The 144,179-nt window shown below is 37.1% G+C and overlaps 1 protein-coding gene across 2 annotated transcripts; it reads left to right on the top strand.

Moving 5' to 3' along the window:
• The first annotated feature begins 30,066 nt into the window (after positions 1–30,066).
• Positions 30,067–100,175, top strand: LOC128638482 (pleckstrin homology domain-containing family N member 1). Of its 2 annotated transcripts, none has more exons than XM_053690458.1 (16): positions 30,067–30,221; positions 33,656–33,755; positions 55,962–56,111; positions 66,050–66,130; positions 69,529–69,622; positions 70,794–70,918; positions 79,857–80,003; positions 80,625–80,705; positions 85,015–85,090; positions 86,360–86,514; positions 88,557–88,754; positions 90,928–91,188; positions 93,966–94,103; positions 95,210–95,428; positions 96,687–96,735; positions 98,690–100,175. In XM_053690458.1, exons 1-16 carry the CDS (start codon positions 30,139–30,141, stop codon positions 98,911–98,913), a joined length of 2,181 nt encoding a protein of 726 aa, XP_053546433.1. In that variant the 5' UTR covers positions 30,067–30,138; the 3' UTR covers positions 98,914–100,175. The 2 variants fall into 2 exon arrangements, with proteins under 2 accessions (XP_053546433.1, XP_053546434.1); XM_053690459.1 differs by having other exon boundaries at positions 88,560–88,754.
• Positions 100,176–144,179: the final 44,004 nt, after the last annotated feature.

The raw sequence follows: 144,179 nt of genomic DNA on the forward strand, positions 1-144,179 counted from the left end.
CACATCCTCCCACTAGTGACTACCGTGGTGTATGAAGGCTGAAACAGCGGATTAAAAAGAGGTATTCCTCTAACCTTACAGTAGTTGGCGGCAATACCAAGTTTCCTCTCAATGGGATGGAGAGAAATACTTCAATATGCTGGAGGAGCCAAACCTGCTTTCGATCCTCTTACCACGGTCGTCCTCAACAACTTAAAAAAATTCTGGTTAAAGTCAATTTAGAGATGACCTTTGTCGGCAGAGTTGAAGTGGTTTAAATACAGTTATGGCTAAGGTGGACTTCTGCCTTTCACCAACCTTGGCAGTTCTTTCCACCATGCGTTCTAGTTGCAGCGGACATGACAGGTTAAACTGATTTTGAACACGGCAAACTAGATCCTTACGTTTATGTCCTGAGTCGGACCTACCTAATAACATCTCTATCCACAGAACACCTGATGCCATATGAGACAGTTGTTTTCTGATGAGGGAGCCCTATACAGAAACTCTAAAAAAAATTCTCCACAATGCATGCAAAAATTTTTGTGTTTAGGGTTGCTTACCAGATGATTATAAGAGAGTTAGTATCCTCAAACACAGTTTAAGACATTATGCTTGTCACTATTAATTACTGTGCTGCATTAGATGCTTCACAAGTCATGCAAAATTGTTTAGGGTTGCTAATCTATCTTACATTAGTACTTCCAGTTATTTATTTATTTTATCTAAACAGATGATAAGTATTGTTGGCTATAATGCTTGTAGACCCAGTATCTCCAGTTGTGTAAGCAAATGGTGCCTTCAACATAATTTAGGAGAAATACAGGACTCTCCTTGGCAAATATGACATTTATGTGCCGATCCAGAGCCATAGATGACAATACAGTACGATGCATTGGTTTGTTTGATAAGCTTGCTGTATGCAGTTAAGAAATGGTGGCTAGTTAATGACGATCTAGGGATCTGAAATATATTCACCCAAATTAGTTGGCTGCAATATAGCTTACAGTTAATAGTGGAAGCATCTTTATAGACCAATATTGTAATTGCTTTGGGACACACTCATTGATTACTAAAATAAGTGTGTTTAGTTACATTTGGGGGATGCCTAATCTTCAGAGGTTGCTAATACTATGCTCTACATTTCTGTATATATGTATTATAACGATGTGGGACATGGCATAAATAGTCATATTCTTTATATTTGATTGATGGCTTTGCTGCTAGTTTCTACATGTCCCAGGTAGCTTTTTGTTTATTCTATTGATGTATGCTTTACACATAGTACAGTATTGTATTAATTTTATATACATCACCACTGCATGTATATGTTTATACTGCAAATTCTATATGGATGGAGTATGATATTTACTATTAGTTGTAGCAGTAGTACGTATACATGTGTTATATATGTTTCACAGATAAGCCCCTATAAGCATATATTATACCTCTGTTTACTGTAATTTAGTTAATGCTGTTAAGGGCTGTCAATATTCTGTCTTATTATACAACACCCTTTTGCGATCTACTCATATCCTGCAACCTCTAAAACATCTAAGTTACGCTGGAATTGGGTTCGTATAGTTGGCTAATAAGTGAGACACAGCATAGGCACCCTATTAGCTACTTGCTTTACTTTTACATAGGCTATTTTCATGTGGGCAGAGTTCCACTTTTGTATACAGAAGCAGAAACCTAAAGTCAAACTTCATAGTGTTACCTCGCAAGAATTATTGTGAAATTAAAGGGACATGAAACCCAAAAAAATGATTTCATGATTCAGATAGAGAATACAATTTTAAACAACTTTCTAATTTACTTCTATTATCTAATCTGTTTTATTCTCTTGGTATCATTTGCTGAAGGAGCAGCATTGCACTACTGGTTTCTAACTGAACACATGGGTGAGCCAGTTTATATATATGCAGCCACCAATCAACAACTAGAACCTAGGTTCTCTGCTGCACATTACCTTTCCTAGATAAACATTTCAGCAAAGGATAACAAGAGAAAGAAGCAAATTAAATAATAGAAGTAAATTGCAAAGATGTTTCAAATTGTATTCTCTATCTGAATCAATTTTTTGGGTTTCATGTCCCTTTAAAGCCCCAACCCCATAGAATAGCAAACTCTAGAATATCAGCCATAGACTCTTGTGCACAATATTGATAATAAAGGTGGTGTATATTGTTTTAAGAAAGCTCTAACCATTATATATTGTTTCAAGTAATATATAACTATATTTACCAAAAGTAGGCTGGTGTATTTGCTCATTATATACTACTGGTGTGCTATCCACGGCCGGTATACCGGTAGAAGATCAATATTACTATATATAGGAAACCACTAATTGTTAGGAGCATATATCACATAGGGTTCTTTCATACGCTAAAGGCTGTGACAAACTGCAAGCGATGTGGCGTGAGGCAAAGCAGCTGCTTCGCTCCGCGTCGCATCGCTTCTGAAGTTCAAATATTTCATCTTTGAGCGCTTAGCTACGCGACCTGACGCAGCAGAGTGCTCAGAGATGAAAAGGCAGGACACACTGAGCGCACACAGCTGCATGTACACGCTGTGCGCAGCTCCGCTTGCAGTGTGTCACAGCCTTTATCCTTAAGAGTTTGAATTTATAGCTCGGGATTAATATAAACAATATATAAAACTAGGCTTCATGTCCAAATAGGAACAGGACTTAAACATGGAATTTACCCATCTTCAATGGACGAAAATACTATACCTAGGTACCTCATTTAGTTATAGCTCCCAATTAAAATAAAACTGCTTAAAAAAACGCATTTACTTGGTATTAGACCCTCCTTACATTTTCCCCCTCTATATACCCTCTATATACCCCAGTTAGACTGAATTGCTACAGAGGTTGCCAAGTCACAGGTTCATACTTCCACATGTGGTGGACTTGCGAACATGTAAAACATATTTGGAATAAAACCTCTGAACTACTAGCCAAAATTCTTGATGTAGAGTTTCAACTCTCTCCAGAAACAGCACTATTACATCATACAATCAAATCCCTACCCAAACACACAAATAAGCTCATCTTTAATATTTGCACTGCTTCCAGACTGTGTATTGCGAGATTTTGGAAGACCAACCTACAAGATTTTAAAATAGTGAAACTTAAAATAGAACAATTACCAAATGTCTAACACAGCAGCAGACTTATTAGATTCCAAAGACCAATTGTTTATCATATGGGAGCCTTGGATAACTTACTCTGAGGCTCAGTCCAGGCATCCCCAACCTACCTAATTCTTATTTCTCACTTTAAGGGTTATAGACAGCGGGGGAGAGCTGACTGCCCATGCCGACCAACAGAATTCTCTACAGATATGCCTTTGTAGTTTGTATCTGCTTAGTCTAAAGAATGTGATGACCAATGATTGTTTGATTGAGCAAACCATGTAACTCTCTTTTTTTTCTATTTTTATTTTATGCATGATGTCTCCTTATGTTTGCTTTTTTCAAAAATGGAAAAATAATAAAAAATTATTGAATTTAATATAAACAATATATCTTAATAAAAGAGAAAACAGAGGTGCCACAATGGCCTAATATCACCAAAACAAGTGACTATAAAGCTAAGCCAAATGGTTACTCACAAACAAGAAGCACCCAATTGTGCTAATGGGACAGGCTGGAACTTCACAGTAGTCCAGCTCACTGGATGGAAACTGGCTGTAATCCAGAACAGGAAAATTCCAATAGACTCCCCATCAAAACCTATATAGGAATATAAAGCGAACCACCATAGGCCAGTACAGTATGGTAAGGGAAGTTGTAAGGTATGATTGCACTTACATGATAGAGGACACCTCCAGGTGCAATACAGACAGGCTGGGACTTCTCAGCCGCCCATCAGACTGAACTCCAGGCCCCAAGATGTAGGGTGATAAAATCCAAACAGCAAATGTATAATAAAAACAATTTCTTTATTTAAAAACAACGCATTTCTCAACCTCTATAGAGCTGTTTCCTCAGGCTATTATATAATAGCCTGAGGAAACAGCCCTATACCGGTTTCCATCCAGTTAGCTGGACTACTGTGAAGTTCCACTCTCCCTGCTCTTACATTTTTGGAATTTCCTCTTAAATTATAGATCATTAACTAGCTGTCAGCGCCAATACTTATCTTTTCCTTTCAGTTCTACACCCAAGGGATTTTTTTTGAGAGGGTCCCTACATGTATTTGGCATTAGGTTATAATTAGCGCTGATTCTTTCCCATACTCCAAAACTGTTCTACTCTCTTTTTTGAATCTAGCAGCTTTTTATAAGGATCACTGGTATAACTACAACTATTTTTTAAACATTGTTATGGATCTATTTAGTACAAGAAATAGTATCTTACTTGAATTAGACAACGCAGATATAAACACAGAGATAGAGTCTACACATGATACAAATATTAGTACAAGGTAACTAATGTGTGGTATACCTTTAACTATAACCCCTCCTATTTGGTCTCCACCCTATATAAGGACTACCTGTAACACTCATTTACTGCCTGATTATTGAAGTCTTAGCTACTCTGGTGTAGCTTTCCTTATCTCAGGTCTCCTATTGCTTGTATCCTGTGCAAGGTGGTTTACTTTGTTTACTCTAGCTGCGTCTTGAATCTCTTATGCTCAAATCGTTACTTTGTCATTACCGACTTTGGATCATTCAACGGCCGGATCTACTTTTTCACCGCTACCCGGAAGTAAGCCGCATTCACACACGCTGCCTCTCCAAACACGGATCTTCCAATGCGGTAACAGAAATATCACGGTCCTCAAGGTGGTAACGTATACGAACAATGCTAAAGCCTTTAAACTTCTTACCTGCTTGTTTTTGTTACCATACTGAATTATTGGGCATCTCCTATTACCTGCAACATCCAATATGAACAAACATTGTATGTCTGTGGAATGTCTGAACTTGTAAATATTTTAGGCTGTGTGTGATTGCGTGAAGTAAGAAGAATCATTTGTTTCTACCAATTCAGATTCTGAGCTTGTCAGTATTTCTTTTTCATCTGTGGCCTCCGGTTATATATATATATCTTGAACATAAGATATATATTATATTAAATATTCCTTATATTTATTAACACTTAAGTCAGTAGTTAATATACAAATTCATCATATATTAAATGTCTCATATTGTTTAATCAGGCTACATAGAAGTTGTTTTCTGATTACTACAAAAAAGAGCAACAAGCTCTAATTTTAGAGCTAACCTTTATAACCAATGTGCAAATACTTGTTTACTTAAATACGAAGCTCAGAATACCACATAATAATCAGGCCTAAAAAACCGAATTTTGAATTAATTAAACATTATGGATCCTAATGAAATAAAAAAGGAGTTTAATAATGTTTACCTTAAACTTGATTATTTAGCAAGAGCTGTGACAGAAGTACAGACTGAAAATGCTGCACTGAAAACTATAGTTAAAGATTTTGTTACACAAAAGCCTCATGACCCACCTGAACCTCATATTAATTATCCACAACCTTTTTCAGGGAAACGTTCTGAGTTCAGGGAATTTAAGAATGCCTGTAATTTATTATTTTCTCTAAGACCTAAGACTTATCATACTGAGCGGATTAAAGTTTGTACCACAATATCTTTCCTACAAGGTGAACCCAGGACTTGGGCTAATAGGTTTTTTGAAAACAATAACAATATCCTGGATTCATTACAAGATTTTTTTTCTGCTTTAACTAGTCTATATCAAGACTCAAATTCTCAAATAAATGCTGAAATGAGATTGAGGTCTTTAAAACAAGGTAAGAGAAATGTGGAGGATTATACCACTGAGTTTCAGATGTGGGCAGAGGACTCTCAGTGGAATGAAATCAGTTTGAAAAATCAATATCGTTTAGGTTTATCTGAAACACTCAAAGATGAACTTTCACGTCTTGAGATCCCAGATACCCTTGATGGTCTTATTAAATTAAGTACATCTTTAGATCGTCGTTTGAGAGAAAGGAGGGCAGAAAAGGCCTCTAATGATACCTCATATAGAAGACCTTACCAAGTCACAACAAGTCATGACAAAACTCATGGCAGTACTACCCCTATGGAGATTGGTGTACTTAGAGGACCTCTGCCACCAGAGGAAAAAATTAGAAGGAGGTTGGAAAATCTCTGTTTATATTGTGCTCAAAAAGAACATGTAGTATCTACTTGTCCTTTGTTGAAAAAACAAAAGAATGGTAAGAAAAAAACCAGTGACTTTATTTTCAGCATAGCTAATGATACACACATGACTTTGTCTATTTCTTTACAGTGGGACCAGAAAAATATCCAAACCAAGGCATTAATTGATTCAGGAGCATCCGGAAATTACATTGATTCCACTTATGTAAATAAAAATCGAATACCTACTATTTGTAAACAAAATCCTGTATCTATTAAGCTGATAGATGGTTCATTAATAGAACAAGGACCTATTACACATCATACTATTCCCCTGCTTGTAACATCATTGCAGGGACACACTGAATATTTATCTTTTGATCTCATAACCATACATCAGCATACTCTCATCCTAGGCTATCCTTGGTTGAAGAAACACAACCCTCACATAAATTGGGTTTCAAATAAGGTAACATTAGATTCTGCTTTTTGTTCCCAAACTTGTTATCCACATCAAACCATAGCGTCACTTGATATTGGTTTACCCTCGTGTTATCAGGATTTGGCAGATGTATTTAATTTAAAAGAGGCAGAAAACCTTCCACCTCATAGGGAGTTTGACTGTCCTATCGATATAATACCTGGTTCCAAAATCCCTCATGGTAAGATCTATCCCCTCTCTCAAGAGGAACTCCAGTATATAAGAAACTACTTAGACGAAAATTTACGTAAGGGATTTATTTCACACTCCACATCCCCTGCAGCTGCAGGTATGTTTCTAGTAAGAAACAAGGATGGTACCATAAGACCTATTATTGATTATAGAGCATTAAATAACATCACAATAAAAAACAGATACCCGTTACCTTTAATACCTGAACTTTTGGAACGTCTAACTGGTGCAACTATTTACACCAAATTAGATTTAAAGGGAGCTTATAATTTGATTAGAATTAAAGAAGGTCACGAATGGAAAACGGCATTCAGGACCAGATATGGCCTTTTCCAATATAATGTAATGCCTTTTGGTCTGAGTAATGCTCCGGCAACTTTTCAGTTTTTTATAAATGAGATCTTTCGTGACCAGATAGACGTTTGTGTCATAATATACCTTGACGACATATTAATTTATTCTAGAACACCTCATGAGCATGAAAAACATGTACGCTGGGTATTAACTCGTTTAAAAGAACACAAACTATATGCTAAACTGGAAAAATGTTCCTTTCATGTCACAGAAATAAAATTCTTGGGTTACATCATCAGTCCCAACAAAATTCAAATGGATCCGGAGAAGGTATCAGCAATTCTAAATTGGCCTACTCCTACTTCCACAAAATCTGTACAACGATTCATTGGTTTTGCGAATTTTTATAGGAAGTTTATAAAAAATTTCTCTTCAATCGTTAAACCATTAACAACACTCACTAGTGAAAAACAAAGATTTAAGTGGACCGAATCCGCTAGTCTTGCCTTTAAGAAATTGAAAGAAAATTTTACTACAGCTCCCATTCTAGTTATGCCAGATTTTGATTCAGAATTTATCCTTGAAGTAGATGCATCCGACTCAGGTATCGGTGCAGTTTTATCACAACAAGATAAGAACAAGACTGAGATTCATCCTATTGCTTTCTATTCAAAAATGTTAACTAGTGCTGAGAAAAACTATAGCATAGGAGATAAAGAACTTCTAGCTATAAAACGTGCTCTAGATCATTGGAGACATTTATTAGAAGGTTCTAAGCTACCTTTTAAGATTTATACTGACCATAAAAATCTTGAATTTCTAAAAACAAGTAAGACCTTGTCTGCAAGACAAGCAAGATGGTCTATATTTTTTGATCGTTTCGATTTTCTCTTAACCTACAGACCAGGACATTTAAATACCAAAGCCGATGCCCTCTCTAGATTACATGAACAAGACACTCATAATCAAATTTACCAAATCATTCCAAAAGAAAAAATTATAGGTTTATTAACACCTTTAGAAGAGGAGATCTTAAAAGAATTAAAACATGAACCACCACATGGAATAGACTGTCAAAAAGATTCCAAGACTGGTCTTTTCTATCATAATTCTAAACTATATATCCCCAAACAAATTAGATCTTCTATTCTTAAACAAACCCATGACGGGACACTAGCAGGCCATCCAGGTATTTCTAAAACTATAGACCTAACCAGGAGAAATTATTGGTGGCCACTCATGGATACCTATATTACAAACTATGTAAAACATTGTGATACCTGTGCTAGAAACAAGTTAACACACAAAAGACCATCAGGTCTTTTATCTCCTCTGCCTATTCCTGACAAACCCTGGAGTACCATATCAATGGACTTTATTGTCGAGTTACCTGAATCCCACCATTACAATACTATTTTAGTTGTCATTGATCATTTAACAAGACTGGCTCATTACATTCCCCTAAAAGGTCTCCCTACAGCTTTCACTACAGCTCACGTTTTCCTAGACAACATAGTTCGCTTACATGGACTGCCCAAAGTTATAATAACTGATCGTGGTACACAGTTTACCTCTAATTTTTGGAGATCCCTATGTAAGTTAATCAAAATTGATTCTAGATACTCGACTGCTTTTCACCCTCAGACAAATGGCCTTACAGAACGACTCAACCAAACCCTTGAGCAATATCTTCGTTGTTATATATCTCATCTGCAGGATGACTGGTCATCCTATTTACCTTTGGCTGAATTCTGTTATAACAATACTACTTCTACATCTACTAAACTATCCCCATTCTTCGTTACTTATGGATATCATCCTACTACTATTTCATTGTCCTCTCAACAAGTGAACTCTCCCTCAGCATTGGATTTCGCAACTACCCTACAAGAAAGACTTAACATCCTGAAAAAACATCTTTCGGAAGCTAAAGATTATCAAAAAAGGTTATATGATACCCATCACACTGCTAGCTCGGCTTATCAGATTGGAGATTTGGTACTACTCTCGACAAAGAATCTCAAACTGTCAGTTCCTAGCAAAAAGTTAGCAAATCAATATTTGGGTCCTTTTAAGATTTCTAAAATAATCAACCTCAATGCTGTGAGATTAGAGCTTCCCCAGGATTTTAAGATTCACCCCTCTTTTCATGTCTCTCTGTTAAAGCCATATCTTCCTTCACCTCAGTCTCTCTCCTTGTCTCGACCACCTCCAATACTCGTTGATGATCGAGAGGAGTATGAAGTTGAAGCTGTATTGGATTCTAGGATCCATAGGAAGAGGTTGGAGTATCTTGTGAAATGGAAAGGTTATGGTTCGGAGGATAACTCTTGGCAGCTTCATTCTGATCTTCGCACTCCCCGTCTTCTACGAAATTTTCATCGCCGCTATCCTGAGAAACCTAGTTTGGAAACCCCTGGGGTGCTTCCTTGAAGGGGGGGAGATGTGGTATACCTTTAACTATAACCCCTCCTATTTGGTCTCCACCCTATATAAGGACTACCTGTAACACTCATTTACTGCCTGATTATTGAAGTCTTAGCTACTCTGGTGTAGCTTTCCTTATCTCAGGTCTCCTATTGCTTGTATCCTGTGCAAGGTGGTTTACTTTGTTTACTCTAGCTGCGTCTTGAATCTCTTATGCTCAAATCGTTACTTTGTCATTACCGACTTTGGATCATTCAACGGCCGGATCTACTTTTTCACCGCTACCCGGAAGTAAGCCGCATTCACACACGCTGCCTCTCCAAACACGGATCTTCCAATGCGGTAACAGAAATATCACGGTCCTCAAGGTGGTAACGTATACGAACAATGCTAAAGCCTTTAAACTTCTTACCTGCTTGTTTTTGTTACCATACTGAATTATTGGGCATCTCCTATTACCTGCAACATCCAATATGAACAAACATTGTATGTCTGTGGAATGTCTGAACTTGTAAATATTTTAGGCTGTGTGTGATTGCGTGAAGTAAGAAGAATCATTTGTTTCTACCAATTCAGATTCTGAGCTTGTCAGTATTTCTTTTTCATCTGTGGCCTCCGGTTATATATATATATCTTGAACATAAGATATATATTATATTAAATATTCCTTATATTTATTAACACTTAAGTCAGTAGTTAATATACAAATTCATCATATATTAAATGTCTCATATTGTTTAATCAGGCTACATAGAAGTTGTTTTCTGATTACTACAAAAAAGAGCAACAAGCTCTAATTTTAGAGCTAACCTTTATAACCAATGTGCAAATACTTGTTTACTTAAATACGAAGCTCAGAATACCACATAATGAGTGAACTTGAAAAATTACTAATTAAAGAACTGAAACAAAAAACAGAGATGAACTATTTAGAAAAATATATAGCCCTGAATATAGTCCCAAGGGGATTGAGACTAGAGAAAAAGTGCACATTTGAACTTAATGAGACATTACAAGAGGAATGGTTCACTTCTTTAGAAAAAGCATCATTTACCCTCATTAATATCATTAAGAAGGCCAGGAATATAATCCTAACAGAAATAGATAGAAGAGTAAATTAGATAAAAGAGACCCTGGAGAGCAGAATGGACTCAGACATATTCAAAGAAAAACAGATAGAAATAATAAGAACCTTAAAAATGACTAATACCGAATTACAAATAATAAAAAAAAAAAAATTGAAAAGAGATAAAGACGATTATGCAATGAGCAATATAGAAAATGATAACAATAAAGATATAATACCTCAACAGAGGAATATCAACCCGACACAAAATAGAATACAAAAACAAACTTACAATGAAACATCCACTAATCAAAATACTCCAAATAATTATAGGAGACATGATGATTATGGCCATAGAAATAAATTAACACACAATACACCTACCGCACAAAGGAGAGAGACCCAACACGAGAGACAATATAGATGGCAGGATGCACCACATAGAAGACATGAATATGGTGCGAGTAACAAACAGAGACAATTTCACTTCCCTGAAAGAGAATATACTAATCAAGCAATAAATTACCCTAGATATGACATAGAGTATCATAATCAATACCAAAGCTATCCAAACCAAGATTGGAGAAACGAGAGAAACATAGAAAGACCATATATTGATAGGCCACATAACTCAACATATAAGAATGACAAGAATTGGAGAATACCGTTGAGAAATAGATTCCAACCGCTATCACATAAACCAGATAATGACCAACAAATAGAAAGAATTGATATAGTGCAAGGAGCTCATTTTTTAGGGGACAACCCAAGGGCAGAAAATGCCAGGGGTACGATCGTAGAAAAAGTCCAACTAGCACCATTAATGGGCCAAAGAAAAAGAACGCTAGAGGAAAGAGAGGAAGAAGGAGGAGAAATAACAAAGAGGCCCAGAGAGAGAAGGGAGATTTGGTAGAACCAACAAATCAAGGAATTTTTAACATTAGCAAAATAGAACTAAGTAATGAAGAAAATAAAGTATTAGGACGTGGCCTGTCTTTTGCACCCACTTCACAATTAAATAAATTCGAAAACCCTCATCAATGTAACACAATTTGTAAGGAAATTAACACTGAAAAGGCACTTCCTAAAACACCCATTAGAATTTACTTCAAAACCACCCACAATAACTACTGCAAAATATACTCATACTGAGCTAAAACCAAAATCTAGATTCTACCCCACACAAGACAAGGGTAAAAATATAGAACTGTTTGAAACACTGGTTCAGAAGGACCTTGAAAAATATAAAACCAAGAAAAAAGTGCCGCAAAATTGAACAAAATCTGAAAATGCAACCCTACAAAAGTTAAAATAGAACAAAGATACTATTATAAAACCGGCAGATAAAGGGGGAGGAGTTGTAATAATGGATAGGAATTACTATATACAAGAGGCTGAAAGACTACTAAAAGATACATCCACCTATAAGGAATTAAAAAGAGATCCCACTAGGGTAGATCAAATTCTTCTAAAAATGCATCTGGACACAGCAAAGGAAAAGGGCATCTTAAACACGAAAGAATATAACTATATATACCCAGAATTTCCTAAAATACCAACATTTTACTTCCTGCCAAAAATACATAAAGATCTAAAAAAAAACCCGGTCGCTCAGTAATCTCAGGCATACAATCACTAACATCAAATTTATCACAATACATAGACAGATTCCTCCAAAAATATGTCAAACAACTACCGTCTTTTTTAAAAGATTCAACTCAAGTCCTACAATTATTAGATAACCTTAAAATAGAGGGAGATATATTACTGGCTACTTGTGACGTAACATCATTGTATACCAATATTGCACATGATTTAGGCATTAAAGCGGTTTCAAACTTTCTCTCTAAAGATGAAACAATTGATAAAGAACAAAGAGAATTCATTATAGAAAGCATTCGATTCATCTTAGTGAATAACACATTCTCCTTCAATCAAAAAATGTACGTGCAAATAAAATGAACTGCTATGGGCACCAGATTTGCGCCAAGCTATGCGAACCTATTTATAGAAGATTGGGAGTCCAATTTTCTGGGTTCGAATAGCTTGGCGAAAAACCTGGTGTCCTACAAAAGGTATATAGATGATATCTTGATCATATGGAAAGGGAATGACACCACACTAACCAATTTTTTTACAGCTATGAATACAAATGATAGAGGATTACAATTCACATATGAAATAAGTAAAGAGAAGATTTCATTTCTTGACCTCGATATAACATTAGAAACAGATAAATTTACAACAAAAACATTTTTTAAAAAGGTAGATGCTAATAATTTTATACACGCTGATAGCTGTCATCTGTCCAAATGGAAAACTAATATCCCTAGAGCACAGTTTTTACGAATAAGAAAAAATTGTTCAAATCTATTAGATTATGAAGAACAGGCGCAAATTCTAAGCAAAAAATTTGGAGAAAAACGTTACGAAGATAAACTCATAGAGGTGAATTATGAAGTTAAACACATAGATAGAGCAACACTACTCAAATATAAAGACAAAACTAACATTGAAACACAGTGAATAAATGAAATATCAGTTCCATTCATCACGAACTTTAATGGAGAACACAAAAGCATAGAAAAAATAATCAAGAAACATTGGCATCATGTGAGAGAGGATCCAATCATAGGAGATAAAATCACCCTAAATCCGAAATTTATTTACAGGAAATCCAGAAATTTGAAAACAATACTAGCGCCAAGTGAATTCAAAACAAAACCCCCCCTAAAAGAACAGGACCTGTTAGGGAATATACTAAAAGGTTTTTTCCCTTGTCATTGTTGCAGGTCATGCAATTATAGTAATAAAATAAAACAGTATTCTTCCACACAGACAGGTAAAATATTTCCCATTATGGATACAATACGTCATCTATTTAATACAGTGTAGCTGTAAAAAAACAGTATCTAGGTGAGACCTCAAGAACATTAAGGGAAAGAATAAAGGAACACCTGTGCATAATAGAAAAGGGCAATATGGACACACACTTGTATAGACATTTTAGGAATGTCCACAATAACAGACTTAAAGATCTTTCTTTCTGGGGGATAATGAAAGTGAAGCGTGACTGGAGAGGGGAGAATTATGAGACTAAACTACTCAAATAAGAGGCCGAATTAATATATAATATGAAAACCCTACACCCCCTAGGTCTTAACTCAGAACTGGTTATAAGCCCCTTTATGTATGACTAAAATGGTACCCCATTCTATGTTTAATCTTAAATAACTATCTCTTTAACCTAATAGTACTTGCTTGGAATTAACATTACTGATTATGATTATATATGTCTCACTAATAATAACCTATAAATAACCTAAGTGTTTATGTGGTTTACTTATTTTGTTTAAATGGAGAGTGTCAGAAAATTTGATGAGAATCTGTGTACTACACTGGCAATTTCTTGAACTAATAAATACCACCTTAAGGATCATTAATGAACTGAACCACACACCCCTAATACCTGTTGACCAATGAAACACCTATGAGGAGTATATTAAGAGGATTCACATGACATATGAACACTTCTTGAAAAAGCCCCAGGAAGGGGAGAAACGCGTTGAAGTTGTTCACCTGCACCCACATTGCTAATACCTTTTAAGTACACTCTATTGGATGCAAAAGAGGAGTGCTTCTACTTTCCACTACAAACAAACGGAACGAAAAAGAACTCACTATCAGTTGTGAGTGAAGAAGGATAAGCTTACAGCCACTGACACTGAACTAATATATCAGTCCAGCTTTCACTGAAAGCGGATAGTGTGCTACTACTGGAAAACAGCTGATACAGCTCCACGCAACCTGACGTACGTGGATAGGAGGAGTCTTCTTACTACAGACGCCAGCGGAGGCTCAGTTTGGTCCGCAAGTACACCGCTCTGTGTAATCTGGAGGAGGCAGTAAATCGACACAGATTCAGTACGGACCAGAGACCGTGAGGACCGACCAGCTTGAAAAAACAGTCAGCTGCCTTTTTCTTTTCAGCAGTCATTAACTAAGGTACCACTCTCAAATGTGATAAGCTTTGATCCAATACTCATGTGAGCACGATCAACTGCATTTGAGAGCACTAAGATAAGAGACCGAGTTCCATTTGCTACACTGGTGGTACACATTATTAATGTTGGTACGCAAGGAAGATATGTTTACACAACTATCCATAATTAACTGCTTGTTGTAACGGGACATTTTTCTACTTATTTACTATTTTATTTTTCACATATATATTTATACTGAACTTGACGTCCAGATTTTAAGTGTTGTGATATACTTTAAGTGTCTTCTATAGTATGCTTAGATTTTATCCTTTTCAGCCATATCTATTTAGATATATTTAATAGGGAATCGTTCTGCAAGCCACTGTACCTCTCTACTGCAATCTGCTTTTTTGAGCTCATCTTTAGAGTTAGGTTTTACTGCCCTGCATACCCTTTCCCTACTCCCTATCTATCTAACGTCATTTTGACTTTTGTTATTAACTCTTAGATTTGTGTTTTTTTAGACATTGTTTAGAAGGTAACTATTTTAACTGTGCTCTGTATTGTACTATCTTACCCCTATTAAAAATTATTTTAAAGTTATATTTGGACTAGAGTGACGTCTCACTATCTAGTAGTATAATATAAGGTATATAAAAGACCTCTGAGTAACTCTTATTAATATACTCTCCCTGCTCTTACATTTTTGGAATTTCCCCTTAAATTATAGATCATTACCTAGCTGTCAGCGCCAATACTTATCTTTTCCTTTCAGTTCTACACCCAAGGGATTTTTTTTGAGAGGGTCCCTACATGTATTTGGCATTAGGTTATAATTAGCGCTGATTCTTTCCCATACTCCACTACTGTGAAGTTCCAGCCTGTCCCATTAGCACCATTGGATACTTCTTGTTTGTGAGTAACCATTTATCTTAGCTTTATAGTCACTTGTTTTAGTGATATAAGGCCATTGTGGTGCCTTTGTTTTCTACCTTTTTTAGATAACTTCCTACCAGAATTCGACCATCCTTTGACAGAGTGCTGCCTCTATCTTGGATATTTTGGACTTTTGTTTTTTGTTTTTCTTATATTGGTTTTGTGTATAGTGTGTATATTCAAGTGTTATAGTACAGGAAGCGCCCCCTATGTGAGATTTGCAATAGTGCATTATTTCATTTTTATATATATATATATATATATATATATATATATATATATATATATATATATATATCTTAATATACTGATGTAAGCAACTGTTTATCAGAGAGACTTAATTCTTCACCTGCCAACCTATATTATTGGATCCTTTGGAGACACTGTAATACATAGCCATCTATAATTAGGTTAGTAATGGTGGTTCCCCCATCAATATACTTGTCTTATCCAGATGCTACTTAATACGTGCTGATTACTTTTTTACAGTCCCTAATTTCTTGTTTCTTCAATTTAACTAGGTCTAAAAGGGACCATAACACCTTATGGGCTACCTTGTTTACCAAAATATAAGCATTCTCTACTATAACACCCAGTATACATACCCAGTATACATACCCTATAATTTAGACAGTTTTATATCTTTCTGTTGTCATAAGGCTCAAGTAGTCCAAGAGTGGCCAGTCAAGTAGTCGCACTCCTAAGATAGTAATATTGTAAAATGGAGGTTTAAGCAGTCTTTGATTTGCTACTCATTGTTCTCTTTCTTTATGGTTATATCAATATGTATTATACAATTGAAATATTGTCACATTACGTTCATTGTATGTCTTACATTCTGTAAAACCTCAATACAAATTAAATAAAAATAAGATAGTTATTAATGAAAAGAAAATTTGTACCAATTTAGGATTTTTTTTTCAGATAGGTTTCTTTGCTATAGACTTTTTTTTTTTTTTTTTTTAAACGAATGGACAATAAACTAACACTAAACTTTAGATATAATAGTCTATTATATATTTCACAGAATTAGATTAAGTTAATTGAAAGCACTTACGGTGATTAATTGTGTTAAAATTTCTATTTCTTTCTTTAAACTATGTACTCTGGAATTAGTTTTTTTCACATTCTTAAAGGAACTGTTCACTCATAATAGGTTAGTGGCATACTGGCATAACAGCAGCAACACGGTAGTAAAACTTTAATAAGAGTGATACCCAAAAAATAGTAGTTGTAAAAGATAATGTTTTACCTTTTAAAATTTAGCAGACGCTGTACTCAACAATCCTGGAATGCCTGGATTAAAGGGATGGGCTACAGTGCTATGTTAGCCCACCAATCGCAATTGTGCAATTCATTTATGCAAGAATACCTTTTCAGCACCAAATATATAGCATGCAGTGTTTTATATTATTATTATTATGTAATAGTAATAGCGAGCTCGCTCCTGATGCTACTGGTCACAGCGCACAGAGCTGTCGTGCACTGAGCACAGAAGGCAGCCATGTCTATGCTGTGACTGGATAGTTCTTTTGACACTTATCGTTACTATCTAAAGCAGTGGTCTGAGAAAAATATTTTTGAGCAGAGGTAATTGTATATACACAATATAGTAAGCTGTGCTGCAGAAGGTGAGCCGTGGTCAGCACTATGATCGAAGTGAAAATGAATAACTGCTGAACACAGACACGCATTTATTGAACGCTGGTCTATGTTCACAATAGCAGTGACGTCATTGTGGGGGCCAGCGCATGCGTACTGCTCTACACAGAGTGTGACTGAAGTGGCCGCACATCCAATGAAAACGGTAAGGGGTATGGTAACACTGTTCAAAAGTATTAGAAAAATGTTTTGTAAACACACAAAGTGATGTTAGAGGTTTGCCCAAGCACCAACATATTTCACTATGTCTGAAAATTCTATTAAAATTAATTCTTGTTTTGGGTAAACCGTCCCTTTAAAGCTAAGCAGTATAGCCAATCAGAAGCTGTACCTCCCACTCCTCGTCATAGTAACAAGGTGCACTTCTGCAACCTCCTTCATAGAGACCCGTCACTGAAGCCAACTATGAAGGAAGCTGCAGGCATGAGCCCTGTTACTGTGAATAGGATTGGGCAATACAGCTACCATCAAGCTATAAGAATGTGAATAAAGCACACTCTGAAGTTGGAAGGGAAGTGTGTGTATATATTGAACATACAACTGTTGGGTTTTTTTAAAAAAAAAACTATAAATACAATGGAGTGCTATGTTTTAAATTATTGGAGATTTTTGCTCTTGAAAAGTAACTGATGTCTTTTCCGTCTTGTAGAGCCCAATGATCAACTATTCTTAATCTTGGAGATAAATTATAGTGCAGGCTTCACAAGGGCTGAACTGAATTCTGTAAGAAAGTAATGAAGCTCTCTGGGATACAGAGTCTCACAGGGAAAAGTGAAGTTATCAGGAAGCATCTGACACTGATATAAAGCAGTGATGTGCAGTCACAGGAGGCAGGTGAGGCAGCGCCTCCCCTGGCCAATCTATGTAATTACAGGCAGCATTTATTTAAAATTAAAAAATAAAAAAATTATTATTTTTTTTTTCATTTTTTTTTTTTTATAAAATAAGGTGACCCCCCCCCACCCCTCCACCAAAATCATGATTCTGTGTAAAAATTTTATTAAAACCGACTCACTGTTTGTTTATACATCAATACATTCATATTGCGCAAGACAAGGACAGCCGGCTGTCCTTGCATTGCGCAATATGAATGCATTGACTACTGTGGAAGTGTATGGGACGCTGAGAGACTGCCACCAGAGGAGAAAAGGTGCTAATGCAGTCCTCTCCAATGCGCCCCATACGCTTCCACAGGAGGCTAGCCTCCGTCCTGGCCGCCTCTCAGTCGTCTCACTACTAGTCTGACTCTCAGCCAATCAGATTCAGAATTCAGAACTCGTCTGAATCTGATTGGGGCTGGCTGTCTCTGAGTGCCGGGCGGGAATGAAATAGATCCTTCCGCGTGCGGTCACGTGTCTCAGAGCAGCTCAGTTAGAGTCAGACGTGGAGCCGGAGGTACTGAACATCAACGACCGTTATTAACAGTCAGTCAGGCAGTCAGCATTGATTGCATCATTGCAACCGGAGCAGTGACGAGCGTACTGTATGTGTAAAGGAATCTGACTGAGATCTGAGGAAATCCCGAAGTGTCAAACTCTCCCTTCCACTGAGCACCCTGTCTCGAATCTAGGGAGAATCTGGGGTCCCAGTAGTATTGGGGATATCAGATTACGGATTCCAAAAAAGGATGCCTGAAGGATGCTTGCAGATCTTCATATGGATTGCATTTTTGGGTTTGCTGTTCCCTGCTTGGGCTCAAGGTGGGTACTTTCAGGATAAATATATTATAGGGATTAACCTATGGATTGCCAGAATGTATTGCTATTCCCAATGAGTTGCAGAACCCCTCTGGTAGCCAAGGGGGTAACCAATTGCTAGCAGGTTGTATTCATTTGAAACTCGGGGCATCAGTAGCAGAGATGACAACATGCACACACCCACACTCACAGGTGCTCTCATACCTCCTGTATAAATCCTGCTAAATGTAGACACATGAACGTTTTCATTGCCACATAAACTTCATTTTGTGACTTGGACATGTATTTACACTGTGAGTTTGTTATAAACGTACGTGTTATAAGTTCATGAAGATGCATGTTTGTACATTCAAATCAGTTTATTGTATTTATTTCCACGTGTTAGTGAACTTATACTCAGTAGGGGTTAATATTCTGATGCATTAGGTTTGAGAAGTGGCTGCAAAACTAGCAGTTGCTGAATGTCTGTATGCTGTTCTATTGTAGTTTCATTGGTATGCTTTACAGTGCATAGCCACGAGTCACTGTGTTCCTTTTGTATATACATTTGTTCCCTCCTTTTAACCCTTTCACTGCTAAGGACTTTCTCATGATTGTGAAAGGGTTAACACAGACTGGTGACCATTCAGCTGTCAGGGGGGTTCATATCTATGCCACTTTTGCAGTACTGTGCCTGATGTTACTGTAAAATCTGCTGGCTAATAAGTGGTTAAGTAACTGTCTCTCAGACATTTATCAGGGATTTGCAGGATGATCAGAGTTGATTGGGTTATTTTGTATAATGTATATAAGGGGATACAATTCTATATATGGATACAGTGTGGAAGGTATGCATGGGTATGCTGAACAGAATTCTATACTACATATGTTGTGAGATAATATTTTTACCACTAGAAAGTGTTATATTTGAAAATTTGGTTTAATTTCCTTTACTTATTTTATAATCTTTTTGGCATCTATTGCATGGCACATGGCCATTTTACAAGACTTGCCAAAATGTGGCATCAGAAAAGCTATTTCATTTCACTGGCAAAATAATTTAACCAAGGACTGTCTGTGAGCCGTGGTTCTGTTACTTTGAGACAGAAAACCAATATTTGATTATATTCTCTAAACTAGATGTACCATATAATTACCTGCACTTGGCACAAGCTTCTGGCTCACGTAAACCGTGTTAATATCTCCATTTTAGTCTTGAAATGTGTTAGCATGAAAATGAATTTTACTAAAATATGCAAGAACAGATCTGATTTAATGCTTTAATGCATTTCAACAAACCCCCTTACCAGATATAGTATTCTCCCTATGACCTTTATAATGTGCCCACACCCCAACTGATTTCACTTCACTGACTATCTGGCTAAAGTTTAAGCCAATAGTAATCGAAAATGAGCTAATATTACATTTTTCAATGTTTGATTCACAAATAATCTCTAAATTAATTTATATTAAATTATGCAATTATTTTTTTTCTTTGGATAGCTTTAGTAACATAAATGTTATAATATTGCTAAGTAATATACTTCCCCCACCCAGCTACTTCATAATGCCACCCTGCTGGCAATATTTCCTGTGAAGAACACTACAAGATATTTTATAATATATCTAATAAAGCAATAATTACAAAATTGTCAGAGTAAACACATAGCTCATGAATTACAGTCCCTACGGCTAGTTTAAGTCTTCTCTGTTATTACACATAAGGTTTTTTTTTTAATGTACATTTTTAGACTTAATTAATCTTGAGAGCTTCCGTAGTAATAGTAAAAATAAATAAATAATAATATTAAAAACACGAATCCTCGGTACAAAATGTATCACAGTTGCCAAAAATGTCTACCACTAAGTGTTTTAGCTACAGTAAGGCTTTGCTATGGTCCATGCGTTCCTGCCCATGGTGTCTCATGGTCTGTGGGTGGAAATATTAATTTAAGAATTTTAACTTATATTAAAGGGACATGAAACCCAACATTTTTCTTTTGTGATTAAGATAGAGCATGCAATTTAAAAAAATAAATCCAATTTACTTCTCTTATCAAATTTTCTTCATTCTCTTGGTATAATTTGCTGAAGGAGCAGAAATGCACTACTGAGAGCTAGCTGAACACATCTAGTGGGCCAATCACAAGAGACAAATGTGTGCAGGCACCAATCACCTGGTAGCACCTGCTAGTGTAGGATATGCAGTGCACATATTCTTTTTTAACAATGGATACCAAGAGAACAAAGTATACTTTAAAATAGAAGTTAATTTAAGTGTCTTAAAATTCCATGATCTATCTGATTTATGTTTATTATTATCTTTCCTCTCCCTTTCTCACTTGAGTTAAATCCAGGTTCTGTGTATGTAGTTAGTACCTGTGATATCATCGTTGGCAAAGTGGTCCCGCATTGTATAAAAATGTAACATTAATATCATTTTATGCAACACCACAGTGAAATTATGGTGTAATATTACATGCTGTCATTTTTCATTACTGACCCTGGCTTAATATGTGTTTAAGTTCCACAAAGGGGTTAAAACACAAATTAGTAAAGTCTCACTTGGGAGTTACAAGCAGTGCATCTCAGATGTCGGAATCTGCCTGTGTTTGGCAAGTACGTGCAGTCCAGTATTGTATAGCCCCGGTACAGGAATCAGTGAGGCAGTGAGACAAAAAGGGGTGCCAGTGCCACATAGCATAATTCTTGTTTATTGCAACACATTTCTCAGCTCATAACAAGCAAGCTAAACGAATTGTGTGAGTGTGTGTGGGTGTCAGTGAGCAGAGTATGTGTGCTTTATTCTCCAGGTAATCAATACATTTCCGATGAGCTGGTGCTTTAGTGCAGTGTTTCTCAAGAATGGTCCTCAAGTACCCCCAACAGGCCAGGTTTTCATTATAGCTGAATCAGTGCACATGTGAAGTAGTCAGCTGATCAGTAACTCAGTGGTTACTAACTTGCTCTCACCCATCCCCTGATTATGTCACCTGTGCACTGGTTCAGCTATCATTTAAACCTGTCCTGTTGGGGGTACTTGCGGCCCTCTGTACATGTGTTTCTTCGGCGTATCATATCTAGTGCCTCACCAGCCTCTGACCTCACTGCACGTCACTGATATAAAGGGATCGATTTAACAAGCAGGGGATGGTGCATCGACACACCATCATTTCTGGTCCGCCAGAAACGGAACTTAAGACTTCTGCTCCTTAACTTCACCGCCACCTTTTAGCTGTAAATTGTCTGAACCAGCTATTTGATTTGAAGCATTTGTAGGTTACAGAATATGTTTTTGGCCTCTCTAGGGAATGTGAGACAAGCACAATATTTGCACAAAGCAAATAGTGTTTAAAGGGACAGTAAATACCTTGTAAATTGTAAGACATTTCTGTTCTATTGCTCTAGAATAACATATCAGCCAAGTATAAACATGTTTAAAGCAAACGAACATCTTGTTTGTTGCAATTGTGTTTTGATAGCTGAACTCCACCCACCACTTGCCTTATTTAGAGGAGCCAATCCGAGCTTGAGTATGCAGATAACAAGACTAGCCGCAGTTATATTGTTAGTATAAAGTGCATTGTTTTGCAGTTGTAATGTGCATTTCCAGCTCTTTTTTTCATGTAATTTGCATCACTAAATTACATGAAACATAGGAAAGTAAATAATGAAAGAAAGTATATTGCTTTATTGATTTATTATGGGGTCAATTTATCAAACCCTTTTGACAGGCTTCCCCTGCCTATGACAAGAGAACCTGGAGTCCATATTTAACAAGCAGCAGTCATTAGACAGCTGCTTCCCTAACCTTTCGCTACCTCTTAGGACAAGACCGGGGAGATTGACAGCGCCTGCCCGCTCGTGATTGGCTGTGCACGAGCAGGGGGCGGGATTGCACGTGAGCGCAAAATAGCTCTCGTGTGCAATGTTGAATTCCGGCAGCAGAATTCAGCCCCCCAGAGGCGAGCTGCGGTGGACAGTGGGCCCCGCAAAAGGCCCTTTTAAGGGCTATTGGTAGTTTAGTTTAGACTAGGGTTTTTTTTTATTTTGGGGGGGCTTTTTTATTTTGATAGGGCTATTAGATTAGGTGTAATTTGTTTAAATATCTGATAATTTCTTTCTTTATTTTGTGTAATTTAGTGTTTGTTTGTTTTTGTAATTTAGGTAATTGTATTTAATTTAGGTAATTTATTTAATTGTAGTGTAAGGTTAGGTGTTATTGTAACTCAAGTTAGGTTTTATTTTACAGGTAAATTTGTATTTATTTTAGCTAGGTAATTAGTAAATAGTTAATAAATATTTAGTAACTATTCTACCTAGTTAAAATAAATACAAACTTGCCTGTAAAATAAAAATAAACCCTAAGATAGCTACTATGTAACTATTGTAGCTAGCTTAAGGTTTATTTTATAGGTATTTAGTTTTAAATAGGAACTATTTAGGTAATAATAGTAATTTTTACTTAGATTTATTTTAATTAAATTTAAGTTAGGGGGTGTTAGGGTTAGACTTAGGTTTAGGGGTTAATAACTTTAGTATAGTGGCGGCGACGTTGGAGGCGGCAGATTAGGGGTTAATAACTGTAATGTAGGTTGCGGCGATGTTAGGGACAGGAGATTAGGGGTTAATAATATTTAACTAGTGTTTGCGAGGCGGGAGTGCGGTGGTTTAGGGGTTAATATGTTTATTATAGTGGCGGCGATGTCGGGAGTGGCAGATTAGGGGTTAATAATTTTAGTATTTGTGATGCGGGAGGGCCTCAGTTTAGGGGTTAATAGGTAGCTCATGGGTGTTAGTGTACTTTTTAACACTTTAGTTATGAGTTTTATGCTACAGCTTTGTAGCGTAAAACTCATAACTACTGACTTTAGATTGCGTTGTGAATCTTGCGGGATAGGCTGTACCGCTCACTTTTTGACCTCCCAGAAAACGCTTGTAATATCAGCGCTATGGAAGTCCCATTGAAAAAAGACTTTACGCAAATTGCTTAAGTTAATTTGCGTTACGGCCAAAAAAGTGTGCGGTACAGCTTTTTTGACAAGACTCGTAATAGCAGTGGTAGTGAAAAAGCAGCGTTATAACCCATAACGCTGCTTTTTTACTCATAATGCAAAACTCGTAATCTAGCCGTATGTAAACACAGCCAGCAAAAGAAATTAAACTCTCACAGAAAAGAAAGGGAAGCATTTGAGTGATAAAATAATGAGACTGATCTGTCAGCAAGACAGGCCTATTTTTGATGGGCTGTGGTTTCAAAGAGCAAATGCAGCTATTTAATTTGCAAAAAAAAGTATAACTTAGCAATTTCTCAAAAATGTTATACCTGCAGCTAGAATAGCAAGTCACTGGGAACACATTGAGGGAAAAACAATTTTACAGTGCCCTGTCCCTTTAATTTACTGTTGATGCTGGCTACTAATATATGTATTGGGTTTACCATCAATATCAATTCCTGGCATGTATGTGGTATACGTTCACATAATTATCTGTGATACTTCTTTGTATTAATACATTGATATTCTGTTGATCATATTTAATTTGTATACATTTTTTATATTTTAAAAGTACTATTTGAACTACATTTAAAAAAAAAAGGAAAAAAAAAAGGTTTCTTAACATGGGAACGAATCATGAACAACAATGTAAGCTGTGAAAACAACCTATAAACAAATAACTAGTGTCATTTAAAGCAGGCACAAAAATTTCAGAATTTAAAAAATCTAAAATCTTGTGAAATGTGCTTTAAGGGTGTTTCCTGATTGATTGGAATACCAACGCCAAACTGTTAATCCTGTAACATATAAGTGGTGTAACCATGCCAACAAGTACTTTTAAAAAGATTGTGACATGTGGGTTATAGGGGGTTTATGAACAGACTGGAATACATTTTAATATGAAAACCTTGTGGAGACATTGGGGACGATTTATCAAGGGCCGAATGGCCCCTGCCGGAAACAGCATTCTTAAGACCGCTGCTCCTTAACTGGTCCGCTGCCTCTGAGGCTGCAGACATCAATCCGCCTGATCTTATACGATCAGGTTAATTGACACCCCCTGCTGAATTTGCAAATGGCAGCATTGCACAAGCAGTTCACTAGAACAGCTTGTGCAATGTTAAATGCCGACAGCGTATGCTGTCGTCATTCAGCGATGTCTGTTGGACATGATACGCTACAGCGTATCATGTCGGACAGATATTGATAAATCGGCCCCAGAGCATGGAAATTCTAATTAATTAGAATGATCCCTAGTGTTTTCTCATTAATTCAGATCCCACTCTTTCACGGTGGACAAGGTTCCCAGTTTTTAGTTGCTTACCAGGATGTGCTTATGATCTAAATCGGCTCTCTGCTATACTTCAATTGATTTCGCATCCCACTATAGAAGAAACTTTAATCAGTTCAGCTATTAGGCAGTGGTTTCTGTGTGCTCTAATTTACCATTTTATTGTTTGGGGATTAGTTAGCATTTAACAGCAAGCCAGCTATTACTTGTGATACTACTGTCACTGACTCTGTATTTAAGAATCAGCGGAGATTATTGCAAATATTATTATTTATTAGCACTATCCTTGGTTCAAGCTATTTTTAACGTGTGTATGTGTGTGCGTGTGTACGCTGTTTGGTTCTTTTAGTTACTTTTTCAATAAAGTTATTTGGTTTGTATGAATTTTGAATATACATTTTCGTACTACTATATACAGAGTAAGGCTTACTTTTTTCATGTGATGCAATAATGTTGCATTTTTTGTAAAAATTGTTACAATTAGCCTTTTTTACTCTGCTGTTTAGCAAGCTATATAATAATCATATACTTAATTCAATAAAGCTGCTTGGACAGAGAATATATACAATGTATACATTTTTCCCCCCAACCCTTTGTTAAAATCCCACAATAATGGTTTTGCTGTAAAAATACAAATTACAAATTAAGAGACAAGCATTACAGGGTTTAGATATTTACACTAGTATAGGAAAAAAAAATTTGTGCCTTTCTTTGAGTATAAATCAGTGGTAAATTTTAGTAATTATCTATCATATATCTATATCTGTTTGTCTGTGTATATAATTTATTTATGTTTGCATATGTGCATTTTTTGCATTCATGCAAAATCTGAAAAAATAAAATAAAATCTGTTTTTAGTTCACAATATTTACACTATTTCAATAGATATCTAAGGATATGTTACAATGGTAGCAAAAAAATGTTATATAATATTTAGGAGTATTAAAGGGACACTAAACGCAATTTTTTTCTTTAATGATTCAGTTAGAGCATGCAAGTTTAAGCAACTTTCTAATTTACTCCTATTATCAATTTTTATTTGTTCTCTTGCTATCTTTATTTAAAAAGCAGGAATGTGAGGCATAGGAGCCGGCCCATTTTTGGTTGAGAACCTGGGTTATGCTTGCTTATTGGTGGGTAAATGTCAGCCTCCAATAAGCAAGCGCTATTCATGGTGCTGAACCTAAAATGGGCTGGCTGCTAAGATTTTAATCTATTATTTTCAAATAAAGATAGCAAGAGAATGAAAAAAATTGATAATAGGAGTAAATAAGTAAGTTGATTAAAATTGCTGCTCTATCTGAATCATGAAAGAAAAAAATTGGGTTCAGTGTCCCTTTAAAGGGACAGTCTACTCTAGAATTTTTATTGTTAAAAAAAAGATAGATAATCCCTTTATTCCCTAGTTATGCATAAACAACATGGTTATATTAATATACGTTTTACCTCTGTGATTACCTTGTATCTAAGCCTCTTCTGACAGCCCCCTTATCACATGATTAGTATTTATTTATTATCTATTGACTTGCATGTCAGGCATTTAGTGCTAACTCTTAAAAACTCCACGTGCTTGAGCACAATGTTATCTTTAAAGGACATGTGAACCTAAGCTCTCTAGCTGTGAAAAACTGTCAAATACATTCAGATAAGAGGCGACCTTCAAAGGCTTAGAAATTAGCATACAGTATGAGCCTACCTAGGTTTAGCTTTCAACTAAGAATACCAAGAGAACAAAGCAAATTTGATTATAAAAGTAAATTGGAAAGTTGTTTAAAATTGCTTGCCCTATCTGAATAATGAAAGTGTAATTTTGACTAGACTGTCCCTTTAAAATGGCATTTACTGTTTACAGCATTTTTTTTGGGGGAAACCTGCTAAGTTGAATGTGGTGAATACAAATAGCAAGTTACATCAGTGGTTAATGTAATCAGTCTTCCTTTATAGATTAGCTTCCTGATCCTTGATTGTGTCTTTTTGATCAGCATATGCTGTTTATTTACTTTAAATCTGTTTGTTTTTAAATCCCATCTTTAAAACAACAGACATAGGTTCTGAATCTGACTACAGTTCATGTGCAAAAGCTGGAGGAAATGTATTAGAAGCCACTTGAATGCCCAGCAACCTGCTGCACGATAATGAAGTAAACAATAAGAAGTATCTACAATACAAATCAGTAGTTCTCAAAAGTTTTCAGACTAGACCCGCTTAGCAATACCAATATCGGTTATGGTGCAATACTGCACTTGTGTTCTTAATGCTGGACGCTTGTGTTAATGTATATTATTTTACAATTGTCACTACAAATACTATATTCAAATTGTATTACAATATACTTGTAGTAAGACACATGAAAATTTGACTGATGAATATATTAGGGCCAGAGTAAAAGTGGAGGGCAATATACTGCTTTCGCTAAAGCGATATTTGCACTCCACTTTGTAGTACAAGTGCACGCTGGTTAATTTTATAAGTGCTAATTTCTACCCCGAGCTCGTTTCGCGGGTGCATGATAATTTAGCGCTCCACTTGTAATCTAGACCATAGTGTTTTGATGTCTTTTTTATCTAGCTTGGTACCACGGACAGTGCCACACACACCATTTATATTAATCATATATTATAATACATTTATACTAATCAATCATATATAGGCAATACATATATACAGTTATACTAATCATATAGAGGTCAAAAACTCATGCTACACAACCACAGACATCCCAACCTGCAAAAACTAATTTCAGGGAGGTGGCTTCATCCGCTACTGCGCCGCCCTACCTCCCAGATATATACTGGGCACCTTGAAACCATAAATAAGATAGAGACATCATTAAAGTAGCTTCTCACTAAAGTCACATTAAAAAAGTAGCTTTATTGCACAACCACAAACCTATTTTTCAGTGATCGTTATACGCTTGTTGAATGCTTAAATATGTTAGAATACGAAGTTTAATTACGTGCAGTAAATAAGGTAATATTTGTGTTTTTATTTTATTAAAATCAGTGGGGGCTTTTTGGTTACTGATGCATGCTTTGAGGGGCTACGGAATTTGGCGGCGCTATACAAATAAATGATAATAATAATAATAATATAACGTCCCAGCAACTAAAGGCATTCCTTAAAGAAACACTTTTACGTTTTTGGGCCACATCAGTTTCAGGGAGATTGCATTCCATTTGCTGGCATCAGGGAGTCGCTATTTGGACTCCCTAAACGTCAGGGAGTGTTGGGATGTCTGCAACCATAACCAATCATATCAACCCAAACACCTTGTGGTACTTGATGATGGAATCATTGTCATATTCCTGGTGGTAGTTGACTGGTTTAGTTTAACATTTGCAGCAAATTTACCCAATCTTACATAAATATTAGGTGGGCAAAAGTTTATTTTTTTAATACAAATATAATTGTATAAATAGGGAATGTGCAATGTAATTTGGACATACATAATATTTTTTTTTACTAGGAATTATACCTCTAGCTCTCTCCTGGCAAAATAATTTGGCATGGCACACAATTGTGAGAAAAACTGGTATCCATTCCCTTAAAAGTTTTACATCACTTGTGTGACCAACCCTTCAGCATTTCTAGTTTATTTGGTAATCTTTGCCAAGAAAGTTATATATCAACCATATTGTCCATCTGGTAAAAACTAACATATATTAAAATTAAAACAAAAAGTATCATCAACCATATCTTCTTAACGTTATATTGTGATCCCCTGTCATACTAGATGTTGGCAAGTTTGAGCCTTTTTTAATTACTTTGCTGTAAAGGGCAAGGTAGGGGGTTAATTTACCGCCTGTTGTTTTTTTTAGCGCCTAATTGTGCACCAACGCAAGTTTCTGTGACCTCTCCCCTCCCGCCCAATACATAGAATACTATCTGGCAAGGCGCACTTTATAATAAAAATAAATAAAATAAACATTCCTCACATATTAATATGGACTATGCGAAAATCGATAAAACAAAATCAAATAAATAAAATGCCACCTTGTCCCTCGCGCTACTTATTCCAGAATCAGCACTTTTGTTTATTATTTGCAAATCAGGACATGAAGGGACATGACCTGGGCAGCTTCTCTTCATTACATGAATCACAGGGTTTGATCAAAGCAGCTCAGTAGGAACTCACACAACAACATTTTGATATTATTTGACTAAGTAAATTATACTCGTCATAAATTATTTAAGACATATTGGTTTTAACTAGATTCAACCAGATAAGTGGGATACAGTAGATTTGCACATTTATTATAAATTACCTGGAGAACGTGATTCATGTGATTGTATATTAGATTTCACAACTTTTTTTATATGGCTAATAAAGTTATTCACAGAGGACAACTATATTAAATAATACTTAACAATAAAGTGAAATGCATTTAACTCGTCTGTCACCCAGGATAATAATATCTAAAGATTTCTGAAAGTATTCACAAATGTAGGGTAATTTAATAAAGATAATCCTAAAAAAAATGAAAATTTTAAGGATTGTAAACTAGCAATTAAATATTCAAAACTTTATACTCGTTTATTGGTTACAAATGTTAAACTATTATAATCAATTACAATCTAGTGAAATTGCAAAGTTTTTATCACGTTTTACTGTGACCTAATGATTTAAGATTGTGATATAAAATCCCGCAAGTTAGCAATAATGCTGGAGGACTTTTTTTTTTTTAGTTTACAGTAATTATTTGCAAATCTGTGATTTTTTTTGGGGGGGGGGGGTTGTAATTGTCGTTCCATTTTTAGAAAGTAAATATTGTGAAAGCGTGTATGATGTCATGTCGAGCTAGGCTATTCCTTCTATTGTACTACTAACCCTATCTATACAGTGTATGCTTTGGAAAAACAGTGCTGTCAAGAGCCCGGGGCCCAGCACCGTGTTACTCACTGGGATTATGGGATACACCCACATGTATCAGTGTGAGCGGAAGTGGTGCTGAGCTGAGCACACACACTGCTCTCACTGCTCAGACCTGCTCGATTGCTCCTACTGCTCACAATGGGCAACTTTAGCTGTGTCCCGCAGCCCCACCGACAGTTTAGATATTCATTCAATAGGAAAAGCTCAATCAAGGGGAAAGAGTAAGTCATTTTCTTTATTTTCTGTGATTTCTTTAATGAGTGATCCTATATTATAGACACATATATTCCTTGAATTTACATTATATCTGATCATAATGACTGCCAGTTTATTACTTAGTCTGACATGTGGTGACTGCTATGGTTCACTTTTATATAAATTACTCTAAACTCATTGCCTCTAATTTGTAGAAATATCTTATTTACATGCTATAGCTGTATTGGCTTTCATTATGTATTTTACATGATTATTCATTTTTATGGATTTGTAAGCTAATCAATGTAATGTTCTCATAATAATTAACTAGCCTTTGATATCAGTATATTTTTTTCTAGTTACTATAAGTGCTACAGGTAATGCCTATTTTTTTTTAACAGATCTCTACATTATTTTAGTAAAAGTATCTTCCCCTGCAAGGTTTGCACAGCTTGACTTTATACATGTGCTTGGAAGTGTATGGTTTATGTATACACAGGGTTGAGGAATGTATGGTATAATTCTTGAAACATGCACAGTTTATGTGCAAATAATAATGTATTTACAGTATCTCTTTTGCACTGGCTAGTGCTGTGTCTGGTTTCTGTATAGGGCTGTGTGTGTCAGGTTAATCTGTACAAGAATTGCTGGATCTGGACCCTGATACTACAGTCTGATCTACTATGAAAGGCAGGGAAGGCTGCAATATGACACTTTTCAAATATTCCTGGGTCATGTCTAGAGATCAGTCAGAAAGTCAGTGCCAAGCGCTGGCTTATCTAGAAGTTATACAAAGGGTTGGCATGTTAATGGCATATGTCTCAGAGGCTATGTGGTAGATATTGTTGAATCTCTGACACTCTCCCTTATATCTTATACATCCCTTTTTATCTAATACTAAATACTTACAGAAGTCCTTGGACTTTGCTTATAATCACATACCTGCCTTAAATGTCAATCTGTAAAGTAAAGGCATATTTTTAGCTTTAAAATGTATTTTCCTTCTGTTATTTATATATATATATATATATATATATATATATATATATATATATATATATATATATATATATATATATATATATATATATATATATGACTGTCCTTATAATCTACCTGTTTTTATGTGTATGTAGTTTTTGTTTATCTTCTATATGTGGTGTAATATTTTGTTGTAGAAGAAAATGATGCATTTTGAGTCCAGCAAAGCTGGAAGACATAATTACCTTCCCAAAGCCGAAATAACTAAAAAGGATTTTGTACAAGATCATTTAGTACAGTTTGGACTAAAATTCCACTCTCCGGTGTTAAAGGAGATAAGATGTTTACCATGTAAAAAGTTTGCAATTATGTTTCAAGTGTTTTGAATAGAGGGACAATTAAAACCCCAGGGGCTAATCTGTCAACCCCCACCATGTCCAACAATAGGTTGTTTTAATTGTATTAACAAGAATCTACTGTAATGCAATTACTGGTAACTTTCTTGGTTATTAGCATGTGTGCCAGGAACGAGATTGGGAAGAATTAATGTAATTTTACTGAAATTATATTATGGTCTATATTAAATCACAGTCTGATTTACTTTGAGTAATTATATTTAAAAGATAGAAGTGTGAATGGGGTAATGTAAAGGTATTGCTTATGGTGAATTGTAAGTAATAGTTAATTAAAAAGGTGTAAGCAAAAGTTAATTATGCCACCTTTTGTATTTTGCATATATTTATGTTTTTCATTAATGGGACACAAATAGCAAATTTAAACTTTCATGGTTTAGTTAGTGCTTTTAAATTTAGGCTTTTGTCTCAGTTTATATTTTACTTTTGATATTTAACCCTCTTTTTATCTTTTATGACAAGGGTTAACAGATATGCGTAAAGGTGCAATATAGTAAAAATGTATGTGTTTATAAGTACATTTCACATTTTAAATAGAAAAAATAAACTTGTATTAATAAAACATGCTTTAAGTAATCATTTTACTGCACATTTATACATAAGTTCTATCTTCTTGTTCACAGTACAACCACTTACTAAACCAGTTATAGGTTTACTAGAAATATTTTGCTTATACAAGTGTATTCAAAAAATGCTTTTGTTCATAACTGAAATGCACTTGCGATTTTCAAATTTGACCATCAATCACCTTTTAATATTTAGTAGACTATATGAGTTATTGTCAAACCTCTTAGGAGGCAGGCTAGGGTGTGTGTATATATGTGTAAGAGCTGGAAGTCATGGGAGTGTGTGGCTCTGTAGTCCCCAAAATATGTCACACCATATTATTAGGTAAATCTAAAATCTGACATTTTATGAGTCTTATACAGTTGTGTAAAGCAGCGTTTTGTGACATGTAAAGCTTTTTGATGAGTTTTTATCCCACATTGAAAGTAATCATGTACCCTGGGAAGAGAGTTAGGCGTTCAGTGCATCATGCCTTGGCAAGCACAGATGAGAACGTGTGCATGCCTATATCCCAAATTTTCTTAACAAGTGACAGATTACACTGATCTCCTAGGAATTGTTAAGAGTTCTGTGTAAATGAAAACGTGAAGGGTAGGGCTGACGTGCACAATCTAAGTTGTCTTTACTGAGGCTGATCTGGGTTTACCTATTATTTCTTAAATTGTCAGTGATAGTTGGCGATTATGAGGTATGCTTGATATACTTAAAGGGACAGTCAAGTAAAAAAAAAAAACTTTAATTTTTCAAATAGGGCATGTAATTTATCTATATTTTTAAACAACAATAATTCTGGTGTTGACTCTCCCTTTAAAGGGACAGTACACACCAATGTTCATATAACTGCATGTAATAGACACTACTATAAAGAATAATATGCACTGATACTGATATAAAAATCCAGTATCAAACCATTTAAAAACTTACTTAGAAGCTTCCAGTTTAGCTCTGTTTAAAAGGTTACTGGAACACCCAAAGCAAGTGGGAAATATCAGGCACTCCCCCTTCCTTTGCATATGAAAAGACACTTTACACAAACAGGAGCAATCTGGAGTAGGTATACGTCGGTATTCTCCTAAAACTTTGGGGCTTGGTTAGGAGTCTGAAAATCAGAGCAATGTTATTTAAATATAAGCAAAACTATCAATTTAAAAAAAACAAAACTGGGCTATATAATTAGATCTACAAAACATTTATGCAAATAAAAAATGAGTGTATAATGTCCCTTTAACTCTCTCCTTGCCAGAGTGACCTTGGTATAAAATATTGTTCAAGGGCAACAAAAGTCTCTATGCAAGGCTAAACCATGTTATCACATTATCCTTGGTTAGAGACTTGGAAATCATAAATATTCAAAGTAGTGCAAGAATCTGTCTATATTTAGATTGAGTTGTTATTATCGTTGTTTCTTAGTGTCAGCATCATATCTCACAGTAACATGCGTGTACTTCTAGTGGTGAAAGAATTTAGTGCGAGTATTTCATCACCTTATCTCTTTACAGGCATGACAGCAGAACTAAATGGACGTATTTGTTTGGAAATGAAAGTGGAGATGGGAGAGGAACAAATTCGGACAACATTTTGCATTACATCCCAGGAAAGGTAAGGATGTGTCAATTTTAAGGGAAATGTTCTTAAAGGGACAGTCTAGTATAAATTAAACTTTCATTATTCAGATAGGACTTTTAATTTTAATCAACTTTCCAATTTACTTTTATCATCCAATTTGCTTTTTTCTCTTGGTATTCTTAGTTTAAACTAAACATAGGTAGGCTCATATGCTAATTTCTAAGCACTCGAGGGCTGCCTCTTATCACATGCTTTTTAAATCTCTTTTCAACACAAAGAGACATAAAGTACACGTGGGCCATATAGATAACTGTGTTCAGGCGCAGGGGGTTATTTAAGATTTAGCACAAAACAATGCTACATTTAAGACAATAGATAATAAACAGTCACAGTCATGTGATCAGGGGGCTGGAAGAAGGTTCCTAGATACAAGGTAATCACAGAGGTAAAAAGTGTATTTATATAACTGTGTTGTTTATGCAAAACTGGGGAATGGGTAAAAAAGGGATTATCTATCTTTTAAAACAATAACAATTCTATGGTAGACTGTCCCTTTAAGGCAACATTAAAATGTTTTTCTTTGTTAAAGTGTCTAATGTACTGTAGTTTGCATTTTTTCTCTAGAAATATGTTGGTCCTATGTAAAAAAAAACAGCCTTGTGTTTTTATATTTGTCTTTTTTTCATGCTAAAAATAAATAATTGAAATGATGCTCTAACATTTGCATGATGGGAAATTTTTAAAGGAACACTCAAGTCAAAATTAAACGTTCATGATTCAGATAGAGCATGCAATTTTAATCAACTTCCCAGTTTACTTCAATAAACAAAATGTGCAGTCTTTTTATAGTCACACCTTTTGAGTCATCAGCTCCTACTAAGAAATGTGCAAGACTATACGTATATGCATTTATGATTGGCTGAAGGCTGTCACTTGATACAGTATTAGCGGGAGTAGACAACTTTGAAACTTGTCAGAAACAAATCTACTACTCAATTGAATTTCAGACTAAGTGCTATTGCATTGTCTTTATCATATATTTGTTTTTATTGTGCAAATCTACTGTATTTACTGATACCTTTCATTTGTGCATGTTGTATATAAGACTGCAGACGTGTGCTCACTGATTAGTGAATGTGTTTTCTACACGCATTATTATCAGACGTGTTCCTTCCTACTGTTTTACGTATCTATCTTTGTATGCCTGGAATTTGGGATTGGCTGGCAGTATCCCTCTGAATTCCAAAAACAGAATGAGTTTGTTGGAAAAAAGCAAACAAACATATTTCTTTACCTATAACTAATTAGTGTAAATTTTAACAACTTAATTGACTTGAGTAACTTGATGATCTTAAATGGTTGTAGTTGAATTGGCAACGACAGCTGCAAAATAACCATACCCCTGGAATGTCAGACTGTTTAGCTTTGTTATCTAATATTTTTAGGGCTGCTATTAGGAATTCAACTTTCTACTGACCTGCAAAACTATATTCCCCCCCCCCCATGCTGTAGAAGATCCTTTTGTATATATCTTATTGGCAACCTGATAACCTTAGTGCTCATAGACTACATTTGATTGTGATATTCCACAAACAATTCTGTGTTGTAAAATAAAGAAAATTATGAAACACGTAAAAGCATTTTTTTTTTATACTAATGCCTTGGCATGTGTGCTATTGTGCAATCCCGACTTTGCTTGGGGGATAAATAAAATAGATGTAAATGAGTGCTTAGGAAACATTTGCTTTTATTTTTGAACGGACAGTAACATCAAAATGAAAACTTTGTGGTTTAGTTAAAGGGACAGTCTAGTCAAAATTAAACTTTTATGATTCAGATAGGGAATGCAAATTTAAACAACTTTCGAATTTACTTTTATCATCAAATTTGCTTTGTTCGCTTGGTATTTTTTGTTGAAAGCTAAACCTAGGTAGACTCATATACTAATTTCTAAGACCTTGATGACTGCCTCTTATTCCAGTGCATTTGAATCGTTTTTCATAGCTAGATGGTGCTAGTTCATGTGTGTCATATAGATAACGTTGTGCTCACTCGCGTGGAACTATTTATGAGTCATCACTGATTGGCTAAAATGCAAGTCTGTCAAAAAAACTGAAATAAGGGGGCAGTCTGCAGAGGCTTAGATGCAAGGTAACCACAGAGGTAAAAGTGTATTAATATAAGCTTGTTGGTTTCACAAAACATGGGAATGGGTAAAAAAGGTATTATCTAACGTTTTAAACAGTAAAACTTCTGGCCTGTCCCTTTTAAAACTTGAAATTTTAAACAGATTTTGAGGGTAGTTGTATTAACAAATTTGTTTTGTTCTCTTGGTATCTTTTGTTGAAGCGTTAACCTAGGTAGGCTGATAGGAGCTTAGACGTGTGAATGTATCTTTAGCATTATAAAGCAGCAGTGTTTGCTACTATGTAAAACATTACTATAAACATTGTTGCAAACATTGCTGCCAAATGGCTAAAAAAAGTGCATTTTCCTGACCTCATTGAGGATACCAAGAGAAATATGCACAATTTAGAAATGTGTTTATTTCTGTAGGAACCAGTGTAGTGTACTGTAAAATTGTTTTCTCCTTAATATGTTTCCAATTACTTGTTATACCAACAGCAGAGTATAAAATGTACAAACAATTGCACCTTTATATTTATTTTTTAAATAGTTGGTTTTGTTCATGGACACTACAACCCATTAAAATGGGCTGAGCTTGAATGGTACTCAGATCTCCTTATTTTCTTACTTTCTATACACAAAATGCTTCCTTATCTCTGTCTTTATACCAAAGCCCAATATTTAGAGAGAACAATTTAAAAATAATGTTTTATTACTTATTTCTCTAAACCCCCACTGGAAGTGTATTTTATTCTGCTGGCTTTGTTTGCATAGCTTTTCTATATCTAATACGTAAGTATTGACATTTTCAGTATAGGTGGAGGCGTCACGGGCAAAGGCAATTATTTCAAATGCAAAAATAAAGGTAATCAAGCTATTTGTAAAAAATGTATTATACTCCACCAGGTAAAATGGATAACTGGGAAAAGATTAAAGGTCAGAACATTTTACGGTACCCTGTCCCTTTAATATTTTACACAACTTTTATTGTCCAAAAATGGCTTCTGAGACTCCATGCATCCTGTGTATTATCCAACAAAATGATACTTTTGAATAAAGTTCCTTTTTATATTAAGATTAACCCCATGGTTGCTAGAGATGCATTCATTATATTGTTATTCATGCTGCAATTGTCTGGCAGTTACTGTGCTAAAAGTTTGCAGGGAAGAATGCTTTAGGGTGTTTTTCAGAACAAATGGCCAAACATCATGAAATGCATTAAAATAATGAGTTTTAGGAACTGATGCATAGCAAACAGTTTTGTTTTTTTACTGTAAAGTATTAAATATTTGATTGTGCACACAAAGGTTTGTAATAAAGCATATTGGCTATTTGTGTTTAAATACAATTTTCAGCAATTCAATTTTTTTTTTGTTTAGCAAAAGCTGTGTAATGTTCAGAATGCTTTAGTAATAAACAAAGCACACGTGTAAAAATGTACTTGACAAAGTATTAAATGTCCACATAAAACTACCTATTTTTGAGTTAGGGGTTGGTTGATTTGAGCCTGGCATAATTTGATTGTTTTGCTTTACAATTTTGGTAAAAATGGAAATCTTGAATTTAATATTGTAATGGTAAAGTCTCCATTAGTTTTTATCTGTAAACATAAATACCCTTGCATACAATGGTTCCTCGGGGTTTGGTGGAGATAATGCATTGCTGTTTGGAAAGTACTTTGTTATTGATGTGGCTGTACTATAAAAATTCTGGTTGGAGCAACTCATGGCTCCAGTTGTTTACACTGAGTACATTGGGGCTATTTGGAATAATGGGAAAACACCATCTGGCTGGTTTCATTGTATGACTCACCCTGTCTGAGCATCAGTTTCTGTATATCCATGTGAAGCAATCACTGTAACATACCTGTGGTTACCTGTCCACTTCTAAACCCATGGCCAAAGGCCTTTGCTTTCCTGTTGTGCGTGTGTGTGTTTTCTTCTCTTTTTGCCTCACAGTTAGGATACACCTTCACAAGTACTGTAACTTATTAGTGTTCTCCCCAGGATCTATTTAAATGGTCACACCACCCGTCTGATTGTTAAGAACACCCAGCTAAAATTTAAGCCAATATTTAAGTAATAATATGTTTTTTAGGGGTTGTTGTACAAATGATCAATTTGGTAAATTATGCAATTTATTTGTGCTTTGGATATAATTATATCTATCAAACTATTATAATATTTCAAAGTATTAAACTGGCTGCCCCCACACAGCTACTCCATAATACCATCTGGCTGACAAGTACTGTGTTCTTCTCAGAAAATGTTGCCAGTGCTATGCACACATACAGTATATATATCATTCTAGAATTTGTAGTTCATTATTTCACTCTCAGTATTGTGATTCTGCGGTTCTGGACTCTAATTCCCAGCATGCATTGTACTGTAGTGGGCAGTAAGCTTCCTGGAAGGCAGAATGTTTTACATGAGGTCACGCCCCCTTCTCCATGCTCTGTGTATGAGGCTTTGAGCCCCTTGTTCACTATGGTTGCCACTTCAGTCAAGTTTTCCTGAACAGTTATGAGTTGCACATGCTGCAGGGTGACTATGGAGGAACATACATTTTGTCTCTGGACATCATAGTGCTGCTGAACACAGCACTATCCATGTATCTCCCTGCACACCCCACACCAGACATCCTCGATCAAACTTGGCCCTCCAGAGATTTTGTAACTACATTTCCCATGATGCTGAGTCAGCATATCAGCTGGCTCAGCATCATGGGAAATGTAGTTCCTAAACCTCTGGAGGGCCAAGTTTGAGGATGTCTGCCCTACACCATGTGTAACTAATAAATATCCAGGAATACATGGCTGATGTGGCAACCCTATTGTACACACTGGGGAAGGCAGCTGGAAGGCTGTAAGTATTGTCTGACCCTTTACACAGGTTTATATATTTATTTATATGATCAGACCCTCTGCACCAGTGGTACTGGGGGGAGGGGTGCACTGTACCTGTGATTTTAATCTCTGCATCATGGCTTCCATGAGATTTGAAATGAAGACTATAAATGCTAAACAGCATTAGACACAGAATATATAATTAAACTAAGTTAAATGAACAAAAACATTTGCTAAAACAGCATTATAAACCTAATAAAAAATCACACAACACAGACTTTACTTGCATTTTCTTGCAAACAGTTCTTTCTATGCATTCCAATCTGGACGGATTTATAGACAGGAAGATCTTATTCCTTTGAAAGCTGCTCGATAGCTCAGGTCTAGCTAGCTACACTGATTAATTTTAGCCTGCTTGTGTGCTTGGCTTGCATATCTTTGCTGCAACACAAGCAGGCAGCTTCACCTACTGGCTAATTTAATTAATCCACTGTTTCTCAATAACAGTCACATGACTGAAAAAAATGCACCGATACTTAAACCGATACCTCCACTTCCTACCCATACACCATCTTGTGGCATTTTTCAAACTGCATGTTCCCATTTCATTTTAAGCTGGAGTGGAGACTTAACATCTGTTCTGCCAATACAAATTGCTGTTATTTGTATTATTGTATTTCAGAGCAGTGCTCCAAAAGCCGCTATTATACAGCTGGAAGCCTACCTGGGAGAGATCTCTGTAGATCCCTGAAATACTGGGCAGTTAATAAACTGAGATTTCCAGCTCTGACTAAAATGGCCCAAAAATATCTTTCTGCCCCATGCAGTAGTGTGAAAAGTGAAAGACTGTTCAGATTAGCGTCAAACGTCCTTACTGATAGCAGAAACAGACTTATAGCTAAACATGCAGAGATGCTTCTGTTCCTTAAAAAGAACTTGCCACTAACTTTTGAAAACAATATTCTAATAGCTAGATTGCCTGTTATTCTGCCAGTTCTCATATTGAACAATTATGTTTAAAACATACTGTACTCTGAGGAACATCCTTAGCCAGGGCTGGACTGGGAAATAAAAACCGGCCCTGGAAAAATATGAAGACCAGCTCTATTTTCTGTTGAGTCAGTAGAATGCAAATGCCCCATTTTCCTCAAAGGGGATTACTGGGACACTCCTTCCCCACTATTTTTTTCAGATTTAAATTATATTACTTTGTATTAAATACAAATGTCAGATTGATGTTGTTATATAGGCACCCTACAACCCAATGGCATTCAGTAATCACCCCTTTAAATTGTAGCTTTCCAGCCCCAGCTGCTGCAGCTGTTATTTATTGTTGTTGTTAATATTTTTTATTGTAATGTTTTTATTTATAAACTTGTTCTGTGAACTTTGTGACACCAATCAAATAAAACAGTTTTATTATTTCAAAATGTCTTTTGAGTTACAGTTCATAATTATAAAGAAGCTATCTTAAATCAACAAACAACAAAAACAGGTATTGGCGCACCCCCAAACATATAAGACCACATATTTTTTCACATATTCCTTAATGCTGCAAAAAATTGCCTTCCTAATATTTCTTAAATTTTTTAAATAAAGATGGGATTTTAGTCACAAAATATGGCCATATTCTGCTCAGCCAGTCACCACTTACAAGGTGTCCCACAATAGACTGGTCCTAACACTATAAAATTAGCCTTACTGGGCTGAATCATACAATTCTAATATGCCAAAGTAGGATTCCAACATTGCAATACTATACCTCAAATCAAGACTGCATAGAATGAGGCTCCTTGGCTTTATATACACACAGTTAAATAGCATTATCTGGAGCACACCTGAACAGGGTGGAGTGCTTTAAACCAAAGGGATTTGGTCAGTTTCCCTTAAAGTGATACAACAGGGGGAGTTTGGTTAAGCAATTCTAACAAAATTTAAGGCCCATATTGTGGGAGTGCTGCCAAAATGACCAAAATAAGTACAAGACAAAAACAGGTATTGGCGCACCTCCAAACACATAAGACCACATATTTTTTCACATATTTTTTTATATGTATATATATCTATCCTCCCCAACACCTTTTTAACAGCAGCAAAGTATATAGTATCTCATTAATGGCAATTTGCTCTGAGTTAACAGTTTCTGTGCAGAGTATAGGTATATATATATATATATATATATATATATATATATATATATATATATATATATATATATATATATATAGTCTGTGGACACCCATGTTTGAAAGATATGAGTTATACATGAAAACATGAGTAGTACTGCTGAACATAAGATGAATTGTGTTGCTGGACAGCACTATTCATGTTCCTCCTTGCACATCCTGCAAAACGTGTAACGCATAGCTGTCCAGTCAACTTTGTGGGGGGTTTTCAGTAAATTATTTTTTTTTAAAAAAATAATTTGATTACAGAAAGAAATAATTGTTTGTTTGGGTAAACTGAACGAATAAGAAAATCAAATGTAAAATGTATTGCTATTATTTTCCATATATGTACACTAACTTCTCACAGAAGGAATGATTAGATCAAATTTAGATTCAAATAGTACTATAACCAGAAATTAAAGGGACACTAAACCCATTTTTTTCTTCTTTCATGATTCAGATAGTGCATGCATTTTTAAGCAACTTTCTAATTTACTCCTATTATCAATTTTTCTTTGTTCTCTTGCTTTCTTTATTTAAAAAGCAGAAATGTAATGCATAGGAGCCGGCCCATTTTTTATTGAGAACCTAGGTTATGCTTGCTTACTAAATGTCAGCCACCAATAAACAAGTGTTATCCATGGTTCTGAACCTAAAATGGCCTGGCTTTTAAGATTTACATTCCTGCTTTTTAAATAAAGATAGCAAGAGAACGAAGAAAAATTAATAGGAGTAAATTAGAAAGTTGCTTAAAATGTAATGCTCTATCTGAATCATGAAAGAAATAATGTGGGTTTGATATCCCTTTAAGTTAATGAAATAAAGGATAAATCCCATTTTACAGGATCCAGGCAAAATTATTTGAATTCAAAATGACATTTACAGTAAAAAGTTTACAAATAATTGAAAACTGCAAGACAAAAAAATAGTAACTGTAATATTTTTTTTTAGCATTGAATAAAGAAAACAATTAATTGTTAACTCTAAACAGGATTTTTATATCAAATATGTATTGCATTCCATTTCTGGTAACCATTACGTTGGTACATTGCATGTGAGGTTTTGTTCCCTCTGGCTCATGTGTAAAGAGCAATGGAATATGGTGGTGATTTGCAAATAAATTAATTCAACAAGAATCAGCCTCCCAGACAATTTAAGAAACCTGTTTTATGACATTTCCGTGGCATAGAGTTTCCACAGATGCATCTCCCTACCCAGAATCCTTTGCAACTGATATTCCAAATGACTCACATTTATAGCTACTGTTATGTATCACTAAATAGAATTCACACCAACTCTCTAAAGTGGATAACGACCATCTCTTACTACAGCTGTTGGGTTACTACGTGGTGGTAAACTAAAGCTTTATAGGGCCACTCTAAATGAAAACACATACACGTGTCAACAGAGTTTAATCTTGACACATTTCTGCAGCCTTAAAACCTGATGGATGAGTTTATCATGAATAAAAGCTACACCTGTCTTAATAAACAAAATCCAATTACTGAGATCTTTAATGAACACCCAAATGCAAGTAGATAATGATGATGATGGTGGAATTTATTGCTATGAATTGTGGGCAGTGTGACATCACAACTGTCTAATAGTAAAGAGCCCTTTAGTCATAAGTTTGTCATACAGGGATATTTTCACACCACTCCTTTGTATCTGTCAAGGCCGCTCACCTTCTCTGCAACACCAATCTGACTCATAAATTGGAAACAAGATCTTTCCTAGTTGTCTCCCAAAACCCTGGGGTGATCAAGTGTTCCCTGAAATCCAATCATAGGGACATTTTAAAAGGGTGTGAAACACAAGCATAGAAACGCCCTTTTGCAGTAATAAGGCAAATCAACACAGGCTACAATTATATAATTTCTGGATTTAAAAATAAAAAAAATTCTTTTTTGATCCATGCAACATGAAAGATTAAGCAAATTATATATGATAGGGTTAGGATTAGTTTAGTATTTTTTTGTTTTGTAGCAACATTAGGGAACAGAAGGTTTTAGTTAGAAACAAATGTGCCATTTCTTCCTTAGAAAATAGGTACTTGTTGCTTGCTAAGATATTTTTATTGTATATTAAAGGGACATATATGCTGAATCCATTGAAAGTGGTGTACTATAATCTTAAAAAGCTGACAAGAAAATATCACATGAATAAAAAGAAGATATTTTACCTCAAAATTTCTTCAGCTCACAATAGTAAGTGTTCCGAACAGTTATACTTCAGCTGTGTGATGAAAAAAAACCAGCCAATTGGCTTCATCAGTGCTGATGTCACACTTTGCTTTACTGTGAGATTTCAGTTAAATTTTGCAAGGTTTTATAGTAAATGATCACAGTATATATATAATCAAACTGAATGTGACGAGGCTAACTACAGATTTCACTTTCAGTTAAGAAACTGGATTGCAGAACCCTGACACTATAACATTCTACGCAGTGATTGTGGGTGATTAAATTAAATATAAAAATAATAATATAGAGGATTTTGAAGGGGTGCATCCCTAGATGGCAAAACAGTGCAATAATAGCAAAATGTGTATGTATCTCTCTCTCTCTCTCTCTCTCTCTCTCTCTCTCTCTCTCTCTCTCTCTCTCTCTCTCTCTCTCTATATATATATATATATATATATATATATATATATATATATATATATATATATATATATATATATATATCAGTACCCATCTATCATAAACACACATACATATATCTATATCAGTACCCATTTATCATAAACACACACACACACACACACACACATATATATGTGTGTGTGTTTATGATAGATGGGTACTGATATATATATATATATATATATATATATATATATATATATATATATATATATATATATATATATAATTAGTACCCATCTATCATAAACACACACACACATATACAAGTGGATATAAAAAGTCTACACACCCCTGTTAAAATGTCAGGTTTCTGTGATGTAAAAAAATGAGACAAAGATAAATCATTTCAGAACTTTTTCCACCTTTTAATGTGACCTATAAACTGTACAACTCAATTGAAAAACAAACTGAAATCTTTTAGGTAAAAGGAAATAGAAATAAAAAACTAAATTAATATGGTTGCATACGTGTGAACACCCTTAAACTAATACTTTATTGAAGCCCCTTTTGATTTTATTACAGCACTCAGCCTTTTTGGGTAAGAGTCTTTCAGCATGGCACAGCTTGACTTGGCAAGATTTGCCCACTCTTCTTTGCAAAAACACTCTAAATCTGTTAGATTGCAAGGGCATCTCCTGTGCACAGCCCTCTTCAGATCACCCCACAGATTTTGAATTGGAATCAGGTCTGGGCTCTGGCTGGGCCATCCCAAAACTTTAATCTTCTTCTGGTGAAGCCATTCCTTTGTTGATTTGGATGTATGTTTTGGGTCGTTGTCATGCTGAAAGATGAAGTTCCTCTTCAAGTTCAGCTTTCTAGCAGAAGCCTGAAGGTTTTGTGCCAATATTGTCTGGTATTTGGAACTGTTCATAATTCCCTCTAGTTTAACTAAGGCCCCAGTTCCAGCTGAAGAAAAACAGCCCCAAAGCATGATGCTGCCACCACCATGCTTCACTGTGGGTATGGTGTTCTTTTGGTGATATGCAGTGTTGTTTTTGAACCAAACATATCTTTTGGAATTATGGCCAAAAAGTTAAACTTTGGTTTCATCAGACCACCTTTTGCAACATGCTTTTGGGAAACTTCAGATGTGTTTTTGCAAAATTTAGCCGGGCTTGGATTTTTTTTGTAAGAAAAGGCTTCCATCTTGCCACTCTACCCCATAGCCCAGACATATGAAGAATACGGGCGATTGTTGTCACATGTACCACACAGCCAGTACTTGCCAGATATTCCTGCAGATCCTTTAATGTTGCTGTAGGCCTCTTGGCAGCCTCCCAAACCAGTTTTCTTCTCGTCTTTTCATCAATTTTGGAGGGACATCCAGTTCTTGGTAATGTCACTTTTGCACCATATTTTCTTCACTTAATGATGACTGTCTTCACTGTGTTCCATGGTATATCTAATGCCTTGGAAATTCTTTTGTACCCTTCTCCTGACTGATACCTTTTAACAATGAGATCCCTCTGATGCTTTAGAAGCTCTCTGCGGACCATGGCTTTTGCTGTAAGATGCGACTAACAAAATGTCAGGAAAGACCTACTAGAACAGCTGAACTTTATTTGGGGTTAATCAGAGGCACGTTAAATGATGACAGGTGTGTACTGACTCCTATTTAACATGATTTTGAATGTGATTGCTTAATTCTGAACACAGCTAAATCCCCAGTTATAAAAGGGTGTTCACACTTATGCAACCATATTATTTTATTTTTTTATTTTTATTTCCCTTTACCTAAAAGATTTCAGTTTGTTTTTCAATTGAGTTGTGTAGTTTATAGGTCACATTAAAGGTGGAAAAAGTTCTGAAATGATTTATCTTTTTCTCATTTTTTTTACATCACAGAAACCCGACAATTTTACAGGGGTGTGTAGATTGATTTATATATATATATATATATATATATATATATATATATATATATATATATATATATTAGTGCCCATCTATCATAAACACACACACATATATATCTATCTCGGTACCCATCTATCATAAACACACACACACATATATATCAGTACCCATCTATCATAAACACACACTCACATATATATCAGTACCCATATATCATAAACACACACACATATTTATATATATATATTTCTACATATGGACTGTATCTGTTTGGGTTTTTGCTGATAGCCCATTGTAACGAGCACACAGCCAGGTTAAAGCAATTCAAAAAGTGCTGGACTCTATCTGTTTATTTTGTATATATATATATATATATATATATATATATATATATATATATATATATATATATGTATATCAGTACCCATCTATCATAAACACACACATATATTTATTTATATATATATATATATATATATATATATATATATAGCAGTACCCATCTATAATAAACACACACACACACACATATATATATATATATATATATATATAGCAGTACCCATCTATCATAAACACACACCCACACACAAATAATTAGCAGTACCCATCTATCATTAACACACACACACACACACACACATATATATATATATATAGCAGTACCCATCTATCCTAAACACACACGCACAAATATATATATGTGTGTGTGTTTACAGTATACACACACAGTACTCTTGGTCATGATAGCTAGTGCAAAAAAGTAGCTATTACTATTTGACTGTCATTTTTCTTGACAGGCTTTGTATTTACTGTTAAAGATCATAGGGCGTCTGTGAATTTTAAACTCACACTTTGATCTCCTTTCAACCGTATTTTCTATGTCACTAAAATGGCTATTAGCAACATGTGCTTATGTGGTGCATGTTTCTGCCAAGGTGCTTTGTAATATAGTTGTCAAAATAATCACAACTGAAAAAATATATCGTCTGGCTTATATTCAAATGGATCATACTCTCCATATTTACTTATGTCAAGCACTTGATCTTTAGAAAGCCAAATAAGAGTTTGCAGTGCTGTCCAATTTGTGTTTTTCAAGTCATAGCTCTGTGAATTTTGAAGTTCCTATACGTGTAATTTTCTAGATGGCTCCAAACTGACTGGGGTCAATATGTGAAAGGACTCATTTCCTTTTTTTGTATCCTTCACACGCAGCAGAGGTGTTAGGCAGGAACTCTTGCTTCTTAATAAGCTTCAAAGTAATGATTTGCATAACTGAACGAGCTAACTAAAGTTTCTTAAAATAAATAGCATGCAAGGGATAGAAAAGATTTCTCGTCTGGTGTCCAGGTCTGTCTTAAATAAAGAAAGCACACATTCGTTTAGATCCTTAGTTATGCTTTGAGGGCATTTGTGGCACACGCATTCTGTGTATAATGCTAGAAGCTCAAGCTCAGAACAATGGTCATTGTTTAAAAACAGGTGATTCGAACAAGGCAAGTCACTTCTTTTGCCAAATGTGGTGCTGGAATCAATTAGTTACATCACATCTTTAAAAAGATTAGATCAGTTCTGTTAGTTGCTTAAAGAGACATTGTATTTGTGTTCTTATTTTCTGAAAGAGGGCATTTTCAAGAATGGATGGTATTTAGAAAGTTCTGGACAATTTAGATAATGACGACTAAACCTAGAAATAAAGTTCTGTTTATAGTAAAATGTCTAAGTGTGTTAGACTCCAATTTTAAATAAATGGTTATTTAAAATCAGTCTTAATTAAAGGGACAGTTTACTCAAAAATGTTGTCCCCTTTAATTTGTTCCCAATGATCCACTTCACCCGCTGGAGAGTATTAAATTGTTTACAAGTATTTCCATTACCCTTATATTGGCATATGAAATAGTTTATTTCGCCTGTGGTCTCCCCACCCATTCTGAAAGTTTTTGGCCTCAAGGTCAAGCTGTGTTACACAGCTATTAGGAGAAATTAGACTCCCAGTGGGTTATAGAAGAGATAAGGTAATAAAATGTTAATTTTCCATTGTTCTCTCAAAGTATTGGTGATTGGTTTATGGACAAATATAAGATAAATAAGCAGGTATATGTACACAATGTGATAAAGTAAAGAGATCTGATTATAACTACAAGCTCAACCCATTTTATTAGGTTGTGGCTTCAAAACACAAAATCAGCTCATTTATATACACAAATAAGCCTTATAAAAGCAAATCTCATACATTTTATACTCTGCAGCTGGTAAAAAAAAAAGTAATTAGAAACACATTAAGGGAAAAACAATTTTATAGTATACTGTCCCTTTAACAGCCATCATTTTTATTTTAAAAGGACAGTATATTGTAAAACTGTTTTTCCCTTAATGTGTTTCTCTTCTTTTTTTTTTTTACCAACCGCATAGTATAAAATGTAATCTAATAAAATTGTTTGAGCTTGTAGGTATAATCAGATCTCATTACTTTATCACACTGTGTACATATAGCTGCCTCTTTATCTTATATCTGTCCATAAACCAATCAGCAATACTTGGAGAGAACAATGGAAAATAAACATTTTATTACCTTATATCTATAGTATATCTATATTATTATTATTATTTATTTACATATTTTATACATATGAAATATTTGTTTTGTTGAGAACTAGTTCTCAGTGTCTAACCAGACAAAAGCGCTCGCTTTTTTTTCTTAAATTTATTTTCTTATGCAGATCTTTTTGCAAAACTGATAAATATTAATTATATAAAATTAATTTTATGCCCCTTTTAATGTCACTTTTAACCATTTTAATTCACCATCACACATCCTATAAAATTAACTGGTCTTCCTAGGTCTGAAAATGATTTGTGATCAGGTAAACATATCCCAACAAGCACAGGTGTCCGTACTGGTTGTTACTTGTAAATAAACATCATAAAACTTTGAAAAGCCCTGCAGTAGAAACCTGTTGTAGACCCCCTAAATTGGTTCACATAGTTGATCTTATTGTCCTTTTAATTAATTTATGGCAGTCTCTGGTCACATTTTAACACTGCATACAAGTTGCAGAGAAATTCTGTGTATACTGTCCTACAATACATGCTACAAAATCAATATTTTTTCTTTACCATAACTTGATTTTCGTTTTGTTTATTTTTAATGAACCAAGAGAACTTTCTGTTGTCAGCCTAAATAAAACGTGTTACTTAAAGGGACACTCAAGTCAAAATGAAACTTTCATTATTCAGATAGAGCGTGCCATTTGAAACAACTTTGCAATTTACTTCCATTAAAAAAAAGTGCAGTCTTTTTATATTTAAACTTTTTGAGTCACCAGCTCCTACTGAGCATGTGCAAGAATTCACAGAATAAACGTGTATGCACTTGTGATTGGCTGATGGCTGTCACATGGTATAGGGGGAGTGGAAATAAACATAACTTTTAAAATTGTCAGAAAAAAACTACTATTCATTTAAAGTTAAACTAAGTGCTATTACATTGTCTTGTTATCTTGCATTTGTCAATTATGCAAATCTACTGTGTTGACTGGTCCTTTAAAAAAAAAAAAACACTAACAAATGCAAATGTAATTTGGAAAAATTAAAAAAAAAATGTTTTCTTGTTTACTTCTATTACAAAACTTTTTTTTAGTATCCTCTGTTGAATATTAAAATGCTGAAAAAATAAAATCCCTAACTTGTAAAATACCAAAAACCAGAATCCCGAAAAAAAAAAAAAAAAATCCTGCAAGATTACCAACACTTTGAAAACCTCAATCCAAAAGCGATCACTGGTTAGATTGGCTGAACAGCCTCTGCCTGGGGGGTTGAAGGGGGCGCCCCCCAGACCCTCTGGCATCCACCCCAAGTGAACCTTGAACCCCGAAAAAGATAGTGAAGATGGGGACATCACAGCACATCGTATCTATAGGGTTTTTTAAATTTAGGGAGTTTGCATTTTAGGGATTTTATAATTTCGGGATTTTGTTCTTTCTGCATTTTGATTTTCTGGATTTTAGACATTAGGGATTATGTTCTTTCTGGATTTCAAGATTCTGTTTTATGGTATTATGGATTTTGAGTTTAGGTATTTTGATTGCCTCCCCATTTTAAACACAGCACTAGCTCAGGGAGCCTAAGGGGCTTGTGTCATCTGGTAAAGACTCAATTTGCATCATTTGGGGCTTGGTTAGGATCCTGAAAATCACAATGTTATTTAAAAAATAAGCAAAACTATACATTGTTACAAAACCACTCCCAGATGGGCTATAAAAATAAATAGATCATCTACAAAACATTTAGGCAAAGAAAAATCTAGTGTACAATGTCCCTTTAACATTGTTATAATTAGTTTTTTGTAAAAACTGTTGGTATATAGTACTGAGAGTATATTGGTACACTGTTATTAGAAGGAGCTTTGTTTCAACAAAAGATAACAAGAAAAAGATGGAAATGTGATAATAGCATTACATTGGAACATTTGTTTTGTTTTAAAACTTTGTTATAAAATAATTTAGGCTTTTGTGTTTCTTTTAACTTGTAATTCCAACTTGTTGCTGTGCTCTAGGTTATTCTTTGATATAAACAAACAATTAAAGGGGGGTTGTCAATGTCAAGTTATACTGCATTTGATTTTGGATTTTGAGAAACCTGCTTCCACTGCTGGGAAGCTAGCTTCTGATTGGTAGCTGCACATATATGCCGCTTGTCAGTGGCTCACTCAATGTGCCCAGCTAGCTCCCAGTTGTTGCATCTTCATCAAAGGATTCCAAGAGAATGAAGCAAATTTGATAATGTACACATTATCACTATGCCATATTGCTGCCTGGTTGTCAAGCAGTGTGGCAGTCAGACACTGCAATATCCTACTCGCACTTCCTGTGCACAGGAAAGGGCCCATGTTCCATAAAGGTTAGGGCCTTATTGGTCAATGGCCTGTTCAGTTGTCTGACGTGGGCATATGACTGTCAGGGGCTACATGTTGATAATATAAGCACTGCAATAATAGGGATCACAGCTAATGTATGATGTAGGTTTGTGCTGCAGCCTGATATTAGTAAATGGTTGATATGAGCTGTGGTTGAAATGCTGCAGAGTCTAATCTATTTTATGTGGGTATATACTCAACAGGTTTACATAATGGCCACTCACAGTCTAATTCTCCAGCAAACCTTAGTTCTAGAGATCATCAGTATTGTAAAAATGGTTTGTGTCTCTTAGCACTGCACAGTGGCATGAAGGTTCCTAAAGAAGCAATAGCCACAATCAAACTTCATGGAGGTTAAAGGGACACCAAACCCAAATTTTTTCTTTAGTGATTCAGATAGAGCATGCAAGTTTAAGCAACTTTCTAATTTACTCCTATTTTCAATTTTTCTTCATTCTCTTGCTATCTTTATTTTAAAAAGAAGGCATCTAAGCTAAGGAGACAGCAAACTTTTGGTTCAGAACCACGGACAGCACTTTTTTATTGGTGCTGTCCAATCAGCAAGGACAACCCAGGTTGTTCACCAAAAATGGTCCGGCATCTAAACTTCTTGCTTTTCAAATAAATATACCAAGATAATGAAGAAAATTTGATAATAGGAGTAAATTAGAAAGTTGCTTAAAATTGCATGCTCTATCTGAATCACAAAAGCGAAAATTTGGGTTCAGTGTCCCTTTAAGAAATATTGTTGAATGTCATACTGAAAATGAGTTATAGTGGGATGCTGCCCCAGAAAATCTGGGACACTTGGAAGCTGTCACATCAAATATATGACCTAAATACGCATTGATTGAATGTTTGGCAAAGCTTTGAGTGCTCTTTTTCTTTTTTGGCTAAAGAAGTGCTAGAAGTAAAAGGCAGTAACATCACTCCCTGGTATTCTGAACATGTTTAGTCAAATAGCTGTGCACATGGTTTACTTGGGTTTTGGGAATGGAATTGCCTATGAGACAATGGATCATGTGGGGAGCCCTGGAAAGTGGTAAAAAGTTTATTAACTCTAAAAGGAAACATTATTAAAGTAAACTGTGTAAAGTGGAAATGTCATTTGTTTTTACCTAAATTTCCATTTGATAAATAAAGTTTTAAAATAGAACATCTCTTTTGTGTAAAATTGTGCTTTGCCCCACGCTCCCTAGAAACGTCAAAAGCATAATCTGTAAACTAGGTTTAAAAATGCTGCAAATTGTGTAAACTAGCTGTTTGATTTTTGTTGTTTCCAGTAATTTATTTTGGACTCACTAGGGAGTGTGGAACAAGCACAATTTTACACAAAAAAAAGATGTTAAAACATTTTTTTTTAATTTTTTTAAGGACCACTCAATAGAATTGCATAATTAGCAAGTGGATGATAAAAAGACAATGCAATAAAACCTAGTCAGTAGATTTTTTTTCTGTCAAATTTATTTTTTCTCCCATTTTCCAGCCCCCTGAATCATGTGACAGACACCAGCCAATCACAGACTAGTATAGTATACCCTGTGAACTTGTGCACATGCTCAGTAGGAGCTTTTTCCCCAGAAAGTGTGAATATATATATATATATATAAATATATATATATATATATATATATATATATACAGGTGGCCCTCGGTTTACAACGGTTCAATTTGCACCATTTCAGAATAACAACCTTTTATTTCAGTCATGTGACTGCTATTGAAAAGCATTCAGAAGCAGTACATTGATTAAAATAGCCAGTAGGTGGAGCTGTCCGCTTGTGTTGCAGCAAAGATATGCAAGTCAAGCAAGCTGAAATTAATCAGTTTAACCAGACCTGAGCTATCTAGCGTTTGCAAAGGAACAAGATCTTCCTGTCTATAAATCAGTCCAGATTGGAATGCATAGAAAGAACTGTTTGCAGAAAAATGCAAGTAAAGTCTGTGTTGTGTGATTATTTTATTAGGTCTATAATGCTGTTTAGCAAATGTTTTTGTTCATTTAACTAAGTTTAATTATATAGTCTGTGTTGTGTGATTATTTTATTAGGTTTATAATGCTGTTTAGCATTTAACGTCTTCATTTCAAAGCTTTAAAAATAATGTATTATGTGTTACTTATGCCAATTTTGAGAGGGGCCTGGAACCTAACTCCCTCACTTCGCATTGACTTACATTATAAACTGGGTTTCAATTTACAACGGTTTCGATTTACAACCATTCCTTCTGGAACCTAACCCCGGCGTAAACTGAGGGCTATCTGTATATATATATATATATATATATATACAGTATATATATATATATATATATATATATATATAAAATTTGCAAAATAGGGCAATGGAAGTAAATTGGAAAGTGTCTTAAAACTGCTGCTCTTTCTGAATCATAAAAGATTATTTTGGCTTGTGTCCCTTTTTAGTGCTGTGCTTTCTAATTTTGCTGGAACTATTGGAATTCTTGGTTACTTTTAAAGAAATGCACAAATATGTTAAAGGTCTTATTACAGATTTGTATGTGCTACAAAAAGGGTGTCTTTTCTAGCACCATATTACAGGTGTCATATTATTTATTATTTTAATACTTGATTAGTAATTGCTTGTCTTTTCTATCCCTCCTTTTTTATTGTATATTTTGTTTGTCATCCATACTACGCATAAATTGCTTATAAAAAATACATGGGTGTTATTAGGGATTATAAGCAAGTCACAGTACTTGTTTTTATATAACAAAGGGATTCATTTCTAAACACAAATTGACACAATTTAATTTTTAAAGCTTTTGCAAGCTATATATAACCTAAATATACAGTATTGCATTTTTTCTGTCTGGGAATTTGTAGTATTTAACGGATTACATTTTTTAAAAAGATATATTTATTTAAATACATGGGTTGTGCTGAACAGTTTTAATGAATCAGCTATTCAGAAGAAATCCTTTTGTTTTGTTGTAAAATATTAAAGGTTTTCTTAGTAATCCATTATTATTTTGACAACTATGTGAATTAAAGGGATATGAAACCCAACATTTTTCTTTAATGATTCAGATAGAGCGTTCAATTTTAAACAACCTTCTAATATATTTCTATAATCAAATTTCTTTGTTCTTTTGGTATCTTTTGTTGAAAAGCTTCATATCCCTTTAAGGAAAAAAATATTCTCAAATTTTAATTATTTAGTAAATGCAGACATTTGCCTTTTATCTTTAATTCTGCCACCTACATTATTCTCACACCTATGGGAAACTGAATGTTGCAAACATCTGCAGATTATAATTTAAAGGGGCAGTCTACTTGAAAATTGTTATAGTTTAAAAAGTTAGATAATCCCTTTATCATCCATTCCCCAGTTTTGCATAAAACAATACTGCTATATTAATACACTTTTTACCTTTGTGATTACCTTGTATCTAAGTCTCTGCAGACTGCCCCCTTATCTCGGTTCTTTTGACAGATTTGCATTGTTATCTATATGACACGCATGAACTAGCACTATCTAATGGTGAAAAAGATTAGAGGCAGCCTTCAACATCTTAAGAAATCAGTTTATGAGCCTACCTTGGTTTAGCTTTCAACAATGAATACCAAGAGAACAAAGCTAATTTGATGATAAAAGTAAAATGGAAAGTTGTTTAAAACGGCATGCCCTACCTGAATCCTGAAAGTTTAATTTTAGCTTGACTGTCCCTTTAAATAAGATAAATTATGCATTTACAACCATTGCAAAATCTCTTTCTGGTCTCGCAGCTTCTAGAAACTGATATGAAGTGAATGCATAAATAGGAATAAAAATGGTTAATTTTCCCACTCCACTAAGGTTTTGATGTGTCTACCAATTTGTCATGCAAACTGATACTTGCCCTAATACGAACTAGTCCGCTGCAACCTTATAGCACTTCATCTCATGTACAGAGAGGTCTTCTGGGAACTAGTGTTCAGTTTATACCAGGACAGCTACATGAAAGGCACCAAACTGAAATAAGACTCTGGCTACATCAAGCTCAGGCATTTGACATGATCTAAAATATGCCAGTTCAATGTTACAGTTTATCCATAACATCTAAAGTAGTTTTTTTTCTGTCGCTTATCCAAAATGGGATGAAATATAGTCTAATAATCACAATTTTTGAATGGAAATGGCTTTACTTTTTGTGTGTAAGGCATAATAAAGTATATTGATGGGTTCTGACATAGTAAATTAAAGTTTCATAATTCAGATGTAATATGCATTTTAAAACATCATTCCAATTTAATTCTGTTATCTAATATGCTTTGTTTTTTTGGTATCCTTTGTTGAAAAGCATATCTAGGTAGACTCAGCAGCAGCTACCAGTTCAGCTAGCTCCCAGTAGGGCATTTTATACTTTTTCTCCAAAATATACTAAGAGAGTGAAGCAAATTTGATTATAGAAGTAAATGGAAAAGTCGCTTAAAACAATATGCTCAATCTGAATAAGCCGGTGAGGTAGCTCAGTTGGTAAAATGCCCTGACTACAAAAGCCTTTTCAAAGATCCAAAGGTCACAGGTTCAAATCCCGGCAGGGCCGACTCAGCCCTTCATCCTTCTGAGGTTGATAAAATAAGTACCATTACATTGGGTAATAATAACAACTATTACTATTCAGCTGCTGATTTGTTTAATTCCGAGAGCGAGCACTGAAAAAGCGCTTTGAGTCCCACTGGGAGAAAGGCGCTATATAAATACTAGTTATTGTTAATATTGAATCCTGAAATTTTGGGGATTTGTGTCCCTTTTAAATTTTGACCCTGTTTTGTATTGTTCTTTCACAAAATGTGCAGTCTTGATACATTGCTATTGAACTAGAAATATGTTTGCTAACATGTAATACACATCTTCAAAGTTTAACTTAAAAGTTTGTGTATTTTGGTAGTTTACTTAAAGGGCCAGTAAACCTTCACGTAGCGACACCTGCAAAAGAAAAAGGATTTTAAAAATTCAACCCCCATACCTGTACTTGCCTTACCTTCTTCACCAGCCTCTTCTGGTTTCTTTAACAACACGTCACAGTCACATTGTCTCATCACAGGGCACCAGTTTGTGCAGTTGAACTACATGTAGCGTGCCCCCGCGCTGGGTAAAGCTTTACACAGAGCAGGAATGCTCTACATATAGTTCAACGGGATGATTGATTGCACTGTGATTAGACATCGTGACTGTGACGCGCTATTGAAGAAACCAGAAGAGCAGAAGTGGCTGGCGAAGGTGTAAATTAATAATTAATATAAATTCCACCCTCCAAATCTTTAAACTGACTTTTTATTGTCTTATGGTTGGTCCATAGGAAAGATACGTTTCAGACCTGCAATAGGCCCTTAGTCATGCATACTCTGAAGGTATAAGGAAACTACGTGTTTGGGGGGTTAAATCTTTAAAATCTTTTTTTCTTTTGCAGGTGTTGCTAGGTTAATACAGAATTAAGCGTTGACTGGCCCTTTAAAATGTTTTATAGAAACTATCTTTGAGTTATAGAAATACCCAATTTGACAAAGTGATAGTAACAGAGGTTGGGAGAACGTGTTTTCTGACATAACTAATAAATGGACAATAAACCATTTGTAATAAATAATATGTTTTTAAATTCGATGAAAAATTAATTATGAAATACGAAACACTGAATATATTTTCATAACAACATTTTTTTTTTAATACATATTAGGACTTTGGATCTCCAGAAATATTGCCTAAGGACAGTGTGGATCAGAGATTCCTCAGTATCTTCCGTAAAGGAAGGAAAAAAACTATTGTCAGGAACATGGGACAAATGATTCACTACTCTAAGGTCAAATTCCGGTTTCAACACAGCCAGGTAATGTAGAGAATCTTTATAATGTGATAAGACTATTGGTTAGAATTATGGTTAATGATGGTGTAACGGAAGAAGGTTTATTATAATTGTCCGTTTTTATTTTCCCTAGTTCATAGTATATATATATGTAGCTTTGATTTTATGTTTGAATATTTTTATTAATTTTCAGAAATAAATCATAACAACAAGAAACATACCTTTCTCTCCTTTTACCTCAGTTGCTGGAAGACTCGGAGATAAAGTTTACAATAGCAAATGATTAACCTTCCTGCAATTCAACTTACAGTCTTAATAATGAACTATGGTATCACAATTTACTAGAATGGAGTCTTGCAGTTCCCGATCATGCATGGTATAAGTACCATGGTCTTATATACTTTCCAGAATTCTTCCTTTTGATTATAAAGAGAATTGTTCTGCTAGACTATCTGGACTTGTATTTATCTTATCTAAACATTTAACAGGAAAACATCATAAAATAAATAATATCTACTCCACTCTAGGTGGTCATAACTAAATAGGATATCGCTGAGAGAAGGTGAGCTAAAGAGAACTAGATTAAAGGGAGGTGGGGAGGGGGGGGGGGGGATATGATGTGACGACATATCTCCTCTTTTTTTGTCTGTATGATTCATCTATCAGTCTGTGTTATATGTATTTTAAGGAGTAAAAGTCGGTTGTGATCATATAAACCACCTTGAGTAACATTTCCTCGAGTGCTCACATCATTAGGGCTCACTTATTTATCCAGTAGTACCATACCGCTTGGACCGTGTCTCTGTTGTCTAGGGTATTTGATGCCATCTCATACATAGTATATGTATGATTAATTTTATTATTTATTTCCGTCCAGGTGGGGCTCCCTGTTTTCCAGTACCTAGCTATACAGGTCCTTGTGATTGTGCATAGGATTCTGATAAATGTGTTGATGTGCTTATTGTATATGTTTATATGTTCGTGTAGGAGGGCCTGTTGTATTGTGAGCTCGATATTTTCGTCTAGGATTTGACTAAGGAAGGTAGATAGATGTCTCCAAATTCCTCTGATTTCTCTGCAATCCCACCACATATGTCTATATGTTCCTACTTCCCCACATCCTCTGTAGCAATAGATACTTCCTTGTGCGTGCATGTGAGCAGTTCTCGTGGGTGTTAAGTACCAGCGGTAAATGGTTTTAGTAACATTTTCTTTAAGGTCTACGCTTATAAGTCCCTTCTCTGCGTTCTGAAATATTGTTTCCCATTCCTTAGTGTCTTTACAAATATGTAGTTCCTTTTCCCACGCCACCATAGTTGATGTTTTTGTGTTGTTCTGTGTAGCTTGTATGGCTATGTATAGGATGGAGATAGCATGTTTATCGCGGTCTGCTGATTTACAGAAGAGTTCTATTGTGGTGGTGTTGCTTTCTCTCGGGTTTTTCATATATGTTTGTATAGCTGATTGTATTTGTAAATAAAGATACCAGTGCAATTTCAGTGGGTGTATTACAGTCTGAAGGTGATTAAATGGCATCACATTTCCACCCTCCAAATAATCCGCTACTCTGTATAAGCCCTTATTTTCCCATTTTTTAATTTGAGTTCTGAGTTCATTAGGCAGTATGAATCTTAGTGGCATGTATAGGGAGTGTTGTGGGAGTAATTTGTATTTAATTCTCGCACGTTTCCAGGTAGTCACTATGAGATGTTCAGTGTAAGGTCTTAGTGTCTCTTTAGTGGTTTGTGTTTTCTCTGGGTCCCAGATAATTGTATCACTTTCACTCCACCCACCTAGATTCGCTTCCAAATTAGGCCATACAATCTCTTTAGATCTCTTCAGTAATAAGACGTCTTGCGCCAATCTAGCAGCGTTATAGTAATCTATTAAATTAGGGGTCCCAATACCTCCCAATTTTTTGTGTCTATTTAAAATTGATTTTGCTATCCTAGTCGTTTTGTTACCCCTAATGAATATTTGAATCTCCTTTTGTAATAATTCTAGGTCTGTTTTCACTATTTTGATGGGTAGGGTTCTAAATAAATACAATATCCTCGGTAGAGCATTCATTTTAACCGCCGCTACTCTTCCCAACCACGAGAAATTAAAACCCTTCCATTTCAATAGATCTTTTTTAATTTGTTTAAATAATGGGATGTAATTTACTTTGTAAAGCTGTGTGGGACAGTTAGTGAGGTGGATTCCTAGGTATTTGAGAGAATGGTTCATCCATCTAAAGTTAAAATTGGACTCTATCAGAGTCTGAGTCTGTCTGGGGATCGCTATGGGGAGGGCTTCACATTTTTCTGCATTGATTTTGAAACCTGAGATAGCGGCAAAGGTCGCTAGGGTTTGGTATAAGTTAGGCAGCGATATCAGTGGATTTGTTAAAGTCAAGAGTATATCGTCCGCAAAAAGGGACAGCTTATATTCCGTTTTATTGATCTTAACTCCCGTTATATCCACCTGCGAGCGTATTTTGGCTGCTAATGGCTCTATGCACAGGGCAAAGAGCAACGGGGACAGGGGACACCCCTGTCTAGTCCCATTACGAATTGGGAAGGATTTAGATTTATAACCCGCCGATGATACTTGCGCTCCTGGGGAGGAATAAATGGCTTTCAATGCTTTAATGAGTGTTCCCTGAAACCCCATCTTATGTAATATTAGGAACATATAGTCCCAATCAATTCGGTCAAACGCCTTCTCCGCATCCAATGATAGGAGCAGAGAAGGCGTCCGTGTCTCTCTCATGGTGTGAATTAAGTTGGTGACTCTACGTATATTATCTGGGGCTTCTCTACCTTTAATAAAACCCACTTGGTCTGGATGGATCAAGTGGGGTAGGATATGTTTAAGTCTGTTGGCTATTATCTTTGTAAAAATTTTTAGGTCCTGATTGATGAGGGATATTGGGCGATAGCTTTGACATTTTTTGTGATCCTTTCCCGGCTTGGGAATTACTACGATTTTAGCAGCTAACAGGTCAGGAGGAATATCCCCTCCCTCCATGATATAGTTACAAAATTTAATGAGGTGTGGGATCAATGCTGATTTAAAGAGCTTATAATACTCTCCCGGAAAGCCATCCGGGCCTGCAGCTTTTCCTGGTTTAAGATCTTTAATTGCCCCTATCACTTCTATAGTGGATATGGGTGCATTCAATATATCTCTTTGTTCGTTAGATATGGTTTGTAATAAATTGTGGGTGAAAAACTCTGAGATGAGTTTCTCTGTCTCCTTGTTATGTAGGACCTTTCTCCCGTCATATAATTCACCATAAAATGTCGCAAAAGTATCTACTATTTCCTGTGGGTGTGAGGTTAATTTGTTGTTTGGTGTCTCAATGTGGGCGATCGTTGAAGCTCTATTTCGTTCTCTGATTTTGTATGCCATATATCTATCAGGTTTGTTTGAAAATATAAAATATTGTGCCTGAAGTTTCTGGATGGATCTATTGGCTTGGGTTTGAAGGAGTGTGGCTAACGCTGTTTTTTTAGATTGGAGAGTTTGTTGAATTGCCTTTGTTTTAGTGAGCCTGTGTTGTCTTTCTAAATCCTCAATCTCTGTGTGCAGCTGTTTCAGGTTTTGTCTGTACTTCCTGATCTTCAGTGTTTTTTCTTTAATTAGTATCCCTCTTAAAACTGCCTTATGAGCTGCCCAGACAATTCCAGGATTAGAAGCCGTGTCTGTGTTTATGTTCCAGTATTCTGCTAATGATTTAAGTGTGCTGTCATATGTCTGGGGGTCACTAACATAAGTTTTGTTAAAGGTCCATGTTTTACTTCTATTCGGATCGCTCAATCCCTCCACCTGTAAGGTAATGATCGAGTGATCGGACCATACGCATGCATGAATCTGAGAGTTGCTTAATAAAGGCTGCAAAACCTGGCTGACCCAAATGTAGTCCAACCTAATATAGGATTTGTGTGCTGCTGAGTAGAAGGTAGGATCGTTGGTTAAGCCATAAAGAGTGGTCCAGGTCTCTATAAGGGAGTGAGGCAAAAGACTGTCCTTAATTGATTTAACAATACGGTTATGTCTAGCCTGTTTATGAGATAGGGGTTTAACATCTGTTGGATTAATGGGTCTCATAGTGATATTGAAATCCCCTGCTAAAAATATTTTGGTATGGGACCATTGTGTGAGTAAATGTGAAATGTGTTGAAAGAAGCTGTGTTGATTTTCATTCGGTGCATAGATATTGCAGAGTGTGATTTCCAAGTCTGAAATTCGGCCTTTAACTATGAGATATCTCCCTTCATTATCTGCAATTATATCATCTTGTATAAAGTTCAGTGAGGAGTGTATAAGTATGGATGTACCTCTTTTTTTAGAAGTTGTAGTTGAGTGATAATGAGTGGTGAAATATTTTGCCCAATATTTCGGGATTTTTTCTTTAAGGAAATGGGTCTCCTGTAGGAATAGGATGTTAGCGTGTAATGAAGTGTATTGTGACATTGCCATTTTTCTTTTTACGTCTGTGTTTAAGCCCCTCACATTGTGGGACAGTATCTTTATGTTAGGGGTCATTTTGTTATATTTAGGTGTGTGTGCTGCAGGATTATGAGTATTACCTGGTGACCTCTGCTCCGGTACAATATTCTTAGAGTGTGTGAGCAGTCAGAGTTATGCTTGGTGGTCTGTGTCATGTCGTCATTGGGAATGGGGAGGGAACTGAAAAGAAAACATAATGTCAATAACATAAATAACAATGATCTGAAATCCTCGGTATGAGGTTTTTCCAGGAATAACTTACAACATATTATTAGCATGAACCTGTGAACAAGAAAATACTGTACATAGGGGGGGTATATCCCCACAACATCTTATAACCATTATTTTTATCTCGCATCATGAAGTCACTAGGAGCAGGTAACATTGAAAAGGTGTTTACATTAAATTGGAGGTTAGAAAGTCTTCGCCTCCAGACAGTCTGAGGACAATCTGGATTACTCCCATCCTCTACTTTTCATCTACTCCCAGTTATCATTCATGCAACGAGGTTTATGAAAGATAAAAAATAAATAGCTGCAGTCCTACTTTGTTTGTAGTTTAGATTAGGAGACTTTCCCCTTTGTTTCTTTTATCTTTTGTTTCTTATAATTGATTGTCTGCCACTTTGAAGGATCTGGGCGTCTGTCTGTGTCTTTGTTCTTCGCCGGGGTTGATATCGTGTTTGAGATGGTAGGAGTTTCTAGATCCAATATACTACATATCTCTGGTATGTCTTCTGGTTCTTTGAGTGTGATAGTCTTAGAGTCTTTCATGATATGTAGGGCAAATGGAAAACCCCATCTATATAAGATCTGGTGTTTTCTAAGTAGGCTTGTAAGAGGACGTAGGGCTCCTCTCCTCTGTAGAGTTTTGATGCTAAGGTCCTGATAAAATTGGATTACATTGCCTTGATATTTATATGTTGGGTTCTTTCTTGCTGCTTGCAGAATTTTTTCTTTATCCGGAAAGAATGTTAATTTGGTGATAATGTCTCTTGGAGGTAGACCTGGTTTGGGTTTTGGTTTTAGCGCTCTATGTGCTCTTTCTATGTGAAAAGTGTAATCAGCTGGAGAATTTGTAATCTGGGTGAATAGCTGAGTAAGGTAGGCTAGTATCTCTGATTGAGTCACTTCTTCTGGAACTCCTTTGAGACGGATATTATTCCTCCTACTTCTATTCTCCAAATCCTCCATTTTGTCTTGGAGTTCTTCCAGTGTCTGTTGTTGTGTAGAGATAGTTTGAGACATTTCATCCATTTGGTCCACCATGGAATCTTTTTGATCTTCCAGTGTCTCTATCCTATTACCCATCTCCATTAGGTCTGATTTAATTTCAGATAGACTACTGGTTACTGAGGTGTGTATAGAGTCAATTTTTTCCCACAATTTTTCGAAATTATCTGCAATGTCTTTTTTGGACACCAGGTTTCTGAGGTCGGCTTTTGTTAATGGACTTTTGTCTTGGTGTTGTTGTTGCAAGTCAGTGTCAGATTCTTCGTCCATTTCTGTTTCCAGAGTGGATTTGGTTGTTGAAGGAGGCTTAAAGAATTGAGACACAGCTGCAGATTTTATTGTTTTATCCCCTTTAGTGGATCTTTTGGAAGTCATCTTAGTGGTGGTCAGGATTAGATAAGTCAAGTAAGAGGGTTATGAAGTTATGAAGAGTTCAGGTCTCTTTTATTGGTTACAGTGGCTTATTCTTGCTGAGCAATGAGCTGTGGGGTATTTAATCTAATAATGGATCTGGTCTAGTCCTTATTTTTCTTTAAAGGTTGTAGACCGGCAGACAATCTATATATAGTGAAACTTGAGGTATATTTTGTTATTGCAGCATATAGGAAGTTACATCGATGTTGTTTTCATTATGACAGCTAGAGATTGATTCCCCCTGTACAGATTAGGGTGTTTTTCACATTCTGATCGAGGAAATTATTGACCTATCAATTCCCCAATATTGCTTATCAAGTGATTTTCAGGGAGTGCGGGTATTTAGTGGTTTCCCTCTCCCCAGGGAATTTATCCTCACAGGATGATCACGGAGAAGGGTAAAGGGGGTATGACCTGCCACCACACAGGGCTGACAGGAAAGGGGGGGGGAGAGGGTGGTAAGAGAAAAAAAAACACTGGGTAAAAGTCAGAGAAAGTCTCTTCTGCAGGTCTGCAACAGTAGAGTAGTTTGCTACTACAAAGACACCTGATTGCTTGTTAAAGAGCGCATGGATCAAGCAGTGGGCCCAAAGGGGTTAATGGGTTCTTAGAATGTCTATGAGGTCTTATTTGCAAAAGATTGGGAGCTCTATGTTATGACTTCACTCCTGTGAACTTTTATTTTGCATTTCTATGTCCAAGTGTTTGGCGTTAATGACAAAAATGTTAAGCGCGGTTTGCACCGCTTGTTTTTTTTTTTTTTTTATAAACAGCTCTGTATTTGCTAGAGCTGTCAGCTGATTTATTAGGCAATTGCAAAGTGTAAAAGTCTCTCCATAAACCCCCAGAGCGAGTTCAAAGTTAATATCCACTGGTCATATGTCTTTCTGTTTAACCTGCAGGCTCTGGAGGGTTCACCAACTATAAGTGCTTTGTGCTGTCACCTCTCTCCTTGCAGCGTCTTGCCCCTTAGCTAGCTGTGCTCTGTCTTCCGGGTTCACTCTGCTGCTGTCTGTGACGTCAATCGGCAATGGCGGTTTTTCGCGCCTTTTTACCGATGTCTTTAACTTAAAGCTTGCTCAACTATAAATGTGTCCCCCCAGTGTGCCTCTGACTCACCGGCACTCCCGGTCACTGTTTAGATGCCTCAGGGTAGAAGTGGCTTGCGGGACCTCTGGATTCCGGTCCGCCCGATGGTCACCTGCGGTCTCAGCTTAAAGTGCACAATCAGTGTTAGGGAGAAAACACCAATCTCTCTTGTTATCGCTGCTACAGATCTTCCGGTCACCACCGAAAGATAAAATACCCCTGGGAAAGGTGTTCTGGTGTCTCTGAGCAACTATTATATTATTTTCTTGCAGGAGCTCTCTCACACCACGTCTGCCCTGTTCTTAGGCTAGCTCCGCCCCCCCGTAGCTTTGATTTTAAAGGGACAGTGTACTGTAAAAGTATCTTTACCTTAATATGTTTCCAATTACTTCTTATACCAGCTGCAAATTATAAAATGTCGGCATTTATCGATGTGGGGCGCACATTCATAAATCGGCTCCACTATGTTTAGGTTGCATTGTGTGTGTGTGTGTAGGATATGTTGAAGAATAAAAAAAGCCAGAATTGTTACTTGTCCATTGCAATTCCTTACCTGTCCTTGATTAGTGAACTAGAGGAATTCCCCAGCCCTTAATATATGTACTGTATATATAAATAGAATCATTTGCTTCTGGCGTAGTGTCCCCGTTTACATGACATGTATTTCCAGTTAGTTTCAATAGAAATTCGAACAACTTGTAATCCCTTTTGAAATGAAAACCAATATTTTAACGTGTCCTAGAACCCTTTTTATAAACCTGATTAGATTTATTTAGTTTAAAATCATGTTAAATGCTGCTGTTTGTGCAAATTTTCATCCTTTCTCTCCTTTTTCAGATTAATATTTACCTTCCTTTTTACATTTTTTTTTTATTCTGCCTATGAAGTTTGTCCTGGTTTGAGTTTAATCTCTGCTACTTTGTGCAACTTTGGAGTGCGTCTCAGTTTTGTATTTTTAGTGGTAACTTGGACTCTCCTTTATTTGTAATATGTTTTACAATTGACCAGCAAAATAACCGCAGGGTTTAATCAAATATTAAACACAATCTGAATTTATGGGGCTCACCATTCACTGACATCAGCAGCGTGTTAAACATCAGCCAAACCTGTATTAGTAAGTTCCCTGCCCCTCCTGATTTACCTGGTGCGCTCAGTACATGTACCTGGGAGTCACTGAGTCATTTCCGTTTACATCTAAATTTTGAACCTTGAGCTCATGTCTGGGTGATAAGATGCTGTTTCTATACTGTCTGTTTATTAAAGGGACAGTTCACCCAAAAACTTTCTCCCCTTTAAATTATTCCCAATGATCCTTTTTACCTGCTAGAGTGTATTAAATTGGTTGCAAGTAGCTCCTTTACTCATACTTCAGCATTTGAAATAGCTGATTTAGCTTGTGGTTTCCCAACCTATACTGAAAGTTTTGATACTGGCGTATACGCTATTGACAAGCCTAAGTAAACACAGCCAGCAGAAGAGATTACACTCTCAGTGGGGGGCATGATAGTTAAGTAATAAAATGATAATTTTCCTTTGTTCTCTCTATGTATTGAGCTTTGGTGTTCCAGACAAATATAAGATAAGGAAGCAAGTCTGTGTACATGAAAGTGATAACATAATGAGATCTGATATTACCTGAAGCTCAACCCATTGTAATAGGCTGTGGTTTCAAAGCACAAAACCAGCTACTTCAGATACACAAATAAACCCGAAAATGCAATTTCTCAAATATTTTATACTCTGCAGTTGGTATAACAAGTCATTTAAAATACATTTATGGAAAAACAATTTACAGTGTACTGTCCCTTTAAGTGCGTTCGTATAAATGAGCAGGGAATCATTTAATTTGATCTTCCTTAAAGGGACACAAGCGCAAAAAAAAGGAAAACAGTGTAATGTTTTAGAGCGTTATATTATTGCACCATTTATCACATATAACTGTGTTAAAGAGACATGAAACTCAATTTTTTAATGATTCAGATAGAGCTCAATTTTAAATAATATTCCAATTTACTTCTTTCTGATTTTGCTTCATTCTTCAGATATCTTTGTTGACGAAATAGCAGTGCACATGGGTGAACCAATCACACAAGGCATCTATGTGCAGCCACCAATCAGCAGCGACTGAGCTTATCTAGATGTTCTTTTCAACAAGGGATATCATGAGTGAAGCAAATTAGATAATAGAAGTACATTGGGAAGTTGTTTAAAATTGCAAGCTCTTTCTAAACCACAAAAGAAAAAAATTGGGTTTCATGTCGCTTTAAGCCTCTGCAAAGGTGTTAAACACATAGTTAAAGTCAGTTCCAAAGCATCAACACTCTAATGGGACCTAGTTGAACACATCTGGTGAGCCATTTGGCAAAAAGCATATGTGTGTAGCTACCATTTGTTGCTAGCTAGCCCCCTTGTAGTGCATTCATTATTTAGGCATCCTTAGTTGAAAAGCATATCTAGGTTGGCTAAGCAACTGGGTGCTATTTCTGATTGGTGGCTGATTTAAATAGCACCCAGCCTATCTATGCTTTTCAACAAAGGATACTCCTTTTTTATTTCATATTTATTTTTGCTTCGGAAATTATCTTTAAAATGTTTCTCTAGAAATGTAAATAAGGTGAAATATTGTGTCTGTGCTTGTTTTTGTTCCCTAAATATGCAACAGCAGTTCTATAAATACTCATCTAGTTAAGTGGGGTTTTAACAAGGGTTTTTTGTTGTTGTCATTTTTAGGATGTTAGTGACTGCTACTTGGAGATGTTCCAGTCCCACCTGTATTTCCAGTCGCGTGGCCCTACTGGATTAACCTATCAGGTGAGAAAACTTTGTGACCACCCAGAACTTGCCATAAAGCTTTTGTGTATGGCAGTCACAGCTGTGTTGTGGTTTGCCGTTTAAGGAGTAGTATGTTAGCAAAGTCCTAAACATCAGCCAGAGCACCTTTCTCAAATATCTCTTGACCTTTCAACCCTCAGGGTCATTTCCATTATGGATGTTTATGTGACACAGAACCCTTTATCTCCGACATGGGAAAACCGTTCAAATGTTCTGAAAGGTCTTTTGAAAATGTAAATATATTTTGTTTTAGGTACAAAGACCTTTCAGAGTTAGATTATCTAAGGTTTCTAACCAAAACCTGATTATTTATTTAACCACTTTTTTCCCTGAGCACCCTCCAAAGTTGTTTTCATACTTTTTATGTTCTGTCATATGCCTAAAATGCACTGAACTGCAAAGTAAATGTTTTTTTTTTAACTAAACAAGAAGCTTGAAGTCACTAGTATTCATGTAAAATACTTATATTATGTATTCAGTTGAACAATTTAACAGGTCAATTTAAATTACAGATTTACGTTCCTTTCCCTTGTCGAAAGGAACCTGGCACCCAACTCTTGTATAACAACATATTTTTTTTCGGGGTGGGGGTAGGTTTGGATGTTCATTTATACTGAACTAAAATTAGCTTTTTATTGCTGTTCTGCATGTTACTTTTTTTTACTCTAAAGGACATTGTTTTCAAGTTTGGGTTTGTTGATGCTGAAAAACAAACAACATTTTTTTTTCCGAAATTATAAATTAGAAGTTGGTGGATACTTTAATTGAAAAGAACTTTATGTACAGTGATTTGATTTAAAAATATTGTGAAAAATATTTTATTCCATGCAAACCACATCTCATAAACATTATTGTTCTATTGTACCCTGCTCAAAGAAATCCATTTTCTTGTACAGTATATATCATGTTTTAAATAAATATTTTAAACAACTATAAAAATAACCATAATACTAATAATATTATACATAGACTCAATGAGGTTTATGTGACTGTTATTGTCTTTCAAAATCTTTGAAAAATTCATACTTATTTGCTGGAGTTGGTGCACTAATTTTTTTTTTTTGTGGGAAAAATTTGCTTCTTAACCTGTCTGGGATGAGTAGATTTGCTCAAAAGTGACTTTTGGAACCTTGTCTTTGCATAACATGGGATTATCAGGGTTACAAAAGTAAACAGAAACCACTGTTTTTGTGCCTAAGTAAACAGAAAACCTCATTTATGAGCCTGAAAATTCTCAGGCTAGTTAAACAAAAATAACAGGGATTTAAGCCAGTCTTGCTAATAAGTAATGTTCACCCTTCACATTTGCCTTGTTCCCATCCTTAAAGTGTGTGATAAGGCCTGATATCTCAGTTTTTTTACACAGACTATATGTGTGTGTGTGGGTGGGGGGTTCTATAATCCCCCCCCCCCTTGAATTACATTTAATTTTGAAATGTATTGTGTAGGTCACTATATGCATATCAGTATATACAGCATATAGAGTAAGCTTTATTTGTTCCATGAGATTGCTTTGAGGATATCAAAATTGCCTTTAAAGGAAAACTAAAGGCAAAATTAAACTTTTATGATTCAGCAGTTTTAAGAGATTTTCCAGTTTACTTACATTATCAGATTGTGCACAATCTTTTTATACACACACTTTATGAGGCACCAGCTACTACTGAGCATGTGCAAGAGTTTACAGTGTATATGTATATGAGTCTGTGACTGGCTGAAAAATGTATTACAAAAAATCTATTGCTTATTTAAAAGACCACTAAACACTGTAGGATATCGCACTCAGTCAATGCATAATAAAAAGAAAATGCAAAAGCATTTAGTTTGAATTTCAAATGAGTAGTATTTTTTTTTCCTGACACATGTCAGTTACATTTTCCTTCCTAGTGCATCATGTGACATGATGCCAATCACAAAATGCATATCTGTATATTCTGTGATTTCTTCCACATGCTCAGTAGGAGCTATTGCCTCAAAGTGTGTAAATAAAAAGATTGTGCACGTTCAGATAATGGAAGTGAACTGGAACGTTGTTTAAAATTGTGCGTTCTATTTTGATTTTACTGCCCCTTTAAAATTAACAGTATGTTTTTATTGTCTTGTATTGTCTTTTGATTATGCAAGTGTGCTGTATTTAATGGTCCTTTAAACATTTGTTTAACCATCAGTGAAAACTTAAGTGACATTTTTATAGACAGGCTTTTATATTTATTGGGAGTGTATAGTATATTAGCTGTCTCCTCTCTCTTCATATACTTTTCCTCTATCAGAAACAATTTTAGGGAATTCCCATAAGAAATGTATCAGATTTGGTTCCATTTATGAACATTTAGCACATATCTTTTATATTTTTATTCCATTTTGTCAATCTGTTAGGAGTCAAATAATAATTTTCTTAGCGTGGTGGAATCTAATTTGAAATAAATAAAATCAGTACTGTCAGCTTCACACTGAGATATGTTGTATAATGATTTATGCTATTAATGTCAGTATTTTTTCCTATAAGAGGTGGCACATAGAAGCATGGAATTAAAATTAATTTTATATGAAAGTCTTACTTTTTACATAACCTGTTTATTCTGTTTATAAACTCTCTTTTGATGATATATATATATGTATGTATGTCTGTGGTGGTTTATATACTTTTGTAAGCTTGAAAACTTATTTTTAAGCACTGGATTGTTAAAAGATGTCCAACTATTGTGCAACTGAAAAAAGTGTGGAAAGACAAATAATTATTTAATACTATGATATGAGGGTGGATGAGTGAGACATGATTAATAAATTGAAAGAACTGTGGTCATTATATTTGATAAAATATGGGGGTAATGTAAAACAATCTATATTAGTAGTTTTGAACTCTTAACTCAAGATATACTTCCTCCAGGTCTCTGTTGAAATTGTATTTCTCTTTGATATGTAACTCTCTTCTTTGTTTATATTAATTGTACTTTGTTATTGTTGTTGTTCTTTTTAAATTTAATAAATAAAGAATAATAATAAAAAAAAGATGATGTTTCTCCATAACCAAGCCTTTATTTCTATTTTCTGAATTATATCCATTTAACCTAAAAATACTGACCATGTGGGTAAAAATACCAGCTGGGTGTTACTTCTCAACCATACAACTTGTATTATATTTTATGAAAATTCAAAAAAATAATAAACTATAAAAAAAAAAAATGGGGGATTGGCTCTGTTTTTAATGTTTTTTTTCATTTCTGCATTGATTTGTGGTTCTCAATTAAGTTTTTTTTCCCCTCATTTCCCTCACTATTAGTCTATTTTTTTTAGGTGCATTGATGTATTTTGTGAATTAGTTTGACGCAATGTTCTAACATTCTGTATTTATGTTTTAATATTTTCTGCCATTTTAGGGATTGGTGCCTTTGAAGGAGCTAAGCATTTATAAACTTGAACGTTCCAAAACGCCATCTAATCAAGTGGAGGAACATGCCTTCCGGATCACAGGTAATGAAGGAAGTCACGACAGGGAGAGGCTGTAACAGCTTCATACACATTATGACCTGCACACTCCGCTCCCTGCATTGTCTGCACAATACATACACTTCTTTCAAATAGCTGAGGTAGCTCTCTTTATCAGCTCAGCTGTTAGATTAATGACTCAGAATTCCTTTCCAAATGTCTACACATGTTTAACTTGTATAAAGTCAATATTTTTCCATTTCCTGTTCATTTATTTTGATCAGTGTTTTAAAATTATTTGTGAGTGAGAAAGGGTTACCCCATAGGCTGAACAGATACATATTTTAATATTCGAATTTCTTGGTCCTGAATATACTAAATAAAGTTTGTAATCCCCTAATTTTTTTTTATTTTGATATATTTTGGTGTGGGTTTTAGTTATTTCTTGGATGTACATATTGATGAGCTGTGTGTGGGGGAAAAGGGATGTTAAACTTAATAGGTGTCTTTGATTGGCTAATAATGATAACTTTTAAAGGTCTATTGTTGGACAGCGATACTCTAGTAGCACACAAAAAAAATTCACTGCATAGGAAAATCTGTATTAAAAAATAGATAGAACAGAAAAAAATGCACATGTATTAGAAAAAAACAAATTCTTGTATTAGTTATCATTATTTCAGTGCGTCCTCGAACACTACTCTTGTTCAGATTTGTTGGTGATCCAGAACTGAAATGAGTTCATGAGCATTCCACATCAAAAGTAAATTTTTCTGTGAGCTAAAGATTTGAATTGTTCTCCAATCAGCGCTATAGCTACAACAAAAGTGCCATATGGGGAGAGCGCTGATTGGACAACAATTCAAACCGTTAGCAAGTTGAATTTCATATAAAAAAAGTAGGTTAAAGCGCAATTTTATTACAACTGATTAATTAAACTCCATCTAAAATATCACTAACATTCTGGATCTGATTTTAAAAAGGGGAGAGTTTAATATCACTTTAAATCACACATGTTAAAGTTATACACATTGCTGTAACAGAAGTGAACATTTGGAACCCTGCTCTATAAATTTATTACTGCTATTTTTAAATAGATTTTCAATAATACAAAGATGTAATTAATATGAGAGGAAGAAAGTAAAAAAAAAAAAAAGGAAAAATGTTTAGTTATGTTCATCTTGTTGAAATTTGCTCATAAATTGTTTGTCTCTAGGGCCCTTGCTAAATCCGCTTATTGTTTATTGTCCAAGCCAACAAGAATTGCAGAAGTGGCTTTACCATCTGGAAAAACAAATCCAGTTGAATGGTGGTAACTTGGATATGCTATCCACATCTGAGGTAAGTCCTAAATCCCCTGCCCCTCGTGTTCTGGTGAGTGTGCACAACAGAACGTCTGTCTGAGATCTTTCATTAGGAAGATATTGATTTTATAGCTGTAATAAATGTATATAACTTAAATTGTAAGATCTCTGGGTAGCAAAACCCTTTTAAAGGGACAGTCAACACCATTGTCATCTTAAAGTCTTACCTTAAATTAAGCGGCAAATAGTGTCCTGCACCCTTTTCTATATCATGCAGCAGGAATGGTAAAAAAGTTATTTTAAAATGAATATTGTTTCTGGCCAGTTTGAAATGGCTGCCAAGCTCCACCCACTGATGACCTCACAATCTGGTCTGCATCTAGGCACTCTGCTGAATAGCAGTGACAGTCTGTTGAATCCAACTAGTGAGCGTATTGTGATTGGAAGCAATATGCATCCCATATCGTGATGTCATCAGTGGGTGGAGCTTGGCAGCCATTTTAAACTGGCCAGAAACAATATTCATTTCCAAATAATTGTTTTATCGTTCCTGCTGCATGATATAGAAAGGGGTGCAGAAGGCTATTTGCAGCTTAATCTAAGGTAAGACTTTAAGATGACTAAGGTGTAGACTGTCCCTTTAATTATTCTGTCTGTCTACTTTTTCAGTCTTGTCTTTATTTATTGTATCCCCTTTATAGCACTATGGAATCTGTGGCGCATTACAAGTAAAGATGATGATAATAATGAATATCTACCCCACACATTTGTGCTTGTATTGATTTTATTACAGACTCCTTTTGTTGTGCAGCATTTTATTTGTGTTTGAAGTCTCCTGAATGAACTGAAGAGTTTAATCAAAATATTTTAAAATTAAAATGCCGAAAAAGGGATAGCAACTTAATTCAGTACTTTACACATTTATATAAATGGGCCAGCTAGCTAGCTGCTACACATGATTTCGGAGTTAGTATTATTCTTTGTTTACGTTTTTTAAAGGGACACTAAAGTCACAATGAAATGTTCATAATTCAGATAAGGGACTTTTTGAATTTACTTCCATTATCACGTTTTTGCCAGTCTTTTTATATACACACTTTCTGAGGCACCATCTTCTATTGAGTATGTGCACAAGTGGTTCAACCATACATAAAAAAGGAGCAATTAAAACCTGTTAAATTGAAATGTTAAAGCTGTTTATATTGATATTGAAACTAAAGGAAGTGTATATTTGTGTCACTAGTTTTATTGGTGCACAATAACACCATTCCACAAGCTTGGCATCCAAACAAAATGTTTTAGAAAGAGGAACAGAAGACCAGGAACAGCCATTAAATATATTACAGAAAAAATTTAAAGGGATAAAAAGGTCTAAATTAAAATGTGCATGAATGCATTTCAATTTTAAATATGGGTGGCATATGTACATATGCTACATGTGACTAGAGGATCAGAATTCAAACACCATGCTTGTTCAGGGACCTGGTGATGATGTGTATTTTGTGTGATACAAGAACCCTGTTCTGGTGTTTGAATGCTGGAGCAAGGTGCACTTACAGCATATGTGCATATGCCATTGACTGAATTTTTTTTAATAACTTCTACTAAAAGCATTTTTGCTATTCGAAGAATATTGCAAAATGATTCTATTTAAAATTTAAAAAGACAATGTGATAGTTTTTTTTCAAAGTTATGTCTATTTCCACTCCCACTGCATCATGTGACAGCCATCAGCCAATCATAAATGCATATAGGTATATTCTGTGAATTCTTGCACATGCTCAGTAGGAGCTGGTGACTCAAAAAGTGTGAATATAAAAAGACGGTGCACGTTTTGTTAATGGAAGTAAATTGTAAAGTTGTTTAAAATGGCATTCTCTATCTGAATCATAACAGTTTCATTTTGACTTGAGTGTCCCTTTAAGTCAATTAGAAACTTTAGAAAATCTTCTAAAAGGCTAAAAAAACTAGTTTATAAAATGTATATGAAGGTGTTTTTTTTTCCCCTAAGAGAAATAGAATAGGTTATTTGATGTAGACAAGTCAGAAATAAGCTGCTTTAAAGAAACACTTTTCTTCTGTTATGTGTGATCAGTCCACGGGTCATCATTACTTCTGGGATATAACTCCTCCCCAACAGGAAATGCAAGAGGATTCACCCAGCAGAGCTGCATATAGCTCCTCCCCTCTACGTCAGTCCCAGTCATTCTCTTGCACCCAACGACTAGATAGGATGTGTGAGAGGACTATGGTGATTATACTTAGTTTTTATGACTTCAATCAAAAGTTTGTTATTTTAAAATAGCACCGGAGCGTGTTATTACTTCTCTGGCAGAGTTTGAGGAAGAATCTGACAGAGATTTTTTACTATGATTTTAACCGGAGTCGTTAAGATCATATTGCTGTTCTCGACCATCTGAGGGAGGTAAAGGCTTCAGATCAGGGGACAGCGGGCAGATGAATCTGCATTGAGGTATGTGGCAGTTTTTATTTTCTGAATGGAATTGATGAGAAAAGCCTGCCATACCGTTAAAATGACATGTATGTATACACTTCAGTATTCTGGGGATGGTATTTCACCGGAACTACTGTGTTAAGGTCACTAATCCTTTTAATAACTATTCTCATGTTAAACGTTTTTGCTGGAATGTAGAATCGTTTACATTGCTGAGGTACTGTGTGAATAAATGTTTGGGCATTATTTTCCACTTGGCAGTTTTTTGCTTTAATTGTGACAGTTTCGTTTCTCTTCACTGCTGTGTGGGAGAGGGAGGGGCCGTTTTTGGCGCTCTTTGCTACGCATCAAAAAATTCCAGTCAGCTACTTTTATATGTCCTGCATGATCCGGTTCATCTCTGACAGATCTCAGGGGTCTTCAAACTTCTTTGAAGGGAGGTAAATTCTCTCAGCAGAGCTGTGAGAATTCTTATAGTGACTGTGTATAAAAAACGTTGTTTTGTTTTTCTTATGTACAAATTTAATTAGTGTTGTTTTTTACTAATGGGAACAAACCTTTGCTAAAAGTTGTGTTGTTTTAAAATTTGATGCAATAACTGTTTTTCAGTTCATTATTTCAACTGTCATTTAATCGTTAGTACCTCTTTGAGGCACAGTACGTTTTTTGCTAAAAAAGATTATAACCAAGTTGTAAGTTTTTTGCTAGTGTGTTAAACATGTCTGACTCAGAGGAAGATATCTGTGTCATTTGTTCCAATGCCAAGGTGGAGCCCAATAGAAATTTATGTACTAACTGTATTGATGCTACTTTAAATAAAAGTCAATCTGTACAATGTGAACAAATTTCACCAAACAGCGAGGGGAGAGTTATGCCGACTAACTCGCCTCACGCGACAGTACCTGCATCTCCCGCCCGGGAGGTGCGTGATATTTTGGCGCCTAGTACATCTGGGCGGCCATTACAGATAACATTACAAGATATGGCTACTGTTATGACTGAAGTTTTGTCTAAATTACCTGAACTAAGAGGCAAGCGTGATCACTCTGGGGTGAGAACAGAGTGCGCTGACAATGCTAGGGCCATGTCTGATACTGCGTCACAGCTCGCAGAGCATGAGGACGGAGAGCTTCATTCTGTGGGTGACGGTTCTGATCCAAACAGATTGGACTCAGATATTTCAAATTTTAAATTTAAATTGGAGAACCTCCGTGTACTACTAGGGGAGGTCTTAGCAGCTCTCAACGATTGTAACACTGTTGCAATACCAGAGAAACTGTGTAGGTTGGATAAATACTTTGCGGTACCGGCGAGTACTGACGTTTTTCCTATACCTAAGAGACTAACTGAAATTGTTACTAAGGAGTGGGATAGACCCGGTGTGCCGTTCTCACCCCCTCCAATATTTAGAAAGATGTTTCCAATAGACGCCACCACTCGGGACTTATGGCAAACGGTCCCCAAGGTGGAGGGAGCAGTTTCTACTTTAGCTAAGCGTACCACTATCCCGGTGGAGGATAGCTGTGCTTTCTCAGATCCAATGGATAAAAAATTAGAGGGTTACCTTAAGAAAATGTTTGTTCAACAAGGTTTTATATTACAACCCCTTGCATGTATCGCGCCGATTACGGCTGCGGCAGCATTTTGGATTGAGTCGCTTGAAGAGAACCTTAGTTCCTCTACGCTAGACGACATTACGGACAGGCTTAGAGTCCTTAAACTAGCTAATTCTTTCATTTCGGAGGCCGTAGTACATTTAACCAAACTTACGGCTAAGAACTCAGGATTCGCCATACAGGCACGCAGGGCACTGTGGCTAAAATCCTGGTCAGCTGATGTTACTTCTAAGTCCAAATTACTTAATATACCTTTCAAGGGGCAGTCCTTATTCGGGCCCGGTTTGAAAGAAATTATCGCTGACATTACGGGAGGTAAGGGCCACGCCCTACCTCAAGACAAGGCCAAAGCTAAGGCTAGACAGTCTAATTTTCGTCCCTTTCGGAATTTCAAAACAGGAGCAGCATCAACCTCCACTGCACCAAAACAGGAAGGAGCTGTTGCTCGTTACAGGCAAGGCTGGAAGCCTAACCAGTCCTGGAACAAAAGCAAGCAGGCCAGGAAACCTGCTGCTGCCCCAAAGACAGCATGAACCGAGAGCCCCCGATCCGGGACCGGATCTAGTAGGGGGCAGACTCTCTCTCTTCGCCCAGGCCTGGGCAAGAGATGTTCAGGATCCCTGGGCACTAGAGATCATATCTCAGGGATACCTTCTAGACTTCAAATTATCTCCCCCAAGAGGGAGATTTCATCTGTCAAGGTTGTCAACAAACCAGATAAAGAAAGAAGCGTTTCTACGCTGCGTACAAGATCTGTTAACAATGGGAGTGATCCATCCGGTTCCGTGGTCGGAACAAGGACAAGGGTTCTACTCAAACCTGTTTGTGGTTCCCAAAAAAGAGGGAACTTTCAGGCCAATCTTAGAGTTAAAGACTCTAAACAAATTCCTAAGAGTTCCATCGTTCAAAATGGAAACTATTCGGACAATTTTACCCATGATCCAAGAGGGTCAGTACATGACCACAGTGGATTTAAAGGATGCTTACCTTCACATACCGATCCACAAAGATCATCACCGGTATCTAAGGTTTGCCTTCTTAGACAGGCACTACCAGTTTGTAGCTCTTCCATTCGGATTGGCTACGGCTCCAAGAATCTTCACAAAGGTTCTGGGTGCCCTTCTAGCGGTACTAAGACCGCGAGGGATTTCGGTAGCTCCGTACCTAGACGACATTCTAATACAAGCTTCAAGCTTTCAAACTGCCAAGTCTCATACAGAGTTAGTTCTGGCATTTCTAAGGTCGCATGGATGGAAAGTGAACGAAAAGAAGAGTTCTCTCTTTCCTCTCACAAGAGTTCCATTCTTGGGGACTCTTATAGATTCTGTAGAAATGAAGATTTACCTGACAGAAGACAGGTTAACAAAACTTCAAAATGCATGCCGCGTCCTTCATTCCATTCAACACCCGTCAGTAGCTCAATGCATGGAGGTGATCGGCTTAATGGTAGCGGCAATGGACATAGTACCTTTTGCACGCCTACACCTCAGACCGCTGCAACTATGCATGCTAAGTCAGTGGAATGGGGATTACTCAGATTTGTCCCCTACTCTGAATCTGAATCAAGAGACCAGAAATTCTCTTCTATGGTGGCTTCATCGGCCACACCTGTCCAGGGGAATGCCATTCAGCAGGCCAGACTGGACAATTGTAACAACAGACGCCAGCCTACTAGGTTGGGGCGCTGTCTGGAATTCTCTGAAGGCTCAGGGACTATGGAATCAGGAGGAGAGTCTCCTTCCAATAAACATTCTGGAATTGAGAGCAGTTCTCAATGCCCTTCTGGCTTGGCCCCAGTTAATAACTCGGGGGTTCATCAGGTTTCAGTCGGACAACATCACGACTGTAGCTTACATCAACCATCAGGGAGGGACAAGAAGCTCCCTAGCAATGATGGAAGTATCAAAGATAATTCGCTGGGCAGAGTCTCACTCTTGCCACCTGTCAGCAATCCACATCCCGGGAGTGGAGAACTGGGAGGCGGATTTCTTGAGTCGCCAGACTCTTCATCCGGGGGAGTGGGAACTTCATCCGGAGGTCTTTGCCCAAATACTTCGACGTTGGGGCAAACCAGAGATAGATCTCATGGCGTCTCGCCAGAACGCCAAACTTCCTCGCTACGGGTCCAGATCCAGGGATCCGGGAGCAGTTCTGATAGATGCTTTGACAGCACCTTGGAACTTCAGGATGGCTTATGTGTTTCCACCCTTCCCGCTGCTTCCTCGATTGATTGCCAAAATCAAACAGGAGAGAGCATCAGTAATTCTAATAGCACCTGCTTGGCCACGCAGGACTTGGTATGCAGATCTAGTGGACATGTCATCCTGTCCGCCTTGGTCTCTACCTCTGAGACAGGACCTTCTGATACAGGGTCCATTCAAACATCAAAATCTAACTTCTCTGAAGCTGACTGCTTGGAAATTGAACGCTTGATTTTATCAAAACGTGGTTTTTCTGAGTCGGTTATTGATACCCTGATTCAGGCTAGGAAGCCTGTTACCAGAAGGATTTACCATAAAATATGGCGGAAATACCTATACTGGTGCGAATCCAAAGGTTACTCCTGGAGTAAGGTTAGGATCGCTAGGATATTGTCTTTTCTACAAGAAGGTTTAGAAAAGGGTTTATCAGCTAGTTCATTAAAGGGACAGATTTCAGCTCTGTCCATCTTGTTACACAGACGTCTGTCAGAAAATCCAGACGTCCAGTCCTTTTGTCAGGCTTTAGCTAGGATCAAGCCTGTGTTTAAAGCTGTTGCTCCACCATGGAGTTTAAACTTAGTTCTTAACGTTTTACAGGGTGTTCCGTTTGAACCCCTTCATTCCATTGATATAAAAATGTTATCTTGGAAAGTTCTGTTTTTAATGGCTATTTCCTCGGCTCGAAGAGTCTCTGAGTTATCAGCCTTACATTGTGATTCCCCTTATCTGATTTTTCACTCAGACAAGGTAGTTCTGCGTACTAAACCTGGGTTCTTACCTAAGGTAGTCACTAACAGGAACATCAATCAAGAGATTGTTGTCCCATCCTTGTGTCCAAATCCTTCTTCAAAGAAGGAACGTCTTTTACACAATCTGGATGTAGTTCGTGCCCTCAAGTTCTACTTGCAGGCAACTAAAGATTTTCGCCAAACTTCTTCCTTGTTTGTCGTTTACTCTGGACAGAGGAGAGGTCAAAAAGCTTCTGCTACCTCTCTCTCTTTTTGGCTTCGTAGCATAATACGTTTAGCCTATGAGACTGCTGGACAGCAGCCTCCTGAAAGAATTACAGCTCACTCCACTAGAGCTGTGGCTTCCACTTGGGCCTTTAAGAATGAGGCCTCTGTTGAACAGATTTGCAAGGCTGCAACTTGGTCTTCGCTTCATACTTTTTCCAAATTTTACAAATTTGACACTTTTGCTTCTTCGGAGGCTATTTTTGGGAGAAAGGTTCTTCAGGCAGTGGTTCCTTCTGTATAATGAGCCTGCCTATCCCTCCCGTCATCCGTGTACTTTTGCTTTGGTATTGGTATCCCAGAAGTAATGATGACCCGTGGACTGATCACACATAACAGAAGAAAACATAATTTATGCTTACCTGATAAATTCCTTTCTTCTGTTGTGTGATCAGTCCACGGCCCGCCCTGTTTTAAGGCAGGTAAATATCTTTTAAATTATACTCCAGTCACCACTTCACCCTTGGTTACTCCTTTCTCGTTGTTTCTTGGTCGAATGACTGGGACTGACGTAGAGGGGAGGAGCTATATGCAGCTCTGCTGGGTGAATCCTCTTGCATTTCCTGTTGGGGAGGAGTTATATCCCAGAAGTAATGATGACCCGTGGACTGATCACACAACAGAAGAAAGGAATTTATCAGGTAAGCATAAATTATGTTTTTTTGGTGGACCTGCCCTTCCTGCAGAAATGGCCCAGTTGGGTTATACTAAAGATATTAGTAAAGACTGCAGACCTATGTCAGGATAAGTTGTTCCTTTTTAAAAAGGAACAGTATTTTGCACAAGGCACTGTTCTCAGTCTGAGACAGCTGATTCCACCTGTTTGTCTCTGCAGCTGTGATAGACACAGAAAGGGTATACATACACTCCAGCTGTCTAGGCAGACAGTAACATACTATACAATAATGAATAATTTTGGTTATTTGCCCTAATTTTATTTGGCTTCACAGTTGAAGAATATATGTAGAGTTTAAATCCACACCCACTGAAAATGTCTTGCATATTGGCACTTTGCAAGCATGTGTTGCCAATAATATTCACTTTGTGAAGTTCTCATTCTGTCTGTTATAACAAAGGTTGGAGATTAAAATCTGGTTCTATTATTTTAATGCCCCTAAACACACAAAAAAGGTATGCAGCAAGCATTGCTCATAAACAGGAACTCTATCTATCTCTATTATTTTGTAATTTAGTGTTATATGCTACTTTCATAATATATAGACCTACATGATGCTTTATCTAGAGCTAAATAATAATACTTTTTTGTGTTTTTACAATGTGTAGCAGTAGACCGGGGAATTACATTTTAGATCATTATTTTAAACAGAGAAGGGATTGTATATCTGGATTTGAGGTGAATGCCCCTTTAATGATTTAATATATGTTTTTTCACCTTTGATTGTCCTATCTGCCTTTGCACTTGTGTTTCTTGTAACACTAGAATGGGCTGCTATGAGAACAGCCCTTCCCTAACATCATTAGCAGCTGTGAAAGGGATGGTTGGACTTGCCCTGGCAGCTAAGGGAATACCCTGCTCTCTAGTGACCCAGTCTTGCAGCTGTGCTAAACAGTTAGTCCATCCAAGGTCACAGAGAGGCGCCATGCCGTTGCAGGGACATGCTGATACGTTTGTTATTGCACTTTTTTTTTATCTAATGTTTAACATTTTTTATTTTGACTTTTCATCAAGGGGAACAAAGAAACTAATTGGGATAAATATGAGCTCAGGAGGTCTGTGCAAAGTCAACCCGTTGCAGACTGGGAGGGAAAGCAAAGAGAATCTTTGGGATCCATCACTTATATATCCAAAGTCAAAATGCAGCACCTGCCTTTCCAGGTTAGTGTTACCCATTTCTTTTCATTGTTTTAGTAAAAAAGATGCATACAAATGATTTTCTTCTTACAAAAGTCCTTATTTTTTTTTGGGGGGGGGGATATAATATTACACTGAAAGATTTTGGTCCCTAGTAGCCAACGTTTATTAACGTAGCCACACTATTCTGAAATCCAAATTATTTCAAATAGAGCGTGCAATTTTAAACAACTTTCCAGTTTACTTCCATTATAAAATATGCACTGTCTTTTTATATTTACACTTTTTGTGTCACCAGCTCCTACTGAGCATGTGCAAGAATTCACAGAATATAAGTATATTCATTTGTGATTGGCTGGTGGCTGTCACATGATACAAGAGGATAGACATACATTTGAAATGTGTAAGAAAAAAATCTACTCTTTTGAAGTTCAGACTAAGTGCTATTGCATTGCCTTGTTATCATGCATTTGTTGATTATCCAAATCTACTGTATTTGCTGGTCCTTTAATTAGAGATACCTATTATTTTAATAACTCTGCAAATGACATATAACATAATGACAGTGCAGATACAAAATGGCACCCTGTTGAACGCTCTTTAATTTCTTTATCTGGGAACTACTAACTCCATTATTTTTTACAGGAACTGCATGAGAGATTATTGGTCCTCTACTCATCCAGTCTGGTAATACTTTCTGAGGAGAGGAAACAGCTTTTCTTTAAGGTGAGTGTTCACTTGAGTGTGAACTCATCCATTGTGTTTATGCATAGACAACATTCCTCTAGACAACACCACAAGTTCCAATGTATCAGTTAACATTCCTCTCAACAGCACCATCCCACTAGCTGTCGGAACTGATTGTAATCAGCAATGTTGACAGGAGCTTTCTGATGGCTTAGTCTTCTCCCAGTTGTTGCTTAGCATATCAAAGCACATGTAGGTGGGGCTGGGAGGAATTAGCTGTGTATCACAGAGCTCCTAAATCTAAGCAGTAATCACAATTCTACTGTCATTTAAAATAACTTTGTCTATTTTAACAGATTTTCCAGTTGAAATCATAAAGCCAATTTTTGGTACAAAAGTTAATATATTTTGAAATTTACTAAGAGTTAATTCTTTTGAAGTAATGTGTGAAATAGCTATAGCTACAAAGCGCTGGTTCTAGCCTTCTTTTTTTGGTTTAGAAATACTCTTGGTTTAACTTTTTTGAAATGCAAGTGAGACCCCAGTTGTATTTTTGTTTAGGCTGTAGACATTTGAAGGACTTCGCTAATGAAATATATTGAAAAACAAATACTGTGAGCTAAATTAATAAACGCAACACTGCACAGTGTGTGTCACTGAAAACCTATCAAGATTAAGTGAATTACCATGAGGCGTTTAATGTCTGTGGCCTAATTTTGTCACATGCTTTTCTGAGACTTGTGATGCCACATGTTGTTCTTATACCCCAGGGAAGAATATGCTGTAACTTATTCAAACACTCAACACAACATGTTACTTTTTACACAGACTGATAACCTACTCTGTCCCACACTAGTAAGAAATAGTTTCGTTCCTTTATTTAAAATTTTGTTTATATATATATATATATATATATATATATATATATATATATATAAGGAAGTAAGAAAATAAGGCGCCACTCCTCTAAGCGTAGTAAGTGAAATCACAAAGGGTATTTATTACAAATAACAATTAAAAACTCACAGATTCTAACCCACACACTGGGAAACCGTATTGGTCTCTCAACGATATCCCCCAAGGACAACAGTGGCAGAGTTCCAGGAATGTTTCCTTCGTTCACAGCCGTACATAAGATGTCTAAAAAGTACTTCCTGTGCTCACTGAAGGGGATTGTGTCCTTACGATAGTTCACGGCTACCACAGGCCCAAATCCAGATAAAACAGTTGAATTGACCGCCACAAACAACAACACAGCTGCTTAAACACAAAAGAGCCGGCTCAGTAAAACAGCTGATTGCGGTAGCGTGGAGACAGTGGGCATGTGTGTGTGTGTGTGTATATATATATATAGGGCTGCAACAACTAATCGGTAAGTTTGATCATAAAAATAGTTGTCAACAAATCTCATTATCATTTAGGTGGTCAGCGATTAGCTGTTCAGTTGCACAGCACCAGCTGCTTTAATCTGATGATCTACTGCAACTAAGATTGTGCAAAAAAATTGAATTTATTTATTTTTTTAATCTTTTTTCTATCCGATTAATCGGATAATAATCATCCGATTAATCGGATAGAATTTTTTTTTATAAATAAAAATGTTTGCACAATACCATGTGCTGGAGTTCATCAGATTGAAGCAGCTGGTGCTGTGCAATTAACCAACTAATCGCTGACCACCTGATTGATAATGAGATTCTTTGACAACTATTTTTATGATAAATCTTACCGATTAGTTGTTGCAGCCCTATATATATATATATATATATATATATATATATGTGTGTATATATATATATATATATATATATATATATATATGTGTGTGTGTGTATATATATATATATATATATGTGTGTGTGTGTATATATATATATATATATATATATATATATATGTGTGTGTGTGTGTATATATATATATATATATATATATATATATATATGTGTGTGTGTGTGTATATATATATAAAACACACAGATAAAAGTTACAGTGCTAAAGGTGATTATAGCCACTAAAAAGGAGGTCACCGGTTCTTTCTCTGTAGAGGTAAGGAATCCCAGAAGTGCTCGCAGCCTAATCCCTTGGAAAAGGGTCACCTAGAAAGGCAGTCCTAAACTAAATCTGGAGAAAACAGAAGAGGGAAGGGCGTACAGACAACTGGGTCCTATCTGGTGTTGTATGTTATGTTCCACAAAGCAGTTCTCTTTAAATAAGCCAAATGGTCACTCACTTGTTTAAACCTCAACTTAAATGAGGTATAAAATCCACATGGAGGCTAGATGCAGCCCAAAAGATCCTATCCACATGCGTCCCAGAGGCACTCCAACAGGAGACTAACCGTTTGGAGGAAGGGATACCCAGAGCGCCTCTGATGTGGATACAGTGAAAAGGGAAGACTAGGAGGGGATATTAAACAGACCAGGGGGCTATCGCCTGTAAATTCCGGATATCCTCACTGAGCCTTGTGAATTTCATACCTCATTTACGTTGAGGTTTAAACAAGTGAGTGACTATTTGGCGTATTTAAAGAGAACTGCTTTGTGAAACATGACATACAACACTCAATAGGACCCTGTTGTCTGCCCTGTGTGTGTGTGAAGGTTTAAGTTTAATGTGCACACACACACACTTGCATAAGCATTTTTATTGTTTATATAGGAGAAAATACAACTAAAATGAACCTTCTTACTTTCGTTTGTTTGGCCACAAACTCTGAAATATGGCAGAGGCAGCATGTGCAAATACCTGTATACTAGAGGAACTGGTTGTGAGTCAGGGCTGGTGAGAACGCAAGACTACCATTTTAGGGAGAGGTGTGTGTGGGAACAGGAAACTAGTTATAAATTACTAAATGATTTAAATCAAGTATGCCGTGACTACTTTTATAATGACTGAGGTTGCAATACCTGATTCATACAATTTTATTTTGTAGCTGTGTCAGAGTAAGAAGAAACATACACAATTTAATTTAACAACATGTAAATGCTTTAACAAATGAGTCTTCGACTGGCTATATCATTTAGTTTGTCATCTGCTTGTACAATTTATAGTGTCACCTGTATGTTACACACCCCAAGGTTTCAGTTAAAGGGACAGTGTACTGTTATTTATTTTCCTCTCCTTTACCGTGTTCACCAATGATTCATTTTACCTGCTGGAATGCAATTTAATGGTTTACAAATAGCTCATTTACATTTTGTCATTTAAAACAGATAATTCTGCCTGCTGTGTCCCCACCTATACTGACTATTTCAATACGCTGGTTGATATAGAAAAGCTATGTAAACAAGAATGTTTTGAAGTAATCAGGCTCCAAGTGGGTAGTGGGACAGAGAGATAATAAAATATTAATTTCAGATTTATTATTCTCTCTTAGATTGGTCTCACTGTGTACAGAGAGATAAGATACAGAGGTTTTGTGTAAATAGAGAGAGATAAGATAATGTGGTCTGTTCTCCCTGGTATCTTCGTTCATTTGATTGTGTTGTGGATTCAATTACCAGAGATGGTTATCTCATATACAAAAATAAACCTAAATGTGCAATTTCCCATATGTTTGATTACTCTGCAGCTGCTAGTATAACAAGTCATTGTAAACACATTACGAATTAAACTATTTTACAGTTCACTGTCCCTTTAAAGACAGCACTACTGTATTACTGTAATCCCATGAGAAAAACTAGCTTGTTTATGGTGTTTTATAAAGTGAGACCACATAAAAGACATAATTTATTTTTCCCCTTTTTTATTACGCATGAGCTTAAAAATAAAAAATAGAAATGAGAATATGGTTTTGAAAACAGAAGTCTGCATCATCCAAACAACTCCCATTTCTTAATAAATAGGAGTTTTTTTTGTAGAAAGCAAAAATAAATATAAAAAAAAATTAAATGTAATATTTTTTATGGGATATTCCATTTAGATTCATAGATTCATATTACTTTATTCAAAATATGATTTATAGCACTGAAATCTAAGTTGGCAAGTGTAGATGACGGACTTTTGTGCGTTATCGTCTTTATATACGTTCTTTAGTAAAAATGTTGATCTGCATTTCAACTGAAATAGAATAAACATGTGCAGCTATATATACCGAATTGCTGAAATGTATTGCCCTGAATAATAAAGTGTGTGAAGCCTGTTTTTGTTAATCACAAAATCTATTTGTTTGCATCATGGCAATTAAAAAATATTTCTATAACATTTTGATAGCTATGTAAATTGCTGAGCAGAGCATTCATTTTACAATCATGTAATTATGCATTTCCTTAGCAAGTAGTTCATGATGTTCGATTTTTAATAAACTAACTTGTTTCATAGTGTCCTTTTTTTCCCCTGTATTTAGGGGGAGCTTCCACTAAAAGCTGTTCGAGTAATTTCAGAAGAGTTGGAGAAACAGAAAAAATCATTCCTAATTGAAGGTAATTTATTTCACGTTAAGACAATTTTGTTTGACTTCACCTTTATACAGTTTTTATCCGGTTTTGTATACTTTATTACAGGCTATAGTCCATATTGTATAACAGGCTAAACCTATTGTTTAAATGTTTTAAAAAAATGGTTCCGTACATGATCTATAGATCAGCATTTTTTAAAGAGTCAGTCAAGTCAAAATTAAACTTTCCTGATTCAGATAGGGTATCCAATTTTTTTTTATATACTTTATTTATAACAAAAGAAAGATTCAACATATGCATAAAATAAAATCTGACATAATTTAATTATCTAATATAAAAAACTGCTGCAACACTGCATGATATGAATATGATATCTGTAAAACAAAACAGATTTATCTATTTGCCATATAGGAATGTGGATCTATTTTTTTTATAATTTTATACCATAACAAATGTCTAAAACACATTATATTTAAACTAATGATACATTAACCGAATAATTATATACTATTAACAACTGATATCCTGTATCCAATATCTGACCTTGATATTCTACATAACATAAAATGTTGAAAAAATTGTAGAAAATTCATCAAATCTGCTTTGTCCTCTTGGTATTCTTTGTTGAAAGGTAAACCTAGGTAGGCTCATATGCTAATTTCTAAGCCCTTGAAGGCCACCTCATCTCAGTTTTTCACAGTTAGACAGTGCTAGTTCATGTGTGCCATATACTGATAGGCCAAAATGCATGTCTGTCAAAAGCACTGAAATAAGGGGGCATACTGTAGAGGCTTAGACACAAGGTATTCATACAGGTAAAAAGTATATTATTATTATCGGGTATTTGTAGAGCGCCAACAGATTCCGCAGTGCTGTAAACATAGGCGGAATACAAGGAAACATTTATAGGAATCAGACGGGTAGAGGGCCCTGCCAAGAGTTGCACTGTTGTAGTCAGCTCTTAAGAAGGTGAGCTACAAACAGCTGGACTCTTAGGCTTACATGCTAAGGGGGTTCAGGGGATAGCAATGGAGGAGAGGAACTGGTATAAAGAAAAGTTAGTATATTAATGTAAGTGTTGGCTGTGCAAGACTGGGGAATGGGTAACAAAGGGATTATCTATCTTTTTAAACAAACGTTTTGGAGTGGACTATCCCTTTAAGCTTTGGAGCACACATGTTAGTGCTATTTACTTATATATACAACACCCTACTGTTTAAGGGTCGTTATTACTTTGCATGCAAGTTGAAAATGTTTGGAGTTTAAAGAGCCCCCACCCCTTTGACTCCACAGGAAGATTCATCAACACAATCCGTGTGATTTGCATCACTCAACAGGATTACGAGGAATGGATAGATCATCTGAAACTAGCCCAGCTACAAAACCGAGAATCCTCTCTCTCTGGATCCAGCAGTTTTGGTGGATCTCATTATACACAACATGAGCAGGTACTGACCTCCCCTCTGGTCTAATAAATAAATAAACTCCTATTTTTCAGCACAAAAAATAAGAGAAAATGTTTTCATGTTATTGATAAGAAAGATAACAATGTTAATTAGCTGTCTGTAATAATTCAATCCTGTATATAGTTAAAAGGATATGAAAGTCTAAATTAAACTTTTAAATGGTTTAGATGTAGCTTGCGGGTTTAAGAGCGTGATACATTTATTTCTGTTATACTTCATTCTTTTGGTTTCCTTTGTTCAAAAGCATACATAGGTATGCTCAAGAGCAGCAATGCACTACTGAGAGTAAGCTGGTGATTGGTGGCTTCACACATATGCCTTGTTTTATTGGCTCACAAGGCATGTTCATCTAGCTCCCAGTAGGTCATTGCTACTTTGGAGCTCACATTTAAAAGGATAGTAAACACATTTTTTTTCTTTCATGATTCAGATAGAGCATGCAATATTAAGCAACTATCTAATTTACTCCTATTATCAATTTTTCTTTGTTTTCTTGGTATCTTTATTTGACAAAGCAGAAATGCAAGCTTAGGAGCCAGCCCATTTTTGCTTCAGCAACCTTGTAAGGGCTTGCTGATTGGTGGCTATATTTAGCCTCCAATCAGCAAATGCTACCCAGGTTCTGGACCAAAAATGGGCCGGCTCCTAAGCTTGCAATCCTGCTTTTTCAAATATAGATACCAAGAAAACGAAGAAAAAATGATAATAGGAGTAAATTAGCTAGTTGCTTAATATTGCATGCTCTATCCGAATCATGAAACAAAATGTGTTTCATATCCTTTTGACTATATATTTAACCTTTTTGCAGGGGTTAAACAGTTATATGTTAACAATAGTACAATAATAAAATTCTCTACCACAGAAGACCAAGGCCTCTAGTTATCAATGTCTGTCGGACCTGATCCGACAGTGCGGATCAGGTCCGACAGACATCACTGAATACGGCGAGCAATACGCTTGCTGTATTAAGCATTGCACCATCAGCTCACAAGAGCTGCTGGTGCAACGCCGCCCCCTGCAGACTCGCGGCCAATCGGCTGCCAGCAGGGGGTGCCAATCAACCCGATCGTACTCGATCTCGGTCGTACTCGATCGTGCTCAGAGCAGACGGACAGGTTATGGAGCAACGGTCTTTGTGACCGCTGCTTCATAACTGCTGTTTCTGGCGAGTCTGAAGACTCGCCAGAAACACGGGGCATCAAGCTCCATACGGAGCTTGATACATATGCCCCCATATCTTTTTGCACCTTTTAGGTCCTTTAGAAATTTGGATTTGTGATTCACCTGTACGATTAACTCAGATTTGGCTTTTCAGAGATTGTTTATTTTTTATATTTATTCATTTATTTTACACCAATATTTCTAGTTTGTTTCCAACATGAACAAATATGTCACAAAAATGTGTTACAGCCCTCTCAAGTTTAAAGGCATTTCTAGGTTGTGATTGGATAAGCTTAGTTAGTGAATTAAGCAATTATAAAATAGATTATTGATAAATTAATGATACTTGAAAGATAAGCAGACATTTAAAGTGACAGCTGTGACCTTAAAGGGACATTCCGGTCAAAATTTAAATGTACATAGATAAATTACATCTTAGAATAGAAACATGTTTGCAATATACATGTATTGGCAAGAACGCTTCTAGTAAAAGTTATCACTCTGCACGTGCATGTGAAGCATAGCTAGATATTCTCAGTGCACTAGCATTTTAAAAAGTGCAGCTGTTCAGAGCACCAGTGGGGCTTGTATCATGTCAGCAATTAGCAAACTGATTCATTACCAAATGACACAAGGGTTTTGTTTAAAATGCTGGTGCACGGTGCATACTTACATGCACTTTTGAAACAGCTATAGCTTTCATTAGAAGTATTTTTGATAATACATGTATATAACAAAAATACTTCTATTCAAAATTGAAATGCATCTATGTAGATTACAGTTTTGGTTGGCATGTCCCTTTAATGAAGACTGTAGCTAAGGCTGCAATTGATGATTTAACAGGAATCGTTCATTTTCTTCAGCAGACTGTCAGCTGCAGGAGCTCTTTTACTTCCGATGGTCGCACCAAATCTTGGGCTTCAGCCAACAAGCTACCCAGCTCTAACCGCCAATCGCACAGCACTACGCAGGGTTCAGAACGTCAGTCATTCACTATTCTTTCTGAACAGCAGCAGCAGCATGATGATCCTCTGTCTCCAGGATATGCCGAGCCATTACATGTGAGTGTGTTAACTTCTCAAAGCTCATGTTACTCATGCAAATCAGCATTTAGCCTTGGTGCATATGTAAATATCTATATCTATTTTTATATATAGATATATATATATATATATATAGACATGTGTGTGTGTGTGTGTGTATATATATATATATATATATATATATATACATATACTGTATGTCCTATAATATAAAAGGCCAAGTGTGTTTGTCTGAAGCTGTCATGCGAAGTAGAGACAGCATGAGGACAAACACACCTGGCCTTACCTGACATGCTGTTTGCGGCGGTGGGGCGAAAGTGGGCGTGGCGGAGCGTGGGCGTGACTGGGCGCGGTCGGCACGAGAGAGGGGGGAGAAATAGAAAGAGAGGAGGAGAGACAAAAAGAAATAGGAAAGAGCTAAAGAGAGGCGAAAGAGCAAAAGAGAGGCGAAAGAGCAAAAGAGAGGGAAGAGAGAGAAAAATAGAGGGGGAAGGAGAGCAAAAGAGAGGGGGGAGAGAGAGCAAAAGAAGAGAGGGGGAAGAGAGAGAGAAAAAGAGAGGGATGGAGAGAGAGCAAAAGAGAGGGTAAAGAGCAAAAGAGAGGGGGGAGAGAGAGCAAAAGAGAGGGGGGAGAGAGAGCAAAAGAGAGGGTGGAGAGAGGGCAATAGAGAGGGGGAGAGAGCAAAACAGAGGGGAGAGAGACAGAGCAAAAGAGAGAGATGGAGAGAGAGCAAAAGAGAGGGGAGAGAGACAGAGCAAAAGAGAGGGATGGATAGAGAGCAAAAGAGAGGGATGGAGAGAGAGCAAAAGAGAGGGGAGAGAGACAGAGCAAAAGAGGGGGGGGAGACGGAGCAAAAGAGAGGAGGGGGGAGAGAGCACAAAAGAAAGGGGGAGAGAGAGAGCGCAAAGGAGAGGGGGAGAGAGAGAGCGCGCAAAAGAGAGGGGGAGAGAGAGAGCGCAAAAGAGAGGGGGTAGAGAGCGTAAAAGAGAGGGAGAGAGCGCAAAAGAGTGGGGGGGGGGAGAGAGAGCAAAAGAGAGGTGGAGCGAGAGAGAGAGCAAAAGAGAGGGAGAGAGAGCACAAAAGAGAGGGGGGGAGAGAGAGAGCAAAAGAAAGGTGGAGCTAGAAAGAGTGCAAAAGAGAGGGGGAGAGAGAGAGCAAAAGAGAGGGGGGAGAGAGAGAGCAAAATAGAGGTGGAGCTAGAGAGAGCACAAAAGAGAGGGGGAGAGAGAGCACAAAAAAGAGGGGGAGAGAGCACAAAAGAGGAGGGGTGGGACCGCTGTAGTGCAAAAAAAGGCTTGTGTAAACGGGCTTTAGGACTAGTGTGTGTGTGTGTGTGTATATATATATATACTATATATATATATATATATATATATAAATATATATATATATATATATATAAGATAGATGTGTGTGTGTATGTATATATATATATATATATATATATATATATACACACACACCCACACGCGCGCGCGCACACACACACATATAGTTTGGATTTCAGAATAGTTTGGATTTTGGAAGGTGATGGAACCAAGTGTAAACAACACAATATATTATGTCATTTAGGCAATATTTACATGTCATAATACGGCTTATACTGTACATGCAACTTAAAGGTAGTTTATATCATTTTGAATACTTTTATAAACATTTTACCCCTAGAAAGATATTGCAGTACTGTAATCAGTAAGATTATATTGCTTTTTTTTAAAAATAAATATAGACTATTTGCATTTTAGAACAAAAAATAAAGACACTGGCAGAGAAGACTGTGACTTATAGGTGGGAAAAATAGTAATACATTTGGATTTTGGTATTTGTACCTGTACCATCTTTCTGTTGGTATTATACGTACAAAAGTATTAAAAATATATAAAACTACATTTAGGTTGCAAGTAAACGCTGTATTATGACGTGTAAATGTTGAGTAAATGACATCATTTTTTTTGGTATCCTCTATCTTCCTTTCAGATGTACAGAGTCCTGTACAAAATTAGCGACAAATCTATTTGAAATGCAATATGTTTATTCTCCCTTTAAAATGTTTGCTTATCTCTGCAAATATCTATAAACATTCCCCTGGTTCTGGCTTTTAACTATTGTTTTGTCAATTTTCATATAGTTTTGTTAGTTTTCCATAGTCTGTTTGCAAGACATACATTCATTTCTAATGGTTGTGTTGTAGTGTTTGGGAAACCCTCCTTGGTCCACTCCAACAAATGGCAACAATGACTTAAAGAGAGGTGGCAGCTTCCGCGGATCTAAGGGAAAGAACAATTTATCACTGCAAATTCAGTCTGCGCTTCCGCATAGCTATGACCTGGAAACAACAGCATTTGGTTTAATTCCGGAGACTCCCAGTGAAGACATCCTTTCTCCAATTTACAAGGAGCCATATACCTACCAAAAATCCCTGCACGATTCTTCAGTAAATAATCAGAACATGGTATGATTTTATTTCCACACTTATTTGAAATCTTACACATTTATAGTGTGATAACTGCAGTGCAATGGATACTTTTGTAAATAGATGCAGCACTAGAATTTAAAGGGACATGAAACCTAAAAATGTTAATTTGGGATTCAGACAGAGCATACCATTAAAAAAAAGTTTCCAATTTACTTCTGTTATCAAATTTACTTTGTTCCTATGATATACTTTGTTGAAGAGATACCTAGGTGGGCATCTGAAGCACTACAAGGCAGGAAATAGTGCTGCCATCTAGTGCTCTTGCAAATGGATAACATTCTTGCAAAACTGCTGCCATATAGCGCTCCAGAAATGGGCAGACTCTTAAAGGACCAGTCAACACAGTAGATTTGCATAATCAACAAATGCAAGATAACAAGACAATGCAATAGCACTTAGTCTGAACGTCAAATGAGTAGTAGATTATTTTTCTGACAATTTTAAAAGTTATGTCTCTTTCTACTCCCCCTGTACCATATGACAGCCATAAGCCAATCACAAATGCATGCACGTACCATGTGACAGCCATCAGCCATTCACAAATGCATACACACTTATTCTTGCACATGCTCAGTAGGAGCTGGTGACTCAAAAAGTTTAAATATGAAAAGACTGTGCACATTTTGTTAATGGAAGTAATTTGGAAAGTTGTTTAAAATAGCATGCTCTATCTGAATAATGAAAGTTTAATTTTGACTTGAGTGTCCCTTTAAGCATTACATCCCTGCTTTTCAACAAATGATACCAAGTGTACAAAAAAAATTGTTGATAGAAGTAAATTAGAAAGTTGTTTAAAATGACATGCTCTATCTGAATCACAAAATAAATATTTTGGGTTTCATATTAAACGAGCAGTAGATTCTTTTCTGGCTTCCTGTATCATGTGACATCCATTAGCCAATTACAGACTCATATACGTTTATACTGTGAACTGTTGCACATGCTTAGTAGCAGCTGATACCACAGAAAGTGTATATATAAAAGGGCTGTGCTGTTTGATAATGGAAGTAAATTTAAAGTCTCTATCTGAATCATGAAAGTTTAATTTTGACTTTCGTGTTGCCTAGCAAAAGCCATATATAAGACCATTTCTTTGGACCATAACCTATTCATTGAAATTGCCTGTGGTCATCCAGTTGGTCTGATTCTGTGAATGCCAGTTGGTGATGAGCACACACACAGATTTCATTAACTCTTAAAGGGAAAGTATACTCCAATTTTCATATAACTGCATGTAATAGACACTACTATAAAGAAGAATATGCTCAGGTGCTGATCTAAAAATCCAGTATACAACCTTTTAAAAATTTACTTAGAAGCTCCCAGTTTAGCACTCCCCCTTCCCTGCATATGAATAGACAGATAACAAACAGGAGGCTGCAAGAGTTTGTAAACGCGTGTATACATCTGTAGGGCTTGGTTAGGAGTCTGAAAATAAGCACAATGCTATAAAAAAAATAATAAGCAAAACTATATTTTTGCAAAAACACTGCCAGATGGGCTATATAAATGGGTCATCTGCAAAACATTGACGCAAAGAAAAATCTAGTTTACAATGTCTCTTTTAATTAGGTGAATCAATGAGAGCTATTGTTTGTTGGGACTTTTTATGGTAACACAGGAATATAGAGCTTCCTCATTGGCTTAAAGGACCAGTCAACACAGTTTATTTGCATAATCAACAAATGCAAGATAACGAGACAATGCAATAGCACTTAGTCTGAACTTCAAATGAGTAGTAGATTATTTTTCTGACAATTTTAAAAGTTATGTCTTTTTCCACTCCCCCTGTACCATGTGACAGCCATCAGCCAATCACAAATGCATACACGTAGCATGTGACAGCCATCAGCCATTCACAAATGCATACACACTTATTCTTGCACATGCTCAGTAGGAGCTGGTGACTCAAAAAGTTTAAATATAAAAAGACTGTGCACATTTTGTTAATGGAAGTAAATTAGAAAGTTGTTTAAAATAGCATGCTCTATCTGAATAATGAAAGTTTAATTTTGATTGAGTGTCCCTTTAAGCATACATCCCTGTACCAAGTGTACAAAAAAAAATGTTGATAGAAGTAAATTAGAAAGTTGTTTAAAATGGCATGCTCTATCTGAATCACAAAATAAATATTTTGGGTTTCATTTTAAACGAGTGACTCAAAAAGTTTGAATATAAAAAGACTGTGCATTGTTAATTGGAAAGTTGTTTAAAATGGCATGATCTATCTGAATAATGAAAGTTTAATTTTGATTGAGTGTCCCTTTAATGATGGACCTTTATGAAAATAATATGCATAAATTCACTATTTAACACTATTATGTATACGTTTTAAAATAAAACACTTTTGTGTAGATATTTCTCCTTCCTCAAAATCTTAGTTATACTAATATAAAATATTTCATATTATGTTTGACTCAAAGAAGTCCAGATAAAAATATATGCTTCTTAGCAGTGTCAGCAGAAATTCTCTTCTTGCGTCATGCAATGTGCTTGTAAAAAGTTGACCTAATTTTTGATTGGTTGCTATAGCTCATCCAATTAAATTAACTTAATAATTGTATACTTTGTTTCGTGCTATGACTGATGCTTTTAAAAATACTAAATTGAATCCTTACAAGTATAACAATTAACCCATTATGGTTGTGCAATAAACAGACCTTGTGCATACTGTCATTCGTTGACCATGTACTTCTGTAGCCAAAGTGCCAATTATCTTGCACTGAACCACATTTGTCTGTGTTTGTATTTAGCCTAATAGGTGGAGTCTTACAGACAGCCAGCAATCTACCTCCCCCACTGATTCAGCTAGTCGCGGACTGTCCAAATCTCCCCTCTATGATGAGCCCTACTCCCCAACTGACCCACATGCAAATAACTTTGTGGAAGAGGTAAGAGTTGGTTATTTTCAGTGGTTTTTGGTTTCCTACAAACATCAACAATTTTTGTTTAAATTAGGGCAGCTTGCAAACTTTTCACTAGGGGCCTCTCTGGATTTTTTTTTAAACATTTTGAAGGTCATTTGACATATATAATGGAGATGCATATGTACAACCTTAAAGAACCAGTAAATACAGTTAATTTGCATAATCAACAAATGCACAATAACAAGACAATACAATAGCACTTTGTCTGAGCTTCAAATGAATAGTAGATTTTTTTTCTGACATATTTCAAAGTTTGTCGAGAGGTGGAGGTGTAGGGGTTTCAGATTCTTATATATGGAGGGTTTTTTTGCCAGGAAATCACTGTCGCCATAGTGCCTACATAATAGCCCTCCCAGCTTTTAGATACTCATTTGAAACAGGAGCTTCTCGTTATTTAAAAAGAGGAATCAATTACATCATGTCATTGTTTAGGTGAAGTTGGTGGGTCTCTTTTAGAGCCAAAAGCACCCTTAATGAAACTAAATAGACAGATGACTGCTTGCGCCCTTCGTTTGTAAGAGAATACTTTCTTCATTTATATGAGAGCTGTTTTTGTGTGTTGTATGCTGTTATTGTTTGCAGAAACGACCATCACATAGTAAATACATTAGGTAAGTGATTGCTATTTTTATAGCCATCACCAATGACAAGCACACTAAGCCCTCATAGAAAATAAATTGTTCCTCTATTTTCAAAATAGGGTGCCATACCGCTATGATTTTAAGGGGGAGATAAGGGATGGCTTTTTTGTTCTTCAGCGATTGGTTGCTATTTTATAAGAATCTGCTGACTTTTAGGGTCATGGGACCCCCACCTCCACCAAAAATGTACAGAATGTTCAGCAAACATTTTAGTGTTTAAAAAGCACAAATATTTCCAGTGTTTATTATATTTAAATAATGTGCTGGAATATTCACACATCCATGTTAGTAAATTGATAGCTATTAGGAATCTGGATTCATGTATTTTATTTGCTTCCATTTTTTTGGTACCATTTGGTTTGTTTGTTGTTTTATCAGTTAGAACTGAGGAGTTCATCCAATATGCCAATCACTCTGCTTCTTTTTTAGATTTTGAAGAATCTTAGCAACAGACGTATAGAGACATCTTCACCTCACTTGAGGACCAATGGTTCTTTCCAAATGAACCACAGTGCACATCCAGCATTGCACAAGATATATTCTCACCCTGTCAGCAGTAACCAGCAGATTGTGAAGCCACTGGTGCATAGGAATAGCGAGCCGGACACCAGGATCCCACCCTCCACCCAGACATCCTTTTTTAAAAGTGTAAGTCTCCAAGATCCCCCTCCCCCCACATTCATTAAATGGACATGGAAGTCAATATGATACTTTTGCAAGATTGTGTAATGTAAAGTGCATTAAACAACTCTTTACTTGGCAAATAGTAAAGGGACAGTCTACTTGAAAATTGTTGTTGTTTAAAAGATATATATGCTTTTTACATACTTGCAAAATAAAATCAAGAAGACTGTCCTTTTAAATTGGCACCATGCGCATCAGTGAGGTGCTGGACACAACATTCTATGCTGTGTGCCCATGTTGCCTATCTTGGCATTTTTTTTAATGATCTTACCAAAAAGCTAAAGTTTAATAGAAGTGTTTTATTCCAAATAGATAAAAAAAAAAAAAAAAGAAAATGTATGTGTGTTAGTTCAGCCAATCACAGCAAAAGTCCTTATTGCCATACTGGTACTCTTAACTTAAAGTAATGGTAAATTGGAGCATTAAAAAATTTGCCATCACTAAAAATAAACAGGACTTTCAGTGATCAGTTTGTAAAAAAAGGTGCTAAGCTTAACCTTTCTGTGCCGCTGCCTCTTCGCTAAACTCGACGGCTCCGGCCGCCCACGGCACAGGGCTCTTTTTTTCAATGAGGTTACATTTCCACCTCTAAACCAAAAGCCATGCTAGTCATATAACAGTGTTCTGTATGCTAGCATAGCTATTGGTTTAGAGGTGGAAAGTCATCTCATTGAGAAAATATTGTTGTGCCGTGGGCGGCCGGAGCCACTGACTTTAGCGGGGAAGCAGAAGCACAGAAAGGGTAAGTTTAGTACCCTTTGTTTACAAACTGATCACTGAATGTCTTGCTTATTTTAGTCATGGTAAATCCTAGCGTTTTTTTAAACACTCAGATTTACCATCACTTTAAAATCCAAATTTTTAGAAGAAAAAAAGATTCTATTCATGACGTTAACAATGGCATATTTGCTATAATTGATCACTATTACTGTACTAGTACTAACTTTACAATCTATAACAAAGGAAAACAGAACTAATGGTTTTGACAAGTAGATAATGGTACCAGTTAAAAACGTTGGGCACTCTATTCTAATTTACTTTAGAAATATTGTTACTACCTGGCTGTGAAGTTTACACCTGCAATAGAGTCTACGCCATAGTCATCCATTGAAAAGAAATAGTACAATTTGAGGTTACATAATTGGGAAAAGTAGTTGTAATGCCTGAATGTCAGTATTGTGTTATTACGAAGTACAAATCATCCTTTTTAATGCATTTCTAGGTATCTGCTTTGAAGGAAGAAATAGCTTCAACTCATCACAGTAATGAAGGTAAGGTAAATCTGACATGATGTAGTATATTATTGCAAGGCACTTTTCTAGGCCAAGTGTTTAAAAAGACTTCTTTAGCTTTTTTTTCTAGCGGGAAACATGTCAGATTGATGCTGTGTCGGAATGTAATTTGTAATAGAGTTGATTTTGCAAATAAGGTTACCAACTTTTTTTGTAGGACATTAGGTGGACTAAAAATTTGACAAATTTCACTTAGGAAATTGACAAATTATACTGTAGCTACTGAAATAAATTGTTTTACAAATTGTGATACAGTTTGGTACAACCAAATTCTTCATTCAAATCCTTTTCATTCACACAGTCTAGCTTAATACATTTAACAACTTTATGCAATTATGTGAATTCTATTCCTCATTTAAGGCACAGTGGGATTAAATATATTAACCCTTTCTTTACCGAGAATTTTAGAGAAAAACTTGCCAAAAGTACTGGAGAATTTTTAGCATTTTTGCTGTCATTTTTTAAATAAAAATAGAGCCTTTTATTTTTTTTTAAATTTACCTATGAAAAAGTAGACAACCCAAGGTATTGATCTAGGCCCATTTGGTATATTTGAGGCCACAAACAAATGAGCCTGGTAGACCATAAAAACGTTTGGGCAAATAAGGGAGATCGTTGGTAGCCCTGTTTGTAAACACACTATTCCTCGAGCTGTGTATTTTCAGTCCAGCAAACATTATTGAAGCACTAGCTTGATTGACATTGTGTACCCAGCAATCATCAGCAATGGAAGATGAGCTTTGGGCACATACATGTATTGCACATTTTAGCATTTGTAATATTTATTTCAGACTGCTACACAATGGTATGCTGGGACTGTAAAGCTGTTCCTTTAAAGTGACATAAAACCCACATTTTTTCTTTCATGATTTAGATAGAGCATGCCTTTCTAACGTTCCAATTTACTCCTATTGTCAAATTTGCTTCATTCTCTTGGTATCCTTTGTTGAAGGAACAGCAATGCACTACTGAGAGCTAGCTGAACACATTGGTAAGCCAATGGCAATAGGCATAAATGTGCAGCCACCAATCAGCATCTAGCTCCCACCTCATGAGCCTACTTATGTATGCTTTTCAACAAAGGATACCAAGAGAACTAAGCAACTTAGATAATAGAAGTAAATTAGAAAGTTATTTAAAATTGTATTCTCTATTTAAACCATAAAGAAACAATTATGGGTTTCATGTCTCTTTAAGTAAACTTTGTAAAGCAACCTCTTTCTCTGTATCTATGTGTGAAGCTATTTTTTTTTGCAACGATTAATTATGCATTTTCACTGTGTCTTATTGAAGTTGTATTTGAAAAAAGTTTGACACACTTTACTGTCGCTCAAACTGAGAGCTATAGATATATGTGACAAATATGCAAGTTACTAGTGTATAACATATTTTTTATATACAGTATTGGATCTGATATATATATATATATATATATATATATAGTTTAAACAGAAAATTTAAACCTTCTGTGCATTAGCAGAACTGAACCTTTTGATTTTAAAAAGTTTATCAAGATTTTAAGGAATAGTCTAGTCAAAATTAAACTTTCATGCAATTTTAAGCAACTTTCTGATTTACTCCAATTATCAATTTTCTTCATTCTCTTAGTATCTTTATTTGAAAGCAGGAATGTAAGTTTAGGAGGCAACCCCATTTTTGGATCAGTACCCTGGGTAGCGCTTGCTGATTAGTGGCTACATTTTTGCTTTTTCAAATAAAGATACTAAGAGAACGAAGAACAATTGATAATAGGAGTAAATTGGGAAGTTGCTTAAAATTGCCTGCTCTATCTGAATTTTGAAAGTTTAAATTTGACTAGACTATCCTTTTAATTATAATGTTACAGTAATGTAAAAAGTAGTATATAGTTGCTGAGCCACTGTTCTCTTCGGTTCTTTTGTTCTAACACATGCCCTGTATTTCTTTCTTGCAGTAGAAGATATATTTGACCTTCCTTCTTCTGGAAATTTGTTCCCAGAGTCTATGGACCACGATTATGCAGAGTTACAGAGCTTCCAGAGCGATTTAAGTTATGACAATATTTGGGATTATGAAGCCAAGGAGAGAGACCGTAATCATTTCTCACCCCCACCTTATAAAGGTTATTATCACCAAGGGGTTCCTCCGAACAAAGCTGTGCCAAGCAGATGGTTGTAGGAGTGTCCTATGACAGAAACTGTCCAATTCCCAGAAGACTGGGCTGTAAAGCAGAACAGTTTATCCTAAACATATACCGTTGATGCCGTTATTGCTGCTTAATCCTTGTCTGTGCACCACCAGCAAAAGCTGAGCTGGTTGGAAAGTTCCAAGAGACTTTCTGCAGTCACTGAATAGTGAGGTGACAACGTGTGGTTCATTGCCATTTAATTAGCAGTCTTCACACAGTAAATTGTCACTGTAATGAATTATCTCCTATGTTCTGCTTGTTCCCAGATAGATATTATACTATATTAGTATTATGTACCCATGCTGCAACGTGCACATATTTCTGTGGCTGACCATCGCCTTATTTGTACTGTGAAGCCACAGACCCAAATGTTACCTATCATTCTGCTGCAACGGACTTCCTTTAACCCTTTCCACATTATGACCCACGGTAGTTATTACACAATATTCACCACTGTGATTGTTTTTGTTTTTTTTATATAGTATTTCCTTATTTATGGAAACGCACAAGCTTTCACTCCCTAACACTCCCTTTCAGTCACTACAAATCTGACAAAATATACACTGTCCCATAGAACTCCTTCATTCTGAGATGCAGCGGTCCTCCCTGCTGTTTTAGAATTTCACTCCCAAAATACAAACACTTCCCTGCCAACGGACGAACAGTCCTAACAATACGTGCACAGTTTTGCCAATATATATTTATATAATCCTGCCCACAACAAGCACTGACAGGTGCACATATCTGGTGCTGTGTTTTTTTTTTTTTTTTAAATAAGTTAGACAGTCACAGGGTTTAATAAATAGCCTTAACCCTTGAGCAGCAATCTCAGTGCAAAAGCAGCAGATCAGCATTGTGAACTGATGTTGTCTGGACAGGTTTTTTGGGGGAGAGTGAATTATTCCCCTTTACCTATTGTGTTTATAAGTCCCAAGGACAACATGGTGAACTGTTTACATTGCAACATTTATTTTATTGTAATATATATTTAATTTTATTTGTTTTATTATCTGAGACATACAGACCTTTTGTTTTTGATACTGGTTATAAGGGTCAATTATTTTGTCAGCCTATTTAATGTTCAGTAGTATTTATTGTGACCAGTTTTGCACTGTTTAAGGACTGTACATAATTTCTATGCAATTACTATTTTGGAACTTATTTTGTTTAGAGGGAATGAATATTGTCAACTGGCGTAATCTTTTGCAGAAAAAGGAGCATTTGCCTTGAATAATAAAATCTTAGTTCACCACTTTTGTCAGTCTGTTTATTGGTTTAGTTTAAAAGCACTTTGTTGCAGCAAATAACAAAACACTAAGCAGTAGTTTATACTTAAAGGGACAGCGTACACCAGAATTCTTATTGTTTTAAAAGATAGATAATACCTTTATTACCCATTCCCTAGTTTTGCCTAACCAACACGGTAATATTAATACACTTTTGTTATTACCTTGTACCTAAGCCTCTGCAAACTGCCCCCTTATTTCAATTCTTTTGACAGACTTACACTTTAGCTAATCAGTGCTAACTCCTAGGTAACTCCACGTTCATGAGCACAATGTTATCTATATGACACACATGAAGTAACACCCTCTAGTGGTGAAAAACTGTTAAAATGCATTCAGATAAGAGGCAGCCTTCAAGGTCTAAGAAATTAGCATATGACCCTCCTAAATTTAGCTTTCAACTAAGAATACCAAGAGAACAACACAAAAATTGGTGATAACAGTAAATTGGAAAGTTGTTTAAAATTACATGCCCTATCTGTATCATGACAGTTTGTTTTGGACTAGACTGTCCCTTTAGAAATCATTGCAATCTGTATTATTCATCATTTAAAAAAAGCTGTTCAAGTGGTTTGTCCAGGAACTGCTCTTGATTGGTAAAACCTAAATTATGCTATTAAAATTATAGAGCTTAAAGGGACAGTAAACACCTTGTAATTACAAGACATTTCTGTTCTGTTTCTATAGAATGACATATCACTCAAGTCTTATTGTTTTTTTTTGTTTTTTTTAAATTAACAACCTTTTTACTGCAATTATTTTTTCAATAGCCAAACTTCACTCACCATTTGCCTTATTTGGAGGAGGCAATCTGGGCTTTAGTCTGCAGACAACAAATCTGTCATAAAGTTAGTAAAAAGTGAACTGTTTTGCAATTATTATCAGTTAAAGCCAATTAGTAGGAATGTGCATTCGTATAATTTGTTAGGATCCGAATGAGAAAAAGGCGGGCGTTCGCAGTATTCAGCTGTTTTTGGAGGCAGATTTATCTTCAGAAAGTGTAATACACTAAGATCTGGATTTGCACAGAGCCTAGTGTGTTGAATTTTCACAATAAGAAATCAGTCTCTGAAAAGAACCGAATGCCATGAGCGGTGACCTTCTTTCACATTCGGCATCTAACAAAGGATCCAGATGCACATTCCTACTTATTAGGGACAGATATGTAGCAGGGTTGTAGCCTTGAGAAGTCAGCATGGTGCATTTCAAGGTCTGAGAGTTAGAAATTGCTAAATAACATGAAAAGGGTGCAAAATAAATATTGAGAATACATTGCTAAATTGTTTCATTATGCATAACAACATATTGTACAAAAATCGCAAGATGTTTACTGTCCCTTAAATTTAGGATTATTATGATCCCGCCATTTTGGCTTATAAAAAAAAAAAGTTCAATAATCTGTAAATTACTGCAAATAATTTGTTAATATAGTTTGAAGGTTTCAAGATCTTTGAGTACTATTCTTTCATAGCCCTCAAACAGTGATGACACTAATTAACCCCTTAATGACCACAGCACTTTTCCATTTTCTGTCCGTTTGGGACCAAGGCTATTTTTACATTTTTGCAGTGTTTATGTTTAGCTGTAATTTTCCTCTTACTCATTTACTGTACCCACACATATTATATATCGTTTTTCTCGCCATTAAATGGACTTTCTAAAGATACCATTATTTTCATCATATCTTATAATTTACTATAAAAAAATTTATAAAATATGAGGAAAAAATCGAAAAAAACACACTTTTTCTAACTTTGACCCCCAAAATCTGTTATACATCTACAACCACCAAAAAACACCCATGCTAAATAGTTTCTAAATTTTGTCCTGAGTTTAGAAATACCCAATGTTTACATGTTCTTTGCTTTTTTTGTAAGTTATAGGGCCATAAATACAAATAGCACTTTGCTATTTAAAAACCATTTTTTTTCAAAATTAGCGCTAGTTACATTAGAACACTGATATCTTTCAGGAATCTCTGAATATCCATTGACATGTATATATTTTTTTTTAGTAGACAACCCAAAGTATTGATCTAGGCCCATTTTGGTATATTTCATGCCACCATTTTACCGCCAAATGCGATCAAATACAAAAAATCGTTCACTTTTTCACAAATTTTTTCACAAACTTTTGGTTTCTCACTGAAATTATTTACAAACCGCTTGTGCAATTATGGCATAAATGGTTGTAAATTCTTCTCTGCGATCCCCTTTGTTCAGAAATAGCAGACATATATGGCTTTGGCGTTGCTTTTTGGTAATTAGAAGGCCGCTAAATGCCACTGCGCACCACACGTGTATTATGCCCAGCAGTGAAGGGGTTAATTAGGGAGCATGTAGGGAGCATTTTGGGGTAATTTTAGCTTTAGTGTAGTGTAGTAGACAACCCCAACTATTGATCTAGGCCCATTTTGGTATATTTCATGCCACCATTTCACCGCCAAATGCAATCAAATAAAAAAAAACGTTAACTTTTTCACAATTTTAGGTTTCTCACTGAAATCATTTACAAACAGCTTATGCAATTATGGCACACATGGTTGTAAATGCTTCTCTGGGATCCCCTTTGTTCAGAAATAGCAGACATATATGGCTTTGGCATTGCTTTTTGGTAATTAGAAGGCCGCTAAATGCCGCTGCGCACCACACGTGTATTATGCCCAGCAGTGCAGGGGTTAATTAGGGAGCTTGTAGGGAGCTTGTAGGGTTAAATTTAGCTTTAGTGTAGTGTAGTAGACAACCCAAAGTATTGATCTAGGCCCATTTTGGTATATTTCATGCCACCATTTCACCGCCAAATGCGATCAATTTAAAAAAAACGTTCCCTTTTTCACAAACTTTTTTACAAACTTTAGGTTTCTCACTGAAATTATTTACAAACAGCTTGTGCAATTATGGCACAAATGGTTGTAAATGCTTCTCTGGGATCCCCTTTGTTCAGAAATAGCAGACATATATGGCTTTGGCGATGCTTTTTGGTAATTAGAAGGCCGCTAAATGCTGCTGCGCATCAAGTGTGTATTATGGCTAGCAGTGAAGGGGTTAATTATGTAGCTTGTAGGGAACTTGCAGGGTTAATTTTAGCTTTAGTGTAGAGCTCAGCCTCCCACCTGAAACATCAGACCCCCTGATGCCTCCCAAATAGCTCTCTTCCCTCCCCCACCCCACAATTGTCCCCGCCATCTTAAGTACTGGCAGAAACTCTGCCAGTACTAAAATAAAAGGTATATTTGGGCTTTTTTGAGTTTTTTTTTAAGCATATTTACATATGCTGCTGTGTAGGATCCCCCCTTAGCCCCCAACCTCACAGATCCCCCACCAAACAGCTCTCTAACCCTCCCCCTCTGCCTTAATGGGCGCCATCTTGGGTACTGGCAGCTGTCTGCCAGTACCCAGTTTAGAAAAAAATGTGCTTTTTTTAAGAAAAAATCCCTTTTTCTGTAGTGTAGCTCCCCCCCCCCACCCAATACCAACCCCCCACCCCTCCAAGATCCCTTTGACTGGTGTTTATTTTTTTTTAATTTTGCCCTTTTCCCCCACATACTTACATTTATTTTCTGTAGTATAGCGGTTCCCACCCGCTCCCGCCCCGTGCACGCGCCCGCCCGCCGCCCTATGTGCACGCGCGCGCGCCCGTGCGCGCCCCCCGTCAGCTACGCCCCCGATCCCGCCCCCCTCCACCTTACACGGCCCATCGATGGCCGCCCACCCGCCTCCCAAGTCAGCTCCCACCCACCAACGATACCGGCCATCGATGTCCGGTGCAGAGAGGGCCACAGAGTGGCTCTCTCTGCATCGGATGGCCATGCAGGGTTATTGCAGGATGCCTCCATATCGAGGCATCACTGCAATAACCGGAAAGCAGCTGGAAGCGAGCAGGATCGCTTCCAGCTGCTTTCCACACCGAGGACGTGCAGGGTACGTCCTCAGGCATTAACTGCCTTTTTTTTGAGGACGTACCCTGCACGTCCTTGGTCGTTAAGGGGTTAAAGGGACACTGAACTCAAATTTTTTCTTTCGTGATTCAGATAGAGCATGCAATTTTAAGCACCTTTCTAATTCACTCCTATTATCAAATTTTCTTCATTCTCTTGGTATCTTTATTTGAAAAAATGTAAGTTTAGATGCCGGCCCATTTTTGGTGAACAACCTGGGTTGTTCTTGCTGATTGGTGGATAAATTTACCCACCAATAAACAAGTGCTGTCCAGGAACTGAACCAAAATTGTCTGGCTCCTTCGCTTAGATCATTTATGAAACTAGGAATTGAGGGACAAATAGTACATAGGTTCACTATTTAGTAAATACACACACTTATGTGCCCTGTTAGAATGCTACCCCTCACTCCCCAATAAAGTAAAGGGTTTTTCTTAGTGCTTGCCCCGCTCCTGGCTTGCGATTGTCGGTCCGCTGTGGCTGTGTGCTGCAGTGTAAAGAGGTTCCACTAGCCAAAGTCCACGACCTGTATGCCTGTCTCTCACTTGTGTCAGCGTCTCAGCTGGGGAAACAGCGTCTCAGCTGTGGGAATCCTCCATGTGCGGTATACTCGCATGCCCGGGACAGCGTCAACGTCAGGGGGAGGGGTTAGGCGTAACACACAGGGAATACACGGAGCTCTGTATGAGGAATCCGGTCAGCTGGATACAGATTCAAAGAATGAAGAAATGATAGATTCCTCTTGTAAAAAAAAAATTACTTGCACAGCCAATTAGAATTTTGCATGTGTTTTAAATTACTTGCAAGGCACAGCACTAATAGGCTATGACTACGGCTAACTAGCCGAAACGCGTAAGCCCTGGTGCTGCGCCTGCTATGTGTAATTTTTGAAGCTTCCATATGTGTTTTTAAACAATGAACAATAAAGGTATTGTTTTTATTTTTACAAGAGGAATCTATCATTTATTAATTTTTTCCCTTCGCTTAGATGTCTTCTTTCTTTCTAATGACACGGTGAGTCCACAGATCATCTAATTACTATTGGGATATTCACCTCCTGGCCAGCAGGAGGCGGCATAGAGCACCACAGCAAAGCTTTTAAACATCACATCCCTTCCCTCCAACCCCAGTCATTCTCTTTGCCTATGTTAGAGTAAGGAAGTGGTAAAAATAGGTGCTGGAAGAACTTGGCTCATTTTGGTGGTTTTATTAGGGCTTGTGTGAGGTATAAATGTATCTGTTGCACACTTATTTTTCTCTCACTTCCTGTATATGGAGGAGAGATATCTGCATCTTAACGTTTTTCAAATCAAACGGTTATTTGCTAGCCTGACATTTCTGAAACAGCTCCATTTTTAATTTAAGAATCAGTTATTTCATTATCCTGCTAGGATAGGCATCTCAGCAAAGCTATAGCTGAGGTGTAGAGGCTGTTTGAGGTGTTATTAAGACGTTTTTATTTCACATATCTTAAAAAATAAAGCAGTAACGTTTTTGTTAAAAAATTAAAGCAGTTTCTTTTTGCATTATATCAAAAATAAAGCAGTTTCTTTTTAAAATTGAAAGAGATAGTAACGTTTTTTCTTTATTAAATTTGTTCATAATTTAATTATTTATTTATATTTATTCTGTTAAGATGGACAAAGACTCTGTTGTAGATTACATATGTCCTTTAATGCTAATATTGAACCACCAATTCCTTTTTGTTCCTCATGTGTTGAGAGAACTTCAAATTTTAAGGATAGACTTTTTGAGCCAATATTGTCTAAGACGGGTGCTGTCCAGGAGTCTTCTGACAATGTTCAAAATATGCCGCATTTTTCTCCTCAGGTGTCCCAAATTTTAGTACCCATTAATTCAGTGCCCTGCGCTTCCTCTCAAGCTCCGGCTGGGGTCTCCTTGCAAGACATTGCTTCTCTCATGTCTTCTGCAATTTCTGATGCGTTGTCTGCTTTTCCCATGCTACAGGGAAAGCGCAAGAGGAAGTCTAAAGAATCAGTGCGTAAGGTGTCTGACTCGGTCGTGGCTATTCCGAATATTCCCTCTCATAGATCTGATGGGGAGGATTCTTCGGTAGCATCTGAGGGTGAGATCTCAGATTCTGACAGTGTAATTCCTTCCTCTGATGCTGAAGTTGTATCCTTCAGGTTTAAGCTAGAGCACCTCCATTTACTAATCAAGGAGGTTTTGGCTACTCTGGACGACTCTGACACTACTGTCATCGTCAACCCTAAAAAATCTAGCAAACTTAACAAGTACTATGATGTACCTTCCATGCTGGAATGTTTTCCCGTACCTACAGAAATTATTGTTAAGGAAGGGAGAAAGGTTTTTCTCCTCCTATTTTTAAGAAGACGTTTCTCATTGATGACTCTATTAAGGAGTCTTGGCAAACGGTCCCCAAGGTGGAAGGGGCAATTTCCACTTTAGCTAAGAGAACTACTATTCCCATAGAGGACAGCTGTTCTTTTAAGGATCCTATGGATAAGAAACTGGAGGGTTTTCTTAAGAAAATGTATGTTCACCAGGGGTTACAATGGCAACCTGCGGTGTGTATTGCTACCGTTTGTAGTGCGGAGGCATACTGGTTTGATGCGCTGTCTGATTCCATTCAAACAGACACTTTGCTTGAAGAGATCCAGGACAGGATCAAGGCTCTTAAATTGGCTAATTCTTTTATTTCTGATGCTTCCCTTCAGGTTATCAAATTGGGAGTAAAGATTTCTAGTTTTGCCATTCTGGCTCGCAGAGCTTTATGTTTGAAATCTTGGTCAGCAGATGTATCGTCTAAGTCTAGGCTTTTGGCTATTCCTTACAAGGGTAAGACCTTGTTTGGCCCAGCCTTGGCTGAGATTATTTCTGACATTACAGGAGAAAAAGGACATTTCCTTCCTCAGGATAAGAGAAATAAGCAGAAGGGACTTCAGAGTAATTTTCGTTCCTTTCGAAACTTCAAGGGTAAACCTTCTTCTCCCTCTACAAAACAGGAACAGTCCAAACCTGCCTGGAGATCCAACCAATCTTGGAATAAGAGAAAGCAATCCAAGAAGCCCGATAATGAATCAAAGTCAGCATGAAGGGTCTGCCCCTGATCCAGGACCGGATCTTGTGGGGGGCAGACTTTCCTTTTTCCCTCAGGCTTGGGTTCGGGATGTTCAGGATCCTTGGGCGATAGCCATTGTGTCCCAAGGATACAAACTAGAATTCAAGACCTTTCCCCCCAGGGGCAGATTTCTTCTCAAGATTATCTGTCGACCAGATAAAAAGAGGCGTTCTTACGTTGTGTTCGGGATCTATCCGTACCTTCATGTTCCCATCCAATCACAAGTTTCTGAGATTTGCCTTTCTCCACAAACACTTTTGTTTGTGGCTCTTCCCTTCGGACTTGCTACAGCTCCCAGATTTTTTTCAAAGGTTCTGGGATCTCTGTTGGCAGTGCTCCGGTTACAGGGTATTGTAGTGGCGCCTTATCTGGACGACATTCTGGTTCAGGCCCAGTCCTTTCAACTGGCAATCTCCCACACAGAGATACTTTTATCCTTCCTGCGTTCTCACGGTTGGAAGGTGAATCTGGAAAAGAGTTCCTTGATTCTATCTACAAGGGTAGTCTTCTTGGGAACCATAATAGATTCAGTTCTAATGAAGATATTTCTGACAGAGGTCAGAAAATCCAAGATTTTCAATTCTTGTCTGTCTCTTCAGTCCGCTCCTCAGCCATAAGTGGCTCAATGTATGGAGGTAATAGGTCTGATGGTAGCTGCCATGGATATTATTCCTTTTGCTCGTTTCCATCTCCGACCTCTGCAATTATGCATGCTCAGGCAGTGGAACTGGGATTATGCGGATCTGTCTCCGCAAATTCATTTGGATCAGATGACAAGAGATTCTCTTCCTTGGTGGTTGTCTCAGGATCATCTCTCCCAGGGAACCTGTTTTCGCAGACCTACCTGGGTGATAGTGACAACGGACGCCAGCCTGGTAGGTTGGGGAGCTAAAAATGATGGCACCACTTACTAATAGTATAATAGAATAGGGTCTGTAACTGTTCAAATAGGGTTAACTGGCCTTTGCTTGTAACTTGTATTTATTAGTACAGGGAGTGCAGAATTATTAGGCAAATGAGTATTTTGACCACATCATCCTCTTTATGCATGTTGTCTTACTCCAAGCTGTATAGGCTCAAAAGCCTACTACCAATTAAGCATATTAGGTGATGTGCATCTCTGTAATGAGAAGGGGTGTGGTCTAATGACATCAACACCCTATATCAGGTGTGCATAATTATTAGGCAACTTCCTTTCCTTTGGCAAAATGGGTCAAAAGAAGGACTTGACAGGCTCAGAAAAGTCAAAAATAGTGAGATATCTTGCAGATGGATGCAGCACTCTTAAAATTGCAAAGCTTCTGAAGCGTGATCATCGAACAATCAAGCGTTTCATTCAAAATAGTCAACAGGGTCGCAAGAAGCGTGTTGAAAAACCAAGGCGCAAAATAACTGCCCATGAACTGAGAAAAGTCAAGCGTGCAGCTGCCAAGATGCCACTTGCCACCAGTTTGGCCATATTTCAGAGCTGCAACATCACTGGAGTGCCCAAAAGCACAAGGTGTGCAATACTCAGAGACATGGCCACCACTGAACAAGACACACAAGCTGAAACGTCAAGACTGGGCCAAGAAATATCTCAAGACTGATTTTATGGACTGATGAAATGAGAGTGAGTCTTGATGGGCCAGATGGATGGGCCCGTGGCTGGATTGGTAAAGGGCAGAGAGCTCCAGTCCGACTCAGATGCCAGCAAGGTGGAGGTGGAGTACTGGTTTGGGCTGGTATCATCAAAGATGAGCTTGTGGGGCCTTTTCGGGTTGAGGATGGAGTCAAGCTCAACTCCCAGTCCTACTGCCAGTTTCTGGAAGACACCTTCTTCAAGCAGTGGTACAGGAAGAAGTCTGCATCCTTCAAGAAAAACATGATTTTCATGCAGGACAATGCTCCATCACACGCGTCCAACTACTCCACAGCGTGGCTGGCAAGAAAGGGTATAAAAGAAGAAAATCTAATGGCATGGCCTCCTTGTTCACCTGATCTGAACCCCATTGAGAACCTGTGGTCCATCATCAAATGTGAGATTTACAAGGAGGGAAAACAGTACACCTCTCTGAACAGTGTCTGGGAGGCTGTGGTTGCTGCTACATGCAATGTTGATGGTGAACAGATCAAAACACTGACAGAATCCATGGATGGCAGGCTTTTGAGTGTCCTTGCAAAGAAAGGTGGCTATATTGGTCACTGATTTGTTTTTGTTTTGTTTTTGAATGTCAGAAATGTATATTTGTGAATGTTGAGATGTTATATTGGTTTCACTGGTAAAAATAAATAATTGAAATGGGTATATATTTGTTTTTGTTAAGTTGCCTAATAATTATGCACAGTAATAGTCACCTGCACACACAGATATCCCCCTAAAATAGCTATAACTAAAAACAAACTAAAAACTACTTCCAAAACTATTCAGCTTTGATATTAATGAGTTTTTTGGGTTCATTGAGAACATGGTTGTTGTTCAATAATAAAATTAATCCTCAAAAATACAACTTGCCTAATAATTCTGCACTCCCTGTATAGGTGCTAAGTATCGAAACACTGAATCTGAAGAATTGTTAGTTAAAGAAACTAAACAAAAAAAGATACTATATAAGCACTCAAATAGGACCCTTGGATTTCATAGGATTCTGAAAAAAAGTCACACACATTAAAAATTAATCTTTATTAGAACGTGTTAAAATCAGGGTATGTTTAAAACTAAAATGTTGGCACAATTCCAGTAAGAGAACTGGTTATGAAGGGGTGAACCACACTATAGTCATAATTATTTCTGATAATATTGGCTCTGGTGAGAGAGCAGGTAAACTCCACTAACGTTATATCAAGGATGCTACTATTAACAATATTAAGGTTGGGGAGCAGTCTGGGGCCTCCTAAGGGCTCAGGGGACATGACTCGGGAATAATCTGTTCTCCCCATAAACATTCTAGAGCTAAGAGCAATCTTCAATGATCTTCTGGCCTGGCCTCAGTTAGCTTCTGTCCGGTTTATCAGATTTCAGTCGGACATCATAAACTCAGTAACTTACATCAAACATCAAGGTGGAACTCGGAGTTCTTTGGCCATGAAAGAGGTGTCCAAGATTATTCAGTGGGCAGAGACCCCCACAACTGTTGTCTATCTGCGATCCACATTCCAGGAGTGGACAATTGGGAAGTGGATTTTCTGAGCAGACAGACCTTTCACCCGGGAGAATGGGAATTACATCCGGAAGTGTTTTTCAACTTGATTCTCAAATGGGGACAGCCGGATCTAGATCTCATGGCATCTCGCCAGAATGCCAAGCTCCCGAGGTATGGGTCGAGGTCCAGGGACCCTCAGGCGGGTCTGATAGATGCTCTGGCAGTTCCTTGGAACTTCAGTCTTGCATACCTATTTCCTCTGTTCGCTCTCCTTCCTTGAGTCAAGCAAGAGAGAGCATCAGTGATTCTCATTGCTCCGGCGTGGCCTCGCAGGATTTGGTATACAAACCTAGTGGAGATGTCATCTCTCCCCCCTTGGAAGCTTCCTCTAAGGAAGGACCTTCTACTTCAAGGGCCCTTCCTTCATACAAATCTAGTTTCTCTAAAGCTGACTGCTTGGAGATTGAACGCTTAATTTTATCTAAGCGCGTTTTTTCGGATTCGGTCATTGAGACCATGATTCAGGCTCGCAAGCCTGTTACCAGGAAAATTTACCATAAGATATGGCGAAAATATCTGTATTGGTGTGAATCCAAAGGCTACTCTTGGAGTAGAGTTCGGATTCCTAGGATTTTATCTTTTCTCCAAGAAGGTTTGGAGAAGGTTTTTATCAGCAAGTTCCTTGAAGGGTTAGATTTCTGCCTTGTCTATTTTGTTAAATAAATGTCTGGCAGAGGTTCCAGATGTTCAATCGTTCTGTCAGGCCTTGGTCAGAATCAGGCCTGTGTTCAAACCTGTTACTTCTACCTGGAGTCTTAATCTTGTGCTTAAGGTTCTTAAGCAGGCTCCGTTTGAGCCTATGCATTCCTTAGATATGAAGTTGTTATCTTGGAAGGTTTTGTTTCTTGTTGCTATTTCTTCTGCTCGTAGAGTCACTGAGCTCTCCGCTTTACAGTATGAGTCTCTGTACCTTATTTTTCATTCGGATAAAGTTGTTTTATGTACTAAATTAGTTTTTCTTCCTAAAGTAGTTTCAGATTGGAACATTAATCAGGATATTGTTCCTTCTTTATGTCCTACTCCTTCTTCCCATAAGGAATGTCTTCTGCACAACCTAGACGTGGTTCGTGATCTGAAATTCTATTTACAGGCGACTAAGGATTTTCGTCAGTCTTCTGCTCTGTTTGTAGTTTTCTCTGGGAAACGTAAGGAGCAGATAGCTATGGCTACTTCTCTTTCTTTGTGGCTGAAGAGTATAATTCGCTTCGCCTAAGAAACTGCTGGACAGCAGCCTCCTGAGAAGGTTACGGCTAATTCTACGAGGGCTGTTTCGTCTTCCTGGGCATTCAAAAATGAAGCTTCTGTGGAACAGATTTTCAAGGCTTCAACTTGGTCCTCTCTACACACTTTTTCAAAATTCTATAAGTTTGATACTTTTGCCTCGGCTGAGGCTTCCTTTGGGAGAAAGGTTCTTCAAGCAGTGGTGCCTTCTGTTTAGGTTCCCTGTCTTGTCCTTCCCTTGTCATCTGTGACCTCTAGCTTGGGTATTGATTCCCAATAGTAATTAGATGATCTGTGGACTCACCGTGTCATTAGAAAGAAAACTAAATTTATGCTTACCTGATAAATGTATTTCTTTCTTGACACAGTGAGTCCACAGCCCGCCTTGTTTTTGATGACAGGGTATTTTTTTTGTTATGTTATAAACCTCAGGCACCTCTGTACCTTGTTGCTTCTTTTCTCTCCTTTACTTCAGTCGAATGACTGGAGTTGGAGGAAAGGGAGGTGATATTTAAAGGGCCATAATACCCAAATGTTTAAACACTTGAAAGTGATGCAGCATAGCTGTAAAAAGCTGACTAGAAAATATCACCTGAACATCTCTATGTAAAATAGAAAGATATTTTACCTCAAAAGTTTCTCAGTAGCCACATCCCATTGTAAAGGATTTCTAAGCAGCATATTAGTATGTCTGTCCTGGGACAGTGGAAGGGGCGAGCTTACGTGCACTCTCATCTTATTTCCCTATTCAGTTTAAAGGAAGTTTGCTATGAAATCGCATGAGACTTAAGTGAAATCTCATGAGATCACAGTAAAAGAGTTCATGACCTCAGCACTGCTGATGCTGATTGGCTGCTGTTCATTTCTTCATTTTTTTTTTTTTTACCTGCAGCTGAGTATAACTTTTTACACAGAACTTACTCTGCTGAGCTGAGGAAATTGTGAGGTAAAATATCTTCCTTTTTTACATAGAGATGCTCAGGTGATATTTTCCTATCAGCTTTTTACAGTTATACTGCATCAGTTTCAAGTGATTTAGCATATGAGTATTATGTCCCTTTAACAGCTTTGCTGTGGTGCTCTTTGCCGCCTCCTGCTGGCCAGGAGGTGAATATCCCAATAGTAATTAGATGATCTGTGGACTCACCGTGTCAAGAAATAAATAAATTTATCAGGTAAGCATACATTTTGTTTTTTCAAATAAAGAAAGCAAGAGGACGAAGAAAAATGTATAATAGGAGTAAATTAGAAAGTTGCTTAAAATTGCATGCTCTATCTGAATCACGAAAGAAAAAAATTGGGTTCAGTATCCCTTTAATGGAAACTTGAAGAAAACTAATATTGTGGAAATAAGTGATAATGGCATCAACATCTTTACCCCCTGATTATTGAAAGAGGTCATGCCTTGTGTATCACCTCAAATAAGAACAGCTATGGAATCTTTATTCAATTGTGACAAACTCTTCTAGAGTTCCATAAAAAAAAAATGTTCGCAAATGTTCCCATGCTTTTTTACAAAATGCTTACGATGTAATACTTTGTTAGTACCGTGTATTAAATTGTTCACACAATTTAACTATTTTATGTGCTCACAACAATCATTAAAGGGACACTGAACCCAATTTTTTTCTTTCGTGATTCAGATAGAGCATGACATTTTAAGTAACTTTCTAATTTACTCCTATTATCAATTTTTCTTCGTTTTCTTGCTATCTTTATTTGAAAAAGAAGCCACCTAAGCTTTCTTTTTCTGGTTCAGGCCTCTGGACTGCACTTTTTTTATTGGTGAATGAATTTATCCACCAATCAGCAAAAACAACATAGGTTGTTCATCAAAAATGGGCCGGCATCTAAACTTACATTCTTGCGTTTCAAATAAAGATACCAAGAGAATAAAGAATATTTGATATTAAGAGTAAATTAGAAAGTTGCTTAAAATTTCATGCTCTATCTGAATCACGAAAGAAAAAATTTGGGTTCAGTGTCCCTTTAAGAAATATAGCCCTAAACTGCTGTTATTTTGTGCACACTAAATGGTTAATTTGTTGTCACGATATAACTGTTAAACTATGGCTGCAACTTCCTCACATAATACACAGTAAAAAAAAACATTACCCACCTACATGACAGATTACCTGTCTGTGTCTTGTTTTTTAGGCGCCAGGTGACCCCTGTATGCGGCAGGTACTTAAACATGAGTAAACAGCGGCGCACTATATAACTCACAAGGAGCAATTGTTTAGTGCGCACACCATAATACATTCTTGCCTTTAATGTGTTGCTAATGGTCCATCTGGTGGAGTTTAATAAATTGTTTGCACATATCTCCTTTACCTGTATTTGCTATTTGAAATATCTACTTTTGCCTGTTGTATGTGTAACACACATTTTATTTCTAGAAAAATGTAAAGAGAAGACTAAAGCACTGACTAATCTCCCAATGAGGGGAGAGAGCTTTTGTATGTGGTATAGCTGCTTGTGCTTATTCAGGCTCCCCAGCCATATATAGCAATTCAATACCTAACATAAATAACATTAGCAGGAATGCTTTACTTGCAGGCTTGGTCCATTATTATGGGCATATCTCAGGTGATGGTTTTAACCCCTTCACTAGCGAGACTTTCAGAGAACCTGCCCAAAATACCAGAGAGGTTTTAGCATTTTTGCTATCACTCCATTTAAACAGAAATAGAGTATTGTTTTTTGTTTTATTTACCTGTCAAAACTTTATATTTTTTTTTAAGTAGACAACCCAAGGTATTGATCTAGGCCCATTTTGGTATATTTGATGCCACTATTTCACTGCCAAATTGTGATCATATAAAAAAAAAATCATGAACTTTTTCACAAACTTTGGGTTTCTCACTGAAATTATTTACATACCGCGTGTGCAATCATGACACAAATTATTGTAAAAGCTTCTCTAGGATCAGAAATATCAGCCATGCATGGCTTTGCCACTGATTTTTGGTAAATAGAATGCTGCTAATTGCATCTGCGCATCACACTTCTATTATTCCCGGCAGTGAAGGAGTTAATCAGGTATCTTGTAAGGTTAATTTCTCCAACATTGGTGTGTCCGGTCCACGGCGTCATCCTTACTTGTGGGAATATCTCTTCCCCAACAGGAAATGGCAAAGAGTCCCAGCAAAGCTGGCCATATAGTCCCTCCTAGGCTCCGCCCACCCCAGTCATTATCTTTGCCGTTGCACAGGCAACATCTTCACGGAGATGGTTAAGAGTATGTGGTGCTTAGTTGTAGTTTTTTTATTCTACTTTCAAGAGTTTGTTATTTTAAAATAGTGCTGGTATGTACTATTTACTCTGAAACAGAAAAGGATGAAGATTTCTGTTTGTGAGAGGAAGATGATTTTAGCAGACAGTAACTAAAATCGATTGCTGTTTCCACATAGGACTGTTGAGATGAAGTAACTTCAGTTGGGGGAAACAGTTAGCAGACTTTTCTGCTTAAGGTATGACTAGCCATATTTCTAACAAGACTGTGTAATGCTGGAAGGCTGTCATTTCCCCTCATGGGGACCGGTAAGCCATTTTCTTAGTTTCAAACAGAATAACAGGCTTAATATGGGCTATAAAACTGGTAGACACTTTTATGGGCTAAATCGATTGCTTTATTTGGACATTTTATACATGTTTATGCTGATAATTCACACTTATAAACTTGGGGAACGTTTTTTAATGGCAGGCACTGTGTTAGACACCTTTTTCCAGTCAGGGAGGGCCTTCCCAGTTGTAGGCTGAGCCTCATTTTCGCGCCATTACTGCGCAGTTGTTTTTGAGAGCAAGACATGCAGATGCATGTGTGAGGACCAGAAAGTTGTTGGAAAAGTTTCTAGAAGGCGTCATTTGGTATCGTATTCCCCTCTGGGCTTGGTAAAGTCACAGCAAAGGCTGTAGCTGGGACTGTATAGGGGTTAAATTTGTAAACGGCTCCGGCTCCGTTATTTTAAGGGTTAAAGCTCTGAAAATTTGTATGCAATACTCTTAAGGCTTTAAGACACTGTGGTGAAATTTTGGTAAATTGAACAATTCCTTCATACTTTTTCACATATTCAGTAATAAAGTGTGCTCTGTTTAAAATTTAAAGAGACAGTAACGGTTTTGTTTTAAAACGTTTTTTGTGCTTTATTGACAAGTTTAAGCCTGTTTAACATGTCTGTGCCTTCGGATAAGCTATGTTCTATATGTGTGAAAGCCAATGTGTCTCCCCACTCAAAATTGTGTGATAATTGTGTCATAGCGTCCAAACAAAGTAAGGACAGTACTGCCACAGATAATGAAATTGCCCAAGATGATTCCTCAGATGAGGGGAGTAGACATGATACTACATCATCCCCTACTGTGTCTACACCAGTTTTGTCCACGCAGGAGGCCCCTAGTACATCTAGCGCGCCAATGCTTATTACCATGCAACAATTGACGGCTGTAATGGATAACTCCATAGCAAATATTTTATCCAAAATGCCTGCATATCAGAGAAAGCGCGATTGCTCTGTTTTAAACACTGAAGAGCAGGAGGGCGCTGATGATAATTGTTCTGTCATACCCTCACACCAATCTGAAGTGGCCATGAGGGAGGTTTTGTCAGATGGGGAAATTTCAGATTCAGGAAAAATTTCTCAACAAGCTGAACCTGATGTTGTGACATTTAAATTTAAATTAGAACATCTCTGCGCACTGCTTAAAGGGACAGTATACTGTAAAATAGTTTTTCCCTTAATGTGTTTACAATTGCTTTTTTTACCAACTGCAGAGTAAAAAATGTATGAAAATTAGCTTTTTAAGGTTTATTTCTGTATATTAAAGCTCTGATTTTGTGTTTTGAAGCCACAGCCTAATAAAATAGGTTGAGCTTGTAGGTATAATCAGATTTCATTACTGTATCACATTGTGCACATATACCCGCTTCTTTATCTTATATCTGTCCTTAAAACAATCACCAATACTTTGAGAGAACAATGGAGAATCAACATTTTATTACCTTATCTCTGCTTTATCACACTGGGAGTGTAATTTCTTCTGCTGGCTGTGTTTACAAAGCTTATCTATAGCTGGTACGCGCGGCCACAAACTTTCAGAATAGGTGGGGATACCACATGCTAAATTAACAATTTCAAATGCCAATATAAGGGTAAAGGAGCTACTTGTAAACAATTTAATACACTCCAGCAGGTAAAGTGGATCATTGGGAACAAATTAAAGGGGAGAAAATTTTTGAGTAAACTGTCCCTTTAAGGAGGTGTTATCTACTCTGGATGATTGTGACAACTTGGTCATTCCAGAGAAATTATGCAAGATGGACAAGTTTCTAGAGGTTCCGGTGCACCCCGACGCTTTTCCTATACCCAAGCGGGTGGCGGACATAGTGAATAAGGAGTGGGAGAAGCCCGGCATACCTTTTGTTCCCCCACCTATATTTAAGAAATTATTTCCTATGGTCGACCCCAGAAAGGACTTATGGCAGACAGTCCCTAAGGTCGAGGGGGCAGTTTCTACTCTAAACAAGCGAACTACTATCCCTATCGAGGATAGTTGTGCTTTCAAAGATCCTATGGATAAAAAATTGGAAGGTTTGCTTAAAAAGATTTTTGTACAGCAGGGTTACCATCTACAACCCATTTTGTGCATTGTTCCTGTCACTACAGCAGCATGGTTCTGGTCGAGGAACTAGAAAAGTCGCTCAGTAGAGAGACTCCGTATGAGGAGGTTATGGACAGAGTTCACGCACTTAAGTTGGCTAACTCTTTTATTTTAGATGCCGCTTTGCAATTAGCTAGATTAGCGGCGAAAAATTCAGGGTTTGCAATTGTGGCGTGCAGAGCGCTTTGGCTAAAGTCTTGGTCAGCGGATGTATCATCCAAGACAAAATTACTTAACATCCCTTTCAAAGGTAAAACTCTCTTTGGGCCAGAATTGAAAGAGATTATCTCAGACATTACTGGGGGAAAGGGCCACGCCCTTCCACAAGATAGGCCTTTCAAGGCCAAGAATAAGTCTAATTTTCGTTCCTTTTCGCAATTTCAGGAACGGACCGGCCTCTAATTCTGCATCCTCTAAGCAAGAGGGTAATGCCTCACAGCCCAAACCAGCCTGGAAACCTATGCAAGGCTGGAACAAGGGTAAGCAGGCCAAGAAGCCTGCTGCTGCTAACAAAACAGCATGAAGGAGTAGCCCCCGATCCGGGACCGGATCTAGTAGGGGGCAGACTCTCTCTCTTTGCTCAGGCTTGGGCAAGAGATGTTCAGGATCCCTGGGCACTAGAAATAGTTTCTCAGGGTTATCTTCTGGAATTCAAGGAACTACCCCCAAGGGGAAGGTTCCACATGTCTCACTTATCCTTAAACCAAATAAAGAGACAGGCGTTCTTACATTGTGCAGAAGACCTGTTAAAGATGGGAGTGATACACCCTGTTCCAATGACGGAACAAGGAATGGGATTTTACTCAAATCTGTTCGTAGTTCCCAAAAAAGAGGGAACCTTCAGACCAATTCTGGATTTAAAGATCCTAAACAAATTTCTCAGGGTACCATCGTTCAAAATGGAAACCATTCGAACGATTCTACCCACTATCCAGGAAGGTCAATTTATGACTGCCGTGGATCTAAAGGATGCGTACCTACATATTCCTATCCACAAAGAACATCATCAGTTCCTAAGGTTCGCCTTTCTGGACAAACTTTACCAGTTTGTGGCCCTCCCATTCGGGTTAGCCACTGCTCCAAGGATTTTCACAAAGGTACTCGGGTCCCTTCTAGCGGTTCTAAGACCGAGGGGCATTGCAGTAGTACCGTACTTGGACGACATTCTAATACAAGCGTCGTCCCTTTCAAAAGCAAAGGCTCATACAGACATCGTTCTGGCCTTTCTCAGATCTCACGGATGGAAGGTGAACATAGAAAAGAGTTCTCTGTATCCGTCAACAAGAGTTCCCTTCTTGGGAACAATAATAGATTCCTTAGAAATGAGGATTTTTCTGACAGATGTCAGAAAGTCAAAACTTCTAAGCGCTTGTCAAGTTCTTCACTCTGTTCCACGTCCTTCCATAGCTCAGTGCATGGAAGTGGTAGGGTTGATGGTTGCAGCAATGGACATAGTTCCTTTTGCACGAATTCATCTAAGACCATTACAACTGTGCATGCTCAAACAGTGGAATGGGGACTATACAGACTTGTCTCCAGTGATTCAAGTAGATCAGAAGACCAGAGAGTCACTCCGTTGGTGGCTGACCCTGGACCATCTATCCCAGGGAATGAGCTTCCGCAGACCAGAGTGGGTCATTGTCACAACCGACGCCAGTCTAGTGGGCTGGGGCGCGGTCTGGGAATACCTGAAAGCTCAGGGACTATGGTCTCGGGAAGAGTCTCTTCTCCTGATAAACATTCTGGAACTAAGAGCGATATTCAATGCTCTCAGGGCTTGGCCTCAGCTTGCAAAGGCCAGATTCATAAGATTCCAATCAGACAACATGACGACTGTTGCGTATATCAATCATCAGGGGGGAACAAGGAGTTCCCTAGCGATGAAAGAAGTGACCAAAATAATACAATGGGCGGAGGATCACTCCTGCCATCTATCTGCGATCCACATCCCAGGTGTGGAAAACTGGGAAGCGGATTATTTGAGTCATCAGACTTTCCATCCGGGGGAGTGGGAACTCCACCCGGAGATCTTTGCCCAGTTGACTCAATTAGGGGGCATTCCAGACATGGATCTGATGGCGTCTCGTCAGAACTTAAAGGTTCCTTGCTACGGGTCCAGATCCAGGGATCCCAAGGCGACTCTAGTAGATGCACTAGTAGCACCTTGGACTTTCAACCTAGCTTATGTGTTCCCACCGTTTCCTCTCATTCCCAGGCTGGTAGCCAGGATCAAACAGGAGAGGGCCTCGGTGATCTTGATAGCTCCTGCGTGGCCACGCAGGACTTGGTATGCAGACCTGGTGAATATGTCATTGGTTACACCATGGAAGCTACCTTTGAGACAGGACCTTCTTGTTCAGGGTCCATTAGAACATCCAAATCTGGTCTCCCTCCAGCTGACGGCTTGGAGATTGAACGCTTGATTCTATCAAAGCGTGGGTTTTCAGATTCTGTGATAGATACTCTGGTTCAGGCCAGAAAACCGGTAACTAGAAAGATTTACCATACAATATGGAAAAGATATATCTGTTGGTGTGAATCCAAGGGATTCCCATGGAATAAGATAAAAATTCCTAAGATTCTTTCCTTTCTGCAGGAAGGGTTTGGATAAAGGATTATCTGCGAGTTCTCTAAAGGGACAGATTTCTGCTTTATCTGTCTTACTACACAAATGACTGGCAGCTGTGCCAGATGTTCAAGCATTTGTTCAGGCTCTGGTCAGGATCAAGCCTGTTTACAGACCTTTGACTCCTCCCTGGAGTCTAAATCTAGTTCTTTCAGTTCTTCAAGGGGTTCCGTTTGAACCTCTACATTCCATAGATATTAAGTTATTATCTTGGAAAGTTTTGTTTTTGGTTGCTATTTCTTCTGCTAGAAGAGTTTCAGAGTTATCTGCTCTGCAGTGTACTCCGCCCTATCTGGTGTTCCATTCAGATAAGGTTGTTTTGCGTACTAAGCCTGGTTTTCTTCCAAAGGTTGTTTCCAACAAGAATATTAACCAGGAGATAGTTGTACCTTCTTTGTGTCCGAAACCAGTTTCAAAGAAGGAACGTTTGCTACACAACTTAGACGTAGTCCGTGCTCTAAAGTTCTACTTAGAAGCTACAAAAGAATTCAGACAAACATCTTCTTTGTTTGTCGTCTATTCTGGTAAAAGGAGAGGTCAAAAAGCAACTTCTACCTCTCTTTCCTTTTGGCTTAAAAGCATCATCCGATTGGCTTATGAGACTGCCGGACGGCAGCCTCCTGAAAGAATCACAGCTCACTCCACTAGGGCTGTGGCTTCCACATGGGCCTACAAGAACGAGGCTTCTGTTGATCAGATATGTAAGGCAGCTACTTGGTCTTCACTGCACACTTTTGCCAAATTTTACAAATTTGATACTTTTGCTTCTTCGGAGGCTATTTTTGAGAGAAAGGTTTTGCAAGCCGTGGTGCCTTCCGTTTAGGTAACCTGATTTGCTCCCTCCCTTCATCCGTGTCCTAAAGCTTTGGTATTGGTTCCCACAAGTAAGGATGACGCCGTGGACCGGACACACCAATGTTGGAGAAAACAGAATTTATGCTTACCTGATAAATTACTTTCTCCAACGGTGTGTCCGGTCCACGGCCCGCCCTGGTTTTTTAATCAGGTCTGATGAATTATTTTCTCTAACTACAGTCACCACGGTACCATATGGTTTCTCCTATATTTTTCCTCCTGTCCGTCGGTCGAATGACTGGGGTGGGCGGAGCCTAGGAGGGACTATATGGCCAGCTTTGCTGGGACTCTTTGCCATTTCCTGTTGGGGAAGAGATATTCCCACAAGTAAGGATGACGCCGTGGACCGGACACACCGTTGGAGAAAGTAATTTATCAGGTAAGCATAAATTCTGTTTTTAGTGCAGAGATTACCCTCCCACCTGACATCTCCCTACCAAATATTTCCCAAACAGCTCTCTTCCCTCCCTCACCCCCCACTGGTCACCACCTTCTTGGGTACTGGCAGACAGTCTGCAGTTTATTATTTATTTATTTTATATAAAAAAATGTTTCATATATACCAGTATATTTTTCTGCAGTGTGCAGTGATCTTCCTCCTACCTCCCTGATCCCCCCAAATAGCTCTCTAACCCTTGAAGCCATTTTTAGTACTGTCAGCTGTCTGCCAGTACCCATAAATGCTAATATTTTTTTATTTATTTTTAATTTTCTGTAGTGTAGTGGTACCCCCCACCTCCCCCTTCTGGTGATTGTTAATATCACCGATTGTGTCACCATCTGTAGCAATCAGGCATCAGACTTGATATGGAACCAATACACTGATCGTGCTCTGGAACTCCAGCTGGAACTGCTTCACATGACGTATCTATACGTCCTATTGCGTTAAGGGGATAATGAAAAAACAAGCTATTTCAAATACAAAAATATGAAGGAACAATTAGCCATACATTTTATACTCTGCAGTAGGTATAACAAGTCATTTGGAACACATTAAGGGGAAACAAACGGCTAGATTACGAGTTTTGCGTTATGAGGGGTGCGGTACTAACTTGCACGTTATTGTCACCACTCACTTACCTACAGCGCTGGTATTACAGGTTTTTATAAACCCGGCGTTAAAAGACAAGAAGTGAGCGTAGAGCAACATTGAGCTCTATGCTCACTGAGCTAATAGTTACATTGTATCTAGCTTAGGGTTTATTTTTATTTTACAGGCAAGTTTGTATTTATTTTAACTAGGTAGAATAGTTACTAAATAGTTATTAACTATTTAATAACTACCTAGCTAAAATAAATACAAATTTAAAATAAATACAAATAGAATGCAAGCTCAACCCTATTGGCTGATTGGATCAGCCAATAGGATTGAAGTTCAATCCTATTGGCTGATTGCATCAGCCAATAGGATTTTTTCAACCTTAATTCCGATTGGCTGATAGAATTGTATCAGCCAATCGGAATCTAAGGGACGCCATCTTGGATGACGTAATTTAAAGGAACCTTCATTCGGGAAGAAGACTTTGTTCGAAGAGGATGCTCCGCGCTGGATGTCTTGAAGATGGACCCGCTCCGCGCTGGATGGATGAAGATAGAAGATGCCGTCTGGATGAAGACTTCTGCCCGTCTGGAGGACCACTTCTCCCGGCTTGGATGAAGACTTCTCACGGCTTCGTTGAGGACTTCTTGCCGCTTCGTTGAGGACATCTCCCGGCTTCGTTGAGGTGTTGGCTCTTCAAAACTGTAAAGTGGATCTTCAGGGGTTAGTGTTAGTTTTTTTAAGGGTTTATTGGGTGGGTTTTATTTTTAGGTAAGGGCTTTGGGCTGCAATAGAGCTAAATGCCCTTTTAAAGGCAATGCCCATCCAAATGCCCCTTTCAGTGCAATAGGGAGCTTAGTTTTTTTTTAGTTAGGGTTTTATTTGGGGGTTGGTTGTGTGGGTGGTGGGTTTTACTGTTGGGGGGTTGTTTGTATTTTTTTTTTAAAGGTAAAAGAACTGATTTCTTTGGGGCAATGCCCCACAAAAGGCCCTTTTTGGTAGTTTAGTTTAGGCTAGGGTTTTATTTTTTATTTTGGGGGGGCTTTTTTAGGGTTAGGGTTTTTATTTTGATAGGGCTATTAGATTAGGTGTAATTAGTTTAAATATCTTGTAATTTGTTTTTTATTTTGTGTAATTTAGTGTTTTGTTTTTTTGTAATTTAGTTAATTGTATTTAATTTAGGTAATTTATTTAATTGTAGTATAGTGATAGGTGTTAGTGTAACTTAGGTTATGTTTTATTTTACAGGTAAATTTGTATTTATTTTAGCTAGGTAGTTATTAAATAGAATAACTATTTAGTAACTATTCTACCTAGTTAAAATAAATACAGACTTGCCTGTAAAATAAAAATAAACCCTAAGCTAGACACAATGTAACTATTAGTTATATTGTAGCTAGCTTAGGGTTTATTTTACAGGTAAGTATTTAGTTTTAAATAGGAATTATTTAGTTATTAATTGCAGGTTTTATTTAGATTTCTTTAATTATATATAAGTTATGGGTTGTTAGGGTTAGGGTTAGACTTAGGTTTAGGGGTTAATAAATATAGTATAGTGGGGCGGCAGATTAGGGGTTAATAAATGTAGGTAGGTGGCGGCGATGTTAGGGGCGGCAGATTAGGGGTTAATAAATGTAGGTAGGTGGCGGCAGATTAGGGGTTAATAATATTTAACTAGTGTGTGTGAGGCAGGAGTGTGGCGGTTTAGGGGTTAATATGTTTATTCTAGTGGCGGCGATGTCGGGAGCGGCAGATTAGGGGTTAATAATTTTATTTTAGTGTCTGCAATGCGGGAGGGCCTTGGTTTAGGGGTTAATAGGTAGTTTATGGGTGTTAGTGTACTTTTTAGCCCTTTAGTTATGAGTTTTATGCTACAGCTTTGTAGGGTAAAACTCATAACTACTGACTTTAGAATGCGTTACGAATCTTGCGGGATAGGCTGTACCGCTCACTTTTTGGCCTAAAAAAAAATCTTGTAATACCGGCGCAATGGAAGTCCCATTGAAAAGACTATGCAAATTGCGTAAGTTGATTTGCGTTAAGGCCAAAAAAGTGTGCGAGACAGCTGTACCTACAAGACTCGTAATAGCAGCGGTAGTGAAAAAGCAGTGTTATGAGCCTTAACGCTGCTTTTTTACTTATAACGCAAGACTCGTAATCTAGCCGAAAGTTAATTATTCCATTGGGCTCTAAAGCATGAGGATCGTTTAAAGGGATGTTAAACAGTGTTTCATTGTTGTAATAAAAAAAGCAATAAGCAATTGCTTATACTCAATAGAAACCATTGCAATATGTATTATTCATCTATTTAAATTAATTTTACCTTTACTTTATTTTATTTTTTTGTTTCAAAAGTTTATTTGGTGTCAATCAAAATATTAACAGAACTTTTTGTGTTCGAAAATAACATACATTCAATACAATCAACCAATTCCGGCATTAAGTACAAGGCTAAACAAATCTCCCACGTCCGTGGGTACTAGGCTGTATCAGAGTTTCAAGTGAGATATCTGTCCTTTGGAACGTTCAATGTAGAGCATTTATTTAAGTTTTAACTATAATTGATAATAAAGTTTCAACAAATCTGTGCATCACAACTGACAGGTAGTTAGATTTAAATAAAATCAAGAAAGATTTTAACAATTGTCTGTAGTGGGCGATTGCGGTACACAGCAATATCAATCCGATGGCGAAGCGGCAGAAGTGTCTTTATGTTGTAGTCCGTTGATATATTATTATTACAACATGTATGGAATACAAAACTTTTGTATTTAAAACTTCAATACAGAGATAGATAAATAAATGAGGAGAAGACTAAGAATGAGGAAAAGAAAAAAAGTGGAGAAGGAAGAAAAAGACAGAACTAAATGTTCCCCGGTTACCAATGTGGGACATGATACAATGCATTTCCTGTAGATCAGTGTTTCTCAACTCCAGTCCTCATGACCCTTAACAGGCCAGAGTTTCATTATATCTTAACTAGAGCACAGGTGAAATAATCATCTTAAAGGGACATGAAACCCAAAATTTTTCTTTCATGATTTAGATTGAGAATGCAATTTTAAACAACTTTCCAATTTACTTCTGTTATTTTATTTGCATTCTTCTCTTGTTATCCTTTGCTGAAAGGTTTATCTTGGCAAGCTCAGGAGCAGCAGAGAATCTAGGTTCTAGTTGTTGATTCGTGGCTGAATATATATATCAATTGTGATTGGCTTACCCATGAGTTCAGTTAGAAACCATTAGTGCATAGCTGCTTCTTCAACAAATGATACCAAGAGAATGAAACAAATTAGATAATAGAAGTAAATTAGAAAGTTGTTTAAAATTGTATTTTCTATCTGAATAATGAAAGAAAACATTGGGGTTTCATGTCCCTTTAAGGGTGAAAGCAGGTTAGTAACCATGGTTACTGGTCAGCTGATTATTTCACCTGTGCTCTAGTTACGATATAATGAATATCTGGCCTGTTAAGGGTGCTCAGGACTGGAGTTGACAAACACTGCTATAGATCCCGTAGCTTCCTATATGGCATGCCTTTAGATATATCAATGCCAGGGTTGAATATGGCAACCTGATATCCTAGGTCATTTCCTCAGCTATGCATAAAGGAGGTCATACCATTGACCTTGTATTCCTGATGACTAGTTTAGAAATCATAGACCTCACAATAGAGTCTGTAATTTGGTAATAACATACTTAGGTTTTCTATAGCTGTCACTACAAATAAAACCACCTCTACACAATTGTCTAGATACCACACTTTCACAGACTAGACTTCCCAGGGTCTAATGGGGAAACTTAATCTTTCTGATGTAATGAGTACCTGACAGGATCCTTATACTCTTAATGACAGCAACAATAACTACTACAACTGATTGTATTTGTATTCTGTTTATTTGCAAACCTTCAGTGTATGTCACATGTAAGCACAATTATTGGTTTGACAATAATGTAAATAAATAATAAAAAAAAGATATGTATTAGCGAACAGCGTCTTAAATAACTAAGAGCAAAAATAAACTGAAAGACCATTATGTTACAACCGCAATTAAGCAGTTTCTCCACAATATAGAAATATGATAATCATGTCTAATGTGACACTGGGAAAAAGTCACAAAGCACTAGTAATTCCAGCATCACATATTCCTAAGTTTTCTATACAATTGATTCACTGAAGCTCTCTATTCTTGAGTAATGCTGAAACTGGTAAAGCTAGAGGGGCTGAATTTTGCCCAGTTCCATAGCTGCCGTGTATTGGGTTTGCCAATTTTTTCATAGAAACATTAGGCTATATATAAACTAGTATTTTAAAAGTTATATCTTGTGAAATACAAGATTCTAATATCAGAAAGTGATCTATATTAATTTCTAGTCCAACTTTTCCTACATGGATCTAACAGCTGTGTTGTTGACTGCATAAATAGCTGTTTTTTTGTACTTGGATGGTTTGTTTTTTCTTTCATTATAAGTGAAAAGAAGAAATGATATCACTAAATAAAAAAAAAAATACACTTAATTTTTAAATTTGAGCTTTGTTTTAATGAATTGAGAATAAAGTGCAATGCAACTGAACAACCATATCCAAATTCACAAAATCTATGAACCTCTGCTGTCAGAATTCAGGAAAAGTCACAGCAGAGAAAAAGTCCTAGTGTGGAAAATTAATCTACATATTAGACAAGATTGCAGCTTGGTGTTGGAATGTTGCTTCAGATAGTACGTGTTTTGTTTAGGTCTTGAGCACTAAAGACAGATGGGTAGAGGAGAGAGTTAAAGGTGGAGAAGAGTCGTTTAGGGTTTGAGGAAAGCGTAGATATGAGAGAAGAGAAGTAGGTTTGCTTGGCTAAGTGAAGGGTAGAAGAGTATGAACAAAGAATAGTGGATGGAGTCAGGTTCAGAGTGCGTTTTCCTCCAGACACGCTCAGCAGTACGGGAGCATTTTTGCAAATAGCGTGTTTGCTGAGAGTGCCAGGGCTGTAACTAACGAAGTGATAATTTGCGCAGTCGGGGCGGGGCACATGTGTCTAGTGCAGAGGAGAGAGTTTTGTTATAGTGGGCTGTAGCGTGATCAGGGCAGTTTATAGTGGAAGAGTGAGGGAGATCTTGAATGATTTTTGAAAAATGGAGCGAATCCATAGCGTGTAGATTTCTACAGGTGCGAGGGCGGGATGGAGAATGGGGTTTAGCTGTAGCATTAATATTATAGGTAACCAGTTGATGGTCTGAAATGGGAAAAGGGCGGCAAGTGAGATCAGAAATAGAGCAGAGGTAGGAAAATACCAAATCAATGGAGTGTCTATCACAGTGAGTAGGGAATAGGGTGGATTGTGAGAGACCAAAGGAGGATGTGAGTGAAAGAAGCTTAGAGGCAGCAGGGGGAGATGGGTTGTCAATAGGAATGTTGAAGTCCCCAAGAATTAGGGTTGGTATATGTGTGGAGAGAAAGTGAGGAAGCCAGGCGGCAAAGTTGTCAAAGAATTGGGAGGTTGGTACAGGAGGGCGATAGATGACTGCCACTCTGAGGGAGAGGGGGAGAACAGGCGAATACACCGCCACATTTCTCATACAATATGGTGGAGGAAATATCAATGTGTTTTGTGCATGTATACTTTTTTTTTTTTTAATAACTTTATTTATAATATAAAGATCCATTTCACTTACAATACAGTTATTTCAAGTAACGCAGTTACTTAGTGATGAGTTACAGCAGCAATAAGGGTGGCAATAGATATCTGGGAATACAGTAGCTCACAGTATTTAAACACAAAATGCAAATTTATCAGCAGTAATACTTCCCAAGCTGTATTATAATAAGATACCATGACCCTGAGTTCTGTCAGCTTTTAGTTGAAATGTTCTTTATGAAGTGGCCTGGATCTCTTTTTTACAACATTTATAGAAGGAAGGAGGAAAAAAAAAAAAAAAAAAGGATGGACAGGAAAGAACACGGAGAAAAAGGACAACAAAAGAAACCAGTAAAACTATTCAATTTAACTTAACTTACCCAGAGTGTGTCCAGATCGCCCCCCACAGGCCAGCATCGGAAACATCTTAGTATAGATAGAAGTTCAGTCAGCAGAGCATTCACACACAGGTATTGCTAGTCTAGGGTTCTCTGTTTTGGAAGCACCAATTACCCTTCAGATTTTCATTTAGGATATATAAACTATTCCGAAATGGGAAGATAACCCTTTCTGTAACTGCATCTGGCAAATACTGTAGATATGTTTCCCATTTATGGAGAAAACGTTTAATTCTTTTCTCAGGGTCTCCCTTTGTATCTGCTTGCTCAACTAACATCTGAGTATGTATGTTCCTGATTAGTTTTTGGAATGGAGGGGACTTATTGCTGGCCCAACCTGCCAAGATGTGCTGCTTTGCCAGTGTGATAACTGTGGAGATAAGGGTGTTTGAATTAAGTCTCTCATTAGTGGATACTAAGAATATTATATGTTGTGCAGAAAGTTCGACCCTCATTTTGGTAACCTTGGTCAACCAGTAGGATATTTTCTGCCAGTAACTTTTCAATTTAGGGCAGTTCCACAGTAGATGTATCCAATCTGGTGCCCCAAAGCTGCACTTGGTGCACATATTTCTCGCCCCTGGTACCCATTTAGAACGAAGACCGGGTGTTATGTAAGCCTGCTGTAATATTTTTAAATGAGATTCTCTTAGGGTGGAGGAAATAGTTATGGCCTGTATTTTATTTAGACTATCTTCGATCAGAGGCTTGTCCACCGTTAGGAGATCATATCCTGACCATTTAGATAATATCTTTTGCATAGCAGTGTCTTCTAGATGGAGGAGCAAGAGGTTATATGTGTGCGTGAGTTTATAGGACCCTTGTCTTGCCAATATGCAAAGCTTATCTATATTGGATGAATCCCTGGTAAGTAAGCCGTCTGACTTCAATTTATTTACATAGTGTCTACACTGAAAATATGCAAATTTGTGAGTACCGGGGAGGGCGTATGTGTTTTGTAATTCCTGAAAGGATAGGAATTCTAAGGTAACAGGGTTATACAAGTGCCTAAGTGTAGTGAGGCGTTTTTCCTGCCACAACCGAAAGGCTTCTGTAGTATAACCAGGAAGGAACCGTAGATTCCCCTGGATTGGCAAATATTTACTCACCGACTTGTCCACCCCCCAGAATTTACAAATTTTGGCCCAGGCTCTCAAAGGGTCCCTGTAAAGAATATGGTTTTGTATGTGTGGTGGCAATAAGGACATGTCCGCATGGGGGAGAAATGCAAGATGTATCGGGGCAGTAAGACGTTGCTCCAGGACAGGGACAGTGAAATGATTATCACCAATTAGCCAATCGAGGATTAGTTTTGCCAAGGTAGCCCAATTGTACCATACAATGTTAGGGAGACGAAGACCACCCCTATTCGTTGGCATCATTAGGTAATTCTTCCCTATCATGTGTTTTTTCCCTCTCCAGATAAACTGTCCCAGAGCAGTTTGTAGTGTGTTGGCATCCTGTCTTGTGAGAAGCAGTGGCAACATCTGTAGGGGATATAAAAGTTTGGGCAATGCAACCATCTTAAAGAGGTGTATCCTGCCTGAGAGGGATATTGGTAGCCTTGCCCAACCCAAAAGTAAGATTTTGATGTTTTGAATCGTTTCTTTGAGGTTGAGGTGATATAATTTATTAGGATTAACATGTAGCTGTATGCCTAAGTATTTAAGTGAGCCCTCCGTAATTTTGAGTCCTGTGTGCTGTAGTGGGAAATTCTGTTTGTTTTGTAGCAATACAACCTCCGATTTGTCGATGTTAATTTTGTATCCGGTGAATGTGCCGAATCTCTCGATTATGTGTAGAACTGATTGTAGGTTGGCATTGGGATTTCCTATAAATAGTAGTAGGTCATCCGCATACAGTGACAAATGTTGTGTATGGTCTAGTAACTTTAATCCCTCACAGTTTTGCCTGATGTAACATGCTAAGGGCTCTATAACCAGGTCGAATAATAAGGGGGAGAGGGGGCACCCCTGTCTCGTGCCTCTTTGTAGTTCAAATGAGGGGGAAAGCTCACCATTAATGATCAGGGAGGCCCTAGGAGCATTGTATATTCTATGAAGGAGGCCCGGGAAGTTACCAGTAATGTCAAATTGTGTTAAAGAAGTGTGTAGATGGTCCCATTCAACCCTATCAAATGCCTTCTCAGCGTCTAGCGCTAAGAGGCATGCATCCGGCAGTGTAGGAGGTTTAGGAGAATGAGTGTTATACCAGTAATGGGATATGATTGCTAATGTTTTCCTTATATTTGTTACTGAGGAGCCATCGTTAGCCTATCTGCTAGAATTTTTGTTAATATTTTATAATCCCCATTCAGAAGTGAGATTGGTCGGTATGATGATGTAAGGGTAGGCTCTCTATCTGGTTTGAGTAGGAGGCAAATATTTGCATCAGTGAATCTACTATCTATGCCTGTGGTACCCTCTAGGTATGCCGAGTATAGGGATGATAAAGTAGGCGCTATTTCTTCGCTTAGGATTTTGTAAAACTCTGATGGTAGCCCATCAGGGCCAGCTGCCTTCCCAAGTTTGGCATTACGTATGGCTTTAATCACCTCGCATGTTTGTATTTTGGCGTTAAGTAGGGATTTTTGCTCAGTCGTTATCTTGGGGATTTTTACGGAACCCCAGAAATGCCCTTTTGCCTCCAAATTAACTGGTTGACTAGCATACAGATTAGTGTAATAGTTTACAAATTCTGTCATAATGTCCGTGGGTGTCGAAGTTATGCGAGAGTGAGATTTAATAGCTGTGATGTAGGATTTCGGTCTATATAGCCTGACCAAGTCTGCTAGAAGTTTACCTGATCTATTGCCATGTCTGAAGTACCTGCCCTGTCTATGTATGTGGAAGGTGTTGTTCTGTTGGGCCAAGAAGGTATCTCGTGATTGCTTAAGATCATAATAATTTTGCTGAGATATTGGTGTGGGGTTATTCAAGTATGTATTATATGCCTCGGTTAGTTTGGAGAGGAATTCATTATCTATCCTTTTAAGAGTTTTGTTGTGATGGGCTGTGAAGGAGGTGATGTGTCCTCGTATCACCGCCTTTGAGGCATGCCAGAATAAGTTTGGATCGGCACTATGCTGGGCATTGTCTGAAGCATAATGGATCCAAGATGATTTAAGGTGCTGGCGGAAGTCAATATTGTTATACAAATAAGTTGGGAATCTCCATGTCTTCTTGGGGGGTTTGGTGGGCAATGTGTGAAATATTAGACTAATCGGGGCATGATCCGAGATTGTAATTGGACCTATATTAGCATGGTGGATTTGAGGTGATAGGGTGGATGAAGTTAAGAAATAATCAATTCGTGAGAGAGTGTTATGTGTTCTAGATAAACAAGTGTAATCTCTGCTAATTGGGTTTTGCATCCTCCATATGTCTACCAGATCTAGTGTGTCTCTAAAGGATTTAATCAGTTTCACTTCTCTTTTATATCTGGACGTACCCATTTTGGAAGTGGGTGCTGTGGCGGGATCTTTGAACCTGTCTAGGGGCAACGCCTGCACCAAGTTAAAATCCCCCCCCAGAATTATGGGAGCATTATTAGCAATTATTTTAGCTGATAGCGTCGTCCAGAAAACAGGACTATGCTCGTTGGGACCATAAACATTACAGATGGTGTAGTTGGTCGAGTTAATTCGTAGTAAAGCTATTATAAACCTGCCCTTCTGATCTATCTCTATCTTTGAGAATGAAACTGGAAGGCCTTTCCTGACCAGAATGGCCACTCCTCTTTTCCTGCCCTCTGTAGGGGAGAAGAGAATCTGCCCCACCCAGCGTATTTTTAGTTTTTCATGTTCCTCTGTGGATAGTTTAGTCTCCTGCAGTAAAGCTATATCTGCATGTAGTGTTTGTAGGTGTTGAATAATCATGCTTCTTTTTGCGGGTGAAGTAATACCCCCCACATTCCATGAGATTACCTTAAGTTGTGTAGTCATGGAGCTCTAAGTGTGAAAAGTATACGAGGTCTGACAAGTAGGAGCATGTATACTTTTTAACTTAATATAATCTACATTTAAGTTACTATTGTTGGACTTTGCACAAATTGACTTCTTGTGGTCCATGCACTAATTTCTATTTATATTATTTGAAGTACTTCAACTTTTATCTTGATTATTGCTCTTTTTGATTTTAATGGTACACATGAGTGAGTAATAAATGTTCTTGGATATTATTTATATTATATTTAAGTGTATTGATACTAGAGTTCATTTGGCCCGCCACTATCTGTTATTTTGGCTTTTCACTTGTTTTCTGGGAAGTACTTGTGACTAGGGAGCTGATGATCTAGTGATATAAAAATCCTCTGAGGCCTTTGATTTTTGTTGGGCAAAACCAATGCTACATTCAAATTTTTTTTTGGGGTACTCGGTAATAAGTGGGAAAGTGTTGTATAACGATTTATCAAGTCTTTTTCACTGTGGAATTTGATAAGTGAAGAATTGTCTGTGAAAATATGTTATTAAAGGAATTTGAAATACTGCTCCTTTAGTTAAAAAAAAAAAAAAGAAGTTAAAAATACTAGCTCATTTACTCTTTTGTAATTCAGCTTCTGAACATGGTCATTTTTCAGCTGAATTTCTGGATGCCAGAATTCTTACTATTCCCAAGGAGGGCAAATATCATGCCAGATGTTAAAACTATAGACCAATCTGCTTGATTAATATTGATATTAAGATCCACACGAAGATGTTGGCCTCCAGATTTGGTCCTCGTCTCATCTGTTGTACATATGGACCAAGTTGACTTCCTCTTGAGGAGACAGGACATAGATAACACGAAACGCCTCCTGAAAATTTTTACTGAGGTGTCCAACTTGGGTCTTTCCCTTCTCACTGTACCTATGGACGCAAAATCTAAAAGGGCTGGTATAGATGATTGAGAGTCAGTAAGAAAAAGCGTTCAACAGGATGAGATGGAATTACATGTTTGCTGCCCTTGAAGTCTCCAGCCTCCCAGATGTTTTTTGTAAAGTAGTGAAAGCTCTATATTCAGCCCCCACAGCGAGAGTTGGTGAAGTGGGCTTTTTCTTACTGACTCTCAATCATCTATACCAGCCCTTTTAGATTTCTTAGATTTGGTTTGGGTGCCTCTCTTATTATAAACTTAATGTAGAGAGAACTGAAGCATTCTGCTAAATGTAGCCACCAATCAGCAAACGCTATCCAGGGTTCTAAACAAAAAATGAGCCGTATCATAGGCTTACATTTTTCAAATAAATATACCAAGAGAATGAAGAAAAATTTATAACAGGAGTAAATTAGACCGTTGCTTAAAATCGCATGCTCTATCTGAATTATGAAAGAAAAAATTCAGTCAACTTTATTTTGTATTTATTTTTTATTGTTTAGAAAAGATAGATAACTCTTTTACTACCCATTCTTCAGATTGGTATAACCAACAATGGTGTATTAATAAACTTTATATCCTCTTAAGTTTGCCCGTTTCTAAGCCCCAGCAGGCTACCCCTTATCTCAGTGCTTTTGAAGTCTTGCACAACAGCTACACAGTGCTAGTTCATGTGTGCCAAAAAGATAACATTGTGCTCAATCCCATGGACAAAGGGCAGTCTGCAGGGGCTTAGATACAGGTAATCATAGAGGTATTCAAAATTGAAGGGACAGTCTAGTCATAATTAAACTTTTATGATTCAGATAGGGCATGCCATTTTAAATAACTTTCCAGTTTACTTTTATCATCAAATTTGCTTTGTTCTCTTGGTATTCTTTGTTGAAAGCTAAACCTAGGTAGGCTCATATGCTAAGCCCTTGAAGGCCGCCTCTTATATCAGTGCATTTTGCCAATTTTTCACAGCTTGTCATGCTAGTTCATGTGTGTCATATAGAAAACACTGTGCTCACTCCCGTGGAGTCAACACTGATTGGCCAACATGCAAGTCTGTCAAAAGAACTAAAATAAGGGGGCAGTCTGCAGAAGGTTAGATATAAAGTAATCACAGGGGTAAACCATATGTTAATATAACTGTTAGTTATGCAAAACTGGGGAATGGATAATAAAGGGATTATCTGTCTTTTTAAACAATAACATTTTTCAAGAAGGCTGTCTCTTTAACTAATTCCCCACACTCAGGCCAATTAAGGAAAAATATGTAGCAGGGTTGGGTTTGTGAAGTCTGCAGTGTGCACTTCGATTTCTCAGAATTGTTAAACCCATAAATTACAGGAAAGGGGCAAAAGAAATAACGAAAATATATTGCACAGTTTTTTTAATATATATAATAAATTACTCATTATAATTTTAAAATGTTTCATGTCCATTTAAGACAACATGCCCACTCACCTATTTTTTTTGTCTAGTTCAAGGCAGTATATTAGTTAATTAGTTTGTTGTATGGGCACTGTCAAACATTTCTCTAAAATCAAGATAAACACGTAGAAGCATGCAGTAATGCAATAATAAAATCTCTGCAACCATTAGAGCATTTTTACTATTGCACTATTATGATTGCCAATAATTTATCTGAATTTATTACACGTACATGTCATTCTTTGCTATAACTTCCTTCTTAAAGGGGCAGTAAAGTCAAAATGAACCAATCATAATTCAGACAGAGCATGACATTTTAAACAAATTTCCAATTTGCTTCTTTTATCTAATTTGCTTTGTTCTATTGGTAGTCTTAGTTTAGAAAAACATTTCTAGGTAGGCTGAGCAATGCACTACTGGGATCCTAGCTACTGATTGGTGGCTGCATATATATGTGCAGTCTGATGTGTTGAGCCAGCTCCCTGTTGTGTGTTGCTGCTTCTTCAACAAAAGATACCAAGAGAATGAAGCAAATTTGATAATAGAAACAAATTGGAAAGTTGTTAATAGTATAAAGATAACATGTATTTAGTATACTGCTGGCAAATAATTAAATAGGAGAACTTTACATTTAAAGGGACATGACATTTGGGGCTATCTTTATTTATTATTGTTAATTCACTAACTGACTCATTCAAAGCATTATAATAACTAGGAGGAGCTAATCCTTTGGAACAGGCAATTACTTTCTGGACTTCTGGTGGATTTTGAGTTATACTCCATTTTCTTACAAAACGTTCTATCATTCATATAAAAGAGTAGCTTTTAAACATGCTGTTTCTTTTTCTTGTGCCTGAAAAAAAGTGAAGTAAACGCTGTTTAAATTATAACATTATAAATTTTAAAAAGCAAATTCAGCAGTATCTGTGTACGTACTGCTAATTAATTTTACCTTTGAAACAATGAGCATTTGCAGGGAATGCCTATCTGCCAATAAGCCATAGCAGCAGTAACCACATCAGCCAATGAGCATTTTAAGGAAGTGCCTATCTGCCAATAAGTCATAGCAGCAGTAACCACATGTCAGCCAATGAGCATTTTAAGGAAGTGCCTATCTGACTATTGGCAATAACCACATGTCAGCCAATAAGCATTTTAAGTAAATGCCTATCTGCCAATAAGCCATAGCAGCAGTAACCACATGTCAGCCAATAAGCATTTTAAGGAAGTGCCTATCTGCCAATAAGCCATAGCAGCAGTAACCACGTCAGCCAATGATCATTTTAAGGAAGTGCCTATCTGCCAATAAGCCATAGCAGTAGTAACCACATATCAGCCAATAAGCATTTTAAGAAAGTGCCTATTTGCCAATAAGCCATAGCAGCAGTAACCACATATCAGCCAATTATCATTTTAAGGAAGTGCATATCTGCCAATAAGCCATAGCAGCAGTAACCACATGTCAGCCAATAAGCATTTTAAGGAAGTGTCTATCTGCCAATAAGCAATAACAGCAGTAACCGCGTCAGTCAATAAGCATTTTAAGGAAGTGTCTATCTGCCAATAAGTCATAGCAGCAGTAACCACATGTCAGCCAATGAGCATTTTAAGGAAGTGCCTATCTGACTATTGGCAATAACCACATGTCAGCCAATAAGCATTTTAAGTAAATGCCTATCTGCCAATAAGCCATAGCAGCAGTAACCACATGTCAGCCAATAAGCATTTTAAGGAAGTGCCTATCTGCCAATAAGCCATAGCAGCAGTAACCACGTCAGCCAATGATCATTTTAAGGAAGTGCCTATCTGCCAATAAGCCATAGCAGCAGTAACCACGTCAGCCAATGATCATTTTAAGGAAGTGCCTATCTGCCAATAAGCCATAGCAGCAGTAACCACATATCAGCCAATAAGCATTTTAAGAAAGTGCCTATTTGCCAATAAGCCATAGCAGCAGTAACCACATATCAGCCAATGATCATTTTAAGGAAGTGCATATCTGCCAATAAGCCATAGCAGCAGTAACCACATATCAGCCAATAAGCATTTTAAGGAAGTGTCTATCTGCCAATAAGCAATAACAGCAGTAACCGCGTCAGTCAATAAGCATTTTAAGGAAGTGAACCACAATACAAGACAAAATATTGTGTGAGAGGTGTGCCAAAATATCACCCCCAATGAGGCGGAAATACAAACAGATCAATTCAAATCAAATTAACAGAGAATACAAACTATAAAAACTGCACATATATTTAACCAATACTCATATGAGCAAAAAATGTGTGAAAAAGTCCACAGGTCGTCCTGCAAGTGCGAAACAATATGTGACAGGCAGGCAGTTCTCTCGACAACGGTGGATCAAAAAATATTAAGTCCTATAAGACAAAAATAGAAGAGGCGCACTTTGGTGCAATAACTCAAAGACAATGCAATAGCGTGTAGCAGCAGTAGAAAAGGTACTCACAAACAGAGATGCACATCCAGTGCAATACAACATGGACCGAGGCTTCAGAGCCACTCAGCTGACTCAAACAATCCAACAGAGCAGCTGGGCCATGAAGGGGCTTGTCTCCAGTGATGTCACAGCTTCTGGTACCAGCAAAAGGAACACGGCCAGTAGTGTAGTAGCACTTATGATAAGTCTAATATAATAAAACCTTGGAAAAAATAAAGAGAATGTTTACCAGAGAATAGCACCATAAATAGAGTAATGTGTAATATGAAGCAATAGAGGAGCTATTATGGGGGCTGTTAACGTGTGTGCAGGCGGTGGTTTGTACAGACAGTAGTTGTATAAATACACAGTTGTGGATTAATCCAATATTCACAATAATAATTGAAAGTGAGTGGGGTTAAACTCCAGCCCAAAAACGCTATATCATGTAATTGGCAATTTAAACACTCCACTTTTCAAAATAGTGTAGCAGATTCCTGTACAAGACTGTTATGAGGTATCCCACAGTGCGGTATGTGTGTAAAGTCCACCTACATGTCAGGGATGAAAACGGCGTCACAGAGAGAACACACCGTTCTGACCAGGCAGCATTTACCAGTGTACCTCGTATCAAATCCACGCTAAAATGTGATCTGTCCGACGGCGCTAACTTCCAGGACCAAAGCTCCTATAACAATTGGGTCTCTAGATACCCAAGAAAGAGGACAGAATGGATGGGGTGTGTTAGGAGCGCCTAGTAAATGGCCAGGTCTAAGTGTGTGGATTAGAAATGCTGGTATTGCACAATAAGATGATCCTATACTTACAATAATAGGATCCTTAAATTATACAAATTAACAAGTTTAATATCACATATAATGACAGCAGGTAATTACAGGTTAAAAAAGCATAAAAGTATATGGATCCATAGTACTTATTAAAAAACAATCTAACAATGGCAGTAATAAAATGATGCTGTTACAACAATAATAATGATAAAAGGGCAAGAATATAAAAGAATAGAAAACAAAGGAACAATACAAATGAGATACAGGAATAATAATTGTGTGCGATGTCTAGTGATAGTCAATGTGATAGACAGTGATAAATATATATAAACATGTGAAAATGAACCAAAAATAATACAAATAAATTGGAAGTCCTGTAAAAATCAGTGAAAAAAATGGTTGTGAAACCGTTGAAAAAAATTTTTTAAAATATATATGGTAATACCAGTGAAGAAGAATATATATGTGTTAAAAATCCAATAAAAATGAAAATAAAAATGTAAATAAGTCAGAAAGTCCTTGTAATCCAAATGTCAATCCAAAGAAAATGTAAGTAAATCCAATTATATGATGGTGATATTAAAAAGTGATCCAACAGTGAAAAAATCCAATATTAAAAACAAATGCAAAAAAATGTGATATGTTCAGAAAGTCAATCAACAGTGATCGCTGGGTATTAAAAATATATACAAACAAACTTCATAAAAAATGAAAAAATCAAATCCTGTGAAAAAAAGGAGAAGATCCAATCCCTGTGAAAAAAGAAAAAATACAACATAGAGCAGTATTGTTTAAAATAAGCTTACAGTTATAGGAATAAAACTCACCATATATGCCAACGCGTTTCGGCCCACCAATAGGGCCTTTTTCAAGACTGATATATGGTAGGTGAGAGTGCTTGTTATATACCTATTTAGATTAGAAAATTGCGCCAAAATTACCCTAATTGCGCCAAAAAAAGACCTTTTGAACCGGAAGTGGAAATAAACCGGATGTGGGGATTAGTTGTGTTGCTGGGATTTGGTTTACCCCATTTTTACGATATTATAGTGATTTGGTTTATCCCATTTTGCAATCAAATCCCTTTGAGCAACAAGTAGTACACACAACCGTTAAGCAGCCAATGCCTGTCTCCAGCTGCAGTATCTAGTAACACTCACAGTTTAGCGTATGCGTCTTGCTTGTCACTGGGCTTGTCACTGGAGAGCTGCTGCACCTTGCCTTCTCGGCGTCCTCATCGATCCTCCTTACAGAACACACGCTGTTCTGCCCCTAAGCTCCTCCCTCTGATGTCCAATCTGTAAAGACTCCCTTGTCAGCTCCCTTGGGGTATACCGGAACACAGTGCAGTGGAAGGGAGTCCCAGTACTCCACGTTTAAAATGAAAAAAGAAGAAAGTTCCAAAACCCTCTTGCCAAAAACGTTGTGGTAGTAACACTTAGGTTAAAATAAAAGAGACTTTATTAAATGGTAATCCTTGGACAAACAACAGGACTCCAAAGGTTAAAATAGGTGATACAAAGTTTAAGATCAATTCAAATCAAATTAAGAGAGAATACAAACTATAAACACTGCACATATATTTAACTAATACTCATATGAGCAAAAAATGTGTGAAAAAGTCCACAGGTCGTCCTGCAACTGCGAAACAATATGTGACAGGCAGGCAGTTCTCTCGACAACGGTGGATCAAAAAGGTACTCACAAACGGAGATGAACATCCAGTGCAATACAACATGGACAGAGGCTTCAGAGCCACTCAGCTGACTCAAACAATCCAGAAGAGCAGCTGGGCCACGAAGGGGCTTGTCTCCAGTGATGTCACAGCTTCCGGTACCAGCAAAAGGAACACGGCCAGTAGTGTAGTAGCACTTACGATAAGTCTACGTAATGTGGGCTCCCAAGTATATATCCAATAATAGAGGAAGAGCAAGGTTCAGATAAAAAGTGGATTTATTAAAATAAGATAAAAATGTTGCACAGCAATGCGTTTCTCGGCACAAGCTGCCGTCTCATCAGGCTGTATACTATATAATACAACCTTGCTCTATTTAAAACCCTCAGGTAGCCAATCAAGCTGTCTGCAGATTGCACACCCGCAACATCAATTGATGCCTATTGGATGGTCCCACATTATGTATACTTATCGTAAGTGCTACTACACTACTGGCCGTGTTCCTTTTGCTGGTACCGGAAGCTGTGACATCACTGGAGATGAGCCCCTTCGTGGCACAGCTGCTCTGTTGGATTGTTTGAGTCAGCCGAGCGGCTCTGAAGCCGCGGTCCGTGTTGTATTGCACTGGATGTGCATCTCGGTTTGTGAGTACCTTTTTTACTGCTGCTACACGCTATTGCATTGTCTTTGAGTTATTGCATCAAAGGGTGCCTCTTCTATTTTTGTCTTATAGGATTCGATACTTTAAGGAAGTGTCTATCTGCCAATAAGCCATAGCAGCAGTAACCACATGTCAGTCAATGAGCATTTTAAGGAAGTGCCTATCTGCCAAAAAGTCATAGCAGCAGTAACCATATGTCAGCCAATGAGCATTTGCAGGAAGTGCCTATCTGCCAAAAAGCCATAGCAGCAGTAACCACATGTCAGCCAATGAGCATTTGCAGGAAGTGCCTATCTACCAATAATCAATTGCAAACAGTAACCACCTGTCAGACAATGAACATTTGCAGGAAGTACACAACTGATTATAAATTGATGTCCACCGCCTCCTCAGTGGAGGCATCCAAATTAAGGAGCAGCGGTCTTAAGAATGCTGCTTCTTAACTCCTGTTTCTTGGGAGCCTGAAGGCTCGCGCGGAAACAGGGATATACGGCCTCGTTTGGGCCGTGATAAATCGGCCCCCATGGGCGTATATGAAATTGTCTTTCTAATTCCAGTGCAATTCTGTAAAGATTTTCGCACTACACTTCTCTCTCAGGTTTTTCTTTCCAACTAAAAGGTGGTAAGCTGTTCTCAAAACACTCCAAATACTTTAAGGGACATGAAACTCAATCATTTTCTTTCATAATTCAGATAAAGAAGTAAATAAAAAAATAAAAAATCCAATTTACTTCTTTTATCAAATTTGCTTAATTCTTTTGTTATTCCTTGTTGAAGAGATATCTAGATAGGTAGTGTGCATGTCTAGAGCACTACATGACAGGAAATAGCGCTGCCATCCAGTGTTCTTTCTAATGAATAACATTGTTGCGAATATAGTACAGCAGACACATGCTTTCTCCTGAGCTTACCTTTTTTTACTAAGGATAACAAGAAAATGAAGAAAATTTGATGATCAAAGTAAATTGGAAAATTGTTTAAAATTGTATGCTCTATCTGAATTATGAAAGATAAACTTTTATTATTTTGTCTCTTTAACACTTTGAGTGCTAATGACGGCTCTGAGCCATCACAGAGTTTCCCACTCTGGTGCTAATGACTGCTCAGAGCCGTCACTAACACTCTCCCACCTTGAGGGAGATCTGGGGGCTCCCACCCGCTCCTACTCTGGCGATCGTGCCTGTAGAGTGACAGGCATCGCCGAGGCTTCCCGTTTTGCATGGTGACGTCACGTGCAATAACGTGATGACGTCACCGCACAACTTTATTTATACTTAACAATGTTAAGTATAGGAGCAGGGGGCATGCTGCTTAGAAGCCTGTATCTCAGGCATCTAAGCAGCTACAGACCCCCAAGACCCACCGTTGGAAAGGTAATCTAATCGTCTAACCTTTCCAACAGTGTAAGTCTTGGGTGTCTGAAAAAAAAATAGAAAAAAAGTAAAAAATAAATTGTTCAAAAAATAAAAAAAAAATTAAAAATATTAGCACCCAGGTGGGAAAGTGCTTAGCACTCAAAGGGTTAATACCCTAATCGAAAAACACATGCATACGAAAATATATGTGAATGTAAGATGCTATATGGAGAAAGCAAGATAATGTGATTTATATTGGCTGCAGCATTTAATTTTGAAAGTGCGCCCCCTGCTCCCTGCTAACTTTGCTTTATGGAGCAAAGTGTCCCTATCCATCGAGCTCCATAACTTTCAATAGGAGCCATCTTGCCACTCGTAAGGACTGCCCCTTTTTTATGATCATTCGACCAGGACAGCCCATGCGAGGGGTCGATGAGAAAAGCCACGTCTGATCTGGCGAGCTTTAGACCATCGAGCTCTAGGTCTGAGACTGACTGCTATACAGATGCTATGCACTAAAGGGCTCATTTTGAAGCAGATAGGGGGATGTTTGATCTTGCAGGCATTGCTGTAAGCTTTTTTTAATTTAAAAAGAGAAGCTGTAATAAAATCTCATCATGAAGCAAACAGATATAAATATGATAGCACCCTAAGGCTGGGAAATGTTGGTATGTCGCACATTACTGGATCTCTGTACAAGCCACTGATACAGAAATAAATTAACATGTTTTTAAAAGCCCTGCCTAAGATTCCTAGTAGTGAAAACTGGGGTGTCGCCTCATAAAAACATAGCTAACTATAAAATATTTCCCAACCTATAAAAAATGCACATTGATAGGCTAGAAATAAAAGAATTGTTATGTGTTTTTGGGCGTTCCAGGCATAATCTCTAGCAGGGCTGACCAACCTTTTAATCCTAGGGGCCATAATGGAATATTGTCTCTTAAAGGGACAGTCTACACCAGAATTTGTTTAAAATGATACATAATTTATTACCCATTCCCCAGTTTTGCATAACCAACACAGTTATATTAATACACTTTTTACCTCTGTGATTACCTTGTATCTAAGCCTCTGCAGACTTCCCCCTTATTTCAATTCTTTTGACAGACTTGCATTTTAACCAATCAGTACTGACTTCTAGGTAACTCCACGGACGGGAGCACAATGTTATCTTTATAGCAAACATGAACTTACGCCCTCTAGTTGTGAAAAAAAAGTCAAAATGCATTCAGATAAGAGGCGGCGTTAAAGGACTAAGAAATTTGCATATGAGCCTCCTTGGTTTAGCTTTCAACTAAGATTATCAAGAGAACAAAGCAAAATTGATGATAAAAGTAAATTGGAAAGTTGTTTAAAATTACATGCCCTATCTGAATCATGAAAGTTTAATTTTGACTAGACTGTCCCTTTAATTAAGCAATCACGGGCGCGATCCGATATAGATCGCAGTTTGCGGCTCAAGCGAGGGAACCCGCGTCGCCCGCAGTTTCAGCTCGCAACTCGAGCCATCCAATATGCGGCGCCGTCAGTTGCTAAAGTGGCGCAAGTCTCACAAACCAGCAATGTCCAGAAATCTGCGTAAGTACAGATTTTTGGAGTCGCCAGTGACTTGCGCCACGTTAGAAACTGCCGGCGCCAACAAAACCTGACTAAAGTATGAAATCACCCGCACTGTCTAACACGCCTCCTAAACATAGCCCGACACATCTAACCCTCTATCCGCTATCCCCCCTCACTAGCCTAACAATAAAAAAGTTATTAACCCCTAAACCACCGCTCCCGTACCCCGCCGCAACCTAATAAAGTTATTAACCCCTAAACCGTCGCTCCCGTACCCCGCCGCCAGCTATATTAAATCTATAACCCCCTAAAGTGAGCCCCTAACACCGCCGCCATCTCTATTAAAATTATTAACCCCTAATGTAAGCCCCTTACACCGCCGCCATCTATATTAAAATTATTAACCCCTAATGTAAGCCTCTAACACTGCCGCCATCTCTATTAAAATTATTAACCCCTAATCTAATCCCCCTATACCGCCGCCAGCTATATTAATATTATTAACCCCTAATGTAAACCCCTTACACCGCCGCCATCTCTATTAAAATGATTAACCCCTAATTTAATCTACCTACCCCGCCGCCAGCTATGTTATCTATATTAACCCTAAGTATATTATAGTTAATATAGGTATTACATTATATATATTAACTATATTAACCCTAATTATATTAGGGTTAATATAGTTAATATAGTTACTATAGTATTTATATTAACTATATTAACTCTATCTAACCCTAACACCCCTAACTAAATTTATATTATATTAATCTAATTCATATTATAAACTAAAATATTCCTATTTAAATCTAAATACTTACCTATAAAATAAACCCTAAGATAGCTACAATATAATTAATAATTACATTGTAGCTATGTTAGGGTTAATATTTATTTTACAGGTAAATTGTTAATTATTTTAACTAGGTCTAATAGCTATTAAATAGTTATTAACTATTTAATATCTACCTAGTTAAAATAATTACCCAATTACCTGTAAAATAAATCCTAACCTAAGTTACAAATACACCTACACTATCAAGAAATTAAATAAACTACAAATATCTATCTAAAAATACAATTAAATTAACTAAACTAAATTACAAAAACAAACAAACACTAAATTACAAAAAATAAAAACAAGATTACAAGATTAATAATAAAGCCCCCCAAAATAAAAAAATTCCCTGCCCTATTCTAAATTAAAAAAATTTCAAAGCTCTTTACCTTACCAGCCCTTTAAAGGGCCTTTTGTGGGGCATGCCCCAAAGAATTCAGCTCTTTTGCATTTAAAAACATATACAATACCCCCCCCATTACAACCCACCACCCACATACCCCTATTCTAAACCCACCCAAACCCCCCTTAAAAAGCCTAACACTACCCCCCTGAAGATCTCCCTACCTTGTCTTCACCACACCGGGCCGAACTCCTCATCCGATCCGGGCGATGTCTTCCTCCAAGCGGCAAAGAAGAATTCTTCCTCCGGCGATGTCTTCCTCCAAGTGGCAAAGAAGAATTCTTCCTCAGGCGACGTCTTCCTCCAAGCGGCAGCAAAGTCTTCATCCTTCC

Source organism: Bombina bombina, chromosome 8, assembly GCF_027579735.1.
Source record: "Bombina bombina isolate aBomBom1 chromosome 8, aBomBom1.pri, whole genome shotgun sequence".
NCBI classification, from domain to species: Eukaryota; Metazoa; Chordata; class Amphibia; order Anura; family Bombinatoridae; genus Bombina; species Bombina bombina.

Excerpts from the sequence above, each read along its gene's own strand:
- LOC128638482 (XM_053690458.1), top strand. The coding sequence starts at position 30,139 with ATGGGCAACTTTAGCTGTGTCCCGCAGCCCCACCGACAGTTTAGATAT. Across the intron at positions 70,919-79,856 it reads ATATGCTATCCACATCTGAG|GGGAACAAAGAAACTAATTG; the intron begins GTAAGTCCTAAA and ends CTTTTCATCAAG. Across the intron at positions 96,736-98,689 it reads AACTCATCACAGTAATGAAG|TAGAAGATATATTTGACCTT; the intron begins GTAAGGTAAATC and ends TCTTTCTTGCAG.